Source organism: Gordionus sp. m RMFG-2023, chromosome 1 (assembly GCF_954871325.1).
Source record: "Gordionus sp. m RMFG-2023 chromosome 1, tfGorSpeb1-WG-v2, whole genome shotgun sequence".
Lineage (NCBI taxonomy): Eukaryota > Metazoa > Nematomorpha > Gordioida > Chordodea > Parachordodidae > Gordionus > Gordionus sp. m RMFG-2023.
In genome coordinates this window covers 22661066-22805244 of record NC_088775.1, presented here as the reverse complement: position 1 = coordinate 22805244, position 144179 = coordinate 22661066, and the positions used below count along the sequence as shown (strand labels likewise).

The 144179-nt window shown below is 27.3% G+C and overlaps 2 protein-coding genes and 1 long non-coding RNA gene across 3 annotated transcripts; all 3 read left to right on the top strand.

Annotated features, from left to right (window-relative positions):
- Positions 1-7468: 7468 nt before the first annotated feature.
- Positions 7469-11705, top strand: LOC135923125 (probable serine/threonine-protein kinase clkA). Its single transcript, XM_065457713.1, has 2 exons — positions 7469-8219; positions 11644-11705. The coding sequence occupies exons 1-2, from the start codon at positions 7469-7471 to the stop codon at positions 11703-11705; spliced, it is 813 nt and encodes a 270-aa protein (XP_065313785.1).
- A 4864-nt stretch (positions 11706-16569) lies between these two features.
- LOC135931732 (uncharacterized) lies at positions 16570-18306 on the top strand. The gene is made up of 3 exons (XR_010573138.1): positions 16570-16666; positions 16922-17888; positions 17970-18306. It is a non-coding gene; the product is annotated as an uncharacterized LOC135931732 (long non-coding RNA).
- Positions 18307-26657: 8351 nt separating this feature from the next.
- LOC135922622 (TATA-binding protein-associated factor 172-like) lies at positions 26658-114767 on the top strand. The gene is made up of 27 exons (XM_065457030.1): positions 26658-26821; positions 26865-26988; positions 38055-38175; positions 38220-38342; positions 38415-38605; positions 40188-40517; positions 41090-41320; positions 47208-47348; positions 48818-49138; positions 61924-62055; positions 62163-62470; positions 62974-63139; positions 63378-63666; positions 80955-81055; positions 81721-81891; positions 83757-84045; positions 91420-91662; positions 93485-93815; positions 93909-94273; positions 104772-104911; positions 105014-105278; positions 105478-105967; positions 108595-108764; positions 109077-109600; positions 113396-113773; positions 114146-114237; positions 114357-114767. The coding sequence occupies exons 1-27, from the start codon at positions 26811-26813 to the stop codon at positions 114712-114714; spliced, it is 6405 nt and encodes a 2134-aa protein (XP_065313102.1). The 5' UTR covers positions 26658-26810; the 3' UTR covers positions 114715-114767.
- The last annotated feature ends 29412 nt before the right edge of the window (positions 114768-144179 follow it).

The window sequence follows — 144179 nt, the reverse complement described above, 5'->3', positions numbered from 1 at the left end:
TTGTCAATCAAAAAAGGAAAAGTCCCAAAGGTTAAGGAAAAAGTCCAATCAAAAAAGGAAAAGTGTCAAACAAAAAAGGAAAAGGTTCAATCAAAAAGGAAAAGTGTCAAACAAAAAAGGAAAAGGTCCAATCAAAAAAGGAAAAGTGTCAATCAAAAAAGGAAAAATCTCATTCAAAAAAGGAAAATCGTAATTTTTTTAAAAAAATATATAAACTTTTCAATTTTTTTTAAATTTATTTATTTTTGTCATTCCTTCTTATTTTATTTCTAACTTTTGGCGATTTCTTTATTTTATTTGTATCTTTTCTCAATTTTTTTTCTTCTCATTTTTGATAATTCTTTTAAGTATATTTAATTTTCACTAAATTTTTGGCAGACAACTTTTTTATTATAATTTTTTACATATGAAATTATTTAATTACAATTACGATATATATTTAATATAGTACGAAACAAAAATTTATATAATCATTTATAATTTCTCCCCTTCTACATTTTGGGATATATGTCTCCATATTTCTAAAATAATTTTTTGCATTTTCTTCAGATATTCTTCTTTCTCCATGTTCTATATAACGAATTAATTCTTCCTCGTTACTAGGATTTTTATTTCTGACAAAATCCTTCCATTGAAAAAACACATTCTCAATAGGATTAAGAAATGGACTGTAGGGTGGTAAATATTTCAATGTATGTCCTTTTCTTTCGATCGATTTCCTAATTGAATGATTGAGATGAAATGGAACATTATCCATCACAAAAATCATATTAATCATGTTAGATTCTTCAAAATGATTTAATATTTCATTTATAAAGTTGCTAAAATATATAGCATTGCAAGGGCCATCAAGAACTTCGAATCGAAATATCTGCAATTGTGAGAACCGCAATGATAGTGTAATTTATTGTCTTTATTCCTTGAACATTAATTGCCTTTTTATTTATTTGGGAATATCCATATAATCGCCTCATTGATATTGAAAACCCGCTCTTATCGATAAATATAAATTTTTCCTTCATATATGCTACACGTATTCTTTGCGAATCTCTATATTTGATTCGTTATTTTCTCTAACTGAACCTAATGATACTCTTTTAAAGCTGTACCTAAATCCTGAGAGTAACCTTGATACCGTATTTTTTGATATTTCCACATCATATCTTTCTTTAATGATTTCACATAATCTTTTTAAGGATAAAGTGCAATCCAAATTTATACAATTTAATATATATTCTTCCTGCTCTTTATTTAATTTCTTGCGTGCGAACCTCCTTTGGGTAAGCTATATTTTATTCCATTTTTGAGATGAGAGTATTTAATATTTGTCACTGTCTTATAGCTTACTTTAAAACATGATGCTATATTTTTTATACTATCTTTTTTTAACACATCAATTATTAGAGCTTTTGTTTCACTGTTAATATTTTTTCCCCTTTTTACCATATCTTCATAATTTTATTTTTTAAAACAAAAAAATTTATTTTTAAAGTATATACTCAACAAATGGAAGTGAAAAAGATTATAAAATTTACCTCATTTGCGTTTAATTTTTCATAAATCAAAATAGTTTAAAAGATAATTAAATTTCAAAATAATTATTTACTTGCTAAAAAAGAATAAATGCGTTTTGAATATATTAAAATTTTAAAAATATAAAAATTTTAAAATGATTATATTTTATTAATTTACATATCGTTTGGTATTACAGTTCAAACTTATTTATTATAACGGATGCATAAACGAATTACGTACATAGATATCAATGGAGGCCTAGATACGACAGTTATCAAAGAAATAATTATCAAGAGAATAATTTCAATCCTCGTTTTCAAAACAATTTTAATCCTCGATATCAAAACAATTTTAATTCGAGGCATCCAAATAATTATGAGCCAGGATATCGGAATAATTATAATCCTAGAGTTTATGATAATAATAGGGGGTATAATGGGCCAAGACCGTATAATAATTTTATAAGATTTAACAATTATAATAATTATAATAATAACTACAATAACTATAGATATAATAATAATGATAATTACAAATATAATGAAAATAATTATAGAGATTATAGACATCAAAACGAATCAAGATACATACCAAGATACAATAATAATCGTAACAATAATCAGACAAACAACAATAATTGTAATTATAAATATGTATGTAAAAAATAGTCTGCCAAAAAAAATAATATAATTTTAAAAAATAATTATCAAAAATGAGAAGAAAAGAAATAGAGAAAAGATATAGTAAGAAAAATAAATTGAGAAAAGATACAAATAAAGTAAAGAAATAGCAAAAAGTAGGAATAAAATAAGAAGGAATGACAAAAAATAAATAAAATTTAAGAAAAATTGAAAAATTATAAAAAAATTACGATTTTGCTATTTGAATGGAAATTTTCCTTTTAAGATTGAAACTTTCCCTTTTTTGATTGGACCTTTTCCTTTTTTGAATGTGAAACCCTGTATGTTGAGGGCATGACAGTCATACCCATCAAGACAAAAATGAATAATTTAAATCTAAAGATATTTAAATTAGATTTTATTTGATACCCATATCGAGATTTCTTGGTGATAAAAATATTCCTGCCAAGACCTAGACCCGCCCTCTATGCGTGATTATTATTATTACAATAAAAAAATATTTTTATTAGCTTTTATTTGATACTCATATCAAAAAATTTATTTTTACACCCCCTCCCCCCCCCACTCACCTTCAGACCAAGTCATACCCATCCAGACCAAGAATGAAGACTTTCAGTCAAACAACAAAAATGAGAAGAAAAAAAATTGAGAAAAGATATAGGGAGAAAAGATACAAATAAAATAAAGAAATCGCAAAAAGTTAGAAATAAAATAAGAAGGAAGACAAAAATAAATAAATTTAAGAAAAATTGAAAAGTTTATATATTTTTTTAAAAAAATTACGATTTTCCTTTTTTGAATGGGAATTTTCCTTTTTTGATTGACCCTTTTTCTTTTCTTTTGGGAATTTTCCTTTTTCGATTGACATTTCCTTTTTTGATTGGACCTTTTCCTTTTTTGTTTGACACTTTTCCTTTTTTGGATGGGAACCCTGTATTTTGTCATAAGCTACTTCTTCCTCAATCTCCTTATTTATTTTTATTATCTCATGAATATCTATACTTTCTACATGTGAAATTCTCTGATATCTTTATTGGTTGAAAATATTTTTATTCTCTCTATAGCTCTACTATAATTACTAAATTTGCATTTATTACTTAACAAACATATTCTGGTTACCCAATTACTGAATGTTTCATTTTTTCTTGTACTACTTCACTAAATTCTTTTAGATACGCTATATTCGAATTGTCTGGCTGTATTAGTTTGAATTTCTCAAGTACTATCGATGGATTGCAAAATTCTGTAGGAGTGCATATTGCCTCTAGTCTAAGGTAAAGATCATCAGGTAACTTTTGCGTAAATGCGTATGCTTTTTCTACATCGGTATATTGCGGATCCTTAAATATATTATCGAATTTTTCTAAAAATACCTCAACATTTTTATTAAAAATAGGGCATTCAATAAAGTATTTTTTACGTTAACTAGAGGTTTCATTATATTTTATTATGTAACATCAATATTTATAATTATAATTTATTATATATATTTATGTAAATGCAATTCGACTAATGTTGAAATTTTATTTAGTGTCTTTGATATCTTTTAGCCTCAAGTGTAAATAATCTCCCAGTCAGTGGTGTAGACAAGGGGGGGGGGGTTTAGGGTTGAAACCCCCTATCACCCCTCAAAAAAAAATTTTTTTTTTAAATTTTTTTTTATTTTATTTGAAAAACTGTTTCAATTTAGAAATAAAATAAATAATATATACGATATTAAAATATATTTTTATGAACTAATAAAATATTCAGAGTTGTTTACGCTCCTTTTTAAAAGTAGCGAGCTCCCGCTCCCGCTCCTACCTTCTCAAAGGGAGCGAGCTCCCGCTCCCGCTCCCGCTACTACATATTAAAAGGAGCGCTCCCGCTCCAACTAATGGAGTGCCGCTCCATAACCGCTCCTTTGATTTTCATTTTTTTAGAAGGTACACGAAACAAAATCATATTTTTTTATCAAAACGTTTTATTTATATTATATGATATATCAAAACGTTTTATTTATATTATATGATATATCAAAATATTTATAATCTTTTATTAGCTTTTAAAAGTAATAAATATTCTAAATTAGAATCTAACAAACACCCACGCCTCTCCCCTAAGACCTGTTTTGCAATACTAAATAGGCGTTCCACAGGAGCACTAGAGGGAAGCGGGGTATTGTATTTAATATAAATATTTTTTAATTCAGGGAATTGTTCAAAAATAGTAATTTTGCTATCATTATTTAAAAAATATCTATCCAATATATTATCTTCATGGTGATCAATTTCATGGAATCCAAAGAAATCTTCCAAATCATTGCAAGGTTCCCGTGAACTAGTAGTAGCTCTTTTTCCGTCGGGTATTTGTTTCCTTAAAAAATTAATTAATCTGCCTTTTAGTTCCCTATTTTTTGGATTTTTTATCCATTCCCAATTCAATCTAAATGCAGGATGGACAATCGCTGCAATGATAATGCAGGATGGACAATCGCTGCAATGATATTATTATCAGGAGCGGTGGAGCGGCGCTCTTCCGCTCCAACCTTAAAAGAAGCTACTCCCGCTCCTGCTCCTCATTTTTCCAGCTGTTTTTGAGAAAATGTAGCAGCGCTCCAGGAGCGCCGCTCCTTAACAACTCTGAAAATATTAAATAACAATTAAATATATATTGTAAATATATTTTTATTGTTTAATTAGATATTTCAAGATTAATAATAAAATTTAAATTATTAAACTAAATTTAGATAGTTTTTAAAATTTTTATTTAATTCCCACATGGATATAAGAAAATTTTTACTAAATAAAGGTATATTTAAATTGATTTAGAAAATTTATGTAATTTGATTTAGAAATAACAAAATCCTCAAATGACGATGGTAATGGTATTCACTTTTATAATATCTTTTATTCCCCTTATTGACATATTTTTATATCAATTAAAAGAAAGATTTATTAGTCATAATTTTATTTTAAAAAGTTTTTATTTTCTTCTGCCGGTTGAGTCTGAATTGTTGATTACACATGAAACTCGAGAGGATATTAAGAAAATCTCAGAGTTTTATTCTGATGATTTATCAGGATCGTATGATAAGTTACTTTGTGATGTCTAATTTTGGTATAAAAATCTCGACAGAATAGAGTACTCTTTGAGACCTAAAAATGCTTTGCAGGCTCTTTCCATGTGTAATTGCACTTTAGATTCCCTGCCAAATATCAAAACATTACTTTTTATTTTAGCTACTTTACCGATTAGTACCTGCACCAATGAAAGGTCTTTTTCAACTTTGAAAAGGTTAAAAACCTATTTAAGAAATAGCACCGGTGAAAACTGTTTAAATGGATTAGCCCTTTTAAATATTTATAAGGGATTATTCTAGATAAAAATTTGATTCTAGATGAATTAGCCAAATCTCAGAGAAAAGTAGACCTCTCTTTATAAATTCAAATCTATGATTATCATATTTTCTTAGTCATAAAATTTTTATATGCAAAACTTAATTATAATGAATTATTAGTCATAATATTTATGTATTTTTAATAAAAGTATTGCTTTTGCAATAAGAAATATTTATAGATTATTTTGTATTAATTATAATTGTTAAATTATATTTTTTAAAATACCACACAAGAATTACTTATATTTTATTGAATTATATATTTTTTAAATATAGTTATTTACAAAAAATTTTTAATATAATAATCTACATAAAAATTTCTATATTTTGAAATTTATTTTATTGTATATTATCATTAAAATAAATGCATAGTTAAATAAAGAGATTTTATTTATACTAAAGTATTTTAATAATAAATAAAATCTATATCTAAAATTTAAAAAAGAATTATTTTTAACACTCAATCAGGTATATTGAGTGATCTTAAAAAATGTAAGGTTCGGGGAGCAAATTTTTTTCTTTCTAAACTATATGGATTAATTTACAATTGACTAAACATAGATTAAATTTTTAGAATAATGTTTTCAGTGTTTAGTCGCTTATTAATCATAAATTTAGCCAAAATTGTTACTAATATTTTTTTTATTCATGCTTGTTACTATAGTGTAGACACTAATAAAGCACATAATATTGCCAAAATTTAAAAGTAGAGTTTAGGGGCTTCGCTCCCCCAAAAAATTTAACCCCCCCCCCATGGATAAATCCTGGCTACGCCACTGACTGCTCCCAGTCGTATCAAAGTACTCCTTTCCGTTTATGAGTTCATAAGCTTCTTGCATGTCATCCATTCTATCATATCGTATCATAATTATAGTCTTAGATTTATGTAATGTATAAGAAAAATCCTTTTATTATTGTCAAAAAATCTTTTTATAATTGTTTCCATAGGTAATGTAATTAATGATTAATAAGTACGCTGCCACCATGTAATTTTCATAGAAGGCAGGTAAAGAAAAAGTAAAAAAATTATTTTATTTTATTTAATTTATCTTTATTTTTATTACTATTACTACTGAAGATATTGAAAATTTTACAACTATATATATTATTATTTTAATACTATTTACATATATACAATATACAATTTGTTTTAAGGTTATTTTAAGACAAGTTACAATTTACAATTTGTTTTAAGGTTACTTTAAAAAGAGTTATTTTAACGTTTTACATATACAAACACGATATCTTTTTTTTAAAGGTCGCACAAAATATATTTCACAAAAAGAAAAAAAGTCATTAAATAAATTTAAAAAGAAAGAAAATATAAATTTTTTATATTCTAATTAGCATTTCCTTCTTTTTTTAAATCTTTTTTTTCCTCAGTTTCTGCCAGTCATTCGTCTCTCAATTTCTCCATTAGTCACTTGTTCAGATTGTTTGTTTGACCATTTGATTCTTGATTATCGAACATCTTTTATGAAACATCGTTGGTTGAACGTCGTTGGTTGAACATTGCCAGTAGATTTGCTGTTCGTATTGATCATCCCATTTCTCTTTCAAAATTATATATTTTTTTTTTACAAATTTTTTTATTTATTTATAACAATCATTTTCTATGTCGTAGGTCATAATCTCGCTTTTGAACTTGACTTTGAATTTTAAACTTGAACTTGTTCACTTTGGCAGATAATTATTACGCTACAAATTATACTGGAACATGGCGAAGCTAGACGAAAGAGGATTATGGAAAATGATGTTTATATAATTCTAAAAAGACGTAAGAGGTGATTAAAATATAAAATTAAAAATTAATATAATAAAATTTTAATGATGAAATATTTAAAATATGAATAAACCTATATAAGACAATAATGATAAAATAAAATTCATAGATTAATTAGAAGATTATTTAGATAGTAAAAAAAATTTAAGGATGATGAAATACGATGAGCACGATAAAGGGATAAAGTCGCACGTACACAGATATCAGTGGAAACCGAGATACGATAATTATGAAGATTCGAGACATACAAATAATTATGAACCAAGATATCGAAACAATTATAATCCTAGAGTTTATGATAATAATAGGGGGTATAATGGGCCAGGACCCTATAATAATTTTACAAGATTTAACAATAAAAATAATTATAACTACAATAACTATAGATTTAATAATAATGATAATTACAAATATAATGAAAATAATTATAGATATTATAGACATCAGAACGAATCGAGATACATACGTAGATACAATAATAATCAGAACAATAATCAGTCATACAACAACAGATTTGACGTAAATAGAATGGATGATGATGACAAGGAAAATGATGATTACAAAGTTACGATATACCTTAATGATTTACTAATAGTCATGCAGATCAACACCGGGTCGCGGTATTCACTATTGTCGATTAATATTGCTAGAAAGATAGGAATTAAAGTCTTGAATAAATCGGATACGAAACTGACTGGCTATGATGGGAAAAGAATAGAGGTGCTAGGAATCGTTAAAATAAAAGTGAGATATGAAGACAAAACTCAAAACTTAGATGCTTTTATAGTCCAAAATGACAAGATTGCAATTCTGGGAAGGACGTGGATAAAAGGAAACATAATTAATAAAATTGTAAATATAATCGAGGAAAATAGAAAAGTAGATAGTAAAAATTATGAAGGTACATATTACAATAAAAAGCATGAAAATTATAATTATAAATATCATAATAATAAAAACTTGAATAAAATTGTATGTAAATTAATACCAAATGTCAAAAAAGAAATAAATTCTTATAAATTAGAAGAAATAAATCATATGATAACAAGTGAAGAAATAATAGTTATTAAAAACAATAATGAAATAAAAATTGAAGAAAATAATAAAATAAAAAATTTTATAATTAATAAAAAATTTATAAAGAAATTTAAAACAAATATTAAGGTGATTAAATATCGTGATGTTGAAAGAGAGATTAAGAGAAGAGTACGTAATGGAGATCATATGTTGAAAATGGAAGGAGAAAGAGAAATTTTGTTATAAAGAATAAGTTGAAGAGTAATTATGATATAAAAAAAGTGTTTAAATTGAAAAATAAAGGAGTAAAATTTAAAAATAAAAATAATTAAATAATAAATAAAAAATTATAATATAAAATAAAACAATTCCAAATATTCTATTATTCTATATTCCAAATTATGATTCTTATTCTTATGAATGATTCTGATAAATTATTTATTCCATTATCATTTCAATTATTCCAAAAATATTTTATTTCGAAAAAATTATTAATAATATAATATTACAAAAATTACACATTGCCTGATTTAACCCGGCAATGTATACTTTGCCGAAATAACAAAATTACCCTGCCTACCACTACCTCACATTGCTGAAAAAATTCCGGCAATGTATACATTGCCGGAATTTTCACATTGCCGCTAACATATATATATATATAATTTTGAAAGAGAAATGGGATGATCAATACGAACAGCAAATCTACTAGCACTGTTCAACCAACGACGTTTCAACAATGATGTTCAACCAACGATGTTTCATAAAAGATGTTGATAATCAAGAATCAAATGGTCAAACAAACAATCTGAACAAGTGACTAATGGAGAAATTGATAGACGAATGACTGGAAGAAACTGAGGAAAAAGGAGATTTAAAAAAAGTGGGAAATGTTGATTAGAATAAAAAAAATTTATATTTTCTTTCTTTTTAAATTTATTTAATGACCTTTTTTCTTTTTGTGAAATATATTTTGTGCGACCTTTTAAAAAAGATATCGTATTTGTATGTGTAAAACGTTAAAACAACTTTTCTTAAAGTAACCTTAAAATAAATTGTAAATTGTAACTTTTCTTAAAGTAACCTTAAAACAAATTATAAATTGTATATATGTAAATAGTATTAAAATAATAATATATATAGTTGTAAAATTTCCAATATCTTGAGTAGTAATAGTAATAAAAATAAAGATAAATTAAATAAAAGATTTCAAATAAATTTTTAACTTTTTCTTTACCTGCCTTCTATGAAAATAACAATTATCATCTAAGGCAGGTAAAGAAAAAGTAAAAAATTTATTTGAAATCTTTCCTTTCCTTTAATTTATCTTTATTTTTAATTTTATTACTACTGAAGATATTGAAAATTTTACAACTATATATATTACAGGGTTTCCCATCCAAAAAAGGAAAAGTCCCAATCAAAAAAGGAAAAGGTTCAATCAAAAAAGGAAAAGTCCCAAAGGTTAAGGAAAAGTCCAATCAAAAAAGGAAAAGGGTCAAACAAAAAAGGAAAAGGTTCAATCAAAAAAGGAAAAGTGTCAAACAAAAAAGGAAAATGTCCAATCAAAAAAGGAAAAGTTTCAATCGAAAAAGGAAAATTCCCAAAAGAAAAGGAAAAGGGTCAATCAAAAAAGGAAAATCGTAATTTTTTTTAAAAATATATAAACTTTTCAATTTTTCTTAAATTTAAATATTTTTGTCATTCCTTCTTATTTTATTTCTAACTTTTTGCGATTTCTTTATTTTATTTGTATCTTTTCTTACTATATCTTTTCTCAATTTTTTTTCTTCTCATTTTTGATAATTCTTTTAAGTATATTTAATTTTCACTAAATTTTTGGCAGACAACTTTTTTATTATAATTTTTTACATATGAAATTATTTAATTACAATTACGATATATATTTAATATAGTACGAAACAAAAATTTATATTAATCATTAATAATTTCTCCCCTTCTACATTTTGGCATATATGTCTACATATTTCTAAAATAATTTTTTGCATTTTCTTCAGATATTCCTCTTTCTCCATGTTCTATATAACGAATTAATTCTTCCTCGTTACTAGGATTTTTATTTCTGACAAAATCCTTCCATTGAAAAAACACATTCTCAAAAGGATTAAGATACGGACTGTAGGGTGGTAAATATTTCAATGTATGTCCTTTTCTTTCGATCGATTCCCTAATTGAATGATTGAGATGAAATGGAACATTATCCATCACAAAAATCATATTAATCATGTTAGATTCTTCAAAATGATTTAATATTTCATTTATAAAGTTGCTAAAATATATAGCATTGCAAGGGCCATCAAGAACTTCGAATCAAAATATTCCTGCAATTGTGAGAGCCGCAATGATAGTGTAATTTATTGTCTTTATTCCTTGAACATTAATTGCCTTTTTATTTATTTGGGAATATCCATATTATCGCCTCAATGATATTGAAAACCCGCTCTCATCGATAAATATAAATTTTTCCTTCATATATGATACATCTACAAACCAATTCGCGTATTCTTTGCGAATCTCTATATTGCCCCCCCCCCACCCTCAGACCAAGTCATACCCATCCAGACCAAGAATGAAGACTTTCAGTCAAACCACAAAAATGAGAAGAAAAAAAATTGAGAAAAGATATAGTGAGAAAAGATACAAATAAAATAAAGAAATCGCAAAAAGTTAGAAATAAAATAAGAAGGAATGACAAAAATAAATAAATTTAAGAAAAATTGAAAAGTTTATATATTTTTTTAAAAGAATTACGATTTTCCTTTTTTGAATGGGAATTTTCCTTTTTTGATTGACCCTTTTCCTTTTCTTTTGGGAATTTTCCTTTTTCGATTGACACTTTTCCTTTTTTGATTGGACGTTTTCCTTTTTTGTTTGACACTTTTCCTTTTTTGATTGAACCTTTTCCTTTTTTGTTTGACACTTTTCCTTTTTTGATTGGACTTTTTCCTTAACCTTTGGGACTTTTCCTTTTTTGATTGACAATTTTCCTTTTTTGATTGAACTTTTTCCTTTTTTGATTGAACCTTTTCCTTTTTTGGATAGGAAACCCTGTATTATTTTAATACTATTTACATATATACAATTTACAATTTGTTTTAAAGTTACTTTAAGAAAAGTTATTTTAACGTTTTACATATACGAATACGATATCTTTTTTTAAAGGTCGCACAAAATATATTTCACAAAAAGAAAAAAAGGTCATTTAAATAAATTTAAAAAGAAAGAAAAATATTTTTTTATATTCTAATTAACATTTCCCTCTTTTTTTAAATCTCTTTTTTCCTCAGTTTCTTCCAGTCATTCGTCTCTCAATTTCTCCATATGTCACTTGTTCATATTGTTTGTTTGACCATTTGATTCTTGAATATCGAACATCTTTTATGAAACATCGTTGGTTGAACGTCGTTGGTTGAACATTGCTAGTAGATTTGCTGCTCGTATTGATCATCCCATTTCTCTTTCAAAATTTTATATATATATATTATTATTTTTTTTACAAAATTTTTATTTATTTATAACAATCATTTTCTATGTCGTAGGTCATATTCTCGCTTTTAAACTTGACTTTGAATTTATGAATTTTGAACTGACTTTGAATTTTCGAATTTTGTTGAACTTGAACTTAAACTTGTTCACTTCTTCCCCCTCTAAATTTTTCCATTTCTTTGTAGTAGAATTTTCATTTGATATTTTATTCGTTGTCTAACCTCAGTCATATCTTTTTCATTGGTTTGTTAGTAGCATGATCATCCCCACATTAGCTTGTTCATCTCGTAATTTATTATCATTTAGTTATCAATGTTTGTAAATATATATTATGATCAATATATCTCAAATAAAATAATTTTGGAATAATTGACATGATAATAGAATAAATAATTTATCAGAATCATTCATAAGAATAAGAATCATAATCATAATTTGGAATAATTGACATGATAATGGAATAAATAATTTATCAGAATCATTCATAAGAATAAGAATCATAATTTGGAATAATTGACATGATAATGGAATAAATAATTTATCAGAATCATACATAAGAATATCATAATTTGGAATATAGAATAATAGAATATTTTTAATTGTCTCATTTTATATTATAATTTTTTATTTATTATTTTTATTTTTAAATTTTACTCCTTTATTTTTCAAATAAACAATTTTTTTATATCATAATTTCTCTTCAACTTGTTCTTTATAAAAAAATTTCTCTTTCTCCTTCCATTTACAACATACGATCTCCATATCGTACTCTTAATCTCTTTTTCAACATCACGATATTTAATCACCTTAATGTTTGTTTTAATTTTCTTTATTTCCAAAGTTTTTTTAAATTTTTTTATAAATTATAAAAATTTTTATTTTATTATTTTCTCTAATTTTTATTTCATTATTGTTTTTCATCACTATTGTTTCATCAATTATTATCATATGATTTATTTCTTTTAATTTATAAGAATTTATTTCTTTTTTAACATTTGGTATTAATTTACATAATTCAATTTTATTCAAGTTTTTATTATCTTTAAAATTTTTATTAGGATAACATATATTATATGATCTAGTTTTTCCATTTATCTCTTTTACCTCTTTATAATCACAAAAATATTTTAATACAGATATTGCTTCTTCATAACTTGAAGCTCCATATATCGGTAACATTGTGTCCATAAGCAAATATAAGTCATCTGCTAAATTAAATGTTAAACTCAAAACATCTTTACTCTCATGGTTTGTTAAATAATTTTCTAATTCATCAATGGATTTTGTTTTATTCTTATTGTCCCAAATAGGTTTTTTCATATTTTAAATATTTTATTATTAAAATTTTATTATATTTATTTTTAATTTTATATTTTAATCATCTCTTACGTGTTTTTAGAATTATATTAGCATCATTTTCCATAATCCTCTTTCTTCTAGCTTCACCATGTTCCAGTATTTATAATCATGTCTAAATTTTTTTTTTTAATACATATTTCAATTTGTAGCGTAATAATTATCTGCCACCATGTTATTTTCTGGGAAGGCAGGTAAAGAAAAAGTAAAAAATATATTTGAAATCTTTCCTTTAATTTATCTTTATTTTTTTTTTATTACTACTGAAGATATTATAAATTTTTATATTCTAATCAACAATTACAGACCTATGTTTTTCATAAAAGTGATAATTCATAAAGCATGGTTTTTAATTTAACAACTCCCTAGAATTATAAATAGTTGTTTATTTTCTAATTTGTCCATTAATAAGAGGGGAATTTTTGATTCATCCACCATCAAATTAAGAAGAAAATTCTAATTCTTTGTCAATCTTGATGATCTTATACAGCTAGTAATCATATAAATGCAAATGTATACTTATGCATAAAAATTACCTTATTAAAAGATATATAATCGTATAAAATTCAAATATTTATTAGATTGTGGGATTGGATTTTGTCTTAAGGGTTTTCGATAATAGAAGGCATAAAGCACTCCTTAATAAATTGTTCTACAGAGTTTTGAGTAAATTTGCATCTTCTCATAACATGGATCCATTCTTCAATAAGATCTTTATTGTAAGATAATATATTTGATAATTTAAACATTGATACTGTTGAAATCGAAATCCTAACCCTCTGATGAAATGGCTAGGCTATATTTCTTAATTTGATAGAATTCCATTTATTTATAATTTATCTAAATCTGAGCCATCTTGACCTTGAGTATACAATGTGAAATATTTATTAAAACAAAATCATCTGTAACATAAATTACCAAATCTTTAACATCTTCTGATGAGGTATCTTGGGTACTATATAAAATCATCACTATTAAAAATCTTTATATATGAAAGGCGTGCCACAGTCACAGTGTCACAATATATAATATATATTTAAAAAATCGCAAATTTTGAAAAGCGTCTTTGGCCTAATCGGCAAGAGCGTCGCTTACAAATCTGATTGCTTTGGGATCTAACCCAGGGTTGCCAGGTCAAAATTTTTAAATTGCGGGAGAGATTTGGTATTATGCGGTAGAAATATGGAAATTGCGGTAGAAATATAAAAATTGCTAAAATAAATTTTTTTGCGGGCCCGGGATTTTAATTAACTTAATTATCCGCCTATTATTTTTTATAATTAGTTTATATAATACAAAGTCTGTAACTATTTTTAAATAAAATAACATCTTGATTAATTAAAATATATTAATTAAAAAAAAACCAATGATCTTTTTTATATATAAAAGAATGTAAACAAGAAAAAATTTTATATAAAAAAAAACGATTTTAATTTTTTAAAAATATATTTTATGCGAATGTCCCGCAAAACGACCGCAATTGGAAATTTACGTGTGTGTGTATAACATTATAGGGATAGGCGCTTAATTATCACGTATCACGTTTAAATACATAATAAAATATTCCAAAAATAAGAAATAATACAGATGCAACTACAGTTTCGGTAATTGTAATTACTTATCTTGTATTACATAATTCACAGGGATACTTATCATTACAATGTTAGTAGAATCTTTTTCCCATAATATTTAACGAACTCTAATATATATAAAAACTATAATTGTAGAACAAAAATGAGCAAGGCTATCATCGATGTTTTAGGACCTAAATCCAGGAGGTCAATTCTTGACGATTTGAAAGATCGGCATACATATGATGCATCTAATAAGGGAAATTTTAAAATATCTCCCTTGATCCTCCGCTATTTCAACAAAATTAAAGTCGTTTCAATAAAACTATTAAATTTTTTCCTCTCAAATAGTGAAAAATTCAAAGACATAGCTAACCATATAATGGTAAATATAACAGATTCGAGATTATCAATAAATGCATGTTAGCTTTCTATGCCTCAGTGAATTTGGTAAAAACAGTGTGTATTTACAGAATCAAGTCAGCACAATGTTGGTTGCGATATGTTCCTAATACCCGCCATCGATAGAATTTTAAAATTTTATAAACCTTTAAAAAAATATTTCTTAAGTAAAGATTATAAAAGCTGTCCTAACATTTAAAAAATTTTTTTCAATAATAAATGGCAGAGGTATATTTAGGAATGTTTTCACATGTATGAAATCTAATACATGCTGTTAATGTGTAGTTGCAATCAGAAGAATCTTAATAAAGATTCATAAAATTATGCTGAAGATGTGTTCATCTTTACAGTTAATAATTGATAATAAATTTTATGGCGCCATTGCTAAAACTTAATTATATTTTATTTGAGATTTAAATAATAGAACTAAATGTTTACCATCGTTATTGAGACATTTATAAAATTCCTGGCATGACATATTATGTATTTGTTTAACCATTAGCTCGGCCTCTAATGTTTTTAAAGCAATCCGATTTCCCTCCTTTTTCCAGGCAGTCCTCATCAGTCTAAAAATGCGCTCGGATGAGGCATTAGAATGAGGTAAGGAGAAGACATACTCGCATATTTTTCCCAAGCATGGGGATTTATCGTTATTACGCAAAAATTCTACCCATTTCTCCTCTGCTTTAAGACCATCTAACTTTAAGTATTTTGGCGAATCATAAAAAATAGAGAGAATTACAATCTCCTCAAAAAAGGCAACAATGTCTTTCGGCATTTTTATTATATTTATTAAATTATAAAAACCATCAATTGATGGTTTCTGTTTCAAGGTCATAATATTTATACATTTGTAAATAGAGTTATTAAAATCAAATTTCGATTGTAAATATTCTAAAATTGTCTAATGAAAATATTGCATCATTTAAAAATGTATTAATTAGAGTATTATTTGAACATTTTAATATAATATTTTTAGCAATAGCGCCATAAAATTTATTATCAATTTTTAACTGTAGAGATGAGCAGAGCTGTAGCATGATTTTGTGAATCTTTTTTAATAAGGAATATTCTGATTGCAACTGAATATTAACTGAATGAAGTAGATTTCCTACATGTGAAACGAATCCCAAATATTCTTCTGATTTTTCAGAATTTTAGGACAGCTTTTAAAATCTCTATTTAATAAGTATTTTTTAAGGGTGTTACCACTAGGGATGTAAGACAGGGAAATTTCCCCTATAGTTTCCCCAATTTTTATAATAGGTTTTTTTGCCTAAATCAACATGATTTTTATAATATTAACAGTTTCTCAATTTTGAAAATTATCTTATGATAAAATAAATACGATTTTTATTTTTATAAAATCATTTTTTCCTCGTGGTTCATATCATAAATTATAATTGTGTTTTGTTTTTGAATTATGTCAATTTCCCTATTTACATTTGCAAAATTTTAGAAGATACTTGTTAAAATTAAATAGCTAGTCTGAAAAGTATATTTATATTATAAATAAATACCAATGAAATTTATAAATAATATATGAAATTTTAAGTTATGTTAATAGAGAATATTTATAGTAATTGAAAATTTTTAGTATTAATTAATGTATTTACAGTCATCTTAGACAGTGAGTTTAAGAGGATTGAACATATAGTCAATGAAAAATTAAGCAAAAGTAAAAATTTGACTCTAATTTATGATGAATGAACAAATATAAGAGGGAAATCCATTATCAACTTTATTCTAGCAACCCCCCTGTCCCATTTTTTATAAATCGATTCACACAGGATCTAACATGCACACTGGTGAATATATATCAAACAAATTTATTAAAGTAATTGAAGAAGTAGGAATTTTAAAAATCAACACCATAATAACTGACAATGCAAGCAATATGAAAAAAGCAAGGGCCCTTGTAAAACTGAAATACCCAACTATTGAATGCATTGGATGTGCCGCTCATGGATTAAATCTACTTGTAAAGGACATAGCAAATAAGATATTATCCATTCAAATTTTAGTCACAAAAGCTAAAAATATTTAAAATCTAACAATATTCTTTTATCAACGTTAAAAGAAAAACAACTAAGAAATAATAATAAAATTGTTTCCCTAAAGTTGCCTAACCCAACTCGTTGGGCAGGTATAGTTTTGATGATAAATAGCTTGTTAAAAAATAAAGATATTTTACAGGAAATGGCTATTCTTGATATATTTACTGATCGAGATAAGAGACTTACTCTTCTTGATAATGATGGGTTTTTAAATGATCTAATGCAACTATATAATTTTATTAAAGTCATATTTACGCAAATAGAGATAGTGGAAGGAGATAAAGCCAATTTATCTGATGTCCCTCAAGCATTTATTCATATCAGGGAGACATTTAACGCTTATAAAACAATATCAAATATATTGTCGCAGAGCGAGATTTTAGAAATAGAGCAGTTTATCAAAAGCCAAAAAATTTTTTGTTGTCGGGACATTCATTATGCTGCTCATATATTTGACCCAAGGTTTTGTGGATTTAATTTAAGAGACAATGAAGTTGCAAAGGGGTTGGATATTATTAACCGATTTTCTGGATATCTAGATTTAAAAATTGCAAGAGTAGTAGGAAACCTATCCAAATATCGTGCAAGGGAAGATTTTTTTTAATATAGCAAGTCTTTGGCAAGGCGCATCATTTACAGATCCAGTGAGTTGGTGGAAAGGTTAAATACTTTTATATTTCTGTAAACAATAACTTAACTCTTTTTCTAATCTTAAAATTGTGTTATTCAATATTTTATTAGGTCTATGTTGCAATCAATACATATCGACCCTAGCCATACAAATTTTATCAATACCACCAACAAGTGCAGCATCCGAAAGAATATGGTCCTCCTTTGGAAATATTCATTCTAAATCTAGAAATAGATTAAAAAATGACAAAGTTCGCAAATTAGTTTATATAAGTCTACATTTTATGGGAAAGGAAATTTCAGAAAATGACAAATTGCTGGATTCCAGAATTTCAAGCTCTGATCTGGAATCATTTTCATCTTCAAACGAAGATAATTAACTATTCAAAATTAATTGTTTAAATATTATTTAGTCTATATATAATATTTCAAATAAAACATGTAAAGTAATTGCAAATTAGTTGAAAATAATTTATATTTGTTTAATTATATGTTTATAATCTATATATTTTCAATAAAACATAAAAAAAATCAATATTGACCTGTAAAGTATTATAAAAAAGATAGTTTCCCGTTTTTTCCCTATTTTCCCATTATTTCCCGTTTTTTCCCTAAATTTCTAAAGGAAATTTCCCCGAAATATAGTTTCCCGGGAAATTTACATCCCTAGTTACCACTGCTTATATAGGATTGTAATTTATTTGTCGAAGCTAGTGGGAGAGACTTAATGCAAATAAGGAACCTAGTATTAAATAAAATTAATATATAAATATTTAATAATTTCGGTTAATAATCTTACGAATGTTATAATTCCTTATATGTGTAATCAACTTGTCGAAGGTTGTAGTAGAGACCGTAACAACTTTAATTTCTTCAATTTAAAATAACAACTCTAATTTTCTTCAATACAAAAAAAACTAAGTACTGATTTTATTAAAAATTATTCCATTTATAAACATCTTTTTAATATTTAAAAATTACAAGTATAATGAAAATTCATAAAAAAATAATGAAAATTACAAGAATTCATAAACATGATTAAAATTACCAGTCTATAAAAAAAATAATTTCCTTGACTACATATTCAAATTAATATTTAACCCTCGTCGATTTATAATAAAAATTACAAATATTTAAATTACAAGTATGTATTCAAATACACGAATACAACAAAGGGATTGTAAAATTTTAAAATTATATCGATGGCAGGTATTAATGACAACCACCTGATAGGTATATATCGCAACAACTCACACCATTCCAAGTAAGACCACTTCACCAACTCTTTTAATTTATTAACTCTTTTAGTTGATGAACTAAATTCGTTAAAACATTTCATCACAATTATTTCGACATCCACAGATAGTACATTCATTGCCTTCTTGTAAGAATTATGTAGTATATGGCATATACAGCCAATTGGTATTAATTCATTATTGTGCTGCCTCAATTCGGTAACTTTGGTTTTTGCCAAAATTCACAGAGGCATTATAAGCGCAGAAAGCTGACATGCAAATCATTGATAACCCTAAATCAGCTATATTTACCATTATGTGGCTAGCTACATTGTTGGAATTTTCACTATCCGAGGAAAAATTTTTAACAGTTTTATTGAAATGTTCTTATTCTTATTGAAATAGAGAAGGATCGCGGGAAATGTTTTAATATTTCCCTAATTAGATGCATCTGTTAGAATTGCTAATGGATGCCCATCTTTCAAATCGTCTAGAATTGATCTCTAGGATTAAGGTAATACTTGTGATAGCCTTTCTCATTTTTGTCCTGCACAATTAAGGTTTGCACTTATATTGGAGTCGTTAAATATCATGAGAAAAAGATTCGACCCACATTGTGATGATATAGCTTGAATGTTGAACTACATGGTAGATGTATACGATTTCCGCAAATGTAGTTGCATTTGTATTATTTACTATTTTTGAGAATATTTTTGTATTGCAATCGATGTAGATTTACTCCACTGTACTGACTTATATGAATGAAATATTTATTCTTGGATAAAAATAAAACAGGATAGAAAAATATTTTCAAACTGACATGTTTTTTGAATAAATATTTAAAATTTATTTTAAAAATGAAAAATAATCAATTAATGTCTCTCAAAATTATTATTTATATATTAAAAACGTTAAAATACTATGCGGGAGAAATTAAAAAATTGCGGTAGATTTTTGCGGGAGAAAGATGTCTGCGTGTAAACTAAAAAATTGCAGGCGTCTCCCGCTGATGGGGGGAGACATGGCAACCCTGGTCACAATACGGAAAAATGTTATGTTTCAGTTAAAATAAAAGAAAATGTACAAAAGGTAAGGTGTTCAAATTGTGGAAGAACAGGACATACCTTGGATAAATGCATTAGAAGAGAACAAACAGGTATCAATGCGTTTCCAACGGTAGCGTTTCCACTAGTTAAAAATGGATTACCAGGAACGAATATTAAAAATGAATATAATAATGTAATACCTAAAGAAACGAAAAATAAAGAAATAATGCTCAAGTAATCACTTGTTTCCGATGTAGAAATATTGGACATTATGCGCGAGATTGTCCTATAGTATGACTGTATGATAGTGAAAAAACAACATTTGGGGTTATTACATCGAAAAACCCATTAAATCAAAGAAAGAATTAATACCGAAAAATACATTAAATTCTAAAAATGAATTGGGATTCAAAATAAAGAAAGAGGTAAGTAATAATGATTTAGTTATTATGAAAAATAAGGTAAATGAGCCGCCCAAGTTAAACGTTCAAATTTGTAATATACCAATTTTAGTAAAAAAAAAATAGTAATTATGATGAATGTCCGCGTGTGAAAATTAATGTGGAAAATAAAGAAATTACAATGTTATTGGATACAGGAGCTACTATATCGGTCATGGAATGTAAGGAATTTTATAAATTATGGCCTAATAAGCAACTAATAAATGATAGTAAAACAATTAAATGGAACGGAAATTGTAGTTTTGGGAAGGGTAAATTTACCAGTATTAATTAAAGCACAGTGTATTTTTTGGATCTTTGGATACTAAGGAAGAAATTGGTGTTATTATGGGGTGGGCTTGGATATCAAAATTTGGGTTAGAGAATAATTTTTGAGATATGTTTCAAGTAAAAAACAAAGTTAATGAAAATATTGAAATACCGAAAATGTCCTTAGAGGAGTTAGATATTAGAAATATAGAAAATAAATTGGTAAAAAATATGGTTTCAGAAAATATTGGAATTGAAAATTTGATAAATAATAATCAGGAAATAAGAAAAATTCATAATTCGGAATTATTGTTTCAAAAACTGAGAATGATTATAAAAATTTAGAAATTGAAAAGGAAATAAGGAGAAATCAAATTAGAATGTAATGAGCGAAATGTACGGGATGGAGAAATCGTTTGTGTGGAAAATAAAGTTCAGATATATGATAAAATTGAAAATTTAGTAGATAATATTTTGGAAATTACGGAAAATGTAAAAGCAATAAGTGGGGAAACTAATCAGGGTGTTCCTGAAATTGTAAATATTAAATGTGACGAAAATTATATTAATGAAATGGATAAAATTTTGGATTTGAAAATCGATAATGTTTTGGAAGCTAATGTTGAGGATTTTAAGTTGGAAATTCACAATAAGGTATTTGAAGAAGAATCCAAGTTAGAAAATAGTTATATAAAATGTGATGAAATGTATAAAGAATCAAATTTGAAGCAGGAAAAATTGTCTGTATCACTAAAATTCCCGGCGAAATTTGTAAGAAAAAAAAATGGAAAACGAAGATTTGTTAAAGGAAAAAGGGTCACATGAAAATTTGTAAAAATTATGAAATACGGTGATAAATTTAGGGGTTAAATATGAAAAAATTTTTGAGGAAAAATTAGGATGTTTGGTGGATTATGAAGTAGATATACGTTTAAAAGAGGGATATATACCACAGTATTGTGCAGTTCGCAGAGTACCTTTCGAATGGAGGGCCGAAATGAAAAATGAATTAAATAATTGGTTACGAGATGGAATTATTTGCCCTTTTGGATATAGTGAATGGGCAACACCATTGGTTCCGGTGCGGAAGGCCAATGGAAAGTTGAGAATTTGTGCGGATTTTCGTGTTACTCTAAATCCATGGGTAGTTGAAATAAAATACCCGTTACCAAGAATTGAGGAAATTTTAGCGAATTTAAGAGGGGCAAAATATTTTTATAAAATAGATTTTTCATGTGCATATTTACAATTACCTATGAAAGAATGTACAAGGAGATTGTTGACAATAACAACGTTTTAAGGATTATTTACTTTTTGTCGGTTACCGTTTGGGTTAAGTATTACAGCCTCGATTTTTCAGCGCACTATGGCGGTAGTTTTTCAGGGTTTGGAAGGAATTTTTTATTATATGGATGATGTTTTAGTGACGGGAGTAACGGTTGAGCAACACAATCAGAGATTGGAGGAAGTTTTCATAAGAATCAGAGATAAGGCTTTAAAAGCAAGTCGTGAAAAGAGTGTTATAGGAGTAACTGAAGTTACATATTTGGGACATAAAATAAATGGGACCGAAATAAGGTCCTTAGATAAAAACTTAATGAGTATTGCGAATATGAATAAACCTACTACGAAAACGGAGGTAAAATCATTTTTGGGTATGGTAAATTATTATCATCGTTTTATAGAGGATTTTGCTAAATTGGCTGAAATTATATGAATTATTAAATAAAAATGTACATTTTGAATGGAAAAATGAACAAGAATTGGCGTTTATAGCATTGAAATTGAAAGTGGGAAAGGAACCCATTTTGATATGTTTTAATAATGAATTAGAAGTAATTTTAGCGGTCGACGCATCCAATAAAGGTGTGGATGGAGCATTGTTACATTTAATGGATGGAATTGAGAGGCCTGTATTGTTTTTTCGAGAGTATTTCGGAATGTAGAAACACGGTATTCGGTGATTGAACAAGAGGCATTAGCTGTTTTTCGGTCTTAAAAAATGTCAAAATTATTTAATTGGTAGGAAATTTGTGGTATACACGGATCATAAACCGTTGATTTATTTATTCAAGAAGGACAATAGAGAATTGATGATATCACCTAGACTTCAACGGTGGTTATTATTAGTGGGAAGTTATGATTTGGAATTAAGGTATAGGCAAGGAAAAAAAAATCATTTACCAGATATTTTGTCGAGATTGGGAGTTGGTGAAGAGACAGATGAGGAACTGTCAGGTCAAGATAGGAAAGGTGAAGCGGCCTTAATTTGTACTTTAACTTGTGGTTTAAGGGGCGGTCCCACCACATGGGAGGATATTAGAAATTATACGTTAAAAGATAAGAAAATGAAATTATTAAAATTGCAAATAATGGGGAAAGAGCCATGGGATGTCGGTGAGGTCAAATTTCAAATGTAATTAAACTGAGTTAACTGTGGTAGACGGTTGCATTATGGGTGAGAATAGAGCAGTTATACCGAGTCAACTGAGAGACAAAGTTCTGAAAATATTATACGCGGGACATCAAGGGATTTCGCGAATGAAAGAGTGGGGAAGGGAATATGTTTGGTGGCTTGGAATGAATGGGGAAAGTGGGAAAAAATTGTGAAGTCTGTAATGCATGGGCAAACATGCCGTGTCGGGATAAGAAAAGTGTTTGATCGAAAGTAAATAGAGCTTGGGAAAGAGTGCAAATGGATTTTTTTGAGTGTAATGATAAAAAATTTATTTTAAGTGTAGATGCTTTTTCAAAGTGGATTGAATTTGAAGAGGTACATGGTTTAACTACTGGAATTGTTATTAAACATTTGAAGAAATTATGGTCTAGATTCGGCATTCCGAAGTGGGTGGTTTCAGATGGTGGTCTGGGGTTCGTGTGTGAAATTTTCGGGAGTTTTTGTTTGAGAAATAATATGCAACATATGCTGGCACCATCGTATCACCCTAGTTCTAACGGAAAGGCAGAAAGATTGGTGCAGTTGTTAAGTGTTAGTTGAGAAAGGCCAAGGAAGGCAAAGAAGAAATTTGGATTGCTTATTTATATTATAATAATGGGGTATAGGAAGGGATGGTAAATCTCCTTCAAAAAAAATGTTGGGAAGGAAAACTAATACTTTTTTAGATATGTTGAAACCTATTTCGAGAATGTTAGAAATTGAAAATATATAAATATAGTTAATCAAATGGTCAGGATTAGGATTTATGGGAGTGGTAAAAAATGAGAAAAGGGGATAATTATAGAAAATTTTGGTAATAATTTGTGTAAAATAAGATTGGAAGATATGACGGAAGTGCGTCGCCATAGAGATCGGTTAAAATGTCATGAATTTAGTTGATAGGTAAATACGCTGGGTTAAATTTTCTTTTTGGTGTTGGGATAGGTCAATAATGTAAAAATAATAATAATAAATATATATATATGGGATTATTGAAATTGAATTGGTATGTATATTTTCAGGGTTATTTTGCAAATGTAAATGGTTTTCTTAGTAAACTACTTTACTTCGAATTTATTCGATTAGAATTAATAAGTGGATCTTAAAATAAACTTGTTAAAATCAGTATAGTTGTAAAATATACGAGGGAATATAAAAAGGAATTCATTAATAAAAAGTAATATATGGGGGTTGTTTAAAATAAATTTAGTTTATATGTTAAATTTAATGATTTTTAAATAATAGAAGGTTATACAAAAAAAGGGGGAAAAAGGAAAGTATGTTATAGAGAGAAATATATTTTTGGAATTGAGGTTAGTGTAAATGTTAAGATTTAAATAAATGAGTTCACACATAAATCAAAGAAAATCCAAATAGCAAAATTGGAAATATTTTTGGGATCATGCATAAATCAAAGAAAATACAAATAGAAAAATTAAAAATATTTTTGGGATCGAGGTTAAGTTTGATTTAAAAGAAAAAATATAGTAAAAATAAAAATAAAAAATAGGGTATTTATTAATTGGGGTATAGAAGTAAATTTATTTAAGCGATTTTATGAAAAGAAATTGAAAAGAGGATAGAAATAAAAAAAAATTTATTTTAAGGAAGGTTAACAAAATCATTTATTAAAAAAAAATTTTTTTATTTCTAAATAAAATAATTTAATTTTAAAGAAAGTTTTGGTTTTTTATTTCTAAATAAAATAATTTAATTTTAAAGAAAGTTTTGGTTTTTTATTTCTAAATAAAATAATTTAATTTTAAAGAAAGTTTTGGTTTTTTATTTCTAAATAAAATAATTTAATTTTAAAGAAAATTTTGGGTTTAAATAAAATTTCTAAAAATAATAAAAATTATGATGACCTTCTACATACGCACGCCACAATCCATAATACAAGTGAATCAGGCTAATTTAGGGAGTCCATTGGCTGATGCCTGGTTAGATAGGTGGTTAAACAGCAACAAGGCATAGTTACACCCAAGCCTCAATTTTCAATAAATGGACGAGGGGCTTCATACACATTACCTACTTATAGCGCAATTATGATGGGAGAAGAAAATGATTTGACTCAGTATTCGATGATGAGAGAACAATCACGAACACCTTTAGCAATATCGTTTTCTATGTGGTAGACTGGGGCATAAAATAGTAGACTGTCGGGCAAATTATGGATCGTTACCGAGAAAAAGGATATGGGGAGTTCAGAGTTTCATGGCAAAGGGAATTGTTTCAAATCCTAATACGAGCAACTTCATGAGACAGGTACCAGGGGAACCTAGAACGATTTTTTATACAGGATCTGTAGTAAATAATCATCTTATAACGTCAAAGGCAGAAGCGTCATTAAGAGAAATATAAAAGATAGAGGACATCCTATTGGCAAACCCTGAGGATGAAAATTTAGGAATTAAGCCCATAATTCATTCCAAATGAAAGGGTGAGATGTTGTGAATAATTATAATTAATTTTTTTTAATTTCGTTTTTCGAAAATTATTTTTTTCATAAAGAAATAAAATTATTTTTTTTATATTTTTTTTAAAATTTATAAAAATGTTTTCTAAATTGGAATTATTATTTTTTTTGTGTGAAAAAATTTTAAAATAAAAGAATAAAAAAATGCTTTGCATAATAATTTGTATTTAGTTAACTGTTTGATCTGATCAGTAGTCGCAATTTTTATTGTTCCCTCAAATTCTCATAGCATTAATCGTAACTGCATCTTTTATAGGAACCAGTGTATGCCATCCTTAGTGAATTCCGTTATTAGTTTAACCAAAAGGTGCGATTTGCTAATAAATCAGATCCATTAAATTGGCAAAATTTCTTGATAAAATATTATAATGTTTGCCAATATTTAGTGTTACTAATCTTGAAGAATCATCTACGAGTAAAATACAGCCATAATATTTAATGATTTAGAACCGGCTAGAGTCTAGCATTCTTTAAAATATTGAATACCTTCACATTTTAGTTATTGTCAAATTTTAGCACACTATATAAATATAATTTTGGAATGAGAATTGAAGGTTAATGATGCTTGGTACCTTAAGGTACCATCTATCAAATTTGAATTTTGTTCATTTTTCATTTGGATAGGCACTACCAAATATATTTATAATATATATTTGAAAAATCGTGATTTTTGGAAAGCCTCTATGACCTAGTAGGCAAGAGCTTGGCTTGCTTATCCTATGTTTCAGGGTTCGAATCCCGGGAATGATCATGTTTTTTTTCTTATTCTAACTTGGTGGTTCCATCCTTGGGGGGGATGATATATAGAAGGCCGGACTCAACCACGTGATTCTGTATTAATATATTAAATAATAAGGGTCTTATTACATTTTAATATATTTTGGTCGGTATTTAGCAAATTAGATTGGTATTTAAAATATTTCCATACATTCACTTGGTAGTAATAGTAAGCATCATTAACCAGAATTGAAGGAGTTACGCGAACATATGTGGTAATCCTCTACCAGAAATGATATCAGAAATATTTAAGAAAACAGATAAAGGATAGATGTCAAATATGTAGTTTAATATTTGATTTGTGTTTTATTATTTAATCTATTAGAATTGACAAATTGTTTAACTTACTAGAAAATGGAACATCAGTTTTTATAAGAGATTCTGCAGCTAGGCAAATAGGAATTTATTTTAAACAAAATCCAAATGATATTAAAAGAATATTATCGCAAGTTTACATTGAAAATATATTATAAATATTTTTTTAATAGCAACATATTTTAAGAAAATACAAAACAATCTATTAATTTGTTTAAAATCATATAAACAAATAATATCAGTTTTTTAATGATTATCTAGATTAAAATATAGTTTAACCATAATAAAGATTTTTTTAGAAGGTTATAACAGACTTCATTATTTATTTTTTTAAACATTTTATTTTCAAATCAATATTAAAAAAGATTAGATAAATTTTTGATTATAAATATTAACATACCATATTTATAAAAAAAATATATATTTAAAGAGAGAACTTAAATTTTTTTTAGATTTTGTAATTATGATTATGAATTAATTAATATCCTCAAGTCAATGTTTAAATTTATGAAATTGCTTGGACACATATCCATTTAGTAGTAAAACATCACATATTTCAATAAATAAGATCAAAACTTTTAAATATATACCAATACTTTATCTCTATTATATCCTTATATATTTAAGAATTATTTGATAGCTTTAATTTCCTTTATTTACTTATTTAATCCTCCAAGTATTTCGTTTTCTATTTCCCTCTTACCACCAATGCCTCTGCCTTTTCTTTAGCTTATAATCTGGGAAAATTTTCAAATAAAAATGAATATAAATAAAACATTTTATAAAATGTATTTTAAATATAAATATCAAATACATATAAAAATTTTTTAAAAGAGTATTTAATCACAAAGATTTTTTTTATAACATTACTATCAATTTTTATTATATCATTTTCTAAATTATCATATGAAAAATTCATGTTATTATATTTTTTTCTGTCGGAGTACAAAGAAATAATATATTTATTGTACAAGCATATCACATAAATTATGTTATGGCAAATATCCTTAATTGTACAGTTTTATAAATAAATTTGAGTAAAATTCAGTGATGATGTGTGAAATTTACTACCACTGGCATAATTGCACAATTAAATAAATTATATTGTCCATGCAGAAAAGATAGAATTATATTTAAAAAAAAGGATTTTTATAATTTTATTTATTTAACATATGCTACATGTCTTAATTAAATAATTTATTACTCCTGACTCATCATTGTTAAAAAAAATTATAAATATTTTATTATATTTTCAAGATTAAGATAACTCAGTGAAACTGGAATCTATATATTTTTCTAAGTCTATACTTTATGTCATTATCTTCCTCAAAGAAAATATCCTTGATTTCATTTTCATATACTCATTTTAAAAATAAAATAGCATTAACTAACTACATAAAATATTTTTTTTTAGCTAACCTGGGTTACAAATGTAATATTTAAAAAATAAGTTATGGATTTACTTTTAAATTCAATTGAAATCAATATATGTATTTCCTTTTTTATAATCATTCATTGACAGGAATTATTTTTTATAATAAAAGATAAAAAAAGTATTTACATTTGTAATCATCTGAAATTGTAATAACAAATACAAGATACTTTTTATTATAAAACATAAATACTTTTTAAAATATACAAATATTAAAAGTAATATTTTAAATACAAATATTTGCATTTTTTATTTTAAAAAAAAATTAATATAATATCAAAAAAATATATAATGTACAGTATATATATGTGTTGTGTTGGTATAAATATTATAATAGTTATATTTTCGGAAATTATATTTTAAAATGAGAGCCTCAAGATTTACTGGCAATAAACTTATATGATATAGACTATGTATTAGATGTCTGCATTGCCCTTTAGAATAAAGTTTTGATCTGGTCTGGGCAACATTTTTTTATTTGGGTCAGGCACATAAAATTAATAGGTTGGATTGGGCAAAAAAAATATTAAGCTAGATTATTGATGGTAGAAGTGATAATCCATAAAGTGTAGTGTTTTTTTTGATTTAGCCACTCCCAAATATTATAAATAGTTGTTTATTTAATGTTCAACTACATATATTTTAGGTTAGGCTTCTTAAAATTTTCTTTATTTTTTATATAAATTTCCATAACTCAGATGCTATCTTGAAATAAATTTATAATAAAAAGTGAAAAATTAAATATATAAATCGTTGTTTATTTCAACTACATTTATTTTGGGTTAGGCTCCTGAAAATTTTCTTTATTTTTTATATAAATTTCCATAACGCAGATGGGCCATTCCACGTCAAATCGATCACGATTCGACCGACCCCTTTTAAAATTGTTAAAAATTTCTGGAATTATTTAGAAGGGTAAATAAATGAGAAAGCCGTTTATTTTAGCTCTCTAGCACACATGGTTCTCGAGATATAGGGGCTCATAGGTACAAAAAAGAGCCACTTTGGAATCTGTAAAATTTTTAAAAAGCTTATATCTCAAGAACTATTTATAGTAAAAAGATATATAATATATCATATTGTAGGTAAAAATAATCTCTAAAAGGCTATCAAAAAATAATAAAAATTGGCGCCAATTTGAATCTTTAACTTCCGGTTTATCTATAATGCTTTACCTGTATTTTTAAGCAAAAAAGGGAGTTTGTTTTCGAAATTTTTTTATTGCTTTTTATTTAGACACCTTTTATAAATATATATACGATGTCAAAACTTTGGCGACGCTATCGACTCCAAAAATTTAAAAAAATAATAGATGGCGCTTTATGAAATTACGGATTTTGGTTAAAATTTTGCTGCAAACTTATCAATAAACGGATATTTTCACTTTTTATACTAAAAATATTTTAAATTTCTATTAAATATACTAAATAAATTGAGGGGCAGTGTGGGTAAATGCCCATTAGACACTTAATAATGTAATATATTTCCAATAATAAAATCTTTTGTATAATTTTTTTATTATTCATTCATATTAATAATATAGAAATATAGAAATAGAGATAGACAATCATATTCATTCCATAATTTAAAATTTGTGAAATGTTATATTTAATATTTGCGATTCTGTTGAATTAGAATAAAATTTTGTTTCAATTTTATCCTGAGAAATTGGATAAAAAGCATGAAATTTTTGCGTCCCTGGTATGGTACGGGCTTTGTCGAATCTCTCTTTTAAAATTATTTGTTCTTTCTCATATTCATCTTCCATAATATAGGAGAACTCTATTCCTTAATAAAAAAATTATAATATATATATTAATAAATTATAAATCATATACCTTTTATATTTTCCTTACAATAGGCAAAAAACTCTTTAGGAGAAGTTATTTGTTCTGAAGTAGGTCTTTGTAAACTTGCTCTAGCCACTAAAGGCTTGACGGTACCTCCGACCCCGTCACAAGCTGATTTGCCATGAGATGTAGCCCAGAAATGCCACTCAGCTTTCATCTCGAAATAATATTCATGGTGGCAAAGATTGATTAAATTTTTCCGATTTTTATATTGAGCTGCTGCTCCATCTGAAAAATAGAAGAATTTTTTTGGCAGGCATTGAAATTTCTTTGTTAAGTATTGAACTAAATATTTTTGGAATATATGAACCGCAATTGTATTATGAACGAGAGATTCAGATATTATTACGAAACTTAAATGATTTAAATTATTAAGTGACTTGTAATAAATGACAAAAGGATGAATGGTAACTTGAGATTTATTCCAGTGAAACCCCTGTACTTCATCTTGAACCACAAAGGCATAATTTTCAGCAAAATCTGCCTGCACGATATATTCTCCTTCCTTTAAATTAATTTTAAGAGAATTCATGAATATTGTTTGCTGCTTTGTTATGAATGAGTGTAATAGTAAAATATTTAGCTTTTCGAAAAGCGTTTCTAAAAAATTAAAGGTTGATGAAGTGATAGTTAAAAGATCTGTACGATCTGTTGTTACCCATTGCTTGTAGGTAATATATTCGATATCAATTGAATATAATATTTCACTTATCATGGCCTTTAAATTAGAAGATCCAGGGCATTGAGCACAATCACCAAAAAAACATTTTGGTAATGCTGGATTACAAATTATTTTTGGTAATATATCCTTATATGTAATCTTAATTAAATCTTCATTTAAAGTAATTTTGGGCAAACTCAACAGCATTAATTTTGTGTTTTGATGAATGGAGCAAACACATATTGAATGGGTACCACTACTGCCAACAAATACACAATTCTCGGGACGAAGATCACAAAATTTAGAGAATCCAATTTTAATATTTGAATGAATATCTTTAAATTTAAGATATAGCTCTCGTAAATTAATTAAAATTAATCTTTTTTGGACTTGAATCTTTTCACTGTTCTTTATTATGGTTACAAAACCCCTTTTCCCAGGCATCGATCTACTATATTGATCATTGTTATAAAAAGATTTGACAATATCAACGGTGGCGGCATCTATTGTTTTGCCGGGTTTAGGATTAGGTGTTGAAAAAAACCCCTTTTCTTTTATTAAATTTTTAGATTTTATCGCCATATGATATGAAATATTGAATTCTTCTATAATTCTTCTTACTGTCCAATTTGATGGTAATAATGTTAATAATCTATATTTGTTTGTTATCGAAAGCTGTGGGAAATTGATTTTTAAGGTATTGAGAATTTCATCGAATTTCTCATCATTTGATGAAGATAATGGTATAATTTTAGTCGCTAAAACTTTTTTCACGCTAGATATTTTTTTCTTTGGATATTTCTTTTCACGTAAGCGTTTTATTTTAATGGGATATTCCCCAATTGATTGTAGGGATATATTAATGTTTTCAATTGCCTCTTGATTAACTATATGAGGAGGAGAATCAATATCATTGTCATTATAAGGAAGCTTTGCTAATTTTTGTCGGCATGAAGAGCATATTAGCATATTTAAATTGATTGGTAAATTTTTTTTGGTCATCCAAGGTTGAATCTTTCTTAGATTTTTGCTATAATATGCATGTTTTTGTAAATTAAATGGGTTACAACATCTTGATATTTTAATATTTGGTATATCCATCTTTTATATAGAATAAAATTTTATTTAATTTGAACCTAGAATATGGCTTGTTTAAAATTAATCTGATCGGAAAAAAAATATTAAACAGAAAGAGAGATTGTTTTAAACTTTTAATTTTTTAAAATATTATTATCGTAAAATATAATCGATAATATGTCTAATATAAATTCTTTTTTAATGCAGCTGTTATACATTATCGTGCCAAAAAGTCATTCGCTGTTATAGTAGTAAAGCAGAGATCTAAAATATGTAAAAAAATTTAAGGATGGTGGGGGGGGGGAGCAGAACTGGAAAATTTTATAGCATTTCTTATAAACTTATAAATATTTTCATTTTTAGAAATAATATTTTTTTAAACATTAGCGCCATCTATTTTTTTTTACGATTTTTGATAAAAATGTATATTTTGGAAGAGTCGATAGCGTCGCCAAGATTTTGACATCATACATATATTTATAAAAGGTGTCTAAATAAAAAGCAATAAAAAAATTTCGAAAACAAACTCCCTTTTTTGCTTAAAAATACAGGTAAAGCATTATAGGTAAACCGGAAGTTAAAGACTCAAATTGGCTTCAATTTTTATTTTATTTTGATAGTCCTTTAGAGATTTTATTTACCTACAATATGATATATTATATTATATTTTACTATAAATAGTTCTTGAGATATAAGCATTTTAAAAATTTTACAGATTCCAAATTGGCTCTTTTTTGTACCTATAAGTCCCTATATCTCAAGAACCAGGTGTGCTAGCGAGCTAAAATAAACGGCTTTCTCTTTTATTTCCCCTTCTAAATAATTCCAGAAATTTTTAACAATTTTAAAAGGGGTCGGTCGAAAATGGGCCTTTTTTGATCGATTTGACATGGAATGGCCCAGATGCTATCTTGAAAAAGTATAAATAAAAAAATGGACAAGTTATTTTTCAAAAAGATTGAAAATAAATAGAACTCTCTTTCTTTTCAAAGTAAATATTAACTTTGGGTGTTCTGTTCCATATTTATAAAAATAAATAATCTTACAAAATCTTCGAATCTTTTTTAAAGATTAAAATTTTTAATGTTAAGTATTTCCATTGTTTTCAAAATATATATACAATCATTCAAAATATTTTTAATAACATAAATTAACTATTAATTTTGTTAAGATTTAAATTATACATAATATATGGGCAAGTTATTATTTATAAAAAAATAATTTTATATCCTACCATTTTTATTTAGATAAAAGAATATAAAATAAACAATATATAAATATACAATCATTATAACAAGATTCTATATATTTTAAAACTCCAAATATCGGCCCCGATTTGATCCGATATTTAATTTCGGCGTAGCCCTACATTATTGTATTACAAAATCTTTGATCCAATCTCCTAAGCTTATTTTCTGTTCTCCAAGATGTAGTTTTGTTGAAGCATTTGGGTTGATTTTTCAAAACAGCTCGATTAAGATTTTAGCCAAAATTATATTATGTAAGCCTCGAGATTTGGCAAACAGATTTTCATACCTTTCTTATGAGCACGATCTCCAAATTCATATATTATTATAATTAGGGGTATACCTATACCACTTTTTGGAGGCCGATCCGATATTCCCGATATTAAATTGATATCGGTCGATTACCGATCCGATTTCATATCTAATTTTGTATTCTGTAAAGATACAATAATTTTAATTTTTAATATACTTTTTATTAGTATAACATCTATAATTTAACTATCCCATAACTTATGTCATTTAAATATAATATAATGATCAGTTATAGTTTATATTCAATTCAATCGCAATTCTAAAAGTATATAAAAAAGATTTTATTGTTAAATCACTTTTATTTAATAAGTAATAACAATAATCTATATACATATTGAGTAATAAACAAATATATTATGAAATTTGAAATAAATATTAAAAATAATATTTAACATTAATATATCGACGATTTCTTTTTAGAAATGCCAAAATTTCCAATTTATCAGAGGTCAGCCTGCTGCGATGGTAAGTGTCATATCACCAGCTTCACTAAAAACAGATTCTGAAGAGATTATAACACACTTTTATAAACAGAATGCGCAAAAAAATAACAATATGGCAGAATGTTTATTTATTAATTATTATTATTAAAAAAAATATACATAAAAATGGATTTCGATTTTATTTATAAAAATAAAATTCTCCTCGTTAAAAGAGCTGTTTATTAAGTATAATACTACAATCCCCTCATCAGCCCCTGTAGAGCGCGTTTTTAATATAACGCCGTGTTAACTGCCAACTGTTCCTATCTATCAGATAAATATTTTGAAAACAATTGTTATTAAAATTTAATATGAAAAATTTTTAATAAATAAAAATATCATTTTATTCGCTATATTATATTATATTTATAATTATATAAAGTGAACTTGAACGTAAACGCGTTCGATTTTTTTAGAAATGTTTACAGCATTAGATTTTAGATATAACTTTTTTTTAAAATTTTATTTTTGTTAAAGACGCCATTTTATATCGGATCGGAAAATTTTATAATATTGGCTGATAACCGATTATTAAAATGGGTGAAATATCGATCCGATCCGATAAAAAATATCTGTATATCCCTAATTATAATCTTAAGGTTTTTTAAAAAAATCAAGCCGTATCGGGCTTTTTAACGACTCTACTAAAATGCAAGAATCACTGCTTTATTATGACTGATTTCGATATAGTTGAGTGATAACTATTTTTTTTACCAATTACAAAAGTAGTTATATCAAATTTTTATCTAAAAACTATCACATAACCCTCAAAGTTATCTTTGAAAATTTAGCAAAAGTCTTGAGAAAATAGAAAAGATTAACTCACCCCCCAGAGTTGTTAAATTGTTTTTGACAAATAGCAATGATAATTATGTATTACGTTTTTGAGAGTAGTGTTTTTCAATTATATTTAATAAATATTAACGAAAATTAAATTTTAAATTTTGTTTATAATGTAATTTATAAATTTAAATATGTAATTTTGAAATATAAATTTATTATTGTTTAAATTTTTTAAATATTTTTTTCGTGTTAACTGGGAAGGGGTGATGGGGGATACTAAATATTAAAAAAAAAAAACACCAAGACCAGAGTTGTTAAACGAGTGAATTACATATTTTTGAACAAAAATAGTAGGGTTACTCATTTTGAAACAGCACTCAAATTCGCAGCTTTTAGTTAAATAAAATAAATATAAATTTTTATATTAATATAATTACATCTATATTTTTAACTTTTTTCACATGTATTGAGGAAATACAAAAGAATAATGATTGAAAAAAAATTAATCATGTGAAACTATCCATAAGGGACTTAAATTATAGTAGAGAAAGTTAAACTTCACTACTGTTAAATTTAACCAAATAAAAAGGATAAGAATGAAAGATCCAAAAAAAATATATGATAATATTAATAATAATAAATATTAAAAAAAAGTTGCTGTTAAAAATTGAAAATTACTTACATGCCAAAAAATTCCTTTTCAAATACTATTATTTTAACCCTTTGATGCCTAACTTTTTGATAATTAAAAAAAAAAATTTCTATCTCCATAGGTGCCCAAAATTTCGTAAAAAAAATGATGATGCAATTTGACATCATCAGATATTGTAATACAAAAAAAATACAAATATCTATTTATTATGAAAGTCTTGAAAACATTTCTATATTGATTAAAACAAAAATATATTACATTTTGCACATTTTGTTCTGGAGTATGCATATCTTGCATCTTTACCTCGTTTCGCAAACATCCGACCAATGACTAATGTTGTCATATATGATATCGGATATAGAATCCATTATAAAAGAACTTTTTTTTTATTATCAACATTCAAAGGTCTCCCATATTTTCTTTTACTAATTTTCCCTGCCGATAACAATGCTTTAACAATATGTGTTTTAAATTGATAAGTTTCATGAATTTTTTTTATGGCATATTTACCGTCCATACAAAAGCCATGAATATACTACATACATATCAATGAGATGAAAATGATTCTCAGAAAGAACCTTTTACCTTTAATATCTAATCGATAGCATTCAACAAGCATATTATGTAAATCACTCCTCCCATACCTTCGTTATACATTTTTAATATATTTGGTCTTGGCACTTCAATATATTTTTTGCTACTTAGTGACTATCTTTTTACATTTACTATCTGATGAACACCGACAAAGGGTGAGATGACGTGCACACATTTATTGTCATACCATTTGACATTTATTATATTTTCTTTTTTATCAACTAATTATTATTGATTTATAAATATATGTCAATCAATTTATAGTTGATAATTATAAAAATAATATAGATATTGATTGTTTATTACATATTTATTGATATTGATAAATATCGCGGATGGATATATAAAAAGATTGTAGTTCTTTGTTTTGTAATTAGGAATGAGTTTTTACTTTAAAAAAAAACTTGGTACTTGATATACTGTTCGACGGAATATATTTGAATAAAAACGATTACAAAAAAAAGAGTTGTAATTTTGAAGTAAAGTTATACTTATTTTAATTATATTTTCTTTTTTATCAACTCTACATACATTGCTCCCGCAACCTTATCTTTTTAAGTCTTTATTCATTTTAACTTGCAATCTTTCATCCGCTTATAATAATCCCTACCATAAATATACCGATTTCTTTTAATTTTTTGCCAATGCTATTGTAGAAAAATACCGGCCAATGCAAAACTTTGATACTCCATTTATAAGGCTTCGATTTTATATATTGTTTTAATGAAATCTGCCCTTTGAACGGGATGATTAGTTCATCAATACATATTTTCTGGTTCTATCTCGACTTAAAGGTTATTATATATAGGAATTTATGAAGTTGAAGGAGGCTCATCGTAAAGAGTATACAAAATATCTATTTCATTGATTCATCGATGTCGCCATTCCGAAATATCTCCCTCGACTAGTAAAGAATTATTTGGCATCTATGAATTATACAGAATCATTTAAAAAAATAGATCTTATTAACGTCAAATTCAAAATTGGTGTGGTCTGTTTGGATTTAGAGTACATTTTATGCTGAAATTTAATTATAACTATAGAAAATCATTATAAATATAAAATTGTTTATAAATGGTATTCCAAAATCCCAATACCTTATTTTGTAATCATACACTTTAAGTTGATATAAAAAAGAGCATATTCATTTTTAATAAAATAATTATTCATAATATTATACGCTTACCTTTAATAATGAATAAAAATTTTAGAATTATTAAATATTATCCACAGAATTGGTTATATTGTCTTTATAAAATCATATAATTCACTATGGTAAAGATAAAATTATGAAAATATGATTTGATGAAATTTAAAAATAAAACATTATGAGTTAATAATTTTAATAAAATATGAAATTTTTTTTATTATATTTATATTATATGATGTTAATTAAGTCTATAGGCTTTTATAAATTTAAAATATATTATTGTATTATATGATGTCAAAAAAAATCGTGAGACTTTAAAGGGTTAAAATCATATTTATTCATTAATATGGGCAATATTAATGATAAACTATCAATGAGAGACGCCTTTCTATGAAATCCTCATAGATAATCTAACATTATTCCTAATTATTAGCTTGTTGTTATTATCGTACTTTTTTTTCTGTCTTAAATGGCGCCGCGAAATTGACTTAATCTACCATACATATAACAAACTCCTCTAAGAACTTAACATAATGGAAAGCATATTAATTTTTTAAAATTTGGAATAATTAAACCTTCTAGATATAAACTTCAAAAATGAAGTTAAAATTAAATACTGAAAGCAGGTCACGTTCTTTTCGGCTTTAACCCCTTACCGAACAAATTTTATAAACATCTTCTGCCACCTCTTGAATATTTCCTTTATATTGAAAACGTTTCAATTAAATAGTCAAATTATATTATACCTCGACATATCCCCAAAATCAATAAAATTTCAGTCCAACTAATTCTTTCTATTTGATGTTCGCTTTAAATTTTTTTTAGTTTTACCAATAAAAAAGTTCATTTGCATATGTAAAATAGTGAAGATCATGGTACTCTCAGTACTAATCCAGGTTCACTGATTTTCGCAAAACAATTATTTAAATTTATCTTACTAGCAAAATTTTTATTTTATAGATTAAAAAAGTGTTGTTGAATAATGATTGGGAGTCCAGGGTGTCCGCGGGAAAAGCAGTTGAACATCTGATACTTAATTTGCAATCATTACAGAGTTGGATTGACATCCTGAGAGCCCATGGTTAAACTAATAGATTCGTAATGTTTTAATATTTTTTTTTTCAGACATATTACAAGATAAAGATAGTAAACTCCCACGAGATTTCGATGTTGATATCAAAATTTTGCACCAATTTATGCAGTTGTCTATACTAGATGCCGGAAAAAATATCGCTGAAAAGGAAGAAAGTATTAAAAATCAGTTATTACGACTTTCACTTGATATAAATAAATTATGTATTTTTAAAAACAATTGTTTAGAAACGTTGAACACTATAACTCGAAAAGAAAGAATAAAATTGGAAAAACAAAAAATAAACAATCAATTGGGGTTGGGCATAAAAGTTGGAAACCATTCATTATGCGAAATAAGTTCAATTATATTGGAAGAAGATTTAGAGATCTACCAAGCGGAATCAGCTGCGAATATATTGCAAGAATCTAAATTTAAAGTTTACGGATAATTTTTTTTATATTAATGACCAACTATTTATAATAATATACATACTTAGTCTAAATTGTAACATTCCAGAAATGTTTTGGAAACAATGTCCCATTATATAGAAACAAGGGAATAGCGGGAACATTATTTTTTAAAATACCAGGAATATGTTCTAGAGGTCTGCATTGGGCGGGTTTTTGTACCAAAAGCCCGTCCATCCAATGATTTAAAAAAAATTTAACCCGCCCGCCCAACCCGCCCATAGTTTCAAAAAAATATATATCCGCCCGCCCTCGCCCATTAGTCTAAAATTATTTACCCGCCCGCCCATTATTTATAAAAAATTTTAACCCTAGTCCGCTTATAAAATTTAATTATGGTCATTCTTTCATTTTTTTAAGCATCTAATAAAAATATTTCAGCATTACACCTCTACAAAAAGTTTATAATTTAGGAAATTAATATAAGTATAAAAATAATCAATGTAAATTATGGACAATTTATTTGATCAAATTGAATATTTATGAAAAAAATATAAATGTAAAATTAATATTATATGTAATTATAATGCAAAAATAATAATGAATCGACATTTTCTGGATTCAAACACGTTCTTCTTTGTTCTAAAAATCTTCCAGCAATGCTAAATCCGCGTTCGGAAGAAGCACTAGAAAAGTTTTATTACATTCCCATAAAAGGAAATTTTTAATAGACAAAAATATTTATTTATTCTAAGAAAAAAGATTTATTGTTGTGTTTATTACATAATATAGTTAGGTAAATGTTCTTCACTTAAAAAAAACGATTGGTACAATAAAAAAAGAAATATTGTTATAAATCATTTAAGCAATTATTTTTTTAGTTTGTTTTTGAACAAAAATTTTAATTCCTTAACCCGCTTTCCCATTGTTCGGGCCGAAACCCCGCCCAATGCAGACCTCTTATATGTTCCATAGGTTCCAGAATGTTTTACACGATTTTAAGAGTTCTCGTAAAATGTGTGGACTTCATGGAATGTTTTGAATATTAAAATTCGAAATTAACGGGAACTAAACATTTTTAATCCTATTCTTTCGTTTCCAAAATGCTTCAGTTCCTTAGTATAAAATTTTTATGTTATATCATTGGTGTGTTTCTATCGCGCATTTACACGCACCAAAAAGTCAATTGCCTTTACATCTTAGGTTATGATATACAGTGTCTAACCTTATTGATTTTATATGTGTATCTATTAAAATATTCTATAGGGTCGTAAATTATTATATTCAAAATATTTGTTTTCGAGTAGCGCCTGTAGCTAGTTGCAATAGACATTGGTATAGAAATCTCTTTATAACTGTAACCAGGGCTCGCGAATCAGAGAAAGATCTCGTTTTTTTGAAACTAACCTTAGTTTTGTCTACCGGGATATGATATATAGCAGAACGGACGCAACTTTATCATTCCTTTTATCTCAATACATATTTAAATAAAAATAAGTCTTATTATATTTTAATATATGATAACCACGGAAATCATACCCCTTCTATCTTTTTCTCTTGCATTTAATTTTACATCCTAAGGATTATTTAATTTAATTTACTTAACAAAAGTTTCCCTATCATATCATTCAAAACGTGCCTAAGAATACTTTCCGCTCCAAAGCTATTAGTGATCTCAAAGAAACAATAATCAATGACGATCCTGTTCACCTATTATTTATGTTTCTAGTGGATCATTCTTTCGCCGACGACCAAATTTTTCACGCTAAGTGGGAGATTAGGCATGCTTGCTGCATTCTCCTACGACATTTTCTTTATGCGGAAATTGCTGACTCAGATCAAGCACCTTTCAATGGGTATTATTTTAGACTGGAACCTATATTGGTGAGGATGTTTGCTCTAATCGTAAGGGATAGATTTGGAGATTACGTTGGAGAACAGGTTATTAATGTTTATTTATTTTGTTCATAAGACTATCAAATATCTGAAAACGTCTATAGAGGAAATACTTGCAGGGACCCTTACATAATGAAATATCTAGTCCCTGGAAAACTCTCTCAGATGTAATACTGGTTTTCTTTTCATCTAAAGCCTTCCTTCTCTATACATTTCCCAATAAATTTATTGGTATATTAAGGAAATTTTGACTTAGTGTCTTACAGGGTGTATTTAAATCTTTTTTATAATTCAATTTTAAATCGTCAAAATTGTTTGATATAGTTAGTTTAAGATATAAATGTCTAAAATATCAATGTGTAATATAAATTAAGTGAGATATATGACGGTTTTAAAAGGGGGGTGAACTATATCCCACCCAACCAATCCCGTTAATTTTTTTCATCTTACAGTTCAAGGGTTAGTATTACTGTTGCTAATAACCATGTTAGCCCCACAAATATTTGTAAAACCTCAAGATATCAACAAAGGAGAATCAAACCTTTTACGTCATATTTCTTTGACTAAAATCTTGAATCCAGGTTGTTAACAATCACGAATAATAATTATTTTAATAGGTGATTGCTCCTATACGGGAGATGTCTGCTCAAATCATAAGTTTATGTGTTGCACTTGTATCAAAGATTGATGTAGACAAAGGAAAATGGAAGCTATCTAAAATTATCGAGACATATGCTCTTATGCTTTCAGGTGTTAAGGGCAAATGTGATAGTGCTTTTCCTTGGGCAATCAGACATGGTGCCATTCTGGGTTTGAAATATCTTTTGCCGCAGGTTTTTCAAAGCCAGGTTTTTTTATGTATTAATTAACATATTCTCATTAAATAAAATAATATATTTAATTGTCGATGATATAGGATATGGGCCATTCCAACGATTCGGCCTACCCCTTAAAATTGTTAAAAATATGTGTAATTATTTAGATAGGTACATAAATGAGAAAGCCGTTTATTTTAGCTCGCTAGCACACCTGGTTCCTGAGATATAGAGGCTCAAAGGTGGAAAAAAGAGCCACTTTGGAATCTGTAAAATTTTTAAAATACTTATATCTCAAAAACTATTTATAGTAAAAAAGTATATAATATATCAAATTGTAGGTAAAAAAAATAATCTCTAAAGGGCTTTCAAAAAACAATAAAGATTGGCGCCAATTTGAGCCTTTAACTTCCGGTATACATTTATTGCTTTACCTGTGTTTTTAAGCAAAAAAGGGAGTTTGTTTTCCAAACTTTTTTTGCTTTTTATTTAGACACCTTTTATAAATATATATGCAATGTCAAAACCTTGGCAACGCTATCGACACTTAATTTATCAAAAATTAGGAAAATATATATGGCGCTTTATGAAATTACAAATTTATAGTTAAAATTTTGTTGTTATCTTACCAATAACAATTTTCACTTTTTATACTAAAAAATTTCCAATTTCTATTAAATATACTAAAAACTGAGGGGCAGTGTGGACAAATGCCCATTAGACACTTGAAATCAAATTTCCAATAATAACTATCTTTCATATAATTTTTTATTAATAATATAGAAATATAGATAGATAATCATATTCATTCCATAATTTAAAATTTGCGAAATGTTATAATTAATATTTGCGATTCTGTTGAATTTATATAAAATTTGGCCTCAATTTTATCCTGAAAAATTGGATGATAAGTGTTATTTTCAGGGAAGGCAGGTAAAGAAAAACCAAAAAATATATTTGAAATCTTTTATTTAATTCATTTTTTTTAATTACTATTACTACTGAAGATATTGAAAATTTTACAACCATATATATTATTATTTTAATACTATTTACATATATACAATTTAAGGTTAATTTTTAACAAATTCGTCCTTAAATTAAATTAACATTTACGAAAATTAGGAAAATATAAAAGGTCATTAAATAAATTTAAAAGAAAGAATTTTTACAAAAAGGTCATTAATTACAAAGTAAAAAATATGCAAAATTTATATATTTACAATAAGTATGAAATTTTTGCTTTCCAAGTATTGTACGCGCTTTATTGAATCTCTCTACTAAAATTATTTGCTCTTTCTCATATTCGTCTTCCATAATATAAGAAAAATCTATCCTAAATAAAAAAAATTTATATATTAATAAATTATAAATCTTATACCTTTAATCAGTGGTGTACCGATACCACTTTTTGGAGGCCGATCCTATCCGATATATTGATATCGGCCGATAACCGATCCGATATCATATCTAATTTTGTATTCTGTAAAAATTATAATATATATTAATAAATTATAATTCTTATATATTTAATTAGGAGTGTACCGATACCACTTTTTGGAAGCCGATCCTATCCGATATATTGATATCGGCTGATTGCCGATCCTATATCATATCTAATTTTGTATTCTGTAAAGATACCAATAGTTTGAATTTTTAATATACTTTTTATTAGTATAACATCTATAATTTAACTATATCTAGACATGTGCGCCGTCGGTCAAATACGCCGCTGCCGTTGATTTTTGACCACGCTGACGCCGCCGCCAAAAAGTGTCTGTGCTCAACGCGCATCGCCGATGTAAAAATTTGGCGGCGTGATACATATTTTTTATTTTTAAAAATAATATTTATTTTATATATTATTTATGAATTGTAATTAGAAGAAAAATAATATTAAATATTGTTTGAATTATTAAAAAATGCAATTTTATTTTTTAAAATTAATAAATATTTGCTATAAAAACATTTGATTTTTAATAATCCATATAATACACTTTCCCTCTGGGCAGATCAGTGACCATCGTGCTAGATAAGATAAGGCTAGTAATTTACAGAAAAGGTATTGAAATATTTTTATATATTTTATTCTTTTAATTATTGATGCTTCAAATATTTTGTATGAAACCTTCAATTATTATATAAGGAGTAATACAATATTTTCTTAATGCAATCTATAACTCATCATATAAAATTTATTTTTTATCATAAAAGGAAATTTTAAATAATAATTTTTATTTTATTGCCATTATAACTTATATAAACATAGCAGGACTAAAACAATTATGAATGCAGCATTGCAATACCCTGTAACAAAATACAGTATATCTTTGTAAGCAAAACCTTCTTTTGCATGGAAACATTTTGATCCTTAATATTAAAAAAAACTGGCACAAATAATAAGAGAACCAGTGTTATTGCAGATAAAGTCTTTTCTAATAAATGCTTTCAAGTAGCACTTGATAAAGATGGTGAAGATGAAAATAATTCTTCACTTTCAGAGTAAATTTTTTGATTATTTTTAAAATATTCGCGAATTTTTTAATTAGTAATCCAATCAAATCTTTTTCAAAAAATATCATCACATCAAACATAAAAAAAATATCTAAATAAAATTTAAAATTAACAAAAATTCAATAAATATTCTACTAAATAGAATGGAGAAACCGGATTTCAAATTATTTAACTAATTGAGACTTGGTGCATGAACTTTTAAATTTTCTTAAAACCTTCAAAAATCTCTTGAATTTTTATCCTTCCAAAAAGGAGTTATAAATTTATCCTTATCATTTCGGAGTGAAATTAAGAATCATTTAATTGTAAAAGAATATGATAGTCCTCCCATAGCATCCCTTAAACAAAATATACTTACTAAATTTGATCATAGATTTCCAATAACCGATCTTCAGGTAGTATTTTAAATACATAAATTAGTTATTTTTTATATTATTTCTCTTTGTTTTATGTTTTACTTAGGTGTTAGGAGTATTTTTGGATCCTCGTTTTCAATCTATAAACATAGTAAATGAATATTTAAAGGAAAAAAATATTACTCCGGTGCAATTTTTATATCAACACGCTACCTCTGTTGCTATACACCGACGAATTAACCGAATGTTAAACAACGGAAGTCCTTCAGAATTCGATTATCTTCAGTCATTGGCTACGAAACATTTATCTATTCATAACAATAATCTGGAATAACAAAACTATTTAACTATTCTGGAAAAAGAGTGTTTTTTTATTATTTTCGCCTTATAATTTAGAGATAAAAGATGACTTAGATTTTTGATAAATAAGAGCATTGGATCTTCCTAAACTTCCAATATTATCTAGAAAGGTCCTGTGCGTTTCAGCTACGCACACCCAGCGAGTGTGTATTTTCCATACCTGGGCTCACTCTGAACTCTAAAAGATCATTATATGTACTATAAATCTAAATAAAATAATATTTATACATGATAATTATAACTTAATAAAATCATTAAATTATAGTTATAAACATAATAAGGGATAAATTTTATTTTAAAAGTGTTTCCAATGAATTTATAATTTTAATTTAAAAAATTTAAGTTAGAAAAATATTTGACGCCGCCGCCAGCCGATCGTTTTAAAAAAAGAAACGCTACTGCCGATAATGCTGTCGGCGCACATGTCTAACTATACCATAACTTATGTCATTTAAATATATTACAATGATCAGTTATAGTTTATATTTAATTCAATTGCAATTCTAAAAGTATATAAAATATTTTTATTGTTAAATCACTTTTATTTAATAAGTAATAACAATAATCTATATACATAATGAGTAATAAACATATATATATTGTGAAATTTGAAATAAATATTAAAAATAACATTTAACTTTAATATATCGAAGATTTCTTTTTAGAAATACCAAAATTTCCAACTTATCAGAGGTCAGCCTACGGCGTTGGTAACTGTCAATATCACCAGCTTTCTAAAAATAGATTTTGAAGAGATTATCGCACACTTATAAACAGAATGCGCAAAAAAAATAACAATATGGCAGAATGTTTATTAATTAATTATTATTAAAAATATACATAAAAATGGATTTCGATTTTATTAATAAATGATTTTAGATATAACTTTTTAAAAAAAATTTATAACATTTTATTTTTGTTAAAGACGCCATTCTATATCGGATCGGGAAATTTTATAATATTGGCCTATAACCGATATTTTAAAATGGGTGAAATATCGGCCCGATCCGATAAAAATATCGGTACATCCCTACCTTTAATATTTCCCTTACAATACGCAAAAAACTCTCTAGGACAAGTTTTGTTCTGTAACAGGTCTTTGTAAACTAGTCCTGGCTACTAAACGTTTGACTGTACCTCCGACCCCTTCACTAGCTGAATTGCCTTGAGATGTGGCCCAGAAATGCCACTCAGCTTTTATCTCGAAATCATTTACATGGTGGCAAAGATTGATTAAGTTTTTGCGATTTTTATATTGTGCTGCTGCTCCATCTGAAAATTAGAAGTAATTTTGGGCAAACTCATCAGTATTAATTTTGGGTTTTGATGAATGGAGCAAACACATATTGAATAGTGTACCTTTGTTGCCAACAAATACACAATTCTCGGGACGAAGATCACAAAATTTAGAGAATCCAATTTCAATATTTGAATGAAAATCTTTAAATTTAAGATATGGCTCTCGTAAATTAATTAAAATTAATCATTTTTGAACTTGAATTGTTTTCACTATTTTTTAATATAGAAACAAAAATTGATCGGTAAATTTTTTTGGGTCATCCAGGGTAGAATTATTCTTAGATTCTTGCGATAATAAGTATGTCTTTTTAGGTTAGATTGGTTGCAACATTTTGATATTTTAACATTTGATACGTCCATCTATTGTATGAATAAATTGATCTGCACCTAGAATATATGTTTTTGCACTCTCCAAATCTTGAATGTTATGGGTTGACAGACGATTGTTTAAAATTAATCTGAACGGGCAAGTTAAAAATATTATGTAGAAAGAGAGATCGTTTTAAACAGTTTATTTTGTAAAATAATATGCTCATAAAATATAATAGATAATATGTCTAATAAAATATTCTTTTTTAATGAAACTGTTATACATTATTGAGTCAATAAGTCATTCGCTATAGTAGCAAAGTAGAGATCTAAAAAATGTTAGGATGGTGGGGGATGGGCGCAGAACTGTAAATTTATCACATTTCTTATAAACGTATCAATATTTTTATTTTCCTTAGGAATAATATTTTTAACCATTAGCGCCATCTATTTTTTTCAAATTTTTAAGTATATTTTGGAAGAGTCGATGTCGCCAAAGTTTTGACATTGTATATATATTTAGCAAAGGTGTCAAAATAAAAAGCAAAATAGGTAAATCGAAAGTTTTTGATAGCCCTTTAAAGATTTTTTTTACCTACAATTTGATATATTATATACCTTTTTACTATAAATAGTTTTTATAAGTATTTTAAAAATTTTACAGATTCTTAAGTGGCTCTTTTTTGCACCTTTGAGCCTCTATATCTCGGGAACCAGGTGTGCTAGCGAGCTAAAATAAACGGCTTTCTCATTCATTTACCTATCTAAATAATTCCAGAAATTTTTAAGAATTTTAAAAGGGATCGGCCGAAAATGTTCCCTTTTTGATCGATTCATAGAATGGCCCATATGCTATGCTAAATACTATCCAATTTTATAATAATGTTTATTCTACAATATTTAATGAAAAAACTTATTAATTAGGTTATTAATACACTTTTACTTAAAAAAAATTTAAAATTAAACTTTTTTAATATTAGACGTTGGGAAGCAGATTATTAAAACTCTCTTATAGTTTATTTCGCAATTATTTAAAAAAATAAATTATATATTAATCTTTTATACACATCCTTTCAAATAAGTTTGATTGGCATTCTAGCATAAACTTGATCTTGCCTCTTTTACAACAAGGACTAAAGGACTTATCCGATGATGTAATGTCCATATCAGCCGATTTATTGATATTCCTATGTGACAAACCATGTGATATATCATTGAAAGAAGTTTTATTTTACAATTGATCTCTGATTAGTTTTAAATTTATGCCACATATTAAATCAAAAAATAAAAACAAATATTATAAGATATCCAGCTTATTACTTAGCGATAAAATATTGTAATTCTGATACGGCGGTAAACATTGGTGGGGAAGGGGGGGGGATAAAGATATGTAGTATGTGCCCTTTTTTAAAATTATATAATTCCTCTAACAAATATTCCTATTTAATTCTTAAAAAAATGAAGATAAAACAAATATATATTTTTTACACCCCCATACCAATTATTAAATAAGGAATTAAATCACTTTCTATCTTCCTCATATATATATGCTTTATGACCTGTTTTAAAATTAAATAAAGATTGATATTAGATTGGAAGTAGCAAAAAATATCGACGAGACTTTAGAGACGTTGTCCTACCTAATTTTTAAGATTTTTTTAGGTACCAAATGGCTCAAAATTTTTTATTTGAGATATTACAATATATTACACTACTGATTTTTTTTAAAGAAATTTTTGATGTGTTATTTTATGCTTGGAACTGGGTTCTTTAGGTCTAGATTCAGAGTTCGTTCTGATTCAAAAATGATAATTGATAGTGTTAAAAAAATATTTAATATGTCACGATAAGTTATTTAAATGATAAATAGATCGATAATATCAGATCGATCAACCTTTAAAAAGAAAGCCGATATCCTTTTTTTGGGTGAAATCTAACAGATGAGACAAATAATTTTTTCTTATTAATTTGAAGAATATGGAATATTATATCTTTGGAGAAAAGTCTTAGTCCATATGTAGGATTTTTTTTACTTAAACCGAAATTCAACAATTTTTCAATAGGGGCTAACCTCCTACACGGAATAACAATTTTTTAAAAAAAAAATGTTTACATTCATTTTAATTATAAGGTAAACATTTATATAAATATTTTTTACATAAGCTAGAAAACATTTAGAGGTAGAAATACAATTAAAATTAAAACAGATATTATGAAAGCAGGTCCATGGATGGATAAGACCAACATATTTCTATAGATATTCTATGACTAAGATGATTGTTTTCCTTGGGATCACCATAATAGTAAAGAGTATTTTTCCATAATGTTTTTAGGGGATATGTTGCATCAATACCAAAGTTTCCTAGTGTAGAAGTGACGAAAGGTAGAAATATGACTTTCTACAGAACAGAATATTTTAGGCGTTTCGAAGTTTAGCCAACTAATCTATACAATTATTCTTCTAACTAGAGATTGTCCTCTACTGGGAGTATTATGTCTAGAAATATGCAGATCTAACTGCCATTCAGTCCATTTATTCCCACCCTTATAATTTAGATTTTTTTATTGTAAAATTTTTGCATTTTGAATTTTTATATATAAATGTTTGCCTAATATTTTAAGTGTAAATTATTATAAACAAATGTGGATTATTTCAATAAAAAAATTATATTTTCATAAAATAAAACACAAGCTAAAAGATATGTCCAACACTATTATACACCATTTAAATCCAAGAATTTTTGCTGATGAATCTAGTGTCGATTCGATGACGATCCTTCAAGAAGATTCTACAACATCGCTAGCAGAGAAGAATCTCATTCTTTTGATACGAAAAATTATAGAACGCAATCCAGAATGTTTAAGCTTTGATGCAGAGAAGAATTACGAGAAGAGTTACGTTGAATGGTTAATGGACGCGATGGTATTCCGTTATCTGTATCACATTTCCGGGGAAGTCAGGCTTAACGCTATGCTTACCTTCACGCTTCTTTTGAGTCTAGAGTTTAAGGAGGTTTTACTTTATAATTTTTTTATTTTTGTTAGTGCTTTTTCTGCTTGAAACCTTAAGGATGAGCCAAAATAGTGCAAGCCAATCTTTTAACCTCAATATTCGGCCAAGCCCCTCTGATGTCGTCTCGAGTTATAAGACATTACTTTTAAATGTATTCTCGCATTTTTGATATTAGGAATTAAACGTACGCATCTAATTTTATAACAAGGATATTTCTTTATTCTTTTTTATATTGCCATATACATTATATTTTTAATGAAATATATTTCTAATTTGAATTACAATATTTTTTAAATTTAAACCAATTACTTATTTAATATTGACAAAAAAAAATAAATTAATTTTTAAAGTCTAGTAAAAATTCTGTTATTAGGCTTTAAAATAGAAATTATAAAAAATATTTTTTATTGTTAATTTTTAAAAAAATAATTGAAATATTATAAAAGAGAATCATGACTATTATCATTTATCAGTATCATTTTTTACTTATATCTGTTTTGTTTTGTTCATCGAAAAAATTGATAGTATGAAAATGATGATTATGGGCATAGGAGTTATTATGACAATTTGCACCTTTTTGAAAAATATTTTCACTTATTTATCTGGCCAAAAAAAATGTTTAGCAATTTTGACAAAATAATCTTTTAAGTTTATAAATCTAATGTTAAAGTTACTAAATACAAAGTAAAAATTATAATTTATATTTTACCAACTTGGATTATCAATGTAAAATTTTTTTTTAGTTTCACCGGAATTTAATTACAAATTAAATATTTCGTAACCCTTTAGTAAAACATTAAAATAAAGTCAATAAAAGGTACATTTTTGGCCTACCCCTTTTAAGGTTAAAAATTTCTAGAATTATTTAGTAAAAAATGAGAAAACCTTTTATTTTAGCTCGATAGTGAACCAGGGCTCATAGGTGCAAAAAAGAGCCACTGAATCTTTAAAAATTTTAAAATGCTTATATCTCAAAAACTATTTATAGTAAAATAAATTATATTATATGATATTGTAGGTAAAAAAAGCTCTAAAGTATATCAAAAAATAAAAAAATTTGGCACTTAATTGACGGTTTACCTATATTTATTTACTTATGTTTTTAAGCAATAAAGGGAGTTTGTTTTCAAAAAATTTTAACCTTTTATTTAGAAACCTTTTATAAATATGTATACGATATCAAATTCCATAATATACATTTATACTAAAATTTGAAAGAAAATAGATAGCGCTATACGAAACTACGGATTATGGTTGAAAGAATATTATTCTTAAGGAAAGTGAATACTAATACATTTATAAAAAATAAGATAAAATTTTTCTGTTCTGCCCCCCCCCCCACCTTTTCCCACCATCCATAAAAATTTTTGCATTTTTTTAGATCAACTTTGCTATATAGCGAATGACTTATTAGTTCGATAAAATTGTATAACAGCGGCATTAAAAAGGAATATTTTATTAGCCATATTATTTTACGAGCAAATTATTTTACAAAATAACTGTTAAAATCTAGAGATCTCTCTTTGCATAATATTAATAACTTGCTCGTTAGAAATTCAACCCGTCTGCACGCATATTATTTTGACTCGTCGGTCTGCCAATAACATTCAGGATTTGGAGAGTGGAAAAACATTATTTCTAGGTGCAAACAATTATAATTTTATTCAATATCACAGATGGAAATTTAATGCTGATGAATTTGTCTAAAATTACTTTAAATGGAGATTTAATTAAGATTACTTATAAGAATATACTGCCAAAAATAATTTATAATCCAGCATTACCAAATTGCTTTTTTGGTTATTGTGCTCAATGCCCTGGATCTTTTAAATATTATATTCAAGTGATATCAAATTTATTATCTACAAGCAATGGGGAACTACAGATCGTACAAATTTTATAACTATAACTTTATTAATCTCTAATTTTATAGAAACTCTTTTCGATAAGCTAAATATTTTACTATTACACTCATTATAAAATTAAAATTAATTTAAATATAGGAGAATATGCTCAGGCAGATTATGCTGAAAATTATGCCTTTGTGGTTCAAGATTAAGCACAGAGGTTTCACTGGAATAAAGCGCAAGTCACCATTCATCTTTTTGTGATTTATTACAAGTCACTTAATAATATCTTAATTTCTCATTCATAATACAATTGCCGGTCATTTATTCCAAAAGTATTTTGTTCGTTACTTAACAGATAAATTTTAATGCCGACCAAAAAATTTTTTCTACTTTTCAGATAGAGTAGCATCACAATATATGAATCAAATTTGATCAATGTTGGCCACGATGAAGATGATTTAGGAATAAAAGCTGAGTGGCATTTCTGGGCCACATCTCACATCAAATCGACCTGTGGAGTCGGAGATACGGTAAAACGTTTAGTGCCTAGGGTAGATGACTGCAAAGTAATTTTTTCGCAACCCGAGCCCGAATTTAAAAAATTCTTTGTCCGAGCCTGAACACACATTTTTTAGTCTAACCCGACCCGAGTCCGAATAAAATTTTGCAATTTGAGTTTGAATATTATAATAGCCAAAAAAATATATGTGTATTTATTCATCGCCACCTTAAATAAAAGTTTATTTGACGGCCATAATCTATTCAAGATATATATTAAGTTGTATTTTATTTAATTTGTAAAAAATATTATAAAAAGATTAATATACAAGCGAATTTAAAAATTATAGCGATTATATAAAATACAATAAAAGCATCATTTATGTCGAGTATAGATGATAATGATATAAAAGTTAATATATATTTATATTAACATATTAATATCATTATCAAAAGTATCACGAAGTGAATAATTATGATATATAAATAAAGAGACGTCCAGTTTATCTGGCTTTAAACAAGTCCTTTTCTCTTTGAAGGGAAAACGCTCTTTCACTGCTAGCCGACGAAGCAGGGATAGCTAGGAATTTAAGAGTAAAATACTAAAATTTGGAAACTCATGGTTTGTTTTCCACCAATTTAAAATATTATCATCTTCTATACATAATTTAGAATCTAGCTATTTTTTAAGCTCGTCAACTTCGGTGCTAGCATCAGAAAACGCATTGTCAGCCTCCCATAGAGAGAAATCCAAAAACGTATCTACCTAGGTATTTTCTTAAGAAAAAAAATATTCATAATATAATAATAATATTAAAAGATATATATTTACTTTATTATTTTTTAATAAATAATTTTATTATTAATTTAATGAACCTTTATTTACTACTCTATCAGTTGAGCAGGACCAGATGGTGAGTTGATATTTATAGACTTTTGCCCAATAATATCTCTGTTGATTTTCTCTGCATTCATCAACGTGTTAATATGTTGACACAAATCTTAATAATGTTCTCGGGTTAACATTTTCATATTCCGAAATTTTGGGCACAAAAACGTCGAAATTTGGTGGAATATATCTATTTGAAATTTATTCATAAATATTTCCCGGCATCTTTGCGATAGCTGGTTTAGCTGAAAGTTTAAGTTAGGATGCGCTAAAAAACTCAATATTTTATGATAACACAATATAGCTTTGTGAATAGTGGGTTCTAAATCACTCTCAAGTTCATCACTCTTTCAAAAGGCGTCAGAAACTTGATAAGATCCCTCATCATTTCAAAATCAATATTTTCTAGTCTAATCGACTCTCCTCTGGATTTGAGGATCTCCAATATTTTATTAAATTGATTAAAAATCGATTCAATCATATTTAGCCTGCTATTCCATCTAGTCTCAACACACATATGGAGAGTTTTATCGAGCTGATTAATTAATCTAAAATTTAATGATATATTTTAATAATAAGTTAATTTAACATACCCACTCTGTTTCATATAAGTTACTAAACTTTTACAATCAATAACAATGATATATCTCTAACCTTGAGATTCAATATTTTTGTTATCAAAAGTATTCCTTAATACTGTATTTAATTAATGAGAAGAACAATTTAATCTTTTATGATTTTCAAAAGCTTTAATCATATTTTCTCCTTGGTCGGTATTGATTGAAATTTCCGATAAGTATGCCCTGCTGTATCCTGATATAAAGAATACATGGATTTTTTAAATATTTTTAATGAAACCAATACCTAACAAGGTGAAATTTCTTATAATTTCCTTTTTAATATTTTCACCTGTCTTTTTTTCTTCTTCAAACTTGCATGTAAATAATACAACTTTATTAAGTTTCCAGGAATCATTTAAGAAATGAATTGTAAGAGTTACATAGGATACTTTCTTATAATCACCAGTCCAAAGGTCTGTGGTGGCTATAAAAAATTAATAATAATTTAACCATAATTTCATAAATTTATTACCAGCACATCGACCCTTTTTCATATATGCATTTAATATCGGAAATAATTTATTGCGTATACCATAGCAGTACCTATTAAATTTCTAGAAATTGTCGTGGGATTTGGAATGATGCTTTTAACATTAGTATTTCCATATATTGAACAATTTTGATAAAATATTGGCAACAATCAACAAAGCCTTCTCCATGAATTGTATATAATGATCTCAAATCACGTCCACAAAGCATAGTAAGCACCTTTGTACATTTTTTTTTTAATTTGGTACAACTTTTGAGTTTTTTGGGATCAGTACCAAAAAGGCTATCAATTGTTAATTGAGTATTTTTACTCTCTATTGTATATACACATTTATGCCTTTTTAGTTGATTTGTGCCTAAAATAATTTAATAAGATTATATTTTATGTATAAATATCTAACCTGTTGTAATTGAATTATATACATAAATAAATTTGCAAATAATGCAAATCACATAATTAAATTTTTCTTTGTTTTCATCATATATAAATGAAAACTTTTTCCAGACATCAGATTTGCCATTGATATTTTCCTTTCTTCATACTCATTGGTCCTAATCTTTTCATCAATTTTTTTTAATTTGGCATCAATTTTTTTAATATTAGTCTATTTAATTAGGCTGTGTCTAAAATCTAAAAAAAATATTTAAAATGACTAATCAATTAGATTGAAATAAATATCAACATTCATTGAAAAACTACATGTTATAAATAGGAATTATCCTATTTGTTTATTCATTTATATATTTTTGGTCCACTTCTTTAAATGACTATACAATACCTAGTTCAATCTCAAAAGCTTTAACCTCTATCCTGTTTATAAGTTCAACCCATTTAAATAAATAAGGAATTAGTATAATATTAATAACTATCAATCTACTATTCAAAATCAACTATTTAAATACTAATAACAATACAATACTAGATTTAAGAGTTTATCATTAATCTATTGAATTTTAGAACTAGTTTCAGATTCAATCTCTATATCTATTAGAATTTATTCTAGATTTGAGAGATGATTTAAATCTTTAATAATTAGTATTTCAACATTAAATTTTAACATTAGAAAAATTTAGTATGTGGGTCATTCCACGTCAAATCGAAAAAAAAACGCGATTTTCGGACGACCATCTTTAAAATAAACGAAACTTGGCATGATAGTTATTTATTTTGTATATTTTTGTAAATTCTAAATTTTAGAGTGCTAGCTCAACCAAATCCAAAGATATACGCCTTCAAAGTAGAGAATCGCATAATGCGTGATTTCTTAAATCTTGTTTTTCTTAAAAAATACTTAAGATAAAATTACAAATGATATATCATTTTATAGCCCTTAAAATTTTACATTGGAAAATATTTAAAAAAAATTAAAATTTTTTAATGTTTTTGTATTTCCGGTAAAAATAAAAAATTAACATTCCTGGGATGGGATTTTTTTTGGTGTTGATACTCTCTAAAAATGTTTATTACCTTTATATTTAACTATTTAATGAAAAATCTCGATAGCAATTTTTGTTTTTTAATTTTAATAAAATTTTTATTATTTTTGTAAATAAAAAAGGATAATATAGATGGCGTTATATTAATTTTAATAATATATTTAATTTAATAAAAATATGTTTTATATCGGTATTAAAATCAAAAAAATCGATTAAATATAACCAGTATGATGTCTTGGGGCAATAAATAAGGAAGCGGCCCATACGGATATGGTTATTAGGACGCTATATTTTAAAATAAACATATAAAATTTCATATACAAACAATTATAAAATAAAATACCTCTTGTTTAAATCTTATCCCATTTTGCACTTATTAATAGAATTTCCTGAAGCGATAATTTATAGGTATGTCCTGTCACTGTTATAGGATCTACTATCGTTATTATTTGATTCATGGGCAACCATATCTTTTCCTCAATTGTGGGATAAAAGAAGGATGGTGATGGTCCATGGGGATGTAAAAAGGAAATATATATCTCCTCGGTATTTTCATTCTTTTTCAGTACTGTGGCTAACCACCAAAAATCGTCATAAACACATGTAACGAATCCTTTAATATCAGCAAAACACAAATTATCGGCAAAAGACAAATCGGCATTTGAGATATTATTAATTTGAAAGTCCTTTGCATATGAATATATTTTTGATTTAAGTTTACTTAAACTCAAAGGAAAAACAGCATGTATTTCCCGAGTCCCTGGAATGGGACGAGCTAAATTGGATCTTTCTCGTAGTTTAATCTCTTCTAAATTGTATTGTTCGTTGGTTATATACGTAAAATTTACTGATGGCATATTTTGTTTTGCAAACTGATATAAATCAACTTCTGTGTTATCATGAATCAGATTTTGGTGTAGCAGCTGAATGGCATTTTTCAGCTACATCCCATGTAAAAGGTCCATGTGATGGCCTTGGTGGAACATTAAAAAGATTAGCAGCACGTTCAACTTCAGCGCACCAGTTCTGGCACATTTTAACACCAGTTGATTTATATCAGTTTGCAAAACAAAATATGCCATCAGTAAATTTTACATATATAACCAACGAACAATACAATTTAAAAGAGATTTCTTTCAAAGAAAGAAATACGAGAAAGATTCAATTTAGCTCGTCCCATTCCAGGGACTCGGGAAATACATGCTGTTTTTCCTTTGAGTTTAAGTAAACTTAAATCAAAAATATATTCATATGCAAAGGACTTTCAAATTAATAATATCTCAAATGCCGATTTGTCTTTTGCCGATAATTTGTGTTTTGCTGATATTAAAGGATTCGTTACATGTGTTTATGACGATTTTTGGTGGTTAGCCACAGTACTGAAAAAGAATGAAAATACCGAGGAGATATATATTTCCTTTTTACATCCCCAGGGACCATCACCGTCCTTCTTTTATCCCACAATTGAGGAAAAGATATGGTTGCCCATGAATCAAATAATAACGATAGTAGATCCTATAACGTGACAGGACATACCTATAAATTATCGCTTCAGGAAATTCTATTAATAAGTGCAAAATGGGATAAGATTAAAACAAGAGGTATTTTATTTGATAATTGTTTGTATATGAAATTTTATATGTTTATTTTAAAATATAGCATCCTAATAAGATCCAGTGGCCCCTACACTTTTTGAGCGAATGAAGCAGAATACCCCCTTGAAAAGTATCCCCCCCCCTTCGAAAAAATGATAATTATGACACCCATAAATTTCAAAAATAATTTTTATTGCATCAATTTTTAATATATAATATAAATAAAATGCAAGAAATATAACTTTATAAATATTATTTTTAAATTAATAATTTAGTTAAATTAGGGGAAGAGAAAGCGAAAGAATTTATAATTTCATCAGTATTTAATTGTTTAAATAAAAATTTTTCCATTGATAATATGGTTAAATTATTGAGAAAAAAATCTTTCATGGTACTGCGCAGTCTTGTTTTAATTAATTTAATTTTACTCATGACTCTTTCGGCAGTACACGAGGTTGTGGGAATGGTTAATAAATATTTATATAAAATTCTTAAATTAGGGAAAGCAGAAAAATTTAAAAGTAAACGATAAGGTAAAATAAATGAATAGTTTTTCCAATCTGAATCGTAAGTCCCTGAATTATCATCATCATCAGAAGAAGCTAAATAATGTATTGGTAAAAATATTTTAATTAAATAAATTTACAATTCTCAGAATCTGACAAATCTTTAGATTCTTGAACCTCTAGGTCATGAGTAATAATTACATTCCCCATTTTGGCCATCTTATAAATATTTCTAAACTTCAACATTTCTTCGAAAATTTGACTTGAATTTAAATTGTAAAATTCACAGATATCCTCGATATCTTCTTTAATAATTGATTTTTCTGCCATTCCCTTTGGCGTAAAAAATGATGTTTGATGTAAAAATTTCATTGAATCATCATTAAATCTTTCGTTAAACTGCATAATAATTAAATCGAGTGCAGCATAAAACACACCTATTTTAGCTAAAAAAAATTTCTATATTTAATGATGAAAGTATATATACCTCTCCTTTTTGGATTGTAATGTTTGAAGTCTAGAACTTTCAAAATCAAAAGGTAGATTTCTCTCCTTCATAAAATCTTGCGCCTTTGAAAAAACATCCAAAAATTCAGTGTTATTATCTATTAGATTAAAAAATAATTAAGACAATAATTTATATTATACTTCTCAAATTAATCAAGCAATCTTTTGCCAATAGAATTTGATTTATTGCATACCCTATATCCTTCGAAATGGTTTGCAATTTTGTACAAGCCAAACTTGTTATCAACAATATTTTATCCAAAATACTAAGTGATAAGATAAAATCAAATTTTTCTATTCTAAAGACTATAGCACTAGCCATAGTGGAAGTGGCAGGATCTTCAGAATCCTTTAAATTTGTTAAACTCAAGGCATCATAAAGTTGAAAAAAATTTACAATAGCTTTATATGACGATAGCCAGCTTCTAAATAAAAAAAATATTTAAAATTTAAATTAATAAGGAACTATTACCGAGTGGTATTCTTGACGCGTAGAAATCGTTGCGATTTTTTCAGATCATTACACTGAAATTTTTTGAGTACCTCATATCTTTTTACACCATTAAAATAGACATAAATCTCATCTAGTATTCCTAGAACATTTCGAAGTTTTTTAATTGATTGGCATAATTGAACAACGATTAAATTTATCGATGACAATAACACCAAATAAAAGCTGCCTTTGGCGCCTCTGCTCTAATCAAGGCTTGCACACCATTGATTCTTCCACTCATGTTTGAGGCGCCATCATAACTTTGCCCAACTAGATATTCAAGGGGTAAATTCATCGAGCCAAGTTTGGATATTATATTATGCTTTATATCGAGATCTGTGGTATTTCCCCTACAATATATGTCAATCAGTCTTTCAACAGGCTTCGGCGTCTCACTATTTTCAACATATACTATCAAAGCTATTGCTTCTGATTTCGAAACATCGTATGTGCCATCAACTATTATTGAAAAGCACCTGTTAAATGTAATCCCATTTTGAATTTTTTTTATAACCATATTTTTCATGGTTTCATTCAATGAGAATGTTTATGTTATTTTGTTATATGATAATAGGTTTGAATATAATTTCTTTTTTAATCCCTTTTTTATCCTTTTTTCTTTCTTCATTTTGCTCTATATACATTTTTAGTATAGGTTCAGAATCTGCAATAAGCTTAATAAGGGCCATCATATTGCCTTCTTGTTGCCTGTTCCCCCAGAAGGCTTGGTTACTAGATATAAATAAAATTTACTAAACATCGACCAAAATTTCCGTCAATATTTTAAATTAAATATTAAGTGGTGTGGGGCGGGGTCTTATTATTACATTTATAAACCAGAAATCACATAATCATGATGGATGTAAAAAAAAAAATTTATTTAAAAAAAAGTACCCCCACTTAAATTTACTGAAGCAGTTGCTTCGGACCCCCCCCCCCGTTGTAGGGGCCCCTGATAAGATCTACTTACAGATTATGGTAAAAATAATATGGATAAGGACAATTTTACTACTACTAATTATAGAAAGCGAATAAATAAGGTTATTAGGATTATTTTAAAAATAATTGTGACCAATTTGTATTTGGAAAAAAACAGCATTATAAGTTTTATAGGAGAATGTATATAATAAAATAATAAATGAAAGAATAAAACTTATCTTTAGTACCTAAAATAGTTTGTCTTGTCTTATCTTGTACTTCACTGGGGAAACACACAATTAAGTGATAAAATATTTTGGTATCCGGTTGTTAGGTAAATTATAAAATAATAATTGATAATGACATGACATGTTATTATGATTGACATTTTAAGGATAAAATGTGATAAATATAAAATGATATGATTTTATAATTAATATTATAAATTATAATGACTATTTAGGATATTAATATTATTATTTATTTTCCGGGTCGGGTTTCGGGTCGGACAGCTCTTACAACCCGAACCCGAAAAAAACTTTTTTCATGTCCGAACCCGGTCGGGTAAGTTACGGACAGCCCGTGCAGTCCTCTAGCCCAGGGTTAGTTTACAAACACCTCTTTCAGAACAAATAACTGATCCTAAAGAATTTTTTACCTAATCTAAGGAAAATATTATAAAGATTTCTAATTTATTAATATATATATTATAATTTTTTCTATTAAGAAATAGATTTTTTTCCCTATATTATATGGAAGACATATATGAAAAAGAGCAAATAATTTTAGGATAGAGATCCATAAAACACTTACAATACTAGGAACGCAAAAATTTCATTCATTTCATCCAATTTCTCAGGATTAAATTAAAGTTAAATTTTATTCAAGCTTAACAGAATCGCAAATATTAAATATAACATTTCACTTGTATATTAATGCGAATTTAATGTATGAAAAAATAAATGGATATATAACATGTATCTATGACAATCATTAGTGAATGGCCTATGTTTAGAGAGAAAAAGAGGTGTTCGTTTTTTGCATCTTTAAGGACCCTTAAATTCTTATACATATCCTTTTTTGATTGACAAATTGTGAATACCATAAATGACAAATTTTAGATGTGATCAGTCCTTCAACTGCTACCGGACAAACATATACTTTATATAAGAATGATACAAATAAAATTACTCATCTTACATTAAAAAAAATAAACATAGGGAAGCTTTTTTTTGGAAAATCATTCAATATTGTGTAATTTTACGTTTAAAATATAAACTTCGGGGAAGCAATGCCTATTTTTTTAATAAATAAAAGTAGAAAATTTTTTATATTATATTTTTATCTCTTCTTTTTTTAAATGAAAAATTACTTCCTTTTTTAAAAGCAATAATTAATTTAAAATGTCTAATTATTGTAATTGTATTACTAAAAATTATTAAAGAAATTTTGATGGAGATATTTAGAAAAGAAGACCTAGCCCAATTTTACAAACTTGCATTAATAATTTTTTTTTGATTAATATGAAAAAATGAGTGGCTCACTGGATGTGAATTTTTTATAATTATCTATATTTTTGGTCATATTTATTCCAAAAAAAAAATGAGTGGAATGATAAAGGAGATATGAATTATTTTTCAAATGTAGTCAGTTAAACGGCATGAAGAAGCAACTTCTCATATTGCAGTCGATGATTCGATTAAAAACATTTCGAAAAACGTATTGAAATATAATCGATTCGATGCACATCGAACAGCATAATTCGAAATTCAAATCAAATAGAGAAATAATGAAAATATTGATCCAACTCTATGCTTTCTTGGAATTCAGGAGTTCTTATTCCGTGGAATGAATTTTTTAATCAATAAATATAGGAAGTTATATTAATTAATTATTTGCCCTGAGAAAAACATTTATTATTTGAAACATCATTTAAAAAATGCGAATTCACAATGATTTAAATAAAAAAAAATTTCAATTGCTTCCCTATAGTAGTAAAGTAAACGACGCTTCATCACTGTATCCTACTAATTATATTTACATAGAAGTTTATTAAATCGTTGATTTCCAATAAATTTTTTATAAATTCCTTTTAGAATTGAAACGCGAAAATTAAAATAATCTTATCAAATTTTCCTATCGAATAATTAAATTAAAAATATCTCACGCCTTCCCAAAATAACCTTAAGTCATAAATTACTGAATGAATAGTGATAAAATCAAAGGTTTTCAAATAACTTTTAAAAATACATCACGAAAAAACAAATATAACCTTGAAAAAAATTACGCAAAATTTTATAATTCGTTGGATATGTATTATAGCTTCTGTATCCAATTTTAAAATCTTCAGGAAAGCATATTTTAAAAATTTTTTTTGTGTGTTTTAAATGAGGTTATAATAATGCAAATGAATGATTATTCTAAATAGTACTGAAGAATTGATTTTTAGAAAAAAATGAAAACTGATAAATAATTATAATTTATATAAAAAATTTATGGAAAAACTAATATAAATTCTATAGTTCAAAAGTTCATGAAAAAATTTTCTAAAAATTACATGGTAGGTTTTTTAAACATGTTGGAATACATTTCAGTAAAATCTGATTTACAAATTTAAAAAAAAACGTGCTCAAAAAATGGCTATTAGTTTAAAAAAAAAAGTATTACATTGACTGAATATGATACCAATTGCTAATTATAATTTATAAAAATGTATCATAAAATTAATATAGCTTGAAATCTATGATATAAAAGTTATTTCTATTTTTTTTAATCAAAGTAGGATCTTGAACCAATATATTCGTAACAATCGGACATATTTTTTTTAAAGTTTTTCTCAGTTCAGTGACCATAGAAAGCCGATTTAGGCTTCTAGTATTTATATAAATTGAGGGGGGTGTTAGAGGTGAAATTAATTATAACAAATTTTATATTTCGATTAACATACAAATTGTAAATATGAAATAAATAAATAAAAATTTAGATAAATGTTACGTTGGCATCCAATGTCAACTCAAAATTTATATCTATCGATAAATTTGCCCATTATATGATGCAGCTCTACAAGAGAGTTCTGATAGAAGACGACAGCGAGGTTTTGGAATCTATTGAAAAGGTAAATGCATATGAGAGTTCTTGTTTTGTCAGATCTTAGTATTTAAAATTATAAACAATTTATTTCAAAACATTTAAAACAAATCCTTCTACATTTCTATCATAAAGGCTTGGATCGTTTTGATGTCACGAGAAATATCACCTTCTGTTGCCACCACATCTCTCGTCACATTGGTTGGCAATCATTTAGATAACATGATTTGCTTGGCTATGCATAGAAGTGATGTACCTATACAAAATTTGGGACATTCATACCCCAAAACATCGTCTAACGATTTGGGCCATGATGGTACAAAATTTTATATAGGAGGAATCGATTCTTTAAACTTTGGCTTTCAAGAACGGGAGACTAACGTGGTAACATGTCGATTGGCCGCTTGCCGACTGTTGTCAATAATGCTCTATAGAATTTTTAAGTATGAATTAAAAAAATTTTAGTTTATTTTTTATATTACTATATACTGTTTATTTCCCTTGGCAACAAAGAAACTTGTTTTAAAAAGTGCCCATTGACGATGAAGGGTTTTTAAAGGATCTATTACAATAAAACTATTTTGATTGATTAATAATAATGATTATTAAATATGCAACATGGTGTAAATAATAGATTGATATGATTTAGCCACGTGGAAAGAAGAGAGCTGAATTATATAGGTAGCTTGGTAAACGGGATGAGTAATAGAGGGCAAAAAGACGATAGGAATACCAAAGCTACAATGATAACGTTTAAATGAAAGGGGCCTTAGGATTTTTATGATTTATTGGAAGGGAATGGAGTAAGATGATGAAAGAGTTGACCACCAGACCAGAGTAATGAAAACATATAAACTATTATTTTTTGAGATAATCTAAAATTAAGATTTATAAGTTGTAATAATTAAAAGTCTAAGATTCACATCATTTAAATATACCTCGACAGTGACATGGAGGACGAAAAGAAGAATCTTACTTCAATGGTACAATATCATCATTTTTTGAGAAGTTTTGAAACCTTGATTGAGTTCCATCTTTCTTCTCACTCTGCTGTTCAAAGGTTTGTGGGAGCAATGTTTCTACAACAGCTGATGAGCTTATTTGCTCTATGGGTATGCAATTTTTTATTCATGAATTTTGTTTTGTAATTACTTTTTATGATTTTTTAAACTGGCATTAAAATTATTCTTTGTTCATGGACTTAATGGGTTTTGAAAAGTTATATCTTAGAATAAGTAAATATATGTTACAAGTTTTTGCTTAATAAAAAGTGCATTTTCATTGATTCTAAATTGAATTATTTATTTTTATAATAGATTATATTGTGCTAATTAAATTATGTAATTCTAGATTCATAGAAATCCATCACAAAATTTACCTCAGACTCAGACCCAATCCTTTTCTCAAACCTTCAATCATTGGCCTGATTTTGACCGGATATACTCAAAACTTCCTCACTATTTATCGGAAAGTTTTTATTTCGATGAATCAGCCCCCAACCTATTCGAGATTCAAAACCTGTCCCAGAAAATCAAAGATAAACTCTACAAATTGACGCCATTATCGGGGCATAAGAAGCAAGCTCTTGATATGCCAAGCCACATATCACAGCTGATAAACGAACAATCTTCCTCATTAAGTAATAAAATATGCGCAAAGATCGAAATGTGACAGTAGAGCACTACGCCAATTGACCTGATTTGTCCGAAATTTTTTCGGACTCGATCAGGTAGATTTTGATTTTCAAATAATTCAAACTGGACTTGGCTAAATTTTGAATAATTTTTTTCATAATGCTTCTATTAGATAGATATTCTTTTCACGAAAAACAATCAATTTTTTTTTATATTTTCCTCTAGCGTTTATAATTTTTCTGTAAGAAATCTTTTTTTTTCTTCACTCTATATTTTATATTAAATAGAAATTTTTCCAAATCTAACCAGGACTTGTCTTTAAAATTAAGAGTGCGGGTTGGACTTGAATCTTTGAAAAAAATAAATCAGATTGGTAGGATAAAATTTTCTTGGAGGGAACTGGACAAGAAAGAATGGGTACAATGCAGGGATCTTGTCGGTTGGGAAATGATAATCGAATTGCATTATTAGACAATATCAATATATGGTATGGTATTACTTACCAAATAATGAATAGAATAATTACATAATTCGTATTTGAATCAAATAATTGTATTTTGACATGGAATGACCCAAATCGAATAATTCTTTATTTGTATTTAGAGTATGAGAGAACAATCTGTCCATCTTGTGGTCTTTTTACTTTTTGAGGCGGACCCGCTTTTAGGACAAATCCTGCAGTACTGATCGAATTTTAAAATATAATTTGCCATTTTAATATATAAATAAAAATCGGGATTTTGATATTTTTGGTTATAAAACGGACCGTCCTTCTGGCGCAGGATCAGTTTTCCGGAACCTTTATGTCGGGCGTATCATAACGAAATTTTCCTATTCTCTAGTTGTATTCTTACAAATAATAAATTCATTATTCGATTTGCAAAAATATACTCCATTCAATTAGGAAAAATTTATTTTTCAAAAATACAAAAGGGGAATATTAAAATTTTAAAAAAATGATTTGGAAAATTAATCAGAAGAATAAAAAGTTCCACAAGGGGTATGTTACTTACAAATAATTTGATCAATTTATGAAGCTGGTATTATACGACGAATATTTTTATTCATTATTCACGAATAATTGTGTTATTCACATTCGCAAAATATGAATTGAATAACAAATCGAATAATTTGTTTTAGGAATTATTCTTGTTAGTGAAACCTCAATATTATGAATTGACCTTTGATTATTAATTCAATGACTGAGAGGTACCATTTCAAGGCCCAGCTCAGATTTTAAAAATATCTTTAGCCCGGCCTGTATTTTATATTTTTAGGCCTGGCCCAGCCCCAATTATTTTTTTAAAAAAATTTTTCGGCTCAGCCCAGCTTAGATTTTTTTGAAAATATTTTTAGCCCATAGTGTTGTTAATTAGTCGACTTCTTCCGACAGGGAGTCGGCTAAAAACTTTAGTGTCTAAATTAGTCGACTAATTTCATGCATTTACTTATAATTTTATTCTATTATATTTCTTTTTAGTTATTTTTGTAGTTTTTACAACAAAATTTATGAATTAATATAAATTTAAAACAAAACTTTAGTAATTAATAAAAGTTCAAATATTGAATTTTAATTAAAAATATTAATTATTCTATATAATTAAACGTTTTAATATAAAAGCATATTGGTTTTTACCTTTGTATTTTTCTTTCACCTCAACTAAAAATGTTACAAAGAAAATTAATCAAATGATAAAGAGATCTGGAAAAACGACGACTGCTTTATTTCCTGTTTTTATCAATATATATCAGAGACCTGCCGAGGTACCATTTGCACGGCCCGGCCCGGTTTTAAAAATTTAAGGCCCGATTTTTTAAAAAAAAAATTTCAGGCCCGGCTCTGAATTTTTTAAAATTATATTCGACCTGGTATATACAAAAATTCACCTATGAGGTATTTTACCATATTTTTCAGCGAGTATTATCGCTTATTATTTAAAAAATACATGTAAAAAGCTAATATTTTGAGAATATTATATTGAATTTATAAAAATTATAAAACTGTTATTTATAAAAATGGATATTTTGGCATATACTATATTTTATATTGCATTTATAAAAATAAAACTAATATTCATAAAAAGGTAATAATATTTTGAGCATATACTATATTTTATATTGCATTTAAATAAAATAAAACTAATATTTAATTTATAAAAATGGAAAATATTTTGAGAATATAATATATTGTATTTAATTTACTATTTAATTTATAAAATAAAAATAAATCGCTATTTAAAAAAATGCATGTATAATAAATAGTATTTTGAAAATATAATCTAATTGCACAATATTAATATAATTTATTTTATAATATAAATTTTTAACAAAAGAAGATAATTGTATTATATGATATTGTAAAAAAAAATAATGAAAAATGTTGGATTAAAAACTTTCATGACTCAAGGTAAATATAATAAATGCAATAAATATTTGACAGTTTGCAAAGTAAAAAACCAGCATGATTGACGAAACCCTATACTCAAGAAAGATATTAAAAATTCACAAATTATCATGAAGAAAGAGAAGCATATCTACCTTTTCAGGTTGAAGATTACTTCTTCTTTCTTCAAGAATTCTCCCAGTAGTGGAAAAATTCCGCTCACAGCTTGCACTTGAAGCAGTTGATGAGCCGCCCACCACTCTAACAAATTATCCACCTTAAATGTTTCATCTATTTTTTTATTTATGTAATTATAATATTCATCATCGGGTATTGACATATTACCAGAATTACCATCGCCCCATTTGTCATAAAACGATTCAGTTTGTTTAACAACAGTCGTAATTTGACTGGTCGATGGTATTTCATTTACTTCCTGAGCCTCTTGTAATTTAATATAATCTTTTATATAGTTTTCCTTCATCTTGCGATCTGTCCCTGACTACATACGTAATTGCTTGAATTTGGGACAGAGAAAAAGAGAAATAAAATGATACTGGTATAAAACAAATTTATCAATTAAAAAATGCTTTATATTAAGTAAAATCAATTTTATTTCTCCTTTTTCGCTTTGAAAGGTATTACAAACTTCAAGAAGTGATATTCCTTTATTTGATTGTTTTGGTAATATATATTCTAAAAATTTAGATGTGAATTATAAAAAAATATTTTAATAATACTTGAATATTGGGGCTTATTTAAGATATTCCTTTATTTGATTGTTTTGGTAAAATATGTTGTAAAAATTTAGATATGAATTATAAAAAAATATATTAATACTTTGAATAAATTTGCAGGAAATTAATAATTAGATCGATCTGTGGGTGTTAGGTAGTGTTAACCATCACTCAATATTTTATTAATCATAACTATAATATAATATAATCTTATAACCATAATGTAAAAATTTTTATAAAAAATATTAAGGCCCGGCCCGGGTTTAACAATCTTAGGCCCGGCCCGGATATATTTTAAAAAAAATTTTTTAGGCCCGGCCCGGATATGTTTAAAAAAATTTTTTTTAGGCCCGGCCCCGGTATATTTAAAAAATTTAAAATACTGGCCTAGTTTAGGGCCGGGCCTGCAGGTCTCTGATATATATATCTACTAGAAGTCTGCATTGGGCGGGTTTTTGGACCAAAAGCCCTCCCACCCAATGTTTTCAAAAAAAATATACCCGCCCGCCCCGCCCATTTGTCTAAAATTTTTTACCCGCCCGCCCATTAGTCTAAAAAATTTTACCCGCCCGCCCATTATTTATAAAAAATTTTAACCCAAGTCCATTTATAAAATTTAATAATGGCCATTCTTTCAATTTTTTTAAGCATCTAATAAAAATATTTCAACATTACACCTCTACAAAAAGTTTATAATTTAGGAAATTAATATAAGTACAAATAATCAATGTAAATTATGGACAATTTATTTGATCAAATAGAAATTTATGATATAAATATAAATATAAAATTGATATTATATGTAATTATAATTCAGAAATAATAATGAATCGACATTTTCAGGATTCAAACACGTTCTTTGTTCTAAAAACCTTCAGCAATGCTAAATCCTCGTTCAGAAGAAGCACTACTTGCAGGAATCGCCAATATTTTTCTTGCTAATCTTGATAGCTTTGACAAATCTCTTGGCGTTTCCACCAAAGTAGGATATCCGTCTGAATTATATCCTCTTCCTCAAGTGAGATCCAGATGTCCCGTATGCAATATATGTAAAACTCTTTTTTGAAGTGAGTACGAAGATTAATCTGCCATTCCAAAATAAAATACCTTGCTATTTTCGTAATCGTTTCATGCTATTCGGAATAGTAACAGAACAAAATACTATACAGTTTTATAAACCAGACATCGAGTTAATATTAGAAACAGATGCATCTAACCAAGGATATGGAGCTGTATTCATGCAAAAATATGATAATGGTAACGAATTTCCAATAGCTTACACCTCAGACGCTGAAAAGAATTATTCTACAATCGACAAAGAAGCAAAAGCAATACAAAACGGTGTAGAAAAATCTCAAAACTATTTGTATGGACGAAAATTTAAAATTTGAACAGACCACAAACCTTTAATAAAGATATATGGTAATAATAGAGATTTAAGCTCATTAACAAACCAAAGATTATTACGTTGGGTTTATAAATTATCTGCATATGATTATAATATAATGTACAAGAATGGCGCTAATAATATAATTGCAGATGCTTTATCGCTAAACCCAATAGAGAAAAATGATGATAGAATAACAAGTGAAAATAAAACAGTGAAATGTATAAGAAATCTTACTTATGACACATTAACTTTATCAAGAAAAGAAATGGTACAAATATACAAAATCAAGCACCAGATTTACAAGCTTTTAGAACAAGAATAGATGAAATAGAAAATAATGACGGTATTTTATTTTGGAATGGCAGATTAATCATTCCGTACTCACTTTAAAAAAGAGTTTTGCAGATATTGCATACGGGACATCTGGGTATTACAACAATGAATCCATTACGAGACATTATATATGGTGGGAAAAATTAGATAAAGATGTCGAAAAACTAGTAATGTTCTTCACTTAAAAAAACGATTGGAAAAAGAAATATTGTTATTGATCATAATTAATTATGATTTTCTTTAGTTTGTTTTTGAACAAAAATTTTAAATTTCCTTAACCCGCCCGCCCATAGTTTCAAAATTTTTTTAACCCGCCCGCCTGCCCATTCTCAAAAATTTTTGTACACGTCCATTCACTCGCCCACTTAGATGGGCGAGCCGCCCAATGCAGACCTCTAATATCTTATATAAAATAAAAAAAATTGATTAATAATTTAATTAATTTAAAAATAGCAATTTTTATAATATATTAATAGAATGAATGCTCAAAAAAAATCAAAAAATATTAATCACAAATAAAATGCTTATCATACAAAATGACTCCACACTATATCTAAAAAACGATACACATAACAATTTTAATTTAGAATCTGTTTATTTTTAGCGCCTGACTGGCACCAAATATAATATTTTTTAAAATTAATATTTTGTTAATTAAAAATTAGGTAGATTTCTTATGTTTTCAAAAATCTTAATAAAATAACAAACATTAATAATATTAAAAATTTTAGTCTTCTAATTTAATGGCTAAAGTTTTTAGTAGAATTTTTCGATTATAACTATTAGTTAGTCGACTACATTTATTGTAGAAATATTTTTATACGGCCTTCGTTTTTTTAAAAAAAATTCAATTATATTTGTCATGTATTAAATTGTATTTTTTGTAAAATGGTTTTCATTGTTCCGGGTCGTATTTTAATTTTTTTTAAATATACCCGGGCCGGGTCTGAAATTTTTTTGAAAAAAATACCCGGACTGGATCTGAAAATTTTTTTAAAAAATATGCAGGCCAGGCTTTATATTTTAAAACCAAATATTTGGAATCGCCATTATTAGCTATAAAAATCAAAAAAAAAATTGGGCCCTGCCTGAAAATATAAAACCACGTCGGGCCGGGCGAATAAAATTTTTGAAAAAAAATCCAGGCCGAGCCTTGCAAATGGTACCTCTGCAGGTCTCTGATATTTATTATATAAATTTGCATAGAAAAAAAAATGCGATTTGATAACGAATAAAATAAAAATATAATTCAAGAATTACTTCTGATAATACATTACTATGCGCAGTCAATAAAAAGTCTAACAGATTCAAATCTGTTACAAAGATTGATACGACTTATTTAAAGAATTTAAAAACACACAATCAAGTTTAACAACATCACAAGAAAAATCAGTTATTAACAATAGGATGTGATACTTACTAGAGGTGGGCGCGGGCCGTGAAATTACGCGTGAGTGAATGTGAAGAAATTTTAAATTATTAGGCGTGACGGGCCTTTCCAAAATTTCCCCCGTGCGTGAGTGTGCGTGAACACAAATTTCCATAAATCACGGAAATTTTGATTTTTAAAATTGTTTATGGACATGATTTCAAAATCAGAGATGTTAACTAAAATAAGAAGGAAAGACATTGATATTGAATTTAAAGCTCCAGAAAACAGAAAAAGCAAGATATGGGATAATTTCTTAACAATTTATTATAAAGGTACCTTACAAAATTTTGTAAAATGTACAAGTTGCCAAAACGTGATGTCATATAAATGTAAAACAGGTACTGCCAGTTTATTAAGACATAAATGTGTCATAAAAAATACAAAAAAACATTCTGATCAGACAATATATAATATGTTTAAAAGACAAATGTCAGATAAATCAAAAGCAGTTTTACAAAAAAAATCATCCAGTTATATTTTATATGTAAAGATCTACGACCTTTAAATGCTACAGAAAGGGAAGGATTTTATATTGGCCAAGAGTTAATCAATGTTGGTGTTACATATGGACAACAAAATATAAAAGATATACTTGTTAGTCGAAAAACTCTTATGAATACAGTAGCTCCGAAAATATATGAAGAAATTAAAATTAAGATAAAAAGCTTGATCAAAAACAATTACTTGTCCATAACCACCGACTTTTGGACAGATGAGTATAAAAATCGTAGTTTTTTTAACTATTACTGGGCATGTTATCAATAAGGATTTTGAATTAAAATCATTTGTTTTGGCTACAAGGTATTGGATGAAAAAAAAACAGGAGTCAATATCAAAATTATAGTAAATTCAATTTTGGAAGGATACACAGACATAGAAAATTATTTAAGTAAATGTATAGTGGTAACTGATAACGGGGCAAACCTAATATGTGCATTTAAAGATGATGAAAGGCTACCATGCATATGCCATATATTAAACAACATTATGCATTACATTTTTGATAATTGTTTACATGAAATAGCTGTAAATATAAATGGTGTGAAAAAAATATTACAGTATTTCAAACAATCAACAGCTAACAGCAAACTAGGCTACACTCTTAAACAAGATGTGATAACTAGATGGAACTCTGTATATATCATGATACAGAGTTTCTTAAAATCATATTCCGAAATTCAGGTGTACTTGCTTAGCAAGCAAGAATTAAATCGACTAGCCACTGTTGATATTACCATCTTACGGCAGTTAGAATTTTTTTTATCAATATTTAAAGAATGCTCGGAAAATCTGAGTGCCGATTCTCATCCCACAATAAATGAAGTTTATCTGTGGAGACAAAAATTATTACAGTTTTGTTAACCCTCTGAAGGGGATACAACAATAATAGAAGCCTTAAAAATCAGGACTGGATGTCTTTTAAAAGAAAGATTCATCATGCAGCCCCTACATAAAGTAGGCTTAATTTTGGATCCCAATTTCAAAAGCCTTAAGTTTTTATCAGAAGAAGAAAAAAACGATATATATAAAACTATCATAAAAATGCTAAATGTCATAAAATATGATATGAATAAGTCAATGCCGAAGCCAACTATTAGCTGTCATAATTCGTCCTACACTCACAAGAAACCTAATATTCTAAATGAAACATTTAGAGAATTTCTAGATGATACTGATAAACCCTCACCATCTATCGAAGAAAGCTGCGAGAATGAACTTAAAAGATTCATCGCTCAGAAGACAAATAATAATGATAGTATTTTGAAGTTTTGGAAGCATGAAAATTCGTTTCCTTTTTTGAAAAAATTAGCTAGTAAAATTTTATCCGCCCCTGCAAGTTCGTCATCTAGTGAAAGATTGTTTTCTGTAGCCAATCGCTTGTTGGAGGAAAGGTGTACTCAATTAAAATAAAAAAACATGGATATTATTCTTTTTTTAAATAAAAATTTCGATTTATAAATTGTATTTATTTTTTGTTATGGAATTATAGAAATAAATAGAATAAATTCAAAAAAGTGTATAATTATAGGTTACCAATTTTGAAATTAAAAATACCGTGAATTTTCGGGCGTGACGTGCGTGAATCAAAATATTGCCTTTCGTGAGCGGGCGGGTCGGGTCAAAAATTTTTTAGTGGTAAGCGTGAGTGGGCGTGAATTGTGCACCAGTCCGGGAAACATAGAGATATTAGAAATACATAATATTCTAATCAAAATTTTTCATTCCAAACATTATATAATTGTAAAGAGTTATAATTTATATCAATATAATCAAAAAGATGATGAAAAATTAATAACTATATATAAAATATTCGAAAATTAGCAACGAATTGTGAATTTTGTGAATATCTAAATACTGCATTAAGAGATAAATTTGTATTCGGAATAAAAAATGCTAAAATTTTATAAAGATTATATCCGAGGATGATATAGACATAATTAAGGTTATTCAAATGTCTACTGCAATAGAAACATCTATAATAAATACAAAATGATAAAATTAAAATTGATTAGAGAAGAGGAACATAATGATAATATAAATATAATTAAAAAATTTAATAATGATAATGATAAACAATCAAAATCATATAATAATTATAATACCTGCAAAAACCAAATCCGTGCCTATCCTTTCGCGGAAACCATAGAAAGGAAAATTGTCTTTTCAAGAATGCCACTTGTTATAAATGCAACAAAATTGGGCACATTGCTCGAGTCTATAGAAAAGAAATAGTTAATTTTATTAATAATACATCAAATGAATATCAATAAACAGCTATATCAGAATGGAATTAGATACTGGAGCTGGGGTAAGCATAATTAACGAAATACATTGGAAAAATAAACTTAACCTGAATTAACAAATGGCATGCTAAAACTTAAAAGCTATACAGAAATCAATATACAACTATTAGGTCAGACTGTAGTAGAAGTACCATATAAAGGACGAACATTAGAGCTACCTCTCATAATTACAAAAGGATATACATAAAATGTAATTGGAAAATATTGGATATCTAAATTTCCAAAAGTCTGAAATATCTGAAAGGGCCATGCAAATAAATAATATTAATATACAAAATGAATTTCCTCAATTATTTACCAAAGAATTGGGCTGTTTGAAAGATTTTAAGGCACAAATATATATGACGAGAAACCAATTTTCTGTAAATGACGTCCCATACCATACACATTAAAAGTTGAAGAAGATTTAGACAGATTGCAAAAATAAGAGGAAAAATTAATCATTCACTTTATGTATTACTCATATGTTCAAAAGAAAGATAAACATTACGAATTTGCGGGGATCTTAAAACAACTATAAATCAAAATATTAATTTTAATTCATACCCAATACCAAGAATCCTAGATTTATTTTGGGAAAAGAAGAGGAATTTTCAATATTGGATCTCTCAGATGCCTATTTTTAAATTAAAGTGGGGGAAGAGTCTCAAAAATATCCTGTAATCATTACACAAGAGGATTATTTAAATATACAATACTACCTTTTTTATATAGTCTTCTCTAGCAATATTTTCACTAGAAGTCGAAAATTTATTAAAAGGGTTTGAAGGAGTTATTTAGATGTTATTATAATAACCCGGGAAAATAGAGAGAAACACGAAACAAATTTAAAAAAGGTACTAAAATGTTCAGACAAAAATGGAATAAGGCTAAAGATAGAAAAATGTAAATTTTTCAAACAAAATATCGAGTACTTAGGACACAATATTTTAAAAAATGGGATTACCTTTACAGAAAAAAATACTGAGGTAGTAATAAAAAAGCACCAGAACCAACAAACATAAAACAATTAGTCATTTCTAGTATCAGCAACATACTATTCAAAATTAATTTCAAATTTTTCAAAGCCAAATCATTATACAAATTATTTAAAAAGCAGTAGTTTGGGGATGGGCTGATGAAATCAAAGACGTGTATAAATAAACAAAGAAGGAATAAGTAGTACTCCAATATTACAACATTATGATCCAAAATTACCCATTATATTAGCAACCTAGCCATAGGAATTGGGGCAGTAATATCACATATAGAAGGGGGTAAGGAGAGACCAATTGCATTCGCCTCAAGAACACTAAATGCAGCTGAGAAAAATTATAGCCAAATAGAAAGAGAAGCTCTCGCCATCATATTTAGGGTTACAAAATTCATAGAATTTATATATGGAAAAAAGTTCACATTACAAACAGACCACAAGTCATTAATGAGTTTATTTCATCTGAGAAAAATAGATGGTGAAGTTCATCAGTATCATCTATAAATTCTCTAAATGTTTCATTTAGAATATTATTGTGAGTGTAGGACGAATTATGACAGCTAATAGTTGGCTTCGGCATTGACTTATTCATATCATATTTTATGACATTTAGCATTTTTATGATAGTTTTATATATATCGTTTTTTTCTTCTTCTGATAAAAACTTAAGGCTTTTGAAATTGGGATCCAAAATTAAGCCTACTTTATGTAGGGGCTGCATGATGAATCTTTCTTTTAAAAGACATCCAGTCCTGATTTTTAAGGCTTCTATTATTGTTGTATCCCCTTCAGAGGGTTAACAAAACTGTAATAATTTTTGTCTCCACAGATAAACTTCATTTATTGTGGGATGAGAATCGGCACTCAGATTTTCCGAGCATTCTTTAAATATTGATAAAAAAAATTCTAACTGCCGTAAGATGGTAATATCAACAGTGGCTAGTCGATTTAATTCTTGCTTGCTAAGCAAGTACACCTGAATTTCGGAATATGATTTTAAGAAACTCTGTATCATGATATATACAGAGTTCCATCTAGTTATCACATCTTGTTTAAGAGTGTAGCCTAGTTTGCTGTTAGCTGTTGATTGTTTGAAATACTGTAATATTTTTTTCACACCATTTATATTTACAGCTATTTCATGTAAACAATTATCAAAAATGTAATGCATAATGTTGTTTAATATATGGCATATGCATGGTAGCCTTTCATCATCTTTAAATGCACATATTAGGTTTGCCCCGTTATCAGTTACCACTATACATTTACTTAAATAATTTTCTATGTCTGTGTATCCTTCCAAAATTGAATTTACTATAATTTTGATATTGACTCCTGTTTTTTTTTCATCCAATACCTTGTAGCCAAAACAAATGATTTTAATTCAAAATCCTTATTGATAACATGCCCAGTAATAGTTAAAAAAACTACGATTTTTATACTCATCTGTCCAAAAGTCGGTGGTTATGGACAAGTAATTGTTTTTGATCAAGCTTTTTATCTTAATTTTAATTTCTTCATATATTTTCGGAGCTACTGTATTCATAAGAGTTTTTCGACTAACAAGTATATCTTTTATATTTTGTTGTCCATATGTAACACCAACATTGATTAACTCTTGGCCAATATAAAATCCTTCCCTTTCTGTAGCATTTAAAGGTCGTAGATCTTTACATATAAAATATAACTGATTTTTTTTGTAAAACTGCTTTTGATTTATCTGACATTTGTCTTTTAAACATATTATATATCGTCTGATCAGAATGTTTTTTTGTATTTTTTATGACACATTTATGTCTTAATAAACTGGCAGTACCTGTTTTACATTTATATGACATCACGTTTTGGCAACTTGTACATTTTACAAAATTTTGTAAGGTACCTTTATAATAAATTGTTAAGAAATTATCCCATATCTTGCTTTTTCTGTTTTCTGGAGCTTTAAATAATAAAACAACAAGATTTTAAATTATATGAGTAATGTTTGAAATTTTTAAAATATTTGTTAACTACATTTTTAAATATATATATAATCCAAATATGCAACTTTATTTATGACAATTATATTGAGTATGTTAGATTTGTTGGTAAATATGAGAAAATTTAAACAATGAGTTATATTAATTTCGAATCATTATAATTTGAGTGAAAATGATTAGTATAAATAATAAAGATAAATGAAAATAAAACATATTTAAATTTATGTATTACCATATTTCCATTGATTTATTATTTTTCATTGGTTGTTGTATTTTGTTGGGTCTAATAGTACTCTAGATCTTTGAGTTTAATTGTTAATAAAGAAATACTTATTATATATTAATATAATATTATAAATTCTACTCCTTCACTACTCATACATTACATTAAAGCATTTATTACAAATAATAAAAAGTAAAAACTTTCAATGACATTTGTAAATACTAAAATTTGTAATTTAATGCGAAGAATTACATTTTCATTGTAAAATAATATATATGTCGTATTGGGATTCGGAATCCGTGGGGATTCGGAATATCTTGATTTTAAATCCTTTACCGAGAGTCATTTAAAAAATTTTAAAGTCCGATTTAACCGGAAATGTATTCTAGCATGGGTAGAGTACCCTAACTGTAAATTTCAAACAATATTGCCATGAACTTTAGAACTACTTCTAATTTATATTAATTTTTATATGGATTTTTCATATAAATTATAAAAAACAAAAATGTCTATAGCTGAAATTGGCTGAAATTTATAGGGTAAATACTCTACACATGCTGGAATACAATTCCTGTAAAATCAGATTTTTAAAATCCAAAAATCGCCATTAGTAAATGATTTAAAATTGAGAGATTCCGAATCCCCACGGATTCCGAAACCCCATATGACATATATAATAATAAAATACTTGAAAGAAGATCACTATATACATGTAAATAAGCTTGTTGATAAATTTGATTTGAATTTGAACATATAAATTTTAAAAGAAAAAGCTAGCAAAAGTAAAAATAGGTTCACTCGGATGTTGTTTATAAAATGCGAAAGATTTTTTGTTTTCAAAAACTAATCTTTTTTTTAAAAAAAGTAAATTAAATTAAATAATAAATAAATTATATATTTTTTAAAATTATAAATTTGCAAATTTATATTAATAAAAAACAATTTTAAAAATTAAAATTTCCGTGATTTATGGAAATTGTGTTCACGCCCACTCACGCACGGGGAAAATTTTGGAAAAGGCCCAGTCATGCCTAATAATTTAAAATTTCTTCACATTCCACGGTGGGTCACGCGCAATTTCACGGCCCGCGCCTACCTCTAGAAAAGATCAAATACAGGTGGGAGAATAAACACCTTTAGATGCAAACAAAATTGAAAGAAAGACAATGCAAAATGATGTACTCTCCAAAGTATACAGGTATACAAAAGACGGATGACCAATAAACTATGATACATGTTTAAAAGAGTATAGCCAAATAAGAGAGGAAATCAAAACAGAGAGAGAGGTTGTTTACTGTGGAGAACTAAAATGATAATACCACAAAAATACCGAAACAACGTTTTAGATATGATGCAAAATAAAGATGAGAGCTAGACAATACTTGCGGTGGCCTAATATAAACCAAGATATAGAAACGTGGGTTGAAAAATGTAGAGAAAGCCAGGAACAACACGATATGCCTCAAATGACATCAATTCAAAATTGGGAAAAACCACCAAAAGCATGGCACCGAGTACATATTGATTATGCTGGACCATTTCAAAATCATTATTGGTTGGTAATGATAGCAGTCGCTGGCCAGAGATAGTTCCCATGACTGGTAATACAACCGAAAGCACGATAAAAATATTAAGAAATATCTGCCAGATTCTGATTTCCTAAGATAATCATTTCTGATAACGGGCCACAATTCAACAGTAAAGAAGAATTCAATGATTTTTGCGAAAGAAACGGAATACAATTATTGCACGAAAGTCCATACCATCTTTAAACGAAAGGCATGGCCGAACGTTTTATTCGAACCTTTAAACAGAGCACGAATAAAAGAAACGAGGGGAATTTAGAAACCAGTTTAGCTCTTTTTTTCTCTACAATTACCGAAATACACCAGGGGCAAAAAATGAACAATATCCCTCCTAAATACTACTAAAAATTGAACCTAGAGGATTGTTAGACTAAATATTCGAACGGGGGATCAAAAAGGAGAAGTTAGAATACTACATTCAAAAATTCCAGACGAAAAAGTGTGGTCGCGCATTTACAATAATAAAGAAAAATAATGGGAAAAAGCCTTTTAGAAGCATACTCGAATCACTACGATATGAAGAAAGTATTGAGGGTAAAACGATTATACGTCATACTGATCAATTGAGGAAAAGAACCGAAAATATAAGAGAGAACTGAAGAGATAGTAGACAATAACGATGAACTGAAACTAAATGAGAGGGAGAAAAACGATACAAGTCAAGAAGTTGAAGGAAGTCTTATACAAAAGTTAGAAACTACAAGTCAAGATCGATATCTTAAAAGAATACGAACGAAACTAATTAGATTGGTTATAAATGTTATGTATTAAATTGTTTATTATTTGTTATTTTTGATTTTTATGTAAAATGTTTATTTTTATTAATATATTTATTATATGAATTTACATAAATAAGATGCGTTTTGATTACGAATATAATAAAATATTTTAAGAATTACTTCTAATTTTACATTACTATATTTTTTTGATATTTTATGGAGCATTTTTCAGTGAATATGAAATTCGTATATAAAATGAAAATAGAAAATATGATAAGTGAATGAATGTGATATATTTTTCTATAACACACATTTTTTAAATATATTTTATTTACTTTTAATTAACAGGGTTTCCCATTCAAAAAAGGAAAAGTCTATATCAAAAAAGGAAAAGGGTCAATCATAAAAGGAAAAGGTCAATCAAAAAAGGAAAAGGTCCAAACAAAAAAGGAAAAGTGTCAATCAAAAAAGGAAAATTCCCAAAAAGAAAGGAAAAAGTCCAATCAAAAAAGGAAAAGTGTCAAACAAAAAAGGAAAAGTTTCAATTAAAAAAGGAAAAGTGTCAAACAAAAAAGAAAAAGGTTTAATCAAAAAAGGAAAAGTGTCAATCGAAAAAGGAATTCCCAAAAGGAAAGGAAAAGTGTCAATCAAAAAAGGAAAATTCCCATTCATAAAAGGAAAATCGTAATTTTTTTTAATTTTTTGTCAATTTTTCTTAAGTTTTTATTTATTTTTGTTATTCCTTCTTAATTTATATCTAAATTTTTGCGATTTCTTTATGTTTTTTTTCTTACTGATCTTTTCTCAATTTATTTCTAACTTTTCGCGATTTTCTTTACTTTTATTTTTCTTAATATTTCTCTCAACTTATTTTTCTTTTCATTTTTGATAATTCTTTTGTATTTTTAAAAATAATTTATAAATTTATCATTTTTTTAACAATTCTTTACTTTTTTTTTCATCATACATATAATATTCTTTTTATGATTTTTTCATTGTAATCTTTAACATACATTTCTAACCTTTTCAATCTCTTTAAGTCATTTTTTATCTTTATTTTTTTGAGCATTTCTCAATTTTTTTTCTTCTCATTTTTGATAATATTAAACATAAGAATTTAAAAATGATTATATTTTATTAATTTTCATTAGAGATTTGCAAAAGTAAGCCCGACCCGCAGGGCTTCGGGCCGGGCTATTTTTTTAAAAGGAAATCGGGTTCGGACTGGGCCGGGCCTAATATTTTTTTAAAAATTCGTGTCGGGTCGGGCTTTAGAAATTTTATTTAATATATATAAATTTATCAATTTTATGTTGAATTTTTAATGTAAAATAAAAATATTAGATTTTATTTATAGAAACTAGACGCCATATAACATATATCATTTATTTTGAGTAATTATAAAAATTAATATTTATATAAATTCGGGCCGGGCAGGGTTCGGGCCCGTAAAACCTTTTTAAAAATATTTCGGGTTCGTGTCGGGCCGGCAAAATTTTGGGCCGGCCCTTGTTGAAAAATTAGGCTCGATGCAGTTCACTATTAATTTTAAAAGGTACATTATAACCAAACGAATAATTTAATTTAGCAATTGTAATTATATTCTCTGCCAAAAACATTAAATATAATTTTAAAAAGTAATTATTAAAAATAAAATTGACAAATGCTCAAAAAAATAAAGATTAAAAATGACTTAAAGAGATTGAAAAGGTTAGAAATGTATGTAAAAGATTACAATGAAAAAATCATAAAAAGAATATTGTTGTATGAAAAAAAAACGTAAAGAATTGTTAAAAAAATGGACCTAAATTTATAAATTATTTTTAAAAATACAAAAGAATCAAAAATGAGAAGAAAAATAAATTGAGAGAAGATATAGTAAGAAAAATAATAGCAAAGAAAATTGCAAAGTGTTAGAAATAAATTGAGAAAAGATCAGTAAGATAAAAACGTAAAGAAATCGCAAAAATTTAGATATAAATTAAGGAGGAATAACAAAAATAAATAAAATTTTAAGAAAAATTTAAAAAAATTACGATTTTCCTTTTATGAATGGGAATTTTCCTTTTTTGATTGACATTTTTCCTTTCCTTTTGGGAATTTTCCTTTTTCGATTGACACTTTTCCTTTTTTGATTGGACCTTTTCCCTTTTTGATTGAACCTTTTCCTTTTTTGATCGGACTTTTTCCTTTCATTTTGGGAATTTTCCTTTTTTGTTTGGACCTTTTCCTTTTTTGATTAAACCTTTTCCTTTTTTGATTAAACCTTTTCCTTTTATGATTAAACCTTTTCCTTTTATGATTGATTCTTTTCCTTTTTTGATTGGACCTTTTCCTTTTATGATTGAAACTTTTCCTTTTTTGATTGGGACTTTTCCTTCTTTGAATTGGAAACCCTGTGTATATATAATAATGTAATAATGGGATTTACAATATTCCGCCTGGCCTGGGTAATGTTAAAAAAAATTTAGGCCGTGCTTGAGTATTTTAAAATAATTTATAGGCAGGGCTTACAGGTCTCTGATTGATTTAGAAATCCTTTAAATTTCTATTCTATTTATTTATTCATTTTTTATTTTTCAATACATTATTTTATTGCAATCAGATTGGAACCAGAATTAAAAATATATCCGGTCCTGAATATTTATCAAAAGATCATTTCCTTTCTAAAGATATTTAGCGCCTTTTAATGATAATCATACATCTTAAAACATTCCATTTCTTATTAAAAAAGCTTTGGACCCAACTTTATTGGAATGGCTTCTCACCGAATACCCTTGCCCTTCTTCAGTCCCCAGTCCTATTCGTAAAAAGCGTTGCCCAGTGCCAGAAGAAGTTAATCAAAAATTATAATTTCCTTTATAAATTTAAAGACTTATATTTTATTTAGTTTGAACATGTGATCAGATATAATAATGTTGCTCCTATTTATTAATTTTTATTGAAACAAATATAATATGTAAAACCTTGAGTAAATCCCTTCGGAAAAATTTTCGGTGATTTTTTTATTTTGGACAGTTTGAAAACCCTGTTAATTCCGAGATATATCTAAAAAGGGAAACATTGGCGATGAAAAAAAGTCCATAATAACACCTTTGAAAAAAATACCTAATAATGTTTTTGGTCCAGGCTCCAAATTTTATTTTTAGACTCAAATATGGCTCGAAAATTGCAATTTAATATATAAATTCATTTTTTTTAATATAAAAATGAAAGAATCCCACAGATATTATGATCATTTTTTATTTTTTCGCCTGGTCTGAATTTAAAATTTTTTTAGCCGGATTTTGGTCCGAATTACCAGACTTTAAAACAATCATTTTTTAAGTTCAAAATATTTTTTGTAATTTAGGGTATCTACAGCGAGTTCTACTAGGATCAGGGTTCTTTATGCTTATTCATCCTCTGTATCATAAAATTATTTATTAGCCCTTTTAAAATGGTTTATTGACTAACAATCATTTTCTAAATATTTCGATTTTAATAATAAATCTTGTCAGAATACTCGTCCTCCTTGTATTGATACTCATCTCCATTCCGACGCCACAATTTTGCGAAAAGTCATCGAGGATACTCGAGAAAAACAGGCTTTCGCGCACGCCCGAGTCAACGGCGTTTTGATATGCGTGCGCATCTTGTGGATGATTTGGGTCGATAAACGAGCCAACCAAGTTTGTGTTCAATCTTTTTCCCAAGTTTTTGTTGCGTTCAGGAATATCATTAATATTGTCATAAGGTTTTTGTTGAATACATTTATTTATAGTCTGCCTCTTTTATAAAACAAAATATTGATTGATTTAATTTTATCTTAAATATATTTCACACAGTACAGTATAGCTCCTGTCCTATAAATTTTAGGCAATAGTGAAATTTTGAATCATTCTTAATTTAAATCAATTTCTATCGATTTTTTATATTAATTCCAAAATTTCTAGACACTTTTAGAATGTAATTATAAGTTTCCTATATAATATAGAATAAAGATAAAATAGAATTAATAAATATTTTGGTTCATATAATTAAAAAATTTCGCCTTTTTCATGATGATTTTGTACAAAAATAATCATTTGACTGATAAAAATTTATGAATCAATAATATCGCTTTGCGCTATGAATGAAAATCACTGCGATTGATCCAGCTGATCGGTCGCTTACGATATAGCGGCTAAATCGCAATCGCGCTTCACTATGAATTTAGGGTTAGAGCGAATGCATTACCGATAAGTTATTGCGAATGCATTACAGCGAATGTATTATCAAGAATGCAATATCGTGAATGCATTATCGCGAATGCATTAAGTATTAAAATTTTTTGCCATTAAGTATTAAAATTCTTTGCTACCTATCCACTTAATAAGGAGTTCATCATTAATATGTTTTTATTTTATAAATATATTTGAAACCATAAATTTGTTACCTTTTGGAAGTTCCTGGTCGATAATATTTTTCCACTATATCTCTTTTTCTCTAAGGTAATTCTTTAGACTAATTATATTATAACTCATTTAGCAAGTTCAGACCTTTTTCAAAAAACCAAAGAACCAGCCTAATTGACGTTTCTATATTTATTTAACGTAGCGTTTTTAAATTTTTATAACTCTAAAACACGTTACTTGATATTTTTAAATTATTAGGTTAAGTCGTTTTTTTATAAAATTTGAAATACTAATATTTGACAAAAAATAACAAAAGCCCTCATTTACTTTTATTTATTTAAAAATGGGTTAGTTCACATTGAAGACCACTTCCATGCTTACAGACATGAAATACTTTTTTTTATATAATCTCCTTTGTAGTATTCTTTAATTATTTCGATCAAATTTTTATATAATTTATTTTAGCCTTTAATTCATATTGACTAATTCTTCAAAAGACTTAAAGGTTGCGTCTGTAATTAATAACTAAAATTATTTTAGGAATAATAAAATTATATAGATTCAACCTAATTATTATAATTATAAGAATTTTCTACTCCCAGATCACAATTTCTCTCATATATGATAAAAGAAGATATCTATATAAAAATTAAAATTGTAAACAAGTAAATGAGTAATTCGTTTTTTTGATTCGTTTCGGTAAAAAAATATACAAGTATTACCTCAATCGTATCATTTGGTTCGTTCAAAATCGCACCATTTTATATTTACCATTAACCCCTTTATGTCTTTTAAAAGATAAGCATTTGTTACATTTTATTTTATATAATATTAAAGTTAATTTATATATATAAACAACTAGTAAGGAATTTATAGGCTTTTTCGGAAAAAACCGGCGCATGCTAGGAGGGGTCTTGAAAAATTCACGATGAATGAATTTATCGGGCCGAGTCTAAAAATTTTTTGTAAAAATACCTGGGCCGGGTTATAAATATTTTAAATCGCCATTATTAGCTATAAAAATTAAAAATAAATGTAATATATTTTAAAAATATCCGAGTCAGGCCTTGCAACAGGTCTGATTAGAATTTAATAAATAAAATAGAAGTACATATTTATCTACTAATCATAATAATACTATATTTACCTTGTAATATTAGTCAGATGTGATGACCTTGGAAGTGGAAACTTCACTTAATTCTCAACAAACACACAAACTACCTGACCTTATTAAACTAACACGCGATTTGATGGATATTTTGAAGGTCGAGCACGAGCCTTTATTGTGCAGGCGTCTATGCGAAATCCTGGCAGCCATCTTTGTATTTATACGCTGGCAGAGGAAAGATGCTAAAGACTTGTCGGGAAGTTTAATTTATCGTATGCTCGCCTTGGGTGCTAAAAATGGCGGACCATTCGGAGCGGAATGGCTGCAATTCGATAGAAAGGGTAAGAAAGATGATTGATTTATCAATGATATGAATATAAAACATTTAAAATTAATATGGTTTTGTAATATACTTCAACACTGCCTTCCTTTTGGAGTTTTTACTTTCATGAATACTTGGTTGTTACCTAAGATTTTACTTTCTAATGTATTTTGTTATCTAATCCTTAGAGGGTAGGAAGAGGATATTTTAAGTAGTGAAATGTGTAAGAATATACCTATCCACAAATTTTTCACCGATACGATACCTATCCGATATTTATATTTATATCGATTTCTTTCTTGAACCAATGTAATAAAAATATCAATATTTTCTATTTAAAAGAAAATAATTAACTCTAACGAATGATTGAGTGTATTTTGATTTTTATTCTTCATAAGTTAATGATCCCATTTAAAATATTTGCAATGTTTATAGATGAACGTTGTATTGTTAAGCAGCTCTATTTAGCCGATTTTTAAAAATGGCTAAATAAAGATTTTAGTTCAAATATTATTACTTAATTCTCGAAATTTCTCGAATAAAAGTCCAAACCTTTCTGCCATCTATATGGGCAAAATATAAGCTAGAATAATTTACTTTTGGTCAAAATTTTGAGTTAACCATTTTTAAAAATTGTCAAATTCAAGCCGTTTAACAACACTAGCTGAATATGACACGTTACCGTTAGATATTTTAAAATCCTCTTCTTGTTGCAGATAATTTAACAAATGAATCTAGGAAAATAATTCCCCGGAAAAAAATTCTCGAAAGATTACTCCCCGGAAAAAAAATTCCCTTTGAAAAAATTACCCTTGAAGATAATTCCCCTATTTTTTGATCCCTATAAAATATGTAAAAATTTTCGAGAAAATCAACAAAATTAGAAACAATTTCTATAAAATTTTTCCAAATAAAAATTTCCCAGATAAAATTGTTAAACAAAATTATGAATAATAACTAGTGATTTATATTAAACCTAACCAAATTTTTAAATTATTATTAATTAATCCTAACCAATATGGCCTTATTCCGAACCCAGGTTTGGTAAAATTAAACAAAACAATATTTGTAAAATAAACTAATTGGGTACCTAGTCTCTCTGATATTAAGCAAAATATTATTTTAAACAGAGTAATGATAATGACCAGCCCAAATTTTTTATTTTGGCCCGGATTCATAAATTCATACCAATTTTTGACCTGGATCTGCACTACTTTAATTAAATCAAAATATTTTTTAAATTCAAATTCCCTAGAAGATTTGAGGTTTAAATAATAAAACGAAAGTTAAATAAATCTAGTTCACATATTTTCATCAATTTTTAGATATTATTATTGAAAATCAAAATTTTATTTCAATAAAATATTTATTTTTACACAAATTATTAATCATTTCCATGAAGTTTTAGAAATATATTAAAAATTTAAATCATTACCTTCAAAAATAGTTGGCGATTTTTTTAATCTTGTTACATAATTTATGAAGTCTTTTGCTGATAATTTTTAGAATATAAAATATAGTGTCCTATGCACAAATTTTATATTTGTCTTTAGTTTGCAAAAATAATAGCATGCCTTTTACTAACTCTTAAATAGCACCCTTTTTTGTTTTTAATGCTAATGATGGGCATATTAAATGATATAATTATATAGAAAAATTCTGTTGCGAAATAGGAAATTTGCAATTCAACCTGGACTCCTCTGTTTGAAATTATTTAACTGAAGTTGAAATTATTTAACTGAAGTATTTAATGCCTACTATAAGAATTTAACTGGCTGAATACAAATCAATAAAAAACTTGCTAAATTATATTTTTTTTCTTTTTAGCTTTCACCTTTTCTGGTGATAAGCTCCTTCAATATCTCTCTCCACTTTATGTTATTCATGCTATCTCTTTTATCTAATTTATATTTCTTCATATCGGTTCTAACTTTATGTCCCCATTGAAGTTTTGGCCTTCCTCTTTTACGTTTGCCCATCACTTCCAAATTTTTAACCTTATTTCCTATATAGTTCATAGGCTTTCTCATTGTGTGCCCATACCACCTAAGTCTTTTCACCATTATCTTAGTCTTAATAGGCACTATTTTTAAACTTCCCAGTATTCTTGTACTTCCCACCTTATCCTTTCTTGATACCCCAGCAATCATCCTCGCATTCTCATCTTCATAGTTTGTAGACTTCTCTCGTCTGGTTCTTGGTTGGCCATGTTTTCAAACTATATAGAATAGTTGGTTGTACTATGGAACTGTAAATTTTTCCTTTCAATTTGTGTGGGATTCTTTTGTCAAAGAGCACTCCAGATAAAGATCTCCACTTTAACCACCCTTGATAAATTCTACTCTTTATCTCTTACTTTATTGTGCCCTTTGTTTGTATAGTGGAGCCTAAATATGCAGATTTCAATTGCTGATATTTGCCATTCATTTATTTATATCAATGCTTTCTGTTTCATCTACTCCTATCACCATATATTCCGTCTTTTCTCTGTTTACTTTTAGTCCATGCATTCAAGGATATTTATCCAACTTACTAATCTTTCTTTCATTTCATCATCTGCCCAATTTAAATTAAATACTGACAAAAGTAATAAAAAATGCTGACCATTTTAATCAAAAATATATCAGAGGTGATTATCAGCACTGAGTATTATATATTTCAAATCTTATAATTATTATTTTGCTTATGAATTTTTTTTCAAAATTTACAGAAAAGTAATAATTATATTTTTATTTTATTAAAATTATATATGAAACAATAGAAGTCATATTATTCAAATAAAACAATACTAGAACGTATATGTTCTCCAAATGAAGAGAGAAAATTAAGTAAGTTCTTTCTCTCTTCTAAAAAATCAATACACAAATTTTTCAAAATATTTTGTTTTACGGTGTAACTACGATTTTTTTGGTGAGTGTAGGTCCCAATACTCCATTGACCTATTTTGCCTATGTCGACGGCTATTTCCATCCTCATCTTTTCGATTAGTTCCCATATCTTAGGCTTTTTATGACCTATAATATGCTGAAATCGATTACCATCCTTCATATACATTATTTGTTCAATTAGCAATTGTAACTTTAAATACATTCCATGTTTCAGGTGGAAACAATGGTTCTACTTGCCTTTGTGAGTTTCTCCCATTTCTTAACTCTCCATTCACATAATTTTTATCCAAATATAACAATACCGATACAATCGTCTTTAAAAATTCCATCCCTCGTTTGACATATACAAGTAAGAATGCTAATCCGTCGATTATTGCTGCAAATAAACATAACGATGGATCATTACGATATGTCGATTCTAACCCTAATTCTTGTCTTCCTATGGGTAGATTGAGTTAGGTGATAGAATCATATTTGTAAGGTGATATCTCTACCTAAAAGTTAAATAAATAGATTAAACTTATTGTATAGGTTTTATTAAATATTTAGGTTTTTTAAAATTTTGAATAATCCCAAATTGGTTTTAATTTCTTGACATTCATATATACTATTTAATTAAAATATCTTTCAACAGTGGCTATGTATTCTGTTTTTTTCGATGAACCAGAGCTCTAGGATGTTCAGACAAATCTTGGCTTTATTTTTCACTTTTATTGGGATAATTTTATATCCCACAAATAAATTTAGCTAGCTCACTATTTTACAAATAAAATTTATTTAGTTACTTAACACAGGGATGCTAACCCGGCAAAAATAGTAGCCAGGTTTGGTTCGAACCCCTGCTTAGACAGTATTTTTAAAGTCATGTCCTTTTTCAAAAACTTACTGCCCCTCTTCAATCCAAATAGCTAAAAACGCTTATAATTTTTAAAAAAGAGGGTTTTTTTTAAACAAACAGCATTATTCTACCATAACGCACTATTATTAAATTTAATGTGATGTGATTAAATTCAAATTTATTCACCTGCTCTGCTGCCATTTATGATCATTTTATTAACTCCACTAAACGAAAAAAAGTAAGAAAATATAAAAAACAGAACAAATACCTTATTTAATGACTAATTTGAAATATTTGTCCTCTAGTCTACTCAAGTATATAATTCTTATTTACGACTCAAGTTGAAAGTCTTAAAGTAAAAAAATAAAAACAGAACAAATATCTTAATTTGTAATGACTTGAAATATTCGTCCTATAGTTGACTCAACTATATAATTCATATTCACGATTCAAATTGAAAGTCTAAAGTAAAAAAATAATTGTTTTGTTAATTAATAAAAAAAACCAACTTGAAATATTCGTCCTCTAGTTAACTTATGTTCATATGACTGATATAATTTTGGGTCAATTTTTTTGACCCAAAATTTGGCTCCGTTTCCGACTAAGTCGATTAACAACACTATACTCGAAAATAATTCCTATAAATATCAGGAAAAGGAAAATAAGGAATTTAAAAAATTTCAAGGTCCACCGGTCAATAATTCCTATAAATATCAGGAAAAGGAAAATAAGGAATTTAAAAAATTTCAAGGTCCACCGGTCCAAAATACATAATCAAGGTCCTTATACATATCTCGACAAAAGGAAACCTAGAGTATTTTCAACGTCATTGATTCCGGCCTTTTCAAAATCCATATAAATTGTGGTAGGATCTATCACTAAATTACGTTCTTGTGTTTTTTCATATAAAATCTTAAAAACTTCTTCATACTTTATACGTTTTTCTTTGTAGCAAAAAATATGTCTCTATAACAAATGGAGTTTTAAAGGGTATTCTAATTACATATATTTGCAAAAATAAATGAGGTGCCAATTTAAAATTCCCGTCTATATACCAAGATTTAATTTCAGTGAACATCTTGAGCATATAATAGTTAGCAAATATAATTATTCGTTCATTTGCATCTCCGCAATTATGTAAAAGAAATCTCTCCTTCGTGTGAGATCCGCCCAATCCTCTAATATTAAAAGGTATTTTCAAAAAAATAATAAGTTATTTATAGGCTTAAATATGATTTAGCCTGAAATGCTTAATTCTTCCAATGTGGTCGGATTAGGAGGAAACTTTTTTATTTTGTGATTTCTAAAGGTACGCTTGATACTATCCCATTTGGAAGTCTTTTTCTGGATACGGGAGACAATTTAGATATATCTTCTGCATATATTTGACAAGTATTTTGATTTCTTTCAAAGGCTTTTCTTTTCATATTGTTTATAGCATGTCAATTTTATATTCATGTGGGTTTATAGGATGAATATGAGGCATATTTTCCAATGAATAATCATTTTCACTTTAGCATTTAAAAATAACTGGGAATTTTTCAGGATTATATAATGTACATTTGTATCTTTTAAAATTAGTTTTATGATAATTGTAGGAATCGCCTTCATGAAAAATTTTAGCGTGCTTATTTAATGGAAGAACAAACATAAAAAAATTAATTTATTAAAATTATCAAAAATATTTAAAATGGTAAAATAAATTTTTTAAAAAGTATTAAAATAACAAAATGAAAATCTTTTGATTCGAAATTACAAACAATATACCACCCAAATTTTTCTAAAATAAGTTTCTATTTAGATTATAGTCTCCTGTGTTTTGTTAAATGAATTAAATATATTAATAATGATAATATTTATAAAAAAAAATATGAATATTATAAATATTATATTTTTTTGGTAACATTTAATTATTTGAAAGTAGTCTTTGGATTTCAACCATTTTTAAAATTAGCCCTTGTAATCATTTATTTGGATAAATACTTTTTTGAAAATTTATAATCAGATACAAATTTTAAAATCAATAGTATTGTATTAACATAAAAAATTTGTTATTTTTGTCCGGGTTTCAGACTGATATAAACATACGGAACAGAATAGTGTTCTAATATTCATATTTAATGTTATATATATCTTTTTAACCGTAGTGACGTGTAGGTTGGAAATCCTCCCCAACTCTCTTCATGGTAAATATAATGTGGTTAAATGATCTGTTTTCATAATATCTATTGAAATCTAGATGAAAAGTAGATTATGGAAATAATCCCCCTCTTTCTAGGAAAAAATTTGTTTTCACTTTTTTTTCAATTTTAAATTGCAACCATAATTTTCATCAATTTCTATAAAAATCTATCATGTTTTCTTTCCAAGATGTCACAAATCTATACTTTTTATGCGATATACTAAATTACAAAGTATCAAAACTACCAACCTATCAATTCTCATATTTTAAGATTGCCCTATTTCGCTTAGAATTAAAACAGAAATAATGCTCAAAAAAAAATCCTCAAACATCGAGAATAAATACTCAACTTTCAGAAAATGCTGAATATAATTTTTTAGAAATATTTTTTAGCGGCAGGGTTATTTGTTAATTTTAAAAAAAAATTATTCGGATATCCTGGGATTTATTTTCCCCTATATTTAATTTAAAATCTAAAAAATGGGGAATTTATTTCCGGGGAATAATTTTCTATGGGAATTTTTTCCCAGGTAATTATTTTCGGGGATTTTTTTCCGGGGATTTATTCCGCTTACCATAACAAAAAATAGTGTAAAATTTTTAACTATTAAACATTTTAACAATTGTATTTTTGTTCCTTTCGTTATTATGAAATTATTTATATAATAAAAAAAATTATATGTACAATCATAAAATAACTAAAAAAAATATCGGATCAGTTTTTAAAAAAAATTGGCCCGATCTGATATTTATGTAAACGATATATGCATATCCGATATTTAATATCGGCACAGCGCTAGAAATGTGGCATGGCTAAGGTTAGTCTAAAGCGTTTAGAAGGGCTAAATTTAACCCTTCAATTGCATAAGGTGTAAGGTTCTGCGTCCATAGATTTTAAAATTGTTAATATACATTAACGTTTAAATTCTGTATACTTCTTTATCTTTAGCCACTTTAATTTATGCGAAGAGTTTGATACATTTCCATTTAAAAGATATAAACATTTTCGGAATTATTAAAAAAAAATCAGACTTATATTTAAACAAAATTTAATATTTAAGGTGAACTTAGAAGGAATATACTATCTGTAAACTTAGACCATTTTTATAAAATATATTTCTTTTAATGCAAAATTTTTATTATTAAAATTTTAAATAATACCTAAATTGAAAGATATAAACAAAATAAATATTTATTATGGGTTTATAATTATCCTGGCATTTATCCTTGAATGAAAATTTGATATATTTCAATGTGTCTTAATTGAGTATAATTTTTTTAGATTGGCCTATACCAGGTTTAAAGGTTTTTAACCCCCCCCCCTCCGCAAATGTTTTTGACACTGGAGAGTTAATTTAAAAACTTTAAATATTCATTATTTGTGAAAAACATTTTTTGGAGGCGTAAATAATTTTTTATCAGCTTAAATAATAATGACGTTGATTGATTCTATTTTAACAATTTTTTAAATATTTTTAATTCAAGGACTGAACATGATTAACGATCAGCAAGATATCTCAGGAATAATCATATCACTCAAATTTTTAAAGCAACTTAATACCTCTTCACCTTTGAACAGATATTGTAGGTCATCTTCTAGCATAGATCTTCCTGGCATAAAACAAGTTAGTAGCGATTTTACCCGAATTTGCCAGAATCTTTGCCAGGCTAATTCGATTTTAATACACCATTTAAGAAATATACCATACGCAGATGATTCAATTTATAGTAAATCCTATTTTATTTTTTTTAAATTTCAAATTTTAACGTTCTTATTTCATCAGAGATTGCCTCCCTTTATTTCCCTTTTTAATTTGAATTCCATTTGATGTTAAACTTATTAATTTAGTTATATTATATCGATGATAAAGGTTATTGGTCATATTTATATTAATTTTATTAAAACTTGGTAACATTAAAGCCTATCAGATTTGTTTAAACACCTTTAACATATTTACAAAGATAAGTAAATCGTTATATATTTAAATGATCTAATTAGTTTAATCTAGTGCTATAAACGTTGCTTCAGAGCATTACTCGTTACATCACAAAAAGGAACGCATTACCTTGTTACCTTATGAAAATAGAACGCGCGGTACTGGGTATATACAAAAATAATATATTATAAGACAGATCTTTTATATTAATTTTTTCCCCTATATATAATAATAAAATTTTATGATAATTTTTATTTATTTTTAACAATTGATTTTCAAAATTTTGATCAGATAAAAGCAAGAGTCTTAACACATCTTTTGCCGTGCTAAACACATGTTTGACTTTCGCAGAGGATGGGAGGGTTGTATTATATTTAATAAATAAAAAAAATTAAAGAATAATCCTTAGTATGAAAAACGCTTAATAGATCCTCATCAAAATTATCTTTATAAGAAAGTAACGTATATGACTTGTTTTTAGGAATCGAAGTTTGCTTTGTCTTTGACAAGATATTTTCTCAAACTAGAAATAAGTTCGAGATTTCTACCTTCTTTGACCTAATTTTATCTATGGCGTATCCAATTTAAATAGCGGGTAAAATTTTACTGATTCCATATATTCATCTTTATAGTTCGATCTTTTGAAAATAATATCAAAAATAAATAAACAATAATTTAACTGTATTCCTTTATCTCAGGATTGCATTAATAAGTGGCTTTAACTTGAAATTATTTAAAGCAATTTTGTTTTAAGTTTTAATATTATAATAGTTATCTTGGGAGTGAGATATACCAAATGTTCTAAAATCGAAAGATCCTTAGCAACAGGTTTCATTATATAAAACCATAACCCTACAATATATCATTTCTGTAATTCAATTGGCCATTCTTCTTAATAAGACTATTTTCCCCTAAGTTATAAAAAGTGTCCCTGCTTGTTATAACAGGTTTGATCAGATATCTTCCCATTTTTTTTTCTCTAAAAATGGATACAAAGTTTCGAGATTCCCATGTTTATCCCACAATCGAGGAAATATTTGAGTTATAGGACACATACAAAGTGTAGAGTACCCTTAATTTTATTTTAGTGTAAAAAATGTTTCATATTGGGTCCAGGGCAGGTTAAATCATATTCATCTGAAGAAATATGTAATTGACATAATATTCTTTATAAAATAAATTATAATATTTGAGAATAAGATAAATTAACATATCTTTATCGATTCAATATTAAATACGAAAATTTAAAATAAAAATAAAAGAATTTGATGGTTGATCTGACTCTAAAACTCGGCTTAAATTATTTAAAAAATAAATAAAAATAATTTTTAAATACAATAAAATATGTTTTTCCCATATACTCAAAAAAAAGGTGTCACCATTACTCGTTACCTCTAGAAGAAGGTGACGAATGGCTTTCCTTTTTTCAAAGAAGGTAACGACGTTACTTTACAGCACTAGTTTAACCACTTTGTATTAGAATTGTTGCCATATATCTATATTTACATTATTTTAAAAAAAATAGTATTCATATTATTTTGAATTATTCTATCAAACTTGAGTATATTTTAAAAATATTGGTTCATTTTACTAACCATCACTCTCTCGGTTAGCCACAAATGCATTATTACCCATTACTGAAGACAAAACCATTAGATCCAATACCCCAGCTTACAATGCCGCCTCTCTCACGCTAGAAATATTGGCACAAAACTTGGGCTTCGCGTACATGCGAGACCAGATGCCCGATTTATGGGACTACATAGATCCCGTCGAACAGCTGAAACACTGCTTGGGATATCAGAAAGGAATCGATGATCTTCTCTCAGATCGAGAGAAAACCGAAATCGAATCGGTTTTGTCTCTTTTTGAAAATAGTGAGTCTGATAAAAATGTTACTGTTCAAAATGTCGAAGATATTGGTAAATTCAATGTGGGATCAGAGTGAGTCATTCAATTTTGAGCTTTTTGATTTTATTATATTCATACTCCACCTAAGAGATATTTCCATATTTAAAATTATTTTTAAAAAAAAAGAATCTCTGGCCGTTACATTTTGCTTAAATTACATGCTGTGGAATTGACGCTTCCTCGATATTATCTAAATTTTTCAAAATCGGAAGCATCCTTGATACGCTTAATAAATGACACCGTGACTTTGATATGCCACAATCTCATTCTCAATAGAATCCCTAGAGCCCGTTTTTCTTGTGCTAAAATATTCAGATCTCTTCTTAATTATTGGCCGGATAATTCATCACCAAACGTGTCAAATAAAGATATCGTGATCGAGAATATTATGAATACTTTTACCGAAAGTATGTTAAACCACATGGAGTCATCATTGCTTCGCGTAAAAGCTGGGTTTATTGAGGGACTCATATACATCTTGTCTGGATTAGGTATATTATCGTATTAAATGATTCTTTTGATATTTATGAGGAATACATTAATTATAAAATTAATATACTCAAAATTGATTAATATCTACCCGAGAATATGGTCATTAAAATGTTGTTATTTGAAAATATTTGCCAATTTAGAATTTATCTAAAACTGCAAATTGTTAAAGGGTTTGAGTTTAAACTAAGCAAGCTATATGATACTGTGTCCTTAAGGGTATTTCGGAGCTGATATTTTTACGATTGGATCCCTTTTCTTACATCATACCTTTAGGGAGCATTTACACCAGGTCGAGATGGCTGTGATCATATACTAACATTATAAGTTTTTTAATGTAAAAAATTATAATTTTTTTTACATATTTTTCTAATAATAAGAGTTTGTGTTTGAAAACAATGGAATCCTGTACCTATATTTAGAGAATATTAAAATCATATTTTTATATAACGAATTTGTTATATCAAAAAAATCATTTCAAGATTTCTATATTACATTCAAACCTGTCTAATTTTACCACTTAACAATTTGGGCAATTTATAATTTGACAAAGTTTTAAGTCCCATCAAATTGCTACTAACTATTATTATAAAATGCCTGGATAAATTGGACAATTGTCTACTTTGAAGTGGGCAGGTTTAAATTTTCTATATACGTAACACCTCTAAAAAGTGGGCATTTGTTAATTTTTGTCATTATTTTTATTATCATTTTAAAACTATTCAAAAACAAAATTAATAATGAAAACAAATATAACTATTTAGCGTTAATTAATAAATTTAAGTTATAAAATTTTTAAATCATCATACTCAAAGAGAATTTCCTAAAAGATTTAATATTTCTAAAGGAACTGTTCACAATATTCATAGATCCAAAGATATTATTAAACGCCATGTAAAAACGTATCGTAGCAAATATACAAACAAACAAAGATAACATCTTATTTTATTTCATAAATTAATTTTATATTTTCATTCTTATTGTAAATACAACCATTTTATAATAATTTTATACAGTCTTGTTTTGTATGGGTTTATGTATAAATCGTATTGTATGGAATCCATGAGGAATCGGAATCTCTCGATTAATAACTAAGGCGATTTTTAAATTTTAAAAATCTCATTTGACAGAAATTGTATTCATCATGTATACCAAACTTTAAATTTCAAACAATTTTGCCATGAACTTTAAAACTACTCCTAATTTTTATTAATTTTGGATTTTTCATATAAATCAAAAAATATTAAAATATCTATGGCGGAAATTGGCTGAAATCTATAGGAATCTCATGCTAAAATTTCCGGTTAAATAGGATTATAAAATCATCTCGGTAAAGGATTTAAAATCGAGAGATTCCGAATCCCCAGGATTTTATATCCAAATAGGACATACACATACATAATTTTACTCATGATTTTAATAAATTAATTGTTGTAGTAAATAAATAAATATATTGATTTTTGTATTTTTTTAAAGAAATATATTGATTTTATTGGTATGTTTATATGTGAAAAGAAAGAAAAAATGAGGTCATTGATTTTTTTTGATATTTTTTTTTGGTAGTTCGCGATAAAAAGATATGTAATTTTATATATTCGAGATACATTATATGTTTTTGGAATTGATTAATAAAGAAATAAAAAATTCTTTAATCGCCACAGTTTGATTTAAAGAAATAAAATTATAGTATCTAGAAATCAAATCGCTACACATGTTGTAGTAAATAAATAAATATATTGATTTTTATATTTCTTCAAACTGTAGCGATTTGATTTCTAGATACTATCATTTTATTTCTTTAAATCAAACTGTGGCGATTAAAATATTTTTTATTTCTTTATTAATCAATTCCAAAAACATATAATGTATCTCGAATATATAAAATTACATATATTTATCGCGAACTACCAAAAAAAAATATCAAAAAAAATCAATGACCTCATTTTTTCTTTCTTTTCACATATAAACATACCAATATAATCAATATATTTCTTTAAAAAAATACAAAAATCAATATATTTATTTATTTACTACAACATGTACCCCCTTCTAAGGATAAACTCCAGGGTACATGCTAAAAAATGATTGCTAATCCATATAACTAAATTTATAAAAATTCACATCATTAAAAAAAAAACACTCATGGCACTTGAGTATTAATGAGTAAATCCTCTAAGGAATCACTCATTTCAACTTCAGTCCCATTAGCATTAACACTTTTATTTACCGCAACATTCGAATTTCCTCCATGGGGAATTCCTTCCATTTTTTCTAACTGTGCAGCTAAATTCGAATTTCGTTCAATTGAGACTTCCTTCATTTTCTCGATCTCAGCAGCCCTCCGAAATTTGAATAACTCTTGCCTTTCTGCAAACTCCTCCGCTTCTCTTGCAAACGATCTTGATTCCTCGAACACACTTCGGGGCTGCCCTCCTGCCCAACGATGGATTCCCTGATTGAAGGAACACAAATTGCTCGATCCACTAGCGCACTCCCGGGCCTTGTGCCCCCTTCCCCCACAGTTGAAACAATTCAAATTTACTCCCCTCATTCCGGTCTGTCTCGCTTGTATGGCCACCGGACCAGTCATGAAATTTGCATGTTGAGAAGTTCTTCCTTGCAAGGACGTATGCACCGGACCAGTCATGAAATTTGCATGTTGAGAGGTTCTTCCTTGTAAGGACGTCCATTCGAAATTAACGGTGGAGCTCCCTTTCCAGTTTGCTGTTCTATCCAGGCATCATGCCATTTCATTGATAAAGGATTGGCCATCTCTAACGAATTTATTCGTATCGAGCAATTTGTGTTCCTTCAATCAGGGAATCCATCGTTGGGCAGGAGGGCAGCCCCGAAGTGTGTTCGAGGAATCAAGATCGTTTGCAAGAGAAGCGGAGGAGTTTGCGGAAAGGCAAGAGTTATTCAAATTTCGGAGGGTTGCTGAGATCGAGAAAATGAAGGAAGTCTCAAGTGAACGAAATTCGAATTTAGCTGCACAGTTAATGGAAGGAATTCCCCATGGAGGAAATTCGAATGTTGCGGTAAATAAAAGTGTTAATGCTAATGGGACTGAAGTTGAAATGAGTGATTCCTTAGAGGATTTACTCATTAATACTCAAGTGCCATGAGTGTTTTTTTTTAATGATGTGAATTTTTATAAATTTAGTTATATGGATTAGCAATCATTTTTTAGCATGTACCCTGGAGTTTATCCTTAGAAGGGGGTACATGTTGTAGTAAATAAATAAATATATTGATTTTTGTATTTTTTTAAAGAAATATATTGATTATATTGGTATGTTTATATGTGAAAAGAAAGAAAAAATGAGGTCATTGATTTTTTTTGATATTTTTTTTTGGTAGTTCTAGATAAAAAGATATGTAATTTTATATATTCGAGATACATTATATGTTTTTGGAATTGATTAATAAAGAAATAAAAAATATTTTAATCGCCACAGTTTGATTTAAAGAAATAAAATTATAGTATCTAGAAATCAAATCGCTACATTAATAAATAATAAAAAAATAGTTTAAAAATGGTTGAACATAATCTCACTTTTTGCTAAACTAATATAACAGATAAAATGTTTTTTTTTTAAAAAAAAGTTTTGATAAGTTATGCAAAATTCTTGACCACAAAGGTGCCTAAAATAGAGAGTTTGAATGTACATTTAAAATTATTTTTAAAATATTGCGATTAAAACTTATATCCAAAATGATAAAATGACGGATAATAAAAAAAATTTATTTTTAAAAAAAAAACTAAAACAGAAAAATGATATTTATATTAATCGAGATTTTCATTTAAGAAGTCGCTCGTTGTTAGATATAGGAAAAAGAAATAATAATATTTTAAATATAAATTTTCATAAGTCGAATAAAAAAGAATAAATAACTCTCCATTGTAGTATGACTTCTCCAGATATAATTATGAAAATTTACTTGATTTAAATTATTATATATTTTATTTGAATTTAAGATCGCCTCTGATGGCCATACCCTATTAAATTTTAACTATATTTCTTTTTCTATTATTTTATTTTTTTTACATAAATTAAACATCAAATTTACGAATAAATAAAAAGTGGTCATTTTACAATTTCTTTTTTAATGTAATAATATTAATAATCAAATGAGTCTTTTGAAGTTAATACAGCTGTTTAAAAAAATAATTTACATTATATGAATACAATATAAATTTAAGTGTTGTGATGATTTAATGAAACATGTTGACGATTAATTTAAAACTCATCCATATAAAAATATTTTTTTGCAAAAATAATTAAAATAACAAAAGGAGGAATAAAAAAATTTTCAATAATGCTTTGTCTATATTTTAATTATTTTTGCAAACAAAATATTTTTATATGCATGGGTTTTAATTTAGACGTTAATATGTTTCATTAAATCATTACAACACTGTAAATATTAATTAGAATATAGATGTATAAATTATGATAACAATTATATTAAATGAATGATCTTTACAATGAAAGGGGGGACATTTTTTACCAGATGTTGAAATAAAATAATCTTATTATATTTTTTTGTCATACTTAAACATTAAATTAATGTTTTACAAATACCGAACATTTCTTTTAAAGAATGCCGCATTTGAAGTTTATAATTAAAAATATTTTCTTTTAATAAAAACCATATTTATTTAATATACTATACCCAATTATTTCAAATCTAAATTAATCCTTACCTATCTCATGAGAATGAGATACAAAATTATCAGTCATCTTAAATCATTTCCACAAATAATGATTCTCAAGCTTCCTCGACTATTCAAAGACCCAAAAGAACATACTATTGTTGGAATAACGAAAATTTCAGTTATGCCGGAGGAGAAACAAATAAAGATTAACATCGCTAAATATGTTAATATGTCGGCATCTGTTCACAGAATAAAACGGGATACTTTCCCATAAATTATTGACCAGCCATTAAAAGAATTGACCATTAAACAATGGAGGAGTAAAATCAAAGGTTCAAATATAAAAGGACAAATTATGGACCTGTTAATGGTTAATAATACCAAATTTACCTTCCGATTCTCCAAAAAATACAGGAACCATAAGAAAATACATCAAAAATCTTCTATCGTCTAAAAAAAAGAGCTGGCAATTTGAATTATATTGTTCACTCTATGCTCCCTTGTGCTTGGTCTGGGAATGAAAGCCTCTATTTGGTTTTGAAAATTCCTAAAAAAATTCAATTTTGGTGAATATGCGAGAAGATATTTCCTTCCTTCTTAGGCATCAATAAGATCTTTTATGTAATGATGCATTATCCATAATTATAATATCATTAGGTGGTAAAATGTTCCTTATCATTTAATCACTGAATAATATACCATTATTATCAAAACAACACTCTTTAAATATCAAAACCTTTAAATATCAAAACAACACTCTTTTTTTTACTTCAATATTTATTTTCTTTCAATATTTCTTTTCTCTTGAAACACGAAAATCGATAATTTCTTTATTTTTCTTTCCTTAAAATATGAAATCGTACATAAAAATAATAATAATCGTTTCTTTTTTTTTTCTCTCTTATATATTTATTTTTTTACAAAATCATCCCGTTTATTTATTATTTTATTTATCAAAAGTCAATTAACTTTTTTTTAATATTTATTTATTCAACTCCTTATTATTCGTATATTGCGCCATTATCTTCCTTTAGTGCTAGGCTTAATAGCTTGCTTCCTTAACACGCCCCCTTCAGAAAAGACGATCCTCCGCCTCCTCCTCCCAGAGGTTGCCCCATTCCGAATCTTCTACCATGACATCCAACCAGCCTCCAAGCTCATCAACATTGTCCAAAACTGCCACTAGATCCCTCCATTCTTCGTTTCCCATCACTACTTGACTAGTTCCTATACGCTCGGCCGCCGCGATATCCTCTCCCCTTACCGTTTCCCGCCGTCCTCTCGTTTGTGCCCTCACTCTCGACTGTTAAATCAACTATGGGTCATTCCACGCTAGCTGTTCTTGGACGATGTTCACGCTGCTCCTCTTCTTCATCTCTCCTCGTTCCCAGAATTTCTGCGATGTGCCTTGTTTCACCGCTTCCCTCTTCTTCATCTCCTCGTTCTCATAATTTCTGCGACCGGCCTCGATTCACCGCTTCTTACTTGCTCCGTCCGAGCCCCCACAATCGCCGCTATCTGCCTCGCTGGTACCTCCTCCACCCTTGCTCGAGCTTGCTCCGTCCGATTACCGTCTGCCCTTCTCTCCCGATTCTATGGGCATCTATATTGAATATGCCCGCGTTCCTGGCAGCGATAGACCGTCTTCCATCCTCCATATTTCGTCTTATCATTCCCCGACCCCTGCCCTCGGTCCTATGGGGCCGCACCATGAGTAGCACTTCATAATTCCCACAGATTTAACTTCTACGCAAACCTGGAGCATTATTCTGATCCATTTTGATTATCCACCTCTATCCCTCCTTCCGTCATTGCCTCTATTTCCATTCTTCCCATTACTGTTATTTGCAACCCATCAAATTGTCGTATTTTCAAGCCTTCATTTGCTATCATTCCATCGGGCCAAATACTCCTATATCTCGCATAACTCATTACTGAAATAGCTGCTCCCGTGTCAAATAGCATAGGTACCCTATTCCCATTGAAGTCTATTATTACTCTAGGACAAGGATCATCTATTACCTCGTCTTGTATCATCCTTACATTCCCAATTATATTTCTTTGTCCTCGTGAATATATTTTGTTTGTTTCCAATAACCCACTCTCTTGGCCCCGTGTATCATTTTTTTTACCATCAAATAGTCACAAATTAGCACAATCCCTTGCCACATGTCCCCTTTCTCATTCCACGGTTTGATCTTCAACTCCCTCCAGAAATACTCCTCTTCCCCCAACTCTGGCATCCTCGATGGTTCGCACAGTTGAAGTATTTGGTCCAATTACTCTCTGGGGAAAACCTCCTCGAGTATTTTTATTTCCCGTATTACATTCTTCCTTATTGTGACCAAATCTTCCGCAACCCGCACATCGTAATTTCTCTTGTTTTTCTGGACAATAAGGGGCTATATGACCAAATCTACCACATTCGAACACTTTGCCTCCCTACAATCTCTGACCATATGTCCTTGTCTTCCACAATTATAACAATTCATTCTTCCCCTCACTCTAGAATCAAAACTGGATCTTATTTCCCCTCTCTGTCCCTGAGAATTCTCCGTTGGTCCCCTATAAGGTCCCAATCTGTTATCATTATATGCATCTCTCCCATCAGGTTTACTTATTAATTTATCTACCTCACTCTCTGTCCATCCATTAATTAATTCTTGAACTGGCAACTATGTTACCTTTCCCATAACATCCTCCTCTCCATTATGCCCATCTATTGTTAATGTCTGGCCCTTTATTCTCACGCTACGTTTTAACTCTTCTTCCCTTAATCAAACTACACATCCAAATCACTAATATGACTAATGCTCCCACAATATTATATTGTAATTCCAAACACTTTATAAATTTAAAAGTTTTCATCTCTCTACAAAAAATTAACTAATACTTTTAATATAAAGAGTTTAACTATTTGCAACGTTAATAAATAAAATACTATTAAAATTGTAAACAAATTAAAGATGCAACTATACATATATCTTGCTTGTATGCCGTACAAGAAGTTTATTAATCCGGTTTTCCTTTTTTTTAAACCTTTTTTTACTTTTTTTTTTACACTGGTTTTCTATCTTTTATCTAAAACTTTCTACTACAAACGTTTTCTTTATTTTTAAAAAATCTGGTTCTATGTTTTCTAATTTTAACAATACTGGTTTTCTGATTCTTTTAAAACCTTCTACTATGTTCCAATTTTAAAAATACTGGTTTTCTGATTCTTTTAAAACTCTACTATGTTTTCTAATTTTAAAAATGCTGGTTTTCTGATTCTTTTAAAACCTTCTACTATGTTTTCTAATTTTAAAAATACTGGTTTTATGATTCTTTTAAAACCTTCTACTATGTTTTCCAATTTTAAAAATACTGGTTTTCTGATTCTTTTAAAACCTCCTACTATGTTTTCCAATTTTAAAAATACTCTTTTTCCCGGATCACGTCGGGGTCACCAATATCAAAATCAAAACAACACTCTTTAAATATCAAAACAACACTTTTTTTTTTACTTCAATATTTCTTTTCTCTTGAAACACGAAAATCGATAATTTTATTTCTTTATTTTTCTTTCTTTAAAATATGAAATCGTACATAAAAATAATAATAATCGTTTCTTTTTTTTCGCTCTTATATATTTATTTTTTTACATAATCATCCCGTTTATTTATTATTTTATTTATCAAAAGTCAATCAACTTTTTTTAATATTTATTTATTCAACTCCTTATTATTCGTATATTGCGCCATTATCTTCCTTTAGTGCTAGGCTTAATAGCTTGCTCCCTTAACAATTATATGATCCTTCAATGATTTTATAATGTATAACTCCACCAATTCCTATGGTAAAAAGTACACTTACGTTTTTTCCTTTTGTGGGTGTAACCATTATTGTTGGCCTCACATTGAGTAGTGCTCAGGCATAGATGGGTGCAACTACTTGTTTCGTCTAGAAAATATGATTTTTCTCTGAGGATATTTAGTAGTCTTAGGCAATGCACCTGCCGAATATTGATTCCTGGTGTATTCCTGTTATAAGGTTCCTTGCCAGCTCTTTTTTTTCGAACCTTTTAATGTATTTTCTTATGGTTCCTATATTTTTTTAACGAACCGAAAAGGAAATTTCTAATAATTTTTTTTAACTGTAAAGGTATTGAACCATTAACATATCCATGATTTGTCGTTGATTTTTCTCCTTCTTGTTTAATGGTGGATTCTTTTTAAGACTGGCCAATAATTCCTGTGAATGTATCTCGTTTTATTTTGTGAAAAGATACCTTCGACATATTAACATATTATCGATGTCTAATCTTTATTTGTTCCTCCTCTGGCATCGCTAAAATTTTCATTATCATCTCAATCTAAACTTTATTCCAACAATGGTATGTTCTTTTGAGTTTTGTAATAATCGAGGAAGCTTGTAGATTTATATTTTCATCTATGATAAACAAAGAATTATTATTTGTGGAAATGATTGAAGATGAGTGGTAATTTTGCATCTCATTCTTATCTGAGATAGGCAAGATTTTCATTTGAAATAATTGGGAATGAAGGAGAGCTATTAGCATTATGTGAAAGTATATAATACTTTATGTGTGGCATTTTTATAAAAAATTGTTCAGTATTTGTATAAAAATTCAATGTTTAAGTATGACAAAAAGAATAATATAATAAGATCATGTTATTTGGTTATAACATCTGGTAAAAAGTATCCCCCCTTTTACAGTAAATTTTTTATTTTTAATAAAACGGTTTCAATTAAAAAAATTAAATATAAATATGAAAAATATCAAATTAAAAATATATTTAAAAAAAAACAAATAAGAATATAAAAAAAATATTTTATATAGAAAAATATTTAGAAGTATAAAAATTTTTATAGAGAGGAGTGAATGCTCAAAAAATTGGACCGTCAGATTTCGAGAGAAATCTGCTGACGAAGGTAGAATCCTTCGCTGGGGTCCCCTTTGATCTATCTCATTTTTTCTATATTCCGAACATGCCAAAGGTATTGGTAACTTGGTATGAACACTGTGTTGGTAAGGCTAGCATACTTGTTTTTTATGTAAAATCGACCAAAGTATAGTCACAGGTCAACGAGAGACCGTTTGTCCAGGGAATGAGGGATATACCATCAGGGCATATGGCGTTTTCATTTAAAAGGCTCACTGGTTCAAAGATAGGTGGGATATTAATTTTTTTGGGGCAGCTATGAGAATGTTGTTGATAGATTTATGGCGGGGTTGTCGTTCGCGAGTGAATAGACATTCGAGTAGGCCACAATCGATGCAATAGTAGGGTATAACTGCATTACAGCCAAGGCGTTTATTTTCCTATGTTTTACTTTTGTTATATTTTACTTTTAATATTCAAATTAATGTAAGAAATTTACCATATATTGTGGAAAAGGAAAAGAAGATCAATATGTAATTTCAGATAAAAAAATAAAAAAAGAAATAATATAACTGAACCTGCCACGCTTACCAATACAGGTAGAATCATGTCAGCCCTATCACTTCATATAAATTAATTGGCCCAAATCTCAGCCAAATATAATTTTATTTATAATTCATGTATTCCTTAATTATAATAAAAATTAAAAGTTATAACAAAATATATTACAAGATACAATTCCTATTTTACTTGAAAAATTAGGTAAAAATAACTTGAGGAATTGAGTGGTATGTGATTTAATCTAATGAGATGTATAAAATATATGAAAAAAATATTTCATCAACCTTGATTCTTAGTATTCTTCCTGAACGAAAAAATATTTATTAAATTATGAAACACTTATATTATATACTTATTTACTACATTAATTGGTAACTAAAATTTATATTTAAGAAATCCACTTCTCAATAATGTTACCTTACACTATTATATTTGCTCTTCCTTGCTTGGGATTGATGACAGACTCAAACGAGGATGTGAGGAAAGGCGCATCTCATTGTTTTATTTCAATCATCAAATACATATCCTTGAACGTAATTGTTAGACATAACATTAGTTGAATATCAATTTTGATGTTTTGTATCTTCTGTAGTTTAACTTATGCACAAAATTCTAAACTACCCAAAAAAAACTAGGTACTAAATTCTTCGACGTCAACATCAACCAATACTGCCTTCAAAAGCAATGTCAATTTACTCGCTGCTTTCGACAGAGGAAAAATGTTTTTGACCCATTTACTATCCGGCCAGTTGGATCAAATTAACGATCAAAACCTAAGCGAATTAATCGATCTCAAACCGGGTATCGAATTAAGACATTACCAGCTCCATGGTGTAAATTGGTTAGCCTTTCTCAAACGTTACAAACTTCACGGTATCCTGTGCGATGACATGGGTCTGGGTATTTTTCCTACACTATAGTTTTTATTACTTAAAATTATTATTCGAGAACGATAAAATAAAAGGGTATTTTAAAGTTGTTCTTCACATTAGTGTAGAAGTGATAGCCAAAAGATGCAGGAAGTGAGAAATGGTGAATATGAATAAAACAAAAAAAAATCGTAAATTTAATAATTATAACATTTTTAAATATAAAAAAGGTAAAACTCTGCAAGCTATATGTGGTTTAGTGTTAAAAGACCGTGCACATCAATCAACAACTGATACTCATGTATATTGCAAAACTGGCATTGACATATATAATCATGAAAAAGAAAATATCGAATCTCCGAAAATATCTTTAGTTCTTTGTCCTCAGACTCTCGTTTACTATTGGATAGAAGAAGTTGAAAAATTTATTCCTGGACATATGTTAAAGCCTTTTGCTTTTGTTGATCTCAATGACGAGACTGCCTTAAAGACTGTTAAAGCCATAATAACCAATAGCGATAAATTTATTTCATTTAATCACGTGCTTTGCGTTTGCAGCTACGAGTTGATAAGAAAAAATGGCTACATTTTTTCCAAACTATTTGATGATGTCGGATTTAGCGGAGGTTTCACCCATTTGGTATTGGACGAAGGTCACGTCATCAAAAATAGCAAAACTAAGCTAGCTAAAATCGTTAAGAATATTCCAGCTAGGCATAGGTTAGTTATTTAATAAATAAAATTTAAAAAAATATATAACTTTAAAATTTTATAATAATTCTTAAATATTATTAGTGTGCTTCTCTTTTTTTAGGTAGTGGGTAAGGCTTTAATTTGCGAAATGCACCAGGAGAATGGTTACAAAGATTATAAATCCATCTAAAAATTAATAAAATAGCCAAATATTTTACAGAAACAATTTTTCCAATATAATTTTTATTATAATCATATAAAGTGTGCAGTAATGCCAAAATTAAAAATCATTGTAGATAACTAAAAATGTTAAATTTTTTGATGTCATTCCCTAATAAGAATCGAGTCAGTACCTTTTGATATTATTTGAATTGCTCCGATACGGATGTGTTGGTCAGCACAGACCTCAACTGGATACTTTCAATTTTTGTCGATATTGGTGCTCGATATCTGAAAATGATAATACCCTCATAAATTAAAAAAAAAATTATCTTCAAATTTTTTTTTTTTTAATTTTAAAAATTTGTCACTGAAAAAATTTTCCCTAAGAAAATGTAAAAATTATTTTAAAATCTTCAATGTCGTTGTTCCAGCAAAAAAATATTATTTTGAAAAGTTCCCCATTTAAAACAATGAAACTCATGAAATATGTTTATTGCCAATATATTTACATAGTTAAGTAAAAATATTAAGGAAAAAATACGAAATTAAAGTTTATTTGATAATTATAATTTTAAGAATAAAAAAATCATTAATAAAGGGCGTTTGAAACGATGAAACTCAACAAATATGTTTATTACCAATATATTTAAATATAAATATTAATTGGAAAATTAAGAATTAAAATTTTATTTAGTTTTTATAATTTTTGGAATAAAAAAACCTAATAATTTATTTTCTTTTTATTAAGATATAAAAAACCATATTTTTAAATTCTAGTGTACATAATAATCTTATAGAAAATTTTCAGGGTTATTTATGATATATAATGAATTTTATTTTAAAAAAATATATTATAATTATCTTTAAAAGTAGCGTTTTAAAATGATGAAAAACTAAATAAAATTTTAATTCTTAATTTCTCCATTAATTACTTTAATATTTAAATATATTGATAATAGACATATTTGATGAGTTTCATCGCTTCAAACGCCCTTTATTATTGATTTTTTTATTCCTAAAATTATAAAAAACTAAATGAAATTTAAATTCTTGTTTTCTCCATTGATATTTTTACTTTAAACATGTAAATATAATGACAATAAACATTTTTCGTGAGTTTCATCGTTTTAAATGGGGCACTTTTCAAAATAATATTTTTTTTGTTTTATGGGAAATACAACGATACTGAAGATATTTTGTAAATTATTTGTCATTTTCTGAGGAGAATTTTGAGGGCTACAAAATGATATTTAATTTGTTACTTTACACCAAAAATATTTTGAGTAATTCGATATTCGTTAAAAGAGGAAAAATCTCTCATCGAACTATGTAGGTCCATAACTCGAGATACATTTAAATTAGAGCATTAAAATTTTGATTTATGTAAAATATACAATCTATTTAACCTCATAATTTCATCTATTTGAAAAATTCGAAACCGAAAATCACGTTATTTTGGTCGATTTCCAATGCCATACTACTTTTTTTAAAGATTTTATGAAAGATTCAATTTCTTGAAATTGTGTTTTGTCTGTCCTATCTAAAACATTCCTTTTTTAAAATATGTTTCCATTTTTAAATATTTTTTTTTAATACAAAGAGAATGAATATATAATAAATTACAATTTTTTTCTAATCTCATAAAGGCGAATAAACTTATAAAACTTGGGATCTAATAGAACTAAAGCAATAAAATTTTAAACGCAATAATCCTCACGACATATCTAACCACTTAACAAAATTTCATTTAATTTGAAAGATGTTTTAAATAGTGTATTTTGTAACTTGTGATTTGTAATAGAATGACATGACATGTATAATAAATTTACAAAATCATGATATAACAATGTATATGTCGTAATTTTTAAAGGGATCATGATTATCCGGGATCTTCACGGGATTTAAAGGGATAACTAAAAAATTAGGGTTGATAATTAAGGAATGATAATACGGGATTATCACGTTTTAAACGTGATAAAGAGAAATCTTATATTAAAAGCGTTTTCCACGAGTTTCGTTGCGTTTTTAATTTTCAATTTTGTTTTTTTTGGCCTTATGATATAAGATATGTCTAGTATAGGGTATCATTCGATAGCTAATCAAAAGATTTATTCAACTGGAGGTCAATCTCTGCCCCAGTGATAATACCGTATAGTTCTTTATCCTTAAAAAATTGAAATTTTAAAGGGATCCCTTTAAATCCCGTGAAAATCCCGGATAGTCATGATCCCTTTAAAAATTACGACATATATACTATTTTTTAGAGAATCAATAGCAGAAAACCTCTCTAAAAAAATTAATAAATAAATTCTCTATCCAAACTTATATAATTTTACTCCATTCGTGATTCATTCATTTAAATCGTGAATCACGAATTTAGAAGATAAAAATTACGATTTTACTGGTTATAATTTTTAAGCAAAAATTTTATCTCAACTCCACGACCCGAGATGCATATCTAATGCACATATTAAAAATAATTTTTTATTAAGATTAATCCTGAGTGGTACGCCAGTCCAAAATAACGTACTAGAGCTCTGGAGCCTTTTCGATTTTCTAATGCCTGGGTATCTCGGAACGGAAAAGGAGTTCAACAACACATTCGGTAAGCCCATTCTCCAGAGCAGAGATGCAAAAAATTCTTCAAAGGAACAAGAAGCCGGTATTATACAATATTTTTGTGTATATTATGTACTAAGAACAACCGATTTTTTTTTAAAATGGCTAATTCATGATTCTTGCCAAAAGTATAAAGTATGTCAGAAAGGTTTTTGGCTAAAATCTTGAGTTTTTTTTAACAATACTGGTATTGAATGAAAATTATATTAAAGATCTGCATAAATTTTTTTACAGGCCAGGCCAATAACTTTTTAAAAAAATGCGTCGAATTGGCTCATGTTGATCTCGAATTTATATACCAATAATATTAATTTATTTATTTAAAACTACATTCCTCTAACCTCTCTTATTTCAGGTATCACTGCCCTAGAAAGCTTGCACAAACTGATTTTGCCCTTCATACTACGAAGAACCAAAGAACAAGTTCTTTCAGACCTACCCCCGAAAATCATCCAAGATTATTATTGCCCTATGACCTGGCTTCAGCTTGAACTCATCGATGATTTCATTAACCTTAGGGCGATTAAAACGCCCAGTGAGCACAATTCGTCTTCATCACTAGATAAAACCAATATTACCAAACCAATCCACGCCTTTGAAGCTCTGAACTACATGAGAAAAATTTGTAATCATCCGGGTTTTGTGCTTCTTAAATTGGATACAAATATACCCGAGGAAAATGGCAAATTATTATGGTTACTTCGAAAATATCATACCATAAACGAGTCTATAAGTTTTGATGGCGCCGATGACACAGCAATTGAAGGTGGGACAGAAGGAAGTTTTAAAGGCCACTTCGACCTAAACCGGTCTTTGCAAATGATTATGAATGACCCTGGGGTGTCGGGAAAGCTCATGGCCCTCGTACAGTTGCTAAAAGTTTTTTAAAATTTTTCCCTTAAATTTATCTAATTTCAAACTATAGTTTGGAATACAAATGTAGGTACGGGTTCCGAATATAAAAACTATTGCGAAAATAATTTTTATTCATTTATTGCCTTGTTGCAATGATCCCACGGTGTGGCCGGTGGTCTGAGAGTTGATAAGGACATAGTCTTTGTTCGATATGGTCTCCAAGATTTTGTCCTTCATCGTATATCTAAATTGAGGAAATTTTAGATATTCTTTTTCTGGGACCTTTTTCCTTATGATATTTTTGTCGTATTTAATGGAAATTTGCAAAACGGGATGAAGAAAGGACTAAGCTGGTTTCACTAATCCGGGCACGACAATATAGTAGGATGGGTCAGGGAGGGTCTTCAACAGGCGAATGGATATAGTCTAGCGACAATAGTAGACCCACTCACAATATTTTTTGCAAAAATTATCTGAAATTAAAATAACGTATTGCAACTTTCTTTCTCCATTTTCAAGCAATCACATCTTGATAATTTTTAATTGAAATTTCCCGTATCCTTTTATACATTTTTTTAATGTACTTCCTTACAAATATGAATCAAGTGAACAAATAAAACTTTCTTCCATATAATAACAACATTCCCAATTCTCCCTTCGACTTCCCTTTGGCTTTTTTTAAAATATTCTTTCAACCCTTCCCTACACAATTACATATCTTATAAAAAAAACCTTATCTCTTCCCAAAAATAATTCAGCTTGATATTGATTTTTTATTCTAGTTTATCTCTTGATTGCTAAATTTATATTTAACGAATTAATGAAACGGCGAAAAATAAATAAACATATTCAAATGAATATGATATCTTCCCTCTTTATGGTTTGCATTTCCCAAAGAATCCTCTGATAACTTATTCCCTGGATCGCACCTCCTTTTCACACAACTAATCTAACTCATGAGCCAACACTGATGGCTCTAGCCTATTCATCGGCCTGTAGGCCCTGCCAATCTTAGACTAATCTATTCTCGCATTTGTTCCTTATAGATTGGTGAGCCCCCATCCCCTCAGATTTGCCATTTATACAACCATTCCTTGCATCCTTTTCTGGCATACTTGTATATGATCTTGCAACCTTCATATATAGATACTTTATGTTATTGCTTCTGTCTTCCATCCTTCCGTTTCCTGGCCTTTCATTGGTGCCCTAGGCCATACTTTGCCTTCACTAACATTATTGCTTTATTTGTTTTATTTCCCATTCGCTGACCTTTCTAGGGGTTCATCATCTCTAACTTTGATATTTGCAGATGCTTCAACATCTATACTAAAATTCAAAATCCAGAATAGCAACATTATCATGTTTACCATGTCTGATAGACCCGGGTTATATTTATTAGGTCACACATTCCTGCATCATTCTCCATTTTCGCTTCATGCTTTCTCCTAATAATAAACTACATGTCCAAATCAATAATACAAATAATGCACAAATTATATTATATTGTATATCTAATGACGTTATTACTTTACGGATTACTCATGTATGAAGTTAAAGATAATTAACCTTCGTTAGGCTGGAAGATATAACAAACGAATGGTAGCAGAACAACAATGGAAAGTGTGAAATGTGCAAGAGGATGGAAGGGAACGTAATATCACGAGTTGCTACATATGCAGGACACGGGATTATACAAGTTGGGCCTCCCCCCTCCAATGTAAGGAATCTTCGGGATGGAACGTGAGAAGACCTGTTTACAGGGAACGGAGGTGTAACAACAGACCAAGGAGTCAGGTGATTGGTGGGACTACCTGGTCGACAGTAGAGCTGACAGTGTTGGCTCAAGTGATAGATTAGCTGTTCGAGAAGGAAGCACGACTCGTAAAATAAAAGAGCAGAATATTTTCACGAAAAATTGGGACTTGGAAGCCATGAAGGGAGAAGATGTGGACATATTGAAAAAATTTAGTATTTCAACACTCATGCATTAACTGCTCTTTCTTCCGACATATCCGGCATTTTGTAGCACACGCACTTCGGGTATCTGAAGGTGTATGACAATTTTTAAAGTCATTATCACTACGCATTCGAAATTTCTGTGGTATTTAATAGAATCAAATTTAACCAAGTAATACAACCTACGCCCTCTTCTCCATATCCTTCGATACCTACGTTCTGTCTCTTTATATTGATACTACTATTACGTTTGATGCTTCTTCCCAATAATAAAAGCATTGTTAAAATACCCGATTTGGGTTGATTTTTAAAAACCGCTCAATCGGTGATGTAGCTAGGATTTTCTAATGGGGAGGGGGGGGGGTGTTTAAACAATTTTTTGGTGCCCGAGTTTCGGTCGATTCCCTACTACAAAAAATTCTTATATATTATTGATTTTTCGGAATTATTTTTATATTCTCCATTAAACTTGGCTGAACAAGTCCTAATTCTAAAATATATAGCAATTGTTTGTGCTTTACTAATGTCTGACTTTAACCAGTATAGTAGCCAATATAAAGGAAAAAGTTATTAGTTAACAAAATTTTGGCCAACTCTAAGGTTAGAAAGTGACTGAAAGCATATTCAGCAAATTTTATCAATGTTTAGATCATGATTAATTAATTCAATCCGTTTGGTAGATAGTATAAAGAAAAAAAGAAAATTGCAATAGATATCGTGCTAAAATGGAAAATATAAAAACTATATATCTGGCGTGCGCTAATTTTTAAGACTAGAACTCTCAATCCCTCACTCAAATATGAGAACCATTAAAAGAAAATGAGTTATAAACAAAATAAAAACTATGACATCACACTCTAAGCATGAGATGAGCCTAGCTTTTGGAAACACTAATTCTGAAACTTATACTAAACCATTAAGTAGGATATTAGCATATTTTATTATTGAATTATTGGTAAAAAAATTGTTAAAATTAGCATAGAACGGAGAATATAGAAGTTCTAACTATCTGGTTTGCTTTAATATTTAGTCCTTATATTCTTTAATCAATTTCCGCAGCCTTTAAAAAAGAAACCTAATTATGAACCAAATACTAACTATGATATCACGTTTTAAGCGTAAAGTTTACCAAACATCTGGAGGCATTAACTCGAAAATTTATATCAATAATTGGTGCGTATTTCATACTTCTTTACTCCTTCAACCCGTTTGATAAATAGTTTTAAAAAAAACATTTTTATCAAAATAAAAAATCACCAAATTGGCATCACATGCTAGAAGGAAAATTATTGAAGCAATGAACAATATTTTATGCATGATTAGTAGTAAATTAAATTAATTTTTTAAAAAATTTAATTTTATTCATGGAATAGCTGAACCTCGACCTCCCTCTTGCCTACTCCACTGGACCTGATTAAGATTTTAGCCAAAATAATATGTAAATGTTTAAATTTTAAAAATAGATGCCCAATATTTCTGTCATCTATAAGCAAAATCTTCAGGCTTACATAATATTATATTTATCCTTGTCTTAATCGACTCATTTTTAAAAATCGGCCTTTTTCCAATACTATATAAAACAATTAATGTGCCAATTACATTTATTGTTTCTGTTACTTAGATTGTTATTCAAAAAAAAAACGTGGTCTTAGACATCAAAATCATTTCTAAGTTAAATGTGTATGTTTTATTTTTCTGAATCAATTATTCGAGACTAAGGCTGCATTCATGTTGACATGTGCCTCTTTACAGTTGATTGATGTTATCATTTTTATCTTTTTATTAATATTAACGAATTCTTAGATTATATCGTTAACGTCAGTTGTTAAACTTACTTTACATAAAAAAAACAATTTTACCTAGGAATGCCAAATAATTTATTCATCGGACACCAATCTCAATGAAGAAGTATCGAAAAAAAATGCGGCGGAGGGTTACGATGGTAGCTGGCACAAAGTTCTCATATTTTTCCAATTCATCGATACGCTCAAACTTGTGAGCCGCTGTTTGCAAAAGTATTCCGTGCCTTACTCTACTTTGGATGGAACAGTATCCTTGGAAGATAGACATAAAATTGTCAAAGATTTTAATCGTGATCCTTTTACCTTTGAAGAAAACGACGCTAAATGTATCAAAGTCTTACTTCTGACTACTAAAATAGGTGGTCTGGGTCTTAATTTGACGGCGGCCGATGTCGTTATATTTTACGAACATGATTGGAATCCCATGAAAGATTTGCAAGTTTTTATCATATTTTCTTCTATTACAAAATGTCTATTGATCGATTCAACTAATTAAATATATACCAAAATATTTATGTCATGTATAAAAATTGATTGAAAGCCACTAATGTATGGCTTTATTCTTATTTCTATGAGAGAATCGCGGTCATCTTCAATATACGTAAATCACGAATTTTCTCTTACAATTCGCGTAAATATGGCAAACTATTATAGCTTCTATACCAATTTTTTTTGCCTTAATATCCAAAGATGTATCGATACCACCATTTAAACGCGGTATCAGCTAATTATCATCGATACCATAAATACATAATCTTTTTTATTGGTTTAGAAATTTTTATGTGAAATATTTTGTACTTATTAAAAATAGGCTATGGATCGGGCCCATAGAATAGGGCAGACAAAAGTGGTTAACGTATATCGCCTGATTACCAAAGACACGTTCGAAGAAAAAATTTTGGGGTAAAAAAATTATTTTTTTGTTTTACGTGAATTTATAACCCACTTATATATAAAATAACTAATTTATACGAAAAATATAATTTGTAAATATTTTTAAAAAAATAACCCTTTTTATAAAGATTACAAAAGTTTAAAATGGCTGTCGCAAATTCTATAGTGAACAAAGAAAACTCAGATTACCGAATGATTCGCAAGTCTTCCACAGATATTTTGGACTTTTTTGCTACAAAATTTGGCAACCCCTCTTCTAATTCACCTAGCCCGGCAAATAGTAACATCTCCCAAAAAGCTTCATTTGGCGAAAGCAGCCATGTAATAAGTGAGCAAATGAATTTTGGTGAAGGTAGTGCTATCGATCGCAAGAAAAAGAAGGTAGGGTTACACCTATTTTTGAAAGAGTTGGAATCATTGTGGGGTGATGAATGTCAATACGATAATGAATTTGATATTGATAGCTTTGTGGCTAAGCTAAAATAAAAATGATTTCTTTTAATCTATTATTTGTTTTCTCGCGATAATAATCTATAATAAAAAAAAACTAGAAAATATATTTTTTTACAATTATTGATTTTTTAAATTTGGTAAGCAAAAATAACTAACAAATAACCAATTTTTAGCCTCGTTTATATTTTTGTAGATATAAGTGGTCATAGTGGCAAAAATGATATATTTATAAAAAAAAATGATTATTGATTATATAAGTATAAAAAAGTCAGGACAATCTCTCGCATTAGTGTTGTTAAACGGCTCATTTTGATCCGATTTTGAAAACGGCTAACTCAATATTTTAGCCAGAAAAATATAGCATAAGCCTCGAGATTTCAATAATATATGTCTAGCTAGATCTTTGTTCCTTCTATGAGCAAAATCTTCAGGCTTGCGTAATATTTTTCTGGATAAAATATTGGGTTAGCCACTTATAAAAATCGACTCAAAACGAGCCGTTTAACAACACTATCTCTCATAGTGACCTATATTTCGGCATCAAAAACACATTATTACTAGGGCATTATTTCCCTCATTTTTGGTTTCCCTTAGTGTTACATTATTGTACTCATTACTAGTATTTATTTCTGGTAACCCACTTTTAACAGGCTGAAAGGTAATCGGTGAAAAGGCACTGATATCTTTTCGTACTTTTCTGAGATATCTATGTAAACTGTTTCTACCCCCCCCCCCCTCTCCCTCGCTCATGTAGACGCTACATCTACCCCCTGCCCCCTCAAGAAAGATTTGATACAAATAAATCTCCCACTTCCCCCTCATGTAGATACTGACCTCAATTAAGCCACGTATTATTGATTCTCGCTGTTATCTTGGTCCTATTCATCTTTTCTCTTAATACCTGGTATATCGAGTCTGGTAATTATCCAGGTCATTATTGTTGTTATATCCCTGCTGATACCCTTCTCTCATATTATTATCATTTCTGTTCATACTGCAATTGCTATAGTTGTCTCTATTTAGTAAAGTTCAACCTCGATGCTGTTGCAACAACGAGCATAAGGACCTTCTCTCACACACTCATGACTCACAAATTTGGATGGACATTTATCATTTTCTCCATTGTAGAAATTATATTTTGTACATCTCGTTTCTTTACACTTATAATTATCATACCACTCTTGTTTCTCCTATTCAGATTATTTTGTTTATTGAACCAATTATTTATTTCCCCTTGTTTTTTTTATTATATCGTGATCAGCCATAATATTTGGATAAACGTATTTGATGGGTCTATGCTTTTATCCTCAGAAAACCGACTCCAAATATTCTACTTTTGGATGATCAATTTATTTCTGACAAAGTTGACATAACTATTTAGGTCTACTAGGAAATTGTATTAGTTATTCATTTGGCCGTTGTTTCCATCTAATAAACTTCATTCGATTATAGAATAAAGCATTATGATTCACCTAATCTCTCAAGGCCAAAATAAGCCAATAAAACTAAGCTTATCAACCTCGATTATCTTAACCTAAAAATCTCCTCTACATGAACTAAGCATGACTTAATATCTATTTCACTTTTGTAGGATTCTAAGTTAATTGTATTCATATTATATTAAGTTTAATCAACAATTTCAATTAATAAAAATATCATAATAAATTTAATGTATTTAATTATCCAAAACTAGGTGTATTATTTTTATTTATATACATTTCCATTAATATTCTTAACTATTATCTCAATATCAACAATAATCATCGTCAATGGTATTTTACATTTATTCGTGATATGCAACTCGTATATTTAATAATAAATACAGCATGTTAATCACCAAATGATATATAGCAGGATAATGCTGAAATTAATATAGAAAAGAGGATACGATATATATGTCATTTTGAATCATATGATATTTATGCGCAAATTTAAAATATTTCGAGAAAATTAAAATAAAAATGGCGTCCATACATTATGAAATAGAAAACATTGAAATTAATTTATAATCGATCGCCTTGTATTTGTATTATTATAAATATTTTGTTTCAGATTTTATTTTTTTCAGCAATCACAATGATAGGAGAAGTTAATTTTAACCTTGCCAATACCTTTCCATAACCATTACTTTTATATAATCGGGCATGGGCTTTGCCTATTTTTTTATTTCTTGTGGGCGTTAAAGTAAGTGGCTTTGCCTCTTGTCTGCACGGTTAACTGCAGACTGCCTAAATAGGGGATGGTGTTCTCATATGTTATCTCTATAATAAATTACTATTTATTATGTTATTTATAAAAAAAAGAATATTCTAGATGATTAAACATGATACCTTAGTAATGGCGATGACCTTAAATGTTGTTATATAACCTTAAATACTTAAATAATAGGAAATTCGCCTTAAATAGAGTTAATTTCGCGAATAATGACCATCATGTTATTTCTATCTTGACAATTTGTCCGAAAAAATCCAAGGTGGTGATAAATTTACCGTGATTTGAAGGTTTCATAGAGTTGTAACTATAATCGAAGTCTCAATAGTTTCTAACGATAGCGACCCATAAGGGGTATTTTCGTTATCGCGGGCCTTTTGTATTGGCAAGTGCATCTAATATATTCCATAGATATATATGGATGAGTTATAAGATTGTCAAATGACCGGTGCATACTTAGATAACCAAATTATTTATGGTCAAAACGATGAGGAACAAAATTAAAAATTTGGAAATCTTTTTAGACAGATTACAGACGCTAGTCTTAAGGCAAAATTGACCAATTTTTAGGGGAGATTATTGATAAATTCTGTATATATCTTAATCCAGAAAAGATGAAGGATATCTGGAATGCACCAAAACCTAATAATATATAACAACAGATCTTTTCTGGGGGAATCGTGATTTTTCATGAATGTTTTTTTCGAAATATACATAGTAAGGCTGTGCTATATTATAGATCTGAAAGTACCTTGGGGGTGGACGGAAAAGGGAGTAAATTCCTAAGAAGTGGTTAAAATATTATTAGCATCCGAGGAAACATTAATTCTTTATAAGGCATAATTGTCGATAATTTTGGAATGCAACACTTCTGATTGAGGAATAGGGACTGTGTTATATCATTTAGTAGACGGAAAGACAAAACCTATCTCGTTCGCGTCATGGGCTCTATTAGAATTGGATAAACACTATACTCTGATAAGGAAGCTCCAGCAATTTTTGGAATTGAAAATTTTCATTCATTTATTTATGGTAGAAAATTCTTAATTCTAACTGATCATAAACCATTAAGACGATTATTTGGGGAGAAACGAGATCTACCTAAAATTTATAATAATAGATTGGCTTCCTATAATTTCACAATAGAATACAAGCCTGGAAGTAAAAATGTAATTGCATATGCGTTATCAAGGTTTACGATATTAGACGTGGAATTAAAGAGACTCGAGATTCTCAATAAACCTTGGAGATTCGGAGTAGAGGTGGGCGCGGGCCGTGAAATTACGCGTGACCCATCGTGTCATGGTGGGTCACGGCATGAGTGTGAATAAATTTTAAATTCCAAGGCGTGACGCGCCTTCCCAAAATTTTCCCCGGGCGTGAACATAAATTTCCCTTGAATCACGGAAATTTTAATTTTAAAATTGTTTATTTATAAATATAAATTTTATAATTATTTTATATATTTTCCTATTTAATTTAGTTCCTTTTTAAAAAAGAATAATTTATGAAAACTAAAAATCTTCCGCATTTTATAAACAACATCCGGTATCATTTCGTTAGTTCTATTTTCTTTTTATGTTTAGGTGTTTTTTATCGCGAGACTTTATGCTAAATTTTGCTTAAACATTTTACAGAAAAGTCAGTTATATTTTATTTGTAAAAATCTTCAATCTTTAAATTCAACAGAAATGAAGAATTTACAAGCTAGGCCAAGAGATAAATGTTGGTGTTACATATGAATAACAAAATATAAAAGTTGTGAACCGAAAAACTCTCATGAATACTATAGGTCCAAAAATATACCATGAAATAAAATTTAAGATTAAAAGCATGACCTATAATAATTATACTTGTCCATAATCACTGATTGGACGGATGACTATAAAAATCTAAGTTTTAGGACATATTATCATTAAGGATTTAAATTAAAAACATTTGTTTTGGCCATAAGGGCAATGGATAAAAAAACGTCAAAATTCAAAGTGCAGTCAATTCAATTTTAGGAGAATATTCAGAAGTAGAAAATTACTTAAAAAATGTATAGTTGGGACTTGTGAGTGATAGCGAAGCAAATCTATAAGTGCATTCAAAGATGACGAAACGCTAGCATGTATATGCCATATACAAATAATATGCATTATTTTTTTGACAATTGTTTAATTGAAATAGCCTTAAATATAAATGGTGTAAAAAAAATAGTACAATATTTCAAACAATCTACAGCTAATAGTAAACTAAACCACACCCTTAAACAAGATGTAACAGCGAGAATAACGAGATGGAACTCTGTATATATCATAATGCAGAGTTTCTTAAAATCATATTCTGAAATACAGGCGTACTTGTTTAGCAAGTAAGAACTAAATAGATTAGCCACAATTGATATCAGCATCATACGCGAGTTATATAAATTTTTATCAATATATAAAGAATGCTCGGATAATCTGAGAGCAGATTCTCATCCCACAATAAATGAAGTTTGTCTATGGAAACAAAAATTAGTAAAATTTTATTAACCTTCTGAACGTGATACAATAATAATCAAAACCTTAAAATACAAAACAAGATTTATTTTAAAAGATTATTATGCAGCCATTACATAAGGCAGGCTTAATTATAGATCCGAATTTAAAGAAGAAAATGATATATATAAAACAATCTTAAAAATGCTAAATGATATAAAATTAGATGATATGCATAAGTCATGCCAACTATCATTTATAGCTTTCCTAACTTATCCTAAACTCATAAAAAACCGTATATTCTAAATGGTCAATACCAACTATCACCTTCTTAATTCATCCTACACTCATTAGAGAATTTCTAGATGATTCTGATGTAGCATCAACATCACCGACGAAGGCTGTGAGGATGAACTTAAAAGATTCATATAAGATAAATAACAAAACAATATTTGAAGTTTTGGAAGCAGGGATATTCATTTCCTTTTTTGAGAAAATTATCGAGTAAAATTTTGTCAGCTGCAAGTTCGGCTTCTAGTGAAAGGTTATTTTCTGTAGCCAATCTCTTATTAGAGGAAAGTCGTACACAATTGAAATAAAAAAAGATGGACATTAATAAATTTCGATTTATAGATTATATTTATTTTTTGTTATTAATATGGATTATGAAATTAGAGAAATAAACAGAGTGAATTCAAAAAAGTGTAAAATTATAGATAGTTTTTAAAAATTTAAAAACACCGTGAATTTTCGGGCGTGAATCAAAATATTGCTTGTCGTGAGCGGACGGGTTGGGTCGAAAATTTTTTAGTGGTAAGCGTGAATGGGCGTGTTTTATTTATTGCCACCGTGAGCGGGCGGGCCGTGAATGAAAAATTAGGCCCGCGCCCACCTCTAATTCGGAGAATAAATTTGGATCATGAATTTGCTAGAAAATAGTTTACGAAAAGACGAAGCAGAACTTAACATTAAAAAAAATAGCAAGGCATATTCAGCAAAGTTGGCGAAGCTTTAATCATCATAAAGATAAAGATATTGTTTTATTATCGAGGGAAACGTTATCTGTCTTTCGTGATGTCTTAGAATAAAATGGGAGATTTGTGATACCCAATAAATTAAGAAATGCAATGCTGAAAATAATATCACAATATGTTCTGAATTTGAGAAAAATTTACCTCGACCAAATGTAGAACATGAAATTGAAAGCAAATGAGAGACTGTCAAAATTATGATTTACATTTGATAGGGAGAGGATGTTTCCCAACCTGTTTGGTTAAACAATGAGAATAACAAAGGTTGGATAAAGGGAGTGATAAAAGATAGGACAGGGTTTATCATATTATTATTTAGAGGGAGAAAGTTTAATATTGCTAATGTGAAAGTATGATTCCATAAGTATTTGACTGACTAGTTAGAATAATCTAATGTCCCAATGATAGCAAGGATATTACACTAATGATAACAAACAAGTGATAATAAAACCGACCATCAATTAGCAATTATGACGCGATATCAAACTATCAAGAGTAAATGCAACCAACAATTTATTTGCCAACTGACCCCACATCTAGTGACCAACGATATTACAATTTATCAACTTTTTAGGGTGCAATGATCAATGATGCGATAACTTACAAGCTTTAAGAGGAAGACTAACTGCTTTCCCATTAAGACCTATTACCAAAGATGCTATGATCAACTACCGATTAAGATAAAGTATGAAAACAACAATGTGACAACTATAGCGAGGAGAATGATTACTAGAGCAACTTGGAGAAGAAAGAATAAATTTTACACAATTTATTTTTATATTGGAACATTTATTTGAATTTTTAAGACATTTATTAATATTGTATATATTTGTGCAAAAAATTATGTTATCCTAACCCAGACTAGTTTCTAAATAAGGGGGGGGGGGGGGGGTTGTATTTCTCAGTTGAAAGATGTTGGTATATAATATATTCGATAAAACGAGTAATACCATATTATTAATTTAATTTTAATTTATTAATTTTGGTTAACTTTGAAATGATTTTTTTTTACATTATTATCATTGATTTATAATAATGGATTCATTCATTTTTATTTGTGAAAAAGCTAAGTTCGAGATAATGAGTGTTGTAATCTTATGATATTACTTAATTTTGTTGATTATTTATATATTTTTCTTAATTTAATTGATTATTATTTGCAATGTTTTCAAGGATATATTTTATTTTTATATGAAAAATAAGAAAACTATATATATTTTTTTTTGCGTTTAAAAAATGTATTTTTGTTTATTATTTTAAATTATATCATTCGCGTTTTTATGTCTTACAAATAAAATAAAGAATACTTTCAATATACTTTCTACCGGTCGTTACAATTGGTGCCGTGCTTTAAAGAAACCGAAAAATAGATTAGGTAACTCAGCCAATATCTATACGATCAAAAGCCATAATGAAAATTAAAAAGGATGATATTCCAAATATAAAAATAAGTATAAAAATTAAAATATAAGAGTTATATAAATTCCATTTAGAAATGAACCGCTATAAAAATTGTAATAAAAAGGTAAAATAAATAAAAAATTTGACTCTAACTGTAAACAGACAATAAAAACATTCAAATAGGTTGAGTACAATAATAGTTATTTAGGATTGATATTGATTGTACTTATGAGATTAATTTATATTAATGGAGGAAAAAGAAATTAAAAAATTTATTGGAGAAAAATGTTAAAATTAATAAAAAAAAATTGATGAAAGGGAAAAATTAATTGATTCTATAACTAAATTAAAAAGAGAATTAATTGAAATATGGAGAAAAAATATCATTGTTAGCGGTATATTTAAAAAAAGATAATATCTTTAGAGAAAAAGAAATAAAGGAAAATGAATCTGAAAAGTTAAAATATGAATTGGGAGAAATTAGGAAAATAGAAAGAGAAAATGAGGAATTGATTAAAATAAGAATTAGAAAAAATCAGAAGGGAGAAATTAAATGAAGGGACAATAATGGATAAATTGAAAAAATTAAATTTGGAAATAGAAAAAGAAGAAATGAAAGGAAATTGAGGAAATAAGAGAAGAAATGCAACATAAGAAAGAAGTGGAAAAATTGAAAATAAGGTAAAATTAAAATTGGAAATAGAAAGAAACGAAATGGAAAAATTGGAAATAGAAATGAAATTTTATAGTATAGAGGAAGAAATGGAACATAAAAATGGGAAGTAGAAGAAATTGAAAATAAAGAAAAATTAAAATTGGAAATAGAAAGAAACGAAAAGGAAATATGAAAGGGTATAAAGAAGAAATAGAAGATAAGAAAAGGGAAATTGAAATCAAAAAAAATTATAATTGAAAATAGAAATAAAAACGAAAAGAAATAAGAAAGGGTATAGAGTAAGAAATGGAACGTAAGAAAAGGGATGTAGAAGAAATTGGTAATAAAAAAAATTAAAATTGGAAATAGAAAGAAGAAATGAAAGGAAAGGAAAGAAATTAATGAATAAAGAAGAGAGAACGTGAAAAATGGAAGATAAAAAAAGATGGAAATGGAGAAATTTTAAGTAAAAAAATGGAGAAAGAAATTTTTAGATTGGAGGTAGAAAAAAAATGAGAATGAATATGGAGGGGCAGATGAATGGGATGATTAAAACAGAATTTAATTATAAAAAATGGATGGCAAAACGTGTATCGATGTGAAAATTGAAGAAATCAGCTGATGATGATGCCAAATGGACTGTTTTACATGTGGAAAATATGGTCATATTAGCAAACAATGTAATGTAAGGGTAACTCGACCAGAGGTTACTAAATGTTCAGGGGAGATGTGGTAATACGGGTCATAGTTTAGAAAAATGTTATCCGCCATCTTATAGATTAGCAGAAAATGCACCTAAATAATATATTGTAAAAAATGTGGGAAAATCGGACATATCCAATACAAATGTATGACATATGAGGATGGAAGGGTAATTCCAGTAGTTAAATTCTTTACACCAGATATAAATCTAAGAAATATACCAGATAAATGGATAGTGTATGAAACAAAGTATGATGAAAAGAATGCATCGGATATAAGATGTTATTAAAATTATAAGACATTATGCAGCAGACTGCCCAGATATATGACTGTATGGTAGCGAAAGGGAAAAAATAAGTATTATTACACCAGGAAAATATTTTGAACACATTAATAATAGGGTAAATAAAAACAAATTGGAAAGTCTGAAAGGAGGGAATGAAGATAATACTTATCCGATTCATAAAATTGATTAAAAAATGTGAATAATGTAGGTCTTAAAAAATGTAGTAAACTAATAGTGAGAGTAAAAGTAATATATAAAATATCAGGAACGCCGAGAGAAATTTTAGAGTTTTTTTAACAAGAAAAATGAAATAATGGAAGATAAACTTTTGGTGAATTTTAATGGGGGATATTGGGAATAATAATATTTTTAAGTTTCTATGTAAAGGTTATAAATTTGGTAATAAATCAAGATGTAATAAAGAAAAATGTAAAAATGGTAGATCAAGGTAAAGAAATGTAAGAAACACTAAAAACATCAATTAGGAGTTAGAAAATAAAGTTTCGGAGATTGGTAAGATTGAAAATTCGGTATATAATATTTAGGAAATTATGAATGATACAGAGGTAATAATTTTGGAGGTATAGGGGTTGCTACTTTTTTTTACCAAAATATTTTCATTTATTTACATGGAAGAAAAATATATTATGGTTAATTGATATAAAGTTTATATATTATTGTTAACGAAAATATGTTAACTAACGTTAAAGAATTTGAAGAAATTTTTGAGTTAGAAAAATATTGGTTTAAGTTGCTTACCTGTTACAAACAGAAAAATTCTTTTTGGAATGTAATAATATGATTAAAGTTAACGAAATATATATAGAATTAAATCATGAGAGGCAGATGCTTGTATCACTAAAATTCCCTGCGAAATTTGCAAGGAAAAAAAGATAGGAAAGAAAAAAATGTAAAGAACAAATATCATGGAATTAGCAAAAAATACATTGGTGGAAGAAGTATAAACATTTAATGATGCGTGAATAACAGTGAAAGCCTGAAGGCAAAAATAAAAACGGAAGAATTTCAGTGTCACATTTCTTATCGTTTTGATTTCTCTTGATAAATTTATTAGGAAATTAAAGAATCAAAGATTTATATAGGAAGTTATGAATGTAATTAATTTTAAATTAAAATGTCAAAGGATAAATCAATAAAAATATGGGAGTCAATAGACAAACTTTAAAATGGTATGGGGAAAGTTATTAATAATGAATGCTACCAATGGTTTTATTCTTTGTGAACATGTTCGTAAAAACAAAGTTCAGTTAAAATTAATGGGGTGGAATCTTAAATATGGAGTAAGCAAATTTCTTAAATTAAAAAAAAAATTTGAAACTGAGTAAATATAAAATATTTTTGGGTCAAAATGAAAGTGTAATTGTTGAACAATGATTTACGTGTAGATTATTCTTAATTTTATTTTGTAAAAAATACTTATTTAACTAGATCTTTTAATACGTATACTTTTATTTTATTTCGCCATGATTATTCAATCTTTTGTAAGTTAACCTTTGTAAAAAATACTTATTTAACTAGTTCTTTATTTCGCCTTTTGATTATTCAATCTTTTGTAAGTTAACTTTTTGTAACTTAACTTTTTATTTTGGTTATTTATATTCTAATTTTTATAGATAAAAATATATAATATATATATGTTCTAAATGTTTGAAGAAAATAGATATAGATATTGAAATAAATAATTGCGGTACGAAAATACATGTTATTTTACATGGTGCACCGGGATGTAATGGTAAAAAAAACTCACCATTTATTTATTCATTTTTTTGAATTTTTTTCTATTCCATTTTTAATGATGAGATTTAATTTTTAACATGCAAAAATATAAAATAAAATTAAAAAATTTTTTTAATTTAATTCCTATAAAAAGGTAAAAACTTTTAATAACGTTTCATTATAAAATTTTTCATGTATTCGTTTAAAATAATTAATATCCCATCCTCGATCTCTGTATATGACATATTGTACGAGCTTACCGACAATTCTGATGTACAATATACGAGAGGACCCGTTCATGGAGATATATTCTTCGAGTTTTATAACTTAAAGGAGATGTTAAGTTACTATGAGGCCTTAAATGGCAAGTTTCTTGCATACAAAGATTCCAAATTCGTGCAAATAAGATGCACATTTGTGAAGATTTGAACAATATCATTTTTTATATTACGAAAACACACATTAACATTTTTGTTTAAAATATAATATGTTAATGTAATATTTTATAAAAGATAATAATAAATGGATATAAAATTGGCACTTAATGAGATTTCTTATTGTACACCTTACAAGATTCCTAAGCTTATTAGACCACTGACTGAGGTTTACATAGAAAGGGCACTTGACTACTTTTCGACCAGCACATCATCGAACTCCGTTAAAATAAATACTTTTTACTTGCTAATTTATCTGATGATGTGTTTGACAATATTAAATCTATTTGTTCAAATACTGAGATTTTAGACCTTAATATAGTGATTAAAAAATTAGGATAACTTTTACCAATACAGGATATAAATATTTCAATTAACAAATTTAATTTAGCATGTCAAAATCTTAACGAAATTTTTTTAGAATGGTACGTTAGAGTATCTAAATTAAATAAAAAATGTCATTTTTCTGATGATAGTAGGATAAAAGAAAAGTTAAGAACGTCTACCTTAAACGATAAAATAAAATATAAATTAAGTAAAAATATTAATTTAACCTTAAATGAAATGGTGGAGATAAGAATTAGATTAGATAACATTAATTATAAATCAGATATTGATAATATAAGTTATGTTAATTATGATAAAAAGTCCGATAAAGATAAAAACTTTAACATTAAAAATAATGAGCACAAAGATTTAGTTAACCAAAACACTTCCGATAACATTTTTCCTAGATACAACTGTAAGAATGATAATAATAATTATTTTAGAACTAATAATAATTTAGAAATAATTTTAGACCTAATAATAATTTAGAAATAATTTTAGACCTAATAATAATTTAGAAATAATTTTAGACCTAATAATAATTTAGAAATAATTTTAGACAAAATTATGATAAGAAAGATAATAATTATAATAGGAATAAAAATAGGAATTGCGATAATAATAATTTTAGATACTATGAAAGGAATTACGGTAATTAATTCTAGATACCATGATAATTATAATAACTATAACTACAACAACTATAGCTTAGGCGTAGCCAGGATTTTTTAAGGGGAGATGGAATTAAATAAGCCTGGAACAAATATGAAATATATTTTTATTAGTTTATATAAAATATAATAAATTACTTGTATATACTATAATATAAAAGCATGGTAATAATTTCCAAATAAGTATAAGAAATTTATTTAGAAAAGTAAGTAGGCATATAGTTGATATTCCTCTATATACTAGGTAAAATTCCACTTTTACAGATATATTTGACAGTTAGATAATATATTACAGTTAATATTTTAACAAATTTTACAAATCAATGCTCTTGATAATAAATATAACAACAATTTGCATTCAATTATTTAACGCCATCTATTTATTTCAAATAAATTATTGAAAATTAATCTTCATATTATTTATCTCACAATGTCTTTAAAAGATATTTTCTGATGTCTTTATCAATATTTTATATTCTGTAATATATATAATTCGCTATATTGATAAAAATTACTTGATTGTCATATGATAATTGATAAAATTAGATATATTGTAAATCTACGACATATAATATTCCACTGTTTGTATTGTCCTTTAATTTTTCATTTAATTTATGATTTAATTTTATCAATAGTTTTATAATTATATTTTACTTTTATTAAGATAAATAAAATAAAATTACTCACTTTATAAAAAATTATATAATATATATTATATTATTTAGTAATTTTATGGATCTATTATTAATAAATATAATACATTTCACTTTTGTCTTAAGACTTATCTTTGGCTCATATTCCATTTCTTAAAAAACATTTTTGGTTCACTTTTTATATATATATAAATCCTTTTTTCCAAAAATGTATAAATTATGATGAATATTTTTATAAAAAAATATTAACTTTTACATTCTTTCTTTCAAATTATTGTTTAAGTTATATGCATACATTTTTGGGGGCCAGGGAGTGGGGGAGGACTAAGTGGGATAATGATATTCACAAAAAGTGATAAATTTCTGAAGGGGGGGGATTTCCTCTTGCCTCCCCCCCCCGGCTACGCCTATGAACTATTGCTACAACAATAATAATCAATCTAATTACGGTAGAAATAATACATGGCATGATAATAATCAGAGGAAACAGTTCCAATATGGTGATCAAAATCGCAATAATTACCAATCCTATAATAACAATTCAAATAATTATAGAGGTAGCGACAACAATCAGAGAAAGCAAATACAATATAACAACAACGACCATAATATGAATATGAAGAAATTGTTGAAGAGAAAGTCGACTCTACAAAAAATAAAGATTAATACGATTTTAACATTAACAATTTATTTGGGGACATGCTTAATGATAAAGATAAGGCATTTATGACTACTTTAAAATTAAATGATATTATAACAACTATGCAAGTCGACACGCAGCGTCTACACAGGATTTTCACTGGATGCAAACTCCCTTCAAAAACCTTTGCCACACCCCTAAAACATTTCGCCTCCTTCGGCGGCGGTGTCATTCTATTATTATCACCTTTTCAATTTATTGATACACTTTTCAGAGAATTTATCTAGGATAACTTAAATTAATCTATCTCTACTACCAACTATCGATATTTTGTCAATTTAAAGAATTTATTTTTTAGATAATAAAAATTAAAACCTCCATTATTTACAATGAATTTAATTATTATGGCATTATGAGCTTGCTGAAATATCTGAACCTTTTAAATTACATTTAAAAGGATAGCAGAAAGATTTATTTGAATAACAGTGTGTATGATTGTTTGCAATATATAGATTTGATCGATGAATTGTATTATAATAATTCTATAATAAAAGTATTAATTTTTACAGCAATAAATTTTGTCTTATTTCATCTCAAAATTTAATAGATAACCCCCCAAAAAATTTATCCTACCCCATTAAAACAGCCTATTTCCTACCCTCCCCCCCCTCAAAAAATAGGATGCAAAAGTTTCTACCCCTCCCGCTCATGTAGACGCTGTCGACACGGGTTCCAAATACACCATTATACCTCATAATTTGGCTAAAAAACTTAGTATTAGAGATGTTAAAAGATCCGAGTTACAACTTACCGCCTATGACGGAAATTTAATTAAGATCATGCATTACGCAAGTTAAAGTGACTTATTAAGGTATCTCAAAATATTTACAAGCGGTAGTCGTTGAGTCAAGGAAAAATGTTTTGTTGGGACGTACATGGATTAACGCCTTCAAAAATATTTTAAATTAATTTATAGCAAATATTGACACAAATTACGTGAAATTAAAAAATTGATTAAAGAGTGCGAATCCAAATTGACTAAGGGACCAATCAACAAAGCAAGCGTTAAACTACATTTAAGAAGAGATGCCCAACCTAAAATTATACCACCTAGACATATACCTTATTCAAAAATTGATCTGGTGAGCAAAGAACTTAAAAAATGGATACATGATGAAATTATTGAGGCGGTGAATGATGTTCGATGGGCAAGTCCTATTACTAGTGTTGTTAATCGGCTTAGCCGAGTCGGCTCGAACTGAGTTGACCCAAATTTTGGGTCGTTTTTTTCGACTCCGACTCAGTCCAAGCCGAAAAAAACGACCTCGACCCAAAATATGGGCCGTTTTTTCGATTCCGACCCGAGTCCAAGCCGAAAAAAACGATTTCGACTCAAAATATATGTCGTATTTTTCGACTCTGACTCGAAGTTTGGGCCGTATTTTTCGACTCAGACTCAAAGTTTGGTTTGTTATTGCGACTCAGACTCAAAGTTTGGTTTGTTTTTGCGATTCAGACTCTAAGTTTGGTTTGTTTTTGCGACTCAGACTCAAACATCGGGTCGCTTTTTACCACTTCAACCAAAGTTGTGGTGGTTTTATTCAATCCGACCCAAAATATGGGTCGTTTTTTTAAAAGACGACCTAAGGTTTGGGTTGCTTTTTTTCACCTGACCTGACCCATATCTACATTTTTTTCGTCCAAAAGGCTTCTATAAGTGTTGACTCCAACTCCAATAAATATATAAATATAAATAATATTTATTAGATATTAATATAAATGGGCGGGAAAAGTTACTTAAAGCTTCTATAAACTTAATCAATGGAGAATGGCAATTGTCATCGTTATTTTTTAAAAATTTTTTGATATAAATTAGTAAAAATATAAATTGTGAAAATGTTAAATTAAAATTTCAGTGAAGATCTACCATAAAAAAATGACAATTGTCATAATTGTTATTTTTGAACTTTTTCGAATTTTTTTAAAACAAATTTGTAAAAATATATTAATCTGTTAAATTATAATTTCAGTGAAGATGTACCAAAGAAAAGTGATAATTGTCATAATCTTTATTTTTGAACTTTTTCGAATTTTTTTAAAGCAAATATGTAAAAATATATATTGTAAACATATTAAATTAAATTTTCAATGAAGATGACCCATAATAAAATGACAATTGTCATAATAGTTATTTTTGAACTTTTTCGAATTTTTTTAAAGCAAATTTGTAAAAATATATGTTGTAAATCTGTTAAATTATAATTTCATGAAGATGTACCATAGAAAAGTGACAATTGTCATAATCTTTATTTTTGAACTTTTTCGAATTTTTTTAAAGCAAATATGTAAAAATATATATTGTAAACATGTTAAATTAAATTTTCAAAGAAGATGACCCATAAAAAATGACAATTGTCATAATTGTTATTTTTGAACTTTTTCGAATTTTTTTAAAGCAAATTTATAAAAATATATGTTGTAAATCTGTTAAATTATAATTTCAGTGAAGATGTACCATAGAAGAGTGACAATTGTCATAATCTTTATTTTTGAACTTTTTCGAATTTTTTTAAAGCAAATATGTAAAAATATATATTATAAACATGTTAAATTAAATTTTCAATGAAGATGATTCATAAAAAAATGACAATTGTCATAATTGTTATTTTGAACTTTTTCGAATTTTTTTAAAACAAATTTGTAAAAATATATGTTGTAAATCTGTTAAATTATTATTTCAGTGAAGATGTACCAAAGAAAAGTGATAATTGTCATAATCTTTATTTTTGAACTTTTTCGAATTTTTTTAAAGCAAATATGTAAAAATATATATTGTAAACATGTTAAATTAAATTTTCAATGAAGATGACCCATAAAAAAATGACAATTGTCATAATTGTTATTTTTGAACTTTTTCGAATTTTTTTAAAGCAAATTTGTAAAAATATATGTTGTAAATCTATTAAATTATAATTTCAGTGAAGATGTACCATAGAAAAGTGACAATTGTCATAATCTTTATTTTTGAACTTTTTCGAATTTTTTTAAAGCAAATATGTAAAAATATATATTGTAAACATGTTAAATTAAATTTTCAATGAAGATGTAAAAAAATGACAATTGTCATAATTGTTATTTTTGAACTTTTTCGAATTTTTTTAAAGCAAATTTGTAAAAATATATGTTGTAAATCTGTTAAATTATAATTTCAGTGAAGATGTACCATAGAAAAGTGACAATTGTCATAATCTTTATTTTTGAACTTTTTCGAATTTTTTTAAAGCAAATATGTAAAAATATATATTGTAAACATGTTAAATTAAATTTTCAATGAAGATGACCCATAGAAAAATGACAATTGTCCTAATCTTTATTTTTGAACTTTTTCGAATTTTTTTAAAGCAAATGTGTAAAAATATAAATTGTAAACATGTTAAATTAAATTTTCAATGAAGATGACTTATAGAAAAATGACAATTGTCATAATCGTTATTTTTGAACTTTTTCGAATTTTTTTAAAGCAAATGGGTAAAAATATATGTTGTAAATATGTTAAATTAAAATTTCAATTAAGATATACCATAGAAAAATCACAATTGTCATAATCGTTATTTTTGAACTCTTTCGATTTTTTCAAAGCAAATATGTAAAAATATATGTTGAATTAAAATTTTAGTGAAGATGTACCATGGAAAAGTAATAATAGCCATTGTAATTTTTTTTAAATATTTTTAAGAAAATGGTTAAGATATAAATTGTAAATTATTTTATTATAATTTCAATGAATATGTGCCATAGAAAAGTGACAATAGTCATAAATATTTTTATACTCTATTAAATCCAAGATGAAAAATCTATATTTCATTATAGATGAACCCTAGAAAAAGATTCATGAAGCAAACTATCTCATTTAAATACTTCTTCAAAATCAGAAAACTGATATTATATAAATTTAGAATTTCAAAGCGTGTTGTTATAAGGATTATCGTATTTTATAAAGTAAAGTAGCGTTCTATTAACCACTTTTACATTACCTCATAAAAAAATATTCATTGAAACATCAATAAAAATATTAATATGAATTTTTTTTTAGATTTATAATATAACGTCTATAGTATTTTTATTTCAAAAAAAATTTTTTATCTAGCTATCCTGTTAGGTATAGTATTATTTAGCGTTACCATTAGACTATTAAGTTGTCTATGGATTTAGTCTAATTAATAAATTCTACTTGAAACTTGTGGGTGAACAAACATCCAGTTCATAATTTTTAAAATAGATGATATGTTAATATATTTTTTGTAATTTTTAATATAATTCTTAAACATCTTATGGCCGGAGACTGTGCCAGAAAACCAATTATCACATAAACTTATCTAGTTTTGTTTCATATTTTATTTTATAGATTAACGATTGGACTACACATTAATGTTATAATTTAAATATTTCCTCGTTGAAGCAACTAGTTTTGATAGAACCTATATTCTTCTTAATAAAACAAAGTGAATCCCAGTTACAATTTATTGTGTAATTTTTCTAGAGTTCAAAATTCAATTTTTTTTACAAACTAAAGTTAATATAAAAAACTATTTTAGTTAAAGTCAATTATTATTAAAACACTAATGTTCTCCAGTATTCATAAAAAACAACAGTTTGAAACAAGAACCCTTACTATGCTCAAAACATCTAAAATCTTTGATACCTTTATAGTTTAAATATTTTTATTTAATTATATATGATATATATTAATATACAAAAATTTATATTTTTCTATAAATATATACATATAAAAATTATGTCCAGAATTGATTGTTCATTATATTCGTATTCCAAGAATTTAAACACAAACATTGTTTAAACGTCTCTGAGGCCAAACGATTTCTTTTTTTAGTAATAAAAATATATTCAAGAATTGATTATTACCTTGGATAACTATAAATATATTTATGCTACTTTTTAAATAATATTTAATTTTAATTTTAAAAACAATAAATGAATATTTAAAATATTTTTAGATTTGAAAATAATAAAAAAATTATTTTAGGTTTACCTCTCGCTTGGGACTATCGTTGATCGTTTTGCCAGATTTTTTTCTGCCAACTCCATCTCAAAAGCGGAGAATACAAAAACAAATAAATATTGCCACCTTAGTAGTAAAAAACGGCTCCGACTCAACCGATCAAGGAGCCGAATGAGCCGACTCACTTAGTCGGCGCATGTAGTCGGCTCGCTTAGTCGGCGCATGTAGTCGGCTCGCTTAGTCGGCTCGTGTAGTCGGCTCCCTTAGTCGGCTCGTGTATTTGACTCGTTGGGTCTGCTCAATTTTTTTGTTTTTTTTTATAAAATCTGGTAAATTGCTAAATTATGGGAAACTGATTAATGTGAAGAAAATTATAATAAGAATATGTTGTGTTTTTCGAATTTTTTTGGCATAAATGGGCTAAAATAAATATTGCTAACATGTTTAAATAAAATTTTAGTGAAGATGTACCCTCGATAAGTGACAATTATCATAATCGTTGTTTTTAAAGTTTTTCGAATTTTTTTGGCATAAATGGGCTAAAATAAGTATTGCTAACATGTTTAAATAAAATTTTAGTGAAGATGTACCCTCGATAAGTGACAATTCTCATAATCTTTGTTTTTAAAGTTTTTCGAATTTTTTTGACGTAAATGGAGTAAAATAAGCATTGCTAACATGTTTAAATAAAATTTTAGTGAAGATGTACCCTAGATAAGTGACAATTGTCATAATCGTTGTTTTTAAAATTTTTCGAATTTTTTTGACGTAAATGGGCTAAAATAAGCATTGCTAACATGTTTAAATATAATTTTAGTGAACCCTAGATAAGTGACAATTGTCATAATCGTTGTTTTTAAAGTTTTTCGAATTTTTTTGACGTAAATGGGCTAATATAAGCATTGCTAACATGTTTAAATAAAATTTTAGTGAAGATGTACCCTAGATACAGGGTTTCCCATTCAAAATAAGAAAATCATAATATTTTTTAATTTTTCTTAAACTTTTATTTATTTTAGTTATTCCTTTTTAATTTATTTCTAAATTTTTGCGATTTCTTTACGTTTTTTTTCTAACTGTATCTTTTCTCAATTTATTTCTAACCTTTTGCGATTTTCTTTACTTTTATTTTTCTTACTCTATCTTCTCTCAATTTATTTCTTCAATTTATAAATTTAGGTCCATTTTTTTTAACAATTTACTTTTTTATTCATCATACATAGAGATATAATATTCTTTTTATGATTTATACATTTTAATCTTTTGCATACATTTTTAACCTTTTCAATTTGGTCATTTTTAATCTTTATTTTTTTGTGCATTTATCTATTTTTTCTTCTTATTTTTGATAATTATTTTTGCTAGTTTAGTTCATTACAAAATCTTAGTACATATAATTTTGTTTATTAAAGACCATTTAGTTAAAACATCTATTTTATATCTGACTTTGATCAAACTAATTTAAAAATTTTAAAAAAAAAAATAAGGACGCATTTTTTTTACTATATATAATCTTTATTTATAAAATAACCTACACTTTATATTATAATAATTTACAAAAATAACTCTAATTAAAATCCATGATAATATAAAAAAAAAATTAATTTAATTTAGTCTGTCTTCCTCTCCTATTGTTTTAAATAATAATAATTTTCTAATGCGTTTTAAAAATAAGAATTTAAAAATGATTATATTTTATTAATTTAAATATCGTTTGGTATTACAGTTAAGGTAAACCAACTAAACGATTAATTTATAATTTAGCAATTGTAATTATATTATCTGCCAAAAACATTAAATATAATTTTAAAATTTTTTATCAAAAATGAGAAGAGGTCAAAAAAAAATAAAGATTAAAAATGACGAGATTGAAAAGGTTAAAAATGTATGTAAAAGATTACAATGAAAAAATCATTAAAAGAATATTGTATCTGTAACGTAAAGAATTGTTAAAAAAATGGACCTAAATTTATAAATTGAAGATAAATAAATTGAGAGAAGATATAGTAAGAAAAAAAAAAGTAAAGAAAATAGCAAAGAGTTAGAAATAAATTGAGAAAAGATACAGTAAGAAAACAAACGTAAAGAAATCGCAAAAATTTAGAAATAAATTAAAAAGGAATAACTAAAATAAATAAAAGTTTAAGAAAAATTGACAAAAAAATTACGATTTTCTTTTTATGAATGGGAAACCCTGTATCTAGAGTACATCTTCACTAAAATTTTATTTAAACATGTTAGCGATGCTTATTTAGCCCACTTGCTTTAAAAAAATTCAAAAAAGTTCAAAAATAACGATTATGACAATTGTCACTTATCTATGGAACATCTTCACTAAAATTTTATTTAAACATATTAGCAATGCTTATTTTAGCCCATTTACGACAAAAAAATTCGAAAAACTTTAAAAACAACGATTATGACAATTGAAACTTATCTAGGGTGCATCTTCACTAAAATTTTATTTAAACATGTTAGCAATACTTATTTTAGCCCATTTATGGCAAAAAAATCGAAAAACTTTAAAAACAACATATTCTTACTATAATTTTGTGCACATTAATCAGTTTCCCAAAATTTAGCAATTTACCAGATTTTATAAAAAAAACAAAAAAATTGAGCAGACCCAACGAGTCAAATACACGAGCCGATTAAGAGCCGACTAAGCGAGCCGACTACATGAGCCGACTAAGCGAGCCGACCAATGCGGCTCATTTAGTCGACTCGAGTCAAAGTCGTTTTTTCGACTAGAAACTTGGCTCGAGTCGCAGCTAAGTCGACTCGGCTTAGCCGTTTAACAACACTACTAAGGATGATAACGTCTTGGCTAGCTCAAAATAATAATAAACTCATGAGCATCCAAGGATTATAGTGGTCTCTTGGCAAGCTCTAGGATAACGGTGACCTCGTTGGCCGTTCAAGCACATTATTGATCAATCTATAATAAACTCGATAACGATACTCCAGTGGGGTATCCATCGAGATTGATACTCCGGTGGGAGATCAAGCATATAATGGCTTAGATAACGATACTCCGGTGGGAGATCAAGCATATAATGGAATAGATCAGAATACTTCAGTAGGATATCTGTCGATATTTAGACTCCGGGGGGTTTGGGTACTAAGGGGGCGATTCTTCGATATTGATCTGGTGGGAGATCAATCAACAAGGAAAACCATATTGATACTCCATATGAGGTCAATCTACAAGGGAAATGATATTGATACTCTATGCGATTAACGGATCATAATCCATTAATAAAGTTAAAACCAACTAATTGCATATAGCTTGAGAAAACACTTTTGAATGCGAAATACCCATCAATTTGATAAAAATTACTATGGCATAATGTTAGGTTGCATTTATATTGTGAATCTTTAAAATGTAAAATATCTCTACAATAATGTTAATTTAATCGGATAAATGAAAAATAAAAAAAATTGCATCGAAAATTTTTTTTACATGAACTTAAAGAATATTCGGATGATGCTCTCTGTCATGGTATATTGGATGATCAGAATATTTGTATTCAAATAAGATCAGAACTGGATGGTTTACTTATTACAAATATTTTAATTAATCTTTTTTTATAGAAAATTATGAAAGCTTTGAAATGATAAAGGTAATCTAATCTGATAATTTAATTACAAAAATCAGGTTCTTAATGGGTTTAGACCTTTCTTGTATATAGCTAGAGAATATAGAAGAAAGATTTATTTATCCCAGAGTCTAGTAAATTCTTATCACAAAATATCGTTATTAAATCTTACTTATTTTATAATAATTGTGAGTACAATAAAATTAGTTCAAATAAAATATTCTGATAAAACACATTTTATTCCGGCATGGCCTGCTAATATATTTACATTTGTAATAATAGAATTAATAAGTTTCATTATTTTAAAACCATTAGTTTATTTTTAAGAAGATAATGAAAACTCTAAAATTATAATGGAATCTAGAGATATTTGATGATTTAATCACAAATATCAACAAGCTCTTTATGGATATTATACCTGAACAGGATTTATTAAGAAATCTAGATAATAATAAAAATAAATAACAAAAGAGTCTTTGATAACTCGATTCATAAAATATTTTTTTTAAGTAGCCAAAAAATTATCTTTATTTTAAATCATGTATTATGAGTAAAATAATTTCAAATCAATTATTATGAAAATTAAAACAAGTCATTTTTAATTAGTTTAAATTTTCAGACTTGGCCTTCTTTTTAATATATTTTTTAAAAAATCAAAATATTAAAGAAAATAAATTGAATATTTTTACTGTATCAATTATAAAATGTTGTAAACGAACGTGTTCAAAATAAATGCGTTTATTTTATTTTTTACGAACTTTGAACGTGTTCCTTTTTTTTTTAAAGAACGCCTTTGTTTTTACATTTGTTCAACTTTAGAAAATTTTTGAATTTTATTAATTTGAAAAAAAAAAATAAATTTAATAATCCTAATTTTTTAAGAAAAAGATATTTATCTGTTTCCTTTATCACATTTAAATTTTTTTAACCAGCTACTATTTCTGTCCTATAGTATAGTTTATACATTTGAATATAATTATTTATACATCAATGACGAAGTGTTAAGTTTACTACTAGGGAAGCAATTAAAAAACATTATTTATTTTTATTGGCCAAACCATACAAAAATTAAAATTTATAAATAGGTGGAATTCGTCTTCCTAGTAAAATTTTGATTGATATTTTGCGCATCGAATCTCTCATGATTTCCGAAAAAAACCCCCGGAAAACCTCGATTTTTTTTTTCGAATTTACTTAAGATCTAATAATATCGGTATATTTTTATTTGAATTTAATGAGGTATAGACAAATTATATTTTGGGAAAAATATTATAAAAATATAATTTAATAATAAATTTTTTTAGGCCCCAATTCATTACTTAAAGATTATTCATATACCGTAAAAATTTTTAAACAAGGAAAAATGCTGATGTTCAAATTGGTACTGTGAAAAAAAAATATCGAGGGAGATTTCTTTCAATATTCTATGTCAACCCATATAATTATTATTCTAAATGATTAAATTTGTATATACATAATAATGATTTATCAATAAAATAAACAGATCTTATTGCAAATTTTGTCAAATTTAGTCTACTTAATATAGTAATTAAGGATGGATATTGTGTTTATAACTATAGCAAATAATTTTTACGAAAATAAGTAATACATGGGTTATTTTACTGGGATATTTTTTTCCCAGTACCAATTTGAACATCAGCATTTTTTCTTTTTTAAGCACTGCGATTTTGTGTCCAACCCTACACGCCATCGTTCAAGTTTGGTTTCATCGGCAGCCACCTCGCATTTCATTTTTTTAATCAATACCCAGATAGGGACGTTTATTCCCAACCAGATTAGAAAAACGATGATTCCAACTTTCGCATTGATTAAACGTGCGTTCTTCGTCGGATAGAGTGCTCTCATGCACGTTCTAAGTTTCTAAAGGAAATCGAGGCCCAATTCGACGTGTCTGAGAATTGCTTCTTGTGACCTCTCTTGATACTCCATTGATGTAATTTTTATCGAAATATTCGAGAATATCCTTACCATTGCTCGGAGTAACCGATCTAAGGAATGTCATTGCATTGCCCATATCACATTAAGGAACAAATGCTAACCGTCCATCATGCCACAAAAGAAGCTTAGGGCTTCATCGGTTCTGTATTGGCTTTCCAAACCTAGCTTTTGAATTTTTCTATGAGTACTTTGACACAAATGGTAAAAGCATCCTCTGATTATGATGTGATCCCCTAATTGAAAAAATAAATATAAATAATTTAGCATATTAATATTCATACCAATGACAGTTTTAACCGCACTCATAGCAGACTTTTCGAAATCCATGTTGTCACAGTTGGTAGTTGGATTGGGGGATTAGGAACCTAAATATAAAATAGAAATAAAAATATATAATAAAATTATAGTTTTGAATCCTTTATTAAATACTAATACCCAAAATTAATTATAAATTATATAAATTAATATAAAGGGAAAACATAACTAAAAAAATAGAAAGGAAAAATTAAAAGTATAAAATACTAAAAATTATATGCGAAAAATTAAGTGAAAAAAATTAAAAAAAGTCAAAGTCCCTTAAATTATAAAAATTATTTATATAAAATTAACATCATCCGATTATAACACAATTCTTCTGATTAAAATCAACTTTAAATCATTATTCAAAAATTTATATAAACCAAATATCTTTTCTTTCTATAATATATCGTATTATTAACAGTATACATATTCAAATTTTACATGAACTCTAAATATTCAATTTTATATTTAAAAAAAAAACTATTTTCCATAAATATTCAAATTTATATACACAAGATTTTAAATAAGTTCATACAAAATAAATCACACACACATGTATATAATGGATCAGGAAATAAATCCCGTTCTTGACATTTAGACATTATTACTTCGAATATTTTTTCGTAAGTATTTTGTGTTTTTTTTTAAGTTTAATAGCTGATAATGATTGTGGCATTCGCTTATAAAATTATTATCAGTATTAATTATTGCTAGGTTATACTAAAAAAATTAAATGAAAATTGAGAAGAAAATAATTGAGAAAAGATCAGAAAAATAAAGATTAACAATGACTTAAAGCAAAAATGGGAAGAAAAATATAAATTGAGAAAAAATTTTTTAAAAATAACGATTTCTCTTTTTTAGAATTTTTTTTCCATGGGGTTTTTTCCGGGGGTTTTTTTTTCCTATTACCATCTATCATATCTTCAATTCAATTTTTGCGAAATCATTTTAATTGGATCCGGATATATCACATATAATAGATGTTATAGGGTGTTAACCGTCACTCAATATTATATTAATAAATATATATACATTATAAAATTTATCGAATTAACAAATATACTAATTCATAATAAATAATATACGATATTTATACATATATTAAGCATAATATCAATAATAACTATATATGATGTACACTTTCTACATTACCACAAATGTCTGATCTATTTTAAATAAGTAATTGAAGAAGCGCTTGCTTGAGGTTTATCTCGCTAAACTTCTTTCCTTTTGAAAATTTTGATATATGAGCGTTTATCCTAGTTATTTAGTATATATTATATTAAACCTTTAATAGTCAAATCTATCTTAAATTAAATAATAACTCAATCTAGATTCGAGTAATTTAAAGTGTGCCCACACAAGTGTCTGTATATTAAATGAAGACTATGGTGTAAAATTTTTTATTTTAAAATAGACTTATCAGAATATCCATAAAGTGCCTTATAGCGATTACAACTATAAAAACAGAATCTTTACGAAAAAATAGGCCAAATATTTATCAAAATTGTTGATATGTCACGTTTTTAACAATAATAAAAAATAATAAAAACAAATAAATAATAATATTTTTTTAAAAAAATTTTTTAATTTTACCATAAAGTAACCTATAATTTAATAGTTTGTTATATAATTTTATTAACACTGCGAGCGTGATTAACATTGTAAAACGATTGTTTTTTGTTTTTTGTTTCATGTTAAATTAATATTATATATAATGACGATGAATAGTTGATAAGGACAGCATAAAATGTAATTCATATATTAACTCATGCAAAATATCTATATTATAATTTTCCGATGTCCTCACTACGTCATTGTGACGTCATGTCATCGCTACGTCATGTCATCGCTACGTATTTTTTTTTTATTAATTTATTTATTTTTTATAAAAGCAAGACTCAAATGAAAAGCATTCTGGTAAATAATATTTATAATTTATAAAAATTTTATTTATTTACTTTTTTTATAGGTGAAATATTTTGAGAAGAAAATCCAAGAAAGTGTGATGAAATCAATTTTTATTATAAATTTAACAACTTTTTACCTTTTGTACCGCAGTATATATATTTTACAAAACAAACAATTAATCGTCGTACACAATTAATAATATATATATTTAAAATTCATCATATATTTAATTGCCTTTGAGGCTAATTGTTTCTATTACATCTATTCTCTCCTTTTTTTTTGGGCTCTCGATTTGAAACGGTATAAATTGTTTTCTTATCCGTTTTGGATAACGGCTGCTTGTACTTTCGTTCTCTACCACCGTTTGCTCATTACTGTCGATTTTCATCTTATCATTTATGATGGTCTCTTTGTTTATTGAGTCTTGTATTGGGTCAATGTCTTTGGTCACTAATTCGTGTATAGGATCAATGTCTTTAGTCATTGAGTTTTGTATGGGCTCATTTTCATTCATTTGTGGTGTAGTTTGCATCGTTTCTTCTTTTCTTCCCTCCTCTCTATTTTTTAATTCTGAGTTGTCGAACCTATGTTTTAACTGATTAATATGTCTTCTCCATACCCCTAATTTAGTTTCAACTAAAAACGTCATTGGTCCTGTTCTTTTTACGATGATACCTGGTATCCAATTATCTTTTTTAAAATCCTTTGCATAAATTTTTTATTTATATTAAAAAAACCTGGTAACTGAGGTATATATGGATGAGGATAAACTGATTTTATTAATTGTAAAGGTCCTATGGGTTGAAATTTAAGCATAATTGAACTTGGTGATTGTTTTGTGGTTATTTGTGGCGTATTTCGATAATTAAACAAAAAATCTTGTATTTTATTATAATCATTATGTTTTTTTAAAAATTTTTTAAAAGTTTGTACTAATCGCTCCGCTTCTCCGTTTGTTCTAGGGTGGTATGGGGCACATATACATTTTTAATTGATAATTGTTTGCAAAATAAACTAAATTCTCTACTTTGAAATGGGGGGGGGGGGCATTATCCGTAACAATCGTATTGGGGTAACCGAAAATAGCAAAAAGTCTTAACAACAATTTTCTTACTTTAGTAAAATTATTCGTCGTCATTTTTTGTATTTCAGGCCATTTACTAAAACTATCTATTATTACTAGATATATATCTCCGTTAATTGGTCCGGCAAAATCTAAATGAATTCTTCCCCATGGTTTGTTTGCGGAGGGCCATTTCCCTATGATCGTTTTATTGCCAGGATTATTTTGTTGACATAATTCACAATTCTTACCGTGTAATTCGATATCTTCGTTAATATTCGGCCATCAAACGTTCTCTTGTGCCAATAATTTTGTTTTAGTATAACCCTGATGCCCCATATATAAAAAAGACAAAATATTTACTTGTAATTTTTTTTTTATTAATTTTAATTTGTTTATTAGGTTTCTACCTATCAAGTTAATCCCATTGTTTACAATAATAAATTCATGATATATAACTTTATTCATATAATTAAAGGGTAATATACACTTACCTTTAATATTGATCATTACATTATTATAAGATTTTAAAATAATATCCGTTTTTGTTACTGGTATTTTTAAACGGTAAACGTCTTCTATATTCAAAATGGAGACTGCCGATCCTGTATCAATTAAAAATTTAATATAAATTTTATCTATCAATAATTTCACCTCAAATTTTTCTCGAGACTCCTCTGGAAATTCCCAATCCTCAAAACTTTCTCGCTCATTTTCTGGAACATCTATCGTTCGAGTATATTCTTTTTTTCCACGATTCCTTCTGCATACTTTTTGTAAATGTCCTTTTATCCCACAATTATGGCAGATGGCATTCAAATTAGGGCACTTAGGTTTTATGTGATCTCCTAATCCGCAACAATAGCACATAATTTTTGGTACTGGTTTGTACTTGTCATACTGCTCCCTTGTTACTGTTTTTGAGATTTTATTTATCTCCTTCCCTGCAGATAATTTTTTATACGACATCATTCCTGTAGTCTCCATTGCGGTCGCGATTTGTATTGCACTTTCCCATGTCAAGTCCTGCGTGTTAATTAATTTCATTAATATTTTTCCATTATTAATTCCTGACACTAATTTGTCCCGCAATACTGTATTACACATATCTTTAAATTCACACGTCTTTGCCTTTATCTTTAATTTATTAATATACTCTATGATGGTTTCATCTTTTTCTTGTTCCATTTTAAAAAAATAATATCTTTCTAATAGGAAGTTTGTCTTCTTCATATAATAATTTTTTAAAAGTTTGATTATGTCATCATATGATATTTCCTCTAATGTCTTTGGCAAACACAAATTAAATAATTTAATAAACCTCTAATCCAATATTCGCTAATAAAAATGATTTTTTATCTTCTATTTTTGCGATTTTAAATATGAATTCCATTTTTGATAAATAAACTTCCATATTGCACTCCTTTATATTATATTTCTCCATTTGAAACGACTGCGCCATTGTGATGAAATCAATTTTTATTATAAATTCAACAACTTTTTACCTTTTGTACCGCAGTATATATATATTTTACAAAACAAACAATTAATCGTCGTACACAATTAATAATATATATATTTAAAATTCATCATATATTTAATTGCCTTTGAGGCTAATTGTTTCTATTACAGAAAGCAAGACTCAAATAAAAAGCAACTATAATCCTGGTAAATAATATTTTTAATTTATGATATCAAAAATTAAATATCATTCATTATTAATTCAACCCATATTCATTTTGAGAAGAAAGGGTAAATAATATTTTTTATTTATAAAAATGAGTTTTTACAAATCAAACAATCATACACCTTTCCAAAAAATGAGTTTTTACAAGGGCTAATATCAAAAAATAAATATCATTCAATTCTTTCAAGTAAATTAAATTATAAATGCTTATATTTTTTTTTACATTTAGAATACATCAATTTTAGCTTCTGATGATATTCCTATTCTTTCTAGAGAGTTGAACCTAATATTGATTCCTCTTCAGGTTTAATACATTAATATTTTTAAAATTATTCTTATGTTTTTATTTTAGAAAACAAGCCTATCTTAACCTCTCTTAATGATTGTACAGATGCTGATTAACTATTATCCTGGTAAATTATTATTTTTTATTTATTAAAATGAGTTTTTACAAGGGTTGATATCAAAAAATAAATATCATTCAATTATTAATTCAGCCCATATTTATTTTGAGAAAAAAAGCAAAGTAAGGGTAAATAATATTTTTAATTTATAAAAATGAGTTTTTACAAATCAAACAATCATCATACACCCTTAGTTTACCAAAAGTATAACATCAATAATTTAAACTTTCCCATTCCAGCTACACACATTCAAAATTATTATAAATATTTATGAAAATAGTTTCAAAACACAAAAGATTAACCCTATCTTTTTTTAAACAAAAGTTGTATAAAACAAGG

Bases quoted from the DNA above. Each gene is read 5' to 3' on its own strand.
- LOC135923125 (XM_065457713.1), top strand. From the start codon at position 7,469: ATGATGAAATACGATGAGCACGATAAAGGGATAAAGTCGCACGTACAC. The intron at 8,220-11,643 runs GTACATATTACA...TTTTTTCCTCAG, and splicing joins AGATAGTAAAAATTATGAAG to TTTCTTCCAGTCATTCGTCT.
- LOC135922622 (XM_065457030.1), top strand. The intron at 105,968-108,594 runs GTTAGTTATTTA...TTTTTTATTAAG, and splicing joins AATATTCCAGCTAGGCATAG to ATTAATCCTGAGTGGTACGC. The intron at 113,774-114,145 runs GTTTTTATCATA...TATTAAAAATAG, and splicing joins ATCCCATGAAAGATTTGCAA to GCTATGGATCGGGCCCATAG.